Raw genomic sequence first — 110,525 nt, 5'->3', positions numbered from 1 at the left:
CCCAACAGATATCCATTGTTACCAAATATAAAGAGTATATTTAAGTTTTTTCTATAATTACAGGAATTATTTTCATTGAGTGGTATGAAAATAAATATTTCATGAGTAGCTGTAGCCATGAGTGAAATATGTTAATTTTTATACCATAAGATGAAAATAAATAGAGGATATTCAAGGTTTTTTCTATAAATACAGGATTTACTTTCATTGAGTGGTATGAAAATAAATATTTCATGAGTGGCTGTAGCCACGAGTGAAATATGATGACTTTTATACCACAAGCTGAAAATCAATCCTGTATTAATAGAAAAATTTTGAATTTTCTGTTTATAATATACTTTTTTTCTTTTTTTTTTTTTTTGACATTACAATTTAAAGACTCCCCCTTAAAATTTGTGTATTGGATGAATTTAAAAGAAAGTAGTCCGGCAAGACACCAGTGAAAATACGGAAAATATGTTTCATTGCAGTGAAAAATAAATTTTTAAAGTGAAAATACAGAAAATGAAAATACGCATTTTATTTCATCAATATTTCTCAATATTTCATTAATAAGTATAATAATAAATCCTGTATTTATAGAAAGAACTTAAATATTCTGTTTATTATATACTTTTTTCTTTGTTTTGACATTTCAATTTGAAAGATTTCCTCTTAATTTTGTGTATTGGATGAATTTAGAAGAAAGAAGTCTGGCAAGACACCAGTGAAAATACGGAAAATATGTTTCACTGCAGTGAAAAAAGTTTTTTCAGTGAAAATACGAATTTGTTCCACCAATATTTCTCAATATTTTATTTATAAGTATATAATAAAGAATAACATCATCTTGATTAATTTTCATTTTTTTCTTTTTATATACATGTGTTGGAAATGCCTTCTTATATTTATTGTCTGTGCTATATACATATAGTGTTTTCTATGATTCAGGTAATATTGTCATGTTCATATAAATATATTTTCATTATTTAATTTTTTGCGGGGTTTTATACCCACACGTTATAAAATGGTGCGGGTCCGTAGACTGACTGGGCATGGGGGCGTGTCTACGTTCTATGGACTCATTTCTATTTTTTTTTTAAACATTCAATTTCTTTCTTTTTCAGTGCAATGTTTAGAATTGTTGTAAATAGAGGATAATAATTTATGCATTAGTTTTGTAGTTTTTTGTAGTTTTCATTTTATATTTTAACTCTTTGTTATTTAAGTTAGAAATATGTTCATCTTTTATACCATAATTATGAATAAATCATACATATAACAGATTACAGTGTTGGTACATTGTTGTAGTTCCATACCCCAACACCCTCAAAACATTTTTTTCTTCTTTTTTTTTTTAGGGGGGGGGGGGAATTATACTAGCACAACAGCAAAGAAGTCATATGGCCATATATAATTTCTGTATATTGCATTATTTCAGGTTCAAATGGGCACATCTGTAGAGCCATTCATGCTCATTAATCTAGCTGAATAGCTTCCTCACATGTAAGAATCCAAAGTCTTTAGTGGGATTCGAACCCGCAGTGGTGAGGGGCAAATAGTTTGAAATCATTGACCTGAACCACTTGGCCACAGATGCGTCAAGAAAATAATTCAAAAGGTCAAACAATGAAATATGTGCTGATGACATGAACTATAAAGTCACAATCATAAAAGAAGTTATGTGAAAGATAAACACCTCTGCTGTGGTAAAAGGTCATGATAAATACCTCTTTTGTGATTAAAATGTCATGGTAAACACCTCTGTTGTGGTAAGATGTCATGATAAATACCTCCGTTGTGGTTAGATGTAATGGAGAGCACCTCCGCTGTGGTAAAAGGTCATGATAAATACCTCTAAGGTGATTAAAAGGTCATTGTAAACACTTCTGTTTATGGTTAGATGTCATGGTAAACACCTCTGTTTATGGTTAGATGTCATGGTAAACACCTCTGTTTATGGTTAGATGTCATGGTAAACACCTCCGTTGTGATTAAATGTCATGGTAAATACCTCTGTTGTGATTAAATGTCATGGTAAACACCTCCGTTGTGGTTTAATGTCATGGTAAACACATCCATTGTGGTTAAATGTCGTAAAAAAAATGTAGCTCTGTTGTGATTAAATGTCATGGTAAACACCTCCGTTGTGATTAAATGTCATGGTAAACACCTTCGTTGTGATTAAATGTCATGGTAAATACCTCTGTTGTGATTAAATGTCATGGTAAATACCTCTGTTGTGATTAAATGTCATGGTAAACACCTCCATTGTGGTTAAATATCATAATAAATACATGTAGCTCTGTTGTGATAAAATGTCATGGTAAACACCTCCGTTGTGGTTTAATGTCATGGTAAACACCTCGATTGTGGTTAAATGTCGTAATAAATACATGTAGCTCTGTTGTGATAAAATGTCCTGGTAAACACCTCCATTGTGGTTAAATGTCATGATAAATACCTCTGTTGTGATTTAATGTCATGATAGATACATCTATTATGATTGACTGTTGAGGTAAATAATCCCTCTATTGTGATAAATAATGATTCAAAATGACCTTAAGAGCAAAAAAACACTCTTTAGAGGGTGGAAATTTAAAAAGTACGATGGTGGCCCAAAAATGTTTTCATGATTCTCTTTAAACGTGCTTGCTTAAATTTTCTTCCTTTGCCTTTGTTAAAAAATTGCACTACTCCCAGAAATGTCTTTAAAATATTACATTACTAAACTGTTCAGTTTGATAAGAGCAGGAAGTGGGATGGATTAATTGCTATTATACCATCCTTTGGCAAATTTCTAATACAATCCCCCTACATATTAACAAGTTTTCAATCTGGACAAGTTCTCTTGTGAAATAGGTTAATAACAAACCATTAACAAACATAACTTACCTTTCCACTACAAACATGTATGTTCAGCAGGTAATAGACAGATTATTGCAGCATTTAGATTTACTACCACAAGCAGGATTAAAGTGACATTGTATAAAATGGTTGTAGTGGCCGAGTGGTTAACGCGTCGAACTAGGAATCTAAGGATTGCTGACCGCGCAGGTTCAAACCCTGTCAGGGACAAGCCGTTGTTTCCTTGAGCAAGAAACTTTACATTCATTGCTTAGTACTGGTTGGTTCCAGGAACGGATTCGAGAGTGTTTCAATTAGCTTATAGCTTCCAACACAATTGAACTAAAATAAATTTGTATAAACAAAGGGTATAAAGAGAGTGAATGGGTGAAAGTCAAAAATAAATTTGCATTTTTCCATAATTCCTTTCAATTTCATAATTTACTTTGCATGACAGATAAATAAATAAAGTGGTCCAAGGAAATTTCTATAAATTTCTGTTGGAATTTATCTTGGGAGTTCAATTTATAAAAACTCATTTTATCTCGTAGGAAGATTTATTTTTTATCCTTAACTTTCTCGGATATCAACTGCTTGTAAATTACCATTATAACAGTCAATCCTTTGTAAAAAAAAAAAAAAGTTCAACTTCACGATGAAAATAGGAGCACAAAGTCACTTTAAAGAATCTTTCCATCCAACTTCTGCACTCAATAGAATTGTCATCCAGAACTCTGCAAATGTTGATTTTCCCTGTGCAAACTTTTACCGTTAAGCTTCAGTCACACATTGCACTACCATTCACAATAGTGATCAACCTGTTGCACCTATTATCAATATATTAACCATGATGTAACTATAATTAAAAGGTTCTTGTACCTGGGATAAGACATGGTACACGAGTTGCTTGTTCAATTTCACATTGAAATATAAGAGCCGCGTCACGACAAAACCAACATAATGGGTTTGCGACCAGCATGGATCCAGACCAGCCTGCGCATCTGCGCAGTCTGATCAGGATCCATGCTGTTCACTATCAGTTTCTCTACTTGTTATAGACTTTTTAAGCGAACAGCATGGATCCTGATCAGACTGCGCGGATACACAGGCTGGTCTGGATCCATGCTGGTCGCAAACCCATTATGTTGGTTTTGTCGTGACGCGGCTCAATTATTAACAACCATCTATCATTCCTGTGCCAAGCAGTTAGACATAGTGCTAAAAGAAGTAGTCCCTAGTGTCTGATTTTAGCAACATGATCATTATGATTTTGCAGCAGCAACAATACCACACTAAACTGTAATCTTACAACAGACATGCTGCCATGTTGACCAATCAAGTCGCATACCATACATTGAGCGATCCAAAAAATACTCGGAAAGCTTGTGCTTCCACTTTTTTACAAAAGGTCTTTGGAATGATTCGAGACCAAAGAACTTGTATTATAAGGCAGACACTTCATTTTAGCTATTGTTATGGTTATAAGGCCTCTTCCCTTACCACTGCTCTCTATTGGGGTAATACGATGTATTCATATCTCTATTCGATGTTCTTTCAAAATCAACATAGAATTATATTTATGGGTGTAAACCTTTCGTGTAGATGCAAGTCTTTGGGTATTGATCTGAACCTTTGGGGTAGTTCTCTTTTATAAACAACAGGATCAAAGAAGAATACAAGTATAAAATGCCAAACAAAACTTTATTGAAGAAATTGGATACATAATCAAGTGTTGAAAAAATAGTGAAAATTCAATAAATAACCAACATGGTTCTGTGTTGCTCAATGGACATAACATGAGTTCTTATATTAATATATATATATTTTTTTCCCTCAAGCCCACAACCTTATAATTATTATGAACTTGTTCAAAGTTGAACAACCTTGATTTATTAACATTTTTTCTCTCAGAAAACATAAATCATAAATTGGAAACAACCTTTACATTCTACCCCATCAAAAAAATACTTCATTAATAAATATCCCATATTTATAAAAGAAAAAAAAATGAAAGAAAGAAACATTTTTAACCAGTAAAGTGTATGAACATGTAGATTTTAAGACACGCAAAAGCTGTAATTTCTTTGTGTCCTTGATACATGTATAATTTACAGCAATTGCCAATTAATTCTAGGTAAGTCTTTTTAGAGCTGTACACAATTACCGTACATCATCTAATAACGGAACACATCGTGAAAAAAGTTTTGACTTGTTTCTAGAATCAGAAAGACAATGCTGTAACCTTTAACTATTCTTATTTTACAACCTCACTATATTCCACCATCATGTTTTGTTCATTGAACACTACAAAATTTTTAATTCACCAGATAAGATCAGAGATTTAGAGTACATGTACCGTAAAAATATATTTAGAGTCAATACACAAGAAGACACACTTCATGGAAGGACCTCTCAAATATTGTTTGAACATATGTGAAGCTCTACCTTTAAAACAGTTCTTTAAAACAGATGTTGCCTACTAGGTGTTTTAACATCATATGTTAAGTTTGTCACATAAATCAATATTATTAAATTACTTTCTATTGATTGAAATATAAACAAAGACAGTTTGCTTCCTTTTTTTTCCTAATAATTCTCATTTTGTGTAAAACTATGTTTTAAAATCTGTCTTCTTAATGCCAATCAAGGGAAAAGGAATAGAAAAGTGACCCTGAAAGACTAAAAAAATCATTTCAATTCTGTACGACTTCCTTTCTCTTGATTTTTTTTTCTTCAGAATTACAAAATAAACTCAACTTTGAGATATCTGTTATAAAAAATTACTTTGAAATACAGAAACTAATAGGACAGAAAATGTATTTGACTCGTTTACTCTTATTATATATTAATCATGTTGAGAGTGTATTTTGGTTTATATAAAAGTAGAAACAAATAGTTTGAAAGAGCAAGGTAAAATTGTTGCTTAGTAACAATATATGTAGCATGGAAATATAAAAATTATGAGCTTTATAGAAGACTATTGCAGTCAGAAGGATAGTGCCACAAAACTCTTAGCTTGTAATTTTTCCAGTTTAAATTTCTTACGGAGATGAAAAAATTTTAATCATATCAAGAGATCATTTGAAGAGATCTGTTTTGCCCCAATATACCCAAGGGGTCACTTTAAAGCAAGTTTGCTGATAATTTGGGAAAAAACATATTCAAAGTTATATCTATATAATTATTACTATTTCTATGTTGGTATAGATTTGTTTTTCTTCAAAAGAACTGTTTCTTCTATTCATATAATGAAAATTCCTATCATTTCAACAAAATTCTATTTGTTGATAATTTTCATTTTTGTTTTAAGGCTATCCTCCTACCTGCTAAGAAAAACTATTGAAAAAGCTACCAGATTTTGAAGAGAGAAAAAAAAAGCACAGTGTAATAAAGATAATCAATACATCAATAGCTCCTGTAAACTGTAGCAACTCTTCTTAAACACCCTACAAACAGTAATGACCCAAACAAATATGGCCATCAAAAAATGGACTTTTCTTACATTATTCAACCCCTCTTGTTCCATCTCTAATAAGTCCCTTTCATTTCATATTATGTACATTCCTTCTCTCATTTCATATAAAATATTACATAGTCCCACTCATTTTATACCTTTAAACAGTCCCCTCTAATAACATGTGATACAGTCCCTCTTATTTCTTATCTTGTACAATCCCCTCTCATATAAGAATTTACACAGTCCCACTCATTTTATACCTTTAACAGTCCCCTCTCATAAAATCTTATGATTCCTCTCATTTTTTACCATATTCAATCCCTGTCTGTGACAAACCCTCTTCAATCTTAATTGTTATTATAAAATCCCTCTACTTTACAATCCTACACAATCCCTCTAACTTCATTACATTTTTCCCTATAATAAGGAAAATCTTTGCAAATTACCGTATTTACTCGCCTATTGGACTGACCACTTATAAGACGGGGGGTCAAAAATAAGAGGATGCTAACTTACAGGACCTATTCATGCATGGATTACTCTCAAGATAAAGAATCTCACAAAATATTCAATTCACAACACAATACTGACCACGTTTTTTATTTTTATATTAAAAAACATCAACACTGTACCAAAACGTTCTATAAAAATAATTATTTAAATAAAATGTTTTCTGTAGAAAAATATGAAAATATAAATCCCATCAATAAAGACACAAGTATCAAGGGAAGTCACGTTATTAATGTCGGAACAGGAAAATCAGGAATGTCTTAGGGCAAATACACACTAATTTGAAATATTTTCAAAAATCATAACTACAGTTTTTTTTTAAATATAAACAGCTGTGTGCACTCATTTTTTTTTTATACAGAATGGTACTTAGACTTCACAGTTTTGACAACATATTGCTGAAAGTATTACTATATCAAAATAACTGACACAGTTTCCATGAAGCCACATCATAAAAACAACAGTAAACCAATTCAATATTTCTTTATATCAGAAATTATACCAATAACATATGGAAAACAAAAAAAAAACTACCTTCTGTATAACAAATATTTCATTATTCAAAATATACATATTAATTGTTGCTTTCTCAAATTTTTTATCATATTTAATTAACAATCTATTCTCTGATTGGCAAACGTTCGGATTGGGATCAAGAAACAAACAGGGTGCAGTAATTAAATTTAAAAGATCTTATACAAAAAGTGTGAACAAAATAATTACGTCTCTTAACAATTTCTTTTTAAATATATATTTTTAACAAATACCCAAAATTGTTATCAAATATCTTCAGAGGTATGATTATTTGAGTTTTTTACTCTGCACTTGTAACAATCTACGGACCCTCCTTACTTGATAATAATAGTCATTCTACTTCATAACCAATTAAACCTTTTTTCTTTTTTTTAAAAAAGCTGGTTCTTTTTTCAAATAACAAGAAACACTTCTTTTAATATGTCTGTAATTTGTATAGCTTGTAATAGTAGTCAAACATCTGTTAAATTCAGCTTACATACAAAAAAAACCTGACTGCTAAACAGTGGATATTTAAAACTTACAATACTACTGTGCAGCATGCCTAAGCATCTTTTAATTAACAGATGGTATTTAGCCACACCTCATTTCCTGATTTGTCTCATTGTATTATACTCATCAATATTCATTAACAAGATGCTATAAATAGAATGATTACCATCATCTTTGAATTTAAAAAAATCAAAAAAAATCAGGCCTTTCTTAAATTGGAAAGTGTATACAAAATTTAAGAGTGCCAAACATTAGGCTAAAGGGTTTTTTTTATTCAAACGATGCAATATTAACAATGTTGTACTTGAGGTCACGTGTTGAAGACCAGTTAACTGTAATTATGCAATAAAACATTTGAGGTAGAAAATGTACCAAAAAATAGTGCATTATCAAAGCCAGAAACCAATCAGATTGTCTGTTACAAAATATACCCAAACTGTTTTCCAAATTGTTTATCATACACTGCTAGACTTCATCTGCTTTCGGTCACTATCAAGTTCAGAAATGTCTGTTCAAACCATGCCTGTCCAAAGCTTCAGCCAACCTTGTGTACAAGGTATCAAATCTATGATGAAATATATGATAACCTAGTGAAATGTAGTATAACTTTAGAAAAAACAAGAGCTATCGGTAGGACAGCAACGCTCAAATTTTTTTTAGTGCTTGATAATGTAAAAAAGTAAGAAAAGCCTTTATAATGTAAAATTGTCTAAGTAAACAAAAGGGCAAATTTTTTCATTAAATCCGTATTACAGTTCTAGGCCTTGGAGACAGTCATATTATACTATCAAAGAAGAGTATAAATTTCAACTTGTTTCACAGCCATATGTCAATGGACTTTGAAAATATTTGAACTATTACAAAAACTTTAACGTAAATTCTAAGTCGAAAAAGGGGCATAATTCTGTCAAAATGCTTGATACAGTTACCTCCTCTTGTCTACAGGTTGGGGTCATGATGGTGAACAAGTGTGCAAAGTTTTAAAGCCATATGTCAATGGACTTTGAAAATATTTGAACTATTACAAAAACTTTAACGAGAATTCTAAGTCGAAAAAGGGGCATAATTCTGTCAAAATGCTTGATAGAGTTACCTCCTCCTGTCTACAGGTTGGGGTCATGATGGTGAACAAGTGTGCAAAGTTTCAAAGCCATATGTCTATGGACTTTGAAAATATTTGAACTATTACAAAAACTTTAACATAAGTGGTTACGCCGACGCCGACGCTCGGGTGACTGCAATAGCTCTACTTATTCTTATCGAATAGTCGAGCTAAAAAGTACGATGGTGGCCCAAAAATGTTTTCATGATTCTCTTTAAACGTGCTTGCTTAAATTTTCCCAGAAACATCTTATTACATTACTAAACTGTTCACAGTTTGACAAGAGCAGGAAGTGGGATATGTTAATTGCTATGATACCATCCTTGGGCAAATTTCTAATACCATCCCAACATATTAACAAGTTTTCAATCTGCACAAGTTCTCTTGTGAAATAGGTTTGTTAATAACAAACCATTAACAAACATAACTTACTTTTCCACTACAAACATGTATGTTCAGCAGGTAATAGACAGATTATTGCAGCATTTAGATTTACTACCACAAGCAGGTTTAAAGTGACATTGTATAAAATGGTTGTAGTGGCCGAGTGGTTAACGCGTCGAACTAGGAATCTAAGGATTGCTGACCACGCAGGTTCAAACCCTGTCAGGGACAAGCCGTTGTTTCCTTGAGCAAGAAACTTTACATTCATTGCTTAGTACTGGTTGGTTCCAGGAACGGATTCGAGAGTGTTTCAATTAGCTTATAGCTTCCAACACAATTGAACTAAAATAAATTTGTATAAACAAAGGGTATAAAGAGAGTGAATGAGTGAAAGTCAAAAATAAATTTGCATTTTTCCATAATTCCTTTCAATTTCATAATTTACTTTGCATGACAGATAAATAAATAAAGTGGTCCAAGGAAATTTCTATAAATTTCTGTTGGAATATATCTTGGGAGTTCAATTTATAAAAACTCAATTTCACTCGTAGGAAGATTTATTTTTTATCCTTAACTTTCTCGGATATCAACTGCTTGTAAATTACCATTATAACAGTCAATCCTTTGTAAAAAAAAAAAAAAATCAGTTCAACTTCACGATGAAAATAGGAGCACAATGTCACTTTAAAGAATCTTTCCATCCAACTTCTGCACTTAATAGATGTCATCCAGAACTCTGCAAATGTTGATTTTTCCTGTGCAAACTTTTACCGTTAAGCTTCAGTCACACATTGCACTACCATTCACAATAGTGATCAACCTGTTGCACATATCAATATATTAACCATGATGTAACTATAATTAAAAGGTTCTTTGTACCCTGGGATAAGACATGGTGCACGAGTTGCTTGTTCAATTTCACATTAAAATATAAGATCCGCGTCACGACAAAACCAACATAATGGGTTTGCGACCAGCATGGATCCAGACCAGCCTGCGCATCTGCGCAGTCTGATCAGGATCCATGCTGTTCACTATCAGTTTCTCTACTTGTTATAGACTTTTTAAGCGAACAGCATGGATCCTGATCAGACTGCGCGGATGCACAGGCTGGTCTGGATCCATGCTGGTCGCAAACCCATTATGTTGGTTTTGTCGTGACGCGGCTCAATTATTAACAACCATCTATCATTCCTGTGCCAAGCAGTTAGACATAGTGCTAAAAGAAGTAGTCCCTAGTGTCTGATTTTAGCAACATGATCATTATGATTTTGCAGCAGCAACAATACCACACTAAACTTACAACAGACATGCTGCCATGTTGACCCATCAAGTTGCATTATACCATAAATTGAGCAATCCAAAACTTGTCTTAATACTTGGAGAACTTGTACTTTCACTTTTTACGAAAGGTCTTTGGAATGATTCGAGACCAAAGAACTTGTATTATAAGGCAGACACTCCATTTTAGCTATTGTTATGGTTATAAGGCCTCTTCCCTTACAACTGCTCTAGATTGGGGTAAAAAGATGTATTCATATCCCTATTCGATGTTCTTTCAAAATCAACACTGGGTGTCAACCTTTGGTGTAGATGCAAGTCTTTGGGTATTGATCTAAACCTTTGGTGTAGTTCTCTTTTATAAACAACAGGATCAAAGAAGAATACAAGTATAAAATGCCAAACAAAACTTTATTGAAGAAATTGGATACATAATCAAGTGTTGAAAAAATAGTGAAAATTCAATAAATAACCAACATGGTTCTGTGTTGCTCAATGGACATAACATGAGTTCTTATTTCAATATATATATATTTTCTACCCCTCAAGTCCACAACATTATAATTATTATGAACTTGTTCAAAGTTGAACAACCTTGATTTATTAACAGTATTTTTTCTCTCAGAAAACATAAATCGTACATTGGAAACAACCTTTACATTCTACCCCATCAAAAAAATACTTCATAAATAAATATCCCATATTTATAAAAAGAAAAAAAATGAAAGAAAGAAACATTTTTAACCAGTTAAGTGTATGAACATGTAGATTTTAAGACACACAAAAGTTGTAATTTCTTTTTGTCCTTATTTCTTGTATAATATACAGCAATTGCCAATTAATTCTAGGTAAGTCTTTTCAGAGCTGTACACAATTACCGTACATCATCTAATAACAGAACACATCGTGAAAAAAGTTTTGACTTGTTTCTAGAATCACAAAGACAATGCTGTAACCTTTAACTATTCTTATTTTACAACCTCACTATAATTCCACCATCATGTTTTGTTCATTGAACACTACAAAAATTTAAAATTTACCAGATAAGATCAGAGATTTAGAGTACATGTACCGTAAAAATATATTAAGAGTCAATACACAAGAAGACACACTTCAAGGAAAGACCTCTCAAATATTGTTTGAACATATGTGAAGCTCTACCTTTAAAACAGTTCTTTACAACAGATGTTACCTACTTGGTGTTTTAACATCATATGTTAAGTTTGTCACATAAATCAATATTATTAAATTACTTTCTATTGATTGAAATATAAACAAAGACAGTTTGCTTCCTTTTTTTTCCTAATAATTCTCATTTTGTGTAAAACTATGTTTTAAAATCTGTCTTCTTAATGCCAATCAAGGGAAAAGGAATAGAAAAGTGACCCTGAAAGACTAAAAAAATCATTTCAATTCTGTACGACTTCCTTTCTCTTGATTTTTTTTTCTTCAGAATTACAAAATAAACTAAACTTTGAGATATCTGTTATAAAAAATTACTTTGAAAAACAGAAACTAACAGGACAGAAAATGTATTTGACTTTACGTTTACTCTTATTATATATTAATCATGTTGAGAGTGTATTTTGGTTTATATAAAAGTAGAAACAAATAGTTTGAAAGAGCAAGGTAAAATTGTTGCTTAGTAACAATATAGCATGGAAATATAAAATATTATGAGCTTTATATTAGACTATTGCAGTCAGAAGGATAATGCCACAAAACTCTTAGCTTGTAATTTTTCCAGTTTAAATTTCTTACGGAGATGAAAAAAATTTAATCATATCAAGAGATCATTTAAAGAGATCTGTTTTGCCCCAATATACCTAAGGGGTCACTTAAAAGCAAGTTTGCTGATAATTTGGGAAAAAACATATTCAAAGTTATATCTATATAATTATTACTATTTCTATGTTGGTATAGATTTTTTTTTTCTTCAAAAGAACTGTTTCTTCTATTCATATAATGAAAATTCCTAACATTTCAACAAAATTCTATTTGTTGATAATTTTCATTTTTGTTTTAAGGCTATCCTCCTACCTGCTAAGAAAAACTATTGAAAAAGCTACCAGATTTTGAAGAGAGAAAAAAAAAAGTGTAATAAAGATAATCAAGACATCAATAGCTCCTGTAAACTGTAGCAACTCTTCTTAAACACCCTACAAACAGTAATGACCCAAACAAATATGGCCATCAAAAAATGGACTTCTCATTATTCAACCCCTCTTGTTCCATCTCTAATAAGTCCCTTTCATTTCATATTAATATTATGTACATTCCCACTCTCGTTTCATATAAAATATTACATAGTCCCACTCATTTTATACCTTTAACAGTCCCCTCTAATAACATGTGATACAGTCCCTCTTATTTCTTATCTTGTACAATCCCCTCTCATATAAGAATTTACAGTCCCATTCATTTTATAACTTTAACAGTCCCCTCTCATAAAATCTTATGATTCCTTTCATTTTTTACCACATTCAATCCCTTTCTGTGACAAACCCTCTTCAATCTTATTTGTTATTATTAAATCCCTCTTTTTTTTCCAATCCTACACAATCCCTCTAACTTTATTACATTTTTCCCTATAAGGAAAATCTTTGCAAATTACCGTATTTACTCGCCTATTAGACTGACCACCTATAAGACGGGGGGTCAAAAATAAGAGGATGCTAACTTACAGGACCTATTCATGCATGGATTACTCTCAAGATAAAGAATCTCACAAAATATTCAATTCACAACACAATACTGACCACGTTTTTTATTTTTATATTAAAAAACATCAACACTGTACCAAAACGTTCTATAAAAATAATTATTTAAATAAAATGTTTTCTGTAGAAAAATATGAAAATATAAATCCCATCAATAAAGACACAAGTATCAAGGGAAGTCACGTTATTAATGTCGGAACAGGAAAATCAGGAATGTCTTAGGGCAAATACACACTAATTTCAAATATTTTCAAAAATCGTAACTACAGTTTTTTTAATATAAACAGCTGTGTGCACTCATTTTAAAACTTCGAAAAAACCTTTTCAGAGCAAAGAAAAATGGACAAAATGCTTTTTAACACATTGAACATTTTCTTTAAGCTGGTCTGCAAAAAGGAATTGTATATAAAACTTTGATTTTTTTTTTTATACAGAATGGTACTTAGACGTCACAGTTTTGACAACATATTGCTGAAAATATTAATATATCAAAATAACTGACACAGTTTCCATGAAGCCACATCATAAAAACAACAGTAAACCAATTCAATATTTCTTTATATCAGAAATTATACCAATAACATATGGAAAACAAAAAAAACTACCTCCGGTATAACAAACATTTCATTATTCAAAATATACATATTCATTGTTGCTTTCTCGAATTTTTTATCATATTTAATTAACAATCTATTCTCTGATTGGCAAACGTTCGGATTGGGATCAAGAAACAAACAACGGGGTGCAGTAATTAAATTTAAAAGATCTTATACAAAAAGTGTGAACAAAATAATTACGTCTCTAACAATTTTTTTAAATATATATTTTTAACAAATACCCAAAATTGTTATCAAATATCTTCAGAGGTATGATTATTTGAGTTTTTTACTCTGCACTTGTAACAATCTAGGGACCCTCCTTACTTGATAATAATAGTCATTCTACTTCATAACCAATTAAACCTTTTTTTTCCAAAAGCTGTTTATTCATATAACCAGGAACACTTCTTTTAATATGTAGGTAATTTGTATAGTAGTTAAACATCTGTTAAATTCAGCTCACATACAAAAAACCTACCTGCTAAACAGTGGATATTTGAAACTTACAATACTACTGTGCAGCATGCCTAAGCATCTTTTAATTAACAGGTGGTATTTAGCCACATCTCATTTCCTGATTTGTCTCTACTTATTTGTATTCTACTGATCAATATAATAAGATGCTATAAATAGAATGATTACCATCATCTTTGAATTAAAAAAAATCAAAAAAAATCAGGCCTTTCTTAAATTGGAAAATGTATACAAAATTTAAGAGTGCCAAACATTAGGCTAAAGGTTTTTTTTTATTCAAACAATGCAATATTAACAATGTTGTACTTGAGGTTATGTGTTGAAGACCAGTTAACTGTAATTATGCAATAAAACATTTGAGGTAGAAAATGTACCAAAAAATAGTGCATTATCAAAGCCAGAAACCAATCAGATTGTCTGTTACAAAATATACCCAAACTGTTTTCCAAATTGTTTGTCATACACTGCTTGACTTAGTCTGCTTTCAGTCACTATCAAGTTCAGAAATGTCTGTTCAAACCATGCCTGTCCAAAGCCTCAGCCAACCTTGTGCACAAGGTATCAAAACAAAGTTTTATGATATACATTAGAACTACTTGAAATGAACCCTACTTTTTATTAAATATCTAATTCTAATTTTAACGAGAGCTTAGTTTGAATAAACACCTTTCCCCCCCTCCCCTGGAGACCTTGACCCTGGTGACCTTTGACCCCATGACCTCTGAGTAAGACTGGCCAGTAGAGCACAATTAAGGGGCATGCACTTGTGTGGAGGTTGGAGGTTGTAAGTTGAAGAACTTCAGTGTTGTGGTCAAGATTTAATTTTTGTTGACAAACTGACAGTCAAAAAACAATATACCCTCACAAACAATTGATATGGGAGCATAAAAACACTGTGCATCTACTTGCTTTTACCAAATAAAAATGTTCCTTTAATATTCCCAAAATATAAATTACAGTGCATTTTAGTTGTAGAAAAACTTTAAAACGTTTGTGGTGTATTTGTTTCCACTCATTAGAAAAGTGTATTCAGTACTCTGAATCAAGTGTATTTATATATAATACTTCACCATACAGACCACTATAAATACAAGAACGGTGCAAAGGAGGTTATAAACATTTCAATAAGAAAATGACAAGTCAAGATCTTATTGAAATACTGTTGTACCTCAATACACTCAAGACACAACAGTACTTAAATAAGCCCTCTATACGTGTAGACTGAACTCGGCAACAGTTAGTGCTTAAACAGGAGAACTGGTATAAACAATAGTGCAGATGTAACAGTGTTTTTTTAAAACATTTCTTTTCTTTTTTAGAATCAACAGAAATAATAATCAATATAAAAATTTGTTTACAACATGTGGACAACAATTACTGAACAAGTTACAACCCAGCTAAGGATAAAAATGCAAGTCACAACACTTATTGACTAGTTACGTAGTACCAAAAATAGCCTTGAAAAATACTAAAAACATTGAAATCTGTTACAAAAAGTGAGCTAGAAACTACTGACTTATTATCAAATTGTATACAAAAATGAACACTTTGTGTTAAAGCTTTTTCTTTTAAAAAAAACGTCTTCCTCTCACACTGTCAAACCTTGATAAAAAAATTCTCACATTCAAACTGCTTGTATATATGTTGTATCATAGGAAAAAGTACACCACAGAACATGGTCACATTTCATATAAAAAAGGTAAATGTTGATATTTATATGGATTACAGTGGATGAAGAACCAAAGATGAAATCTTTCTTTAACTGTACATGTACATATTTCTTGTAGCAACTTGAACAGTACAGTACAGTATGCATTGCTTTTATAAAGCAAGATCTATATTGATTTAACTAATGCTTGGTGAATTATCTTAATGTATGGAAGAACTGTTGCAAAACATTGATTACTTGCATAGGTTAACAATACTTCACGTGATATAGATCCAAAAGAAGATCTAAAAACTTAGCATACCAAAGAAGAAATTATTTCTAACATCCTGGTGTATGTAAAATAAAGAAAGGACATTGTAAATATATCAATATTCCACACATTTTAACCAATAGTAGTGCAAAAGAACAATCTTTTAGGACAATGTCAATCTCAGAACAGGAGATAGATAAGTGTCTAGGAAACTATCTGTTAATTAGTTTTCTCAAGTAAAACTGACACTTCACTCTAAGCCCCGAGGGTGACAACAGCTTCTACCTATGTGATCAGTGCAGACCAAAATCAGCCAGCACATCTGTACCATCAGATCATAGTCTGCAGTAGTCGCCATTCAGTCAGTATAATTATAATACAAAATTTTCCCTAAAAATAATGAAATGGTTTTGTCCACACTGAAAGATGGACTATTCCATTCATGATATTGACTGTGGTTAAAATTTAAGGTAACTTCTTGAAAAAAAAAATTTGCTTCAAAATCAAACTGTAAAATTAACACAATGCAAGTATTCATGTAAAGCCATAGATGGGGTGGGGGGTGCAAAAATTGAGTGAACAAAATGGGTTTTGGACATACAAAAATATTATTTTCTTGGAATGATATTTCTACTGTAATGAAAATGGGTTCCTTATAATATTTAACAAAAATATTATTTTTTTTATTTGCCTTATCATAAGAGGATATGTTGTGATGCAGGTTAACATGTAAAGAGCTTGGTCAGCATGGACTAAGATTGTAAAGTGTGAACCATTTCCTAGGAAACAATATTTTACTTCCACAATCCTATCCATCATGTTATTTAATTCTTGTGGGTTTTTTCTTTTTTGGTATTTTTTTCTTCAAAAACTGACTTTAAGGACAAGTGTGTTTCAGTTAAAATGTCACAAAGTTTGTCAACAGTTCTTCAGTCTTTCTCAAAGCAATACTGGACTAGAATTGAGCCTCGTCACGACAAAACCAACATAGTGCATTTGCGACCAGCATGGATCCAGACGCGCCTGCGCATCCATGCTGTTCCCCATCAGTTTCTCTACTTGTAATAGAGTTGGTAAGCGAACAGCATGGATCCCGATCAGACTGCGCGGATGCGCAGGCTGGTCTGGATCCATGCTGGTCGCAAACATACTATGTTGGTTTTGTCGTGACGCGGCTCATATGTATCAGAATATCAAAATGTAACTGTAGTGATTGATTTTTGCAGGTACAATAAAGACCAGACAACAAGGCAGAGTTTATAATATACTCAGTGACAGGGGAAATCTTTAATAGTCAGAGGTAGAACTCATTGTGATAAAAAATGGCTGTAAAAAGTAAAACTTCCATACAAAAAAAAAAAAAAATAAGTGTTACATGTTTATCTTTGTTTCCTGCCTGTTTTTCATATATTTTTTTTTCTTTTTTAATTAAAAAATTATGATGAATGCTGAGTCATGAAGGCAATTTTTACATAAAAAAATGATATCAGAATTATTCAAAAATAATAAAAAAATATGAAAAAAAACCCAACATTTCCATGATTATCTATCTACTCCTACTGCCAGTGGGGAAAACCGTCTGTCATCTAAAATAAACAGATTGTCCCAGACTGGAAACTAAGCCCTACATAATCAAAATAAAAATATGCAAAAAACAACAAAAAACATAATTAGCACCCCAAGAAAAAATAAAACACAAAATATAAATCCCTCATAAAAATGGCATCCTATTCTACAAAATAAAATGCTGAAGTTGTAAAAAAACAATGCGGGGAAAAAACATATGTATTTACATGGCATCCATCTTTTTTCCCCTTATAATGCAAAGGAGCTTAGACTTGGTGAAAACAAGAATTGCAAAATTCTGAAATCTAATAAAAGGATGCAAAGTGATGTTGCACATTAGAAAAAAAAACAACAACATGATTTTCCAACAATTATGCAATATGAGTATCCGGTTGTGAGATTAAAATCAAGACGTTTTACTTAAAAACAAAAAAACAAAAAATTCCACATAAACAAGGAACAAATCTTTCCAATTATTTGAATACTATAGATGTATCTAACAAAGAAAAGATTATCAAATTTTTCCTTCACAATCCCAGACAAGCATGACAGAAATCCAAATATAAATATATATATATGTATTATTTTAAATGGACTTTTAACCGAACTTGCAAGCTCTTGTGACAGTTCACTTTACATACTGTTACTGCTACAACCCTTAAACCTGCTAAATTTCATAAATGGACTTCTCCAGACTTCATTTTTGGACCTATCCATTATCATTTTTGGGGATATCTCGATGAAAATTTGAATCTGGTCAGCCAACAATATAAAGTCTTGTCAGACTGCACTGATGTGCATGCTGGCTTTGCTCTATACTGGTGACAAAAGGCTGTTCCATAAGGGTAAAAGATATGATAGACAATCAATGAATTCATTTGTTTCTTTTCAATAGGATTATTTCTTTCTATCAAATTCACAAAGCAATTTCAATTTTGTGTCCCAAACTTTTATAATCCACTATTATTATTAAGATGAAATGCCAAAGTTACATCCCTTTATTTAAACAACTGCAAACAAAAAGTAATCCCACTAAATTTCAACATATGTTAAAACCAGCAAGAAAACATGAAAATATTTCACACAAATGATGTTCACAATTTAATGTATCAGTAACTTGAAGAAACAGTATGTATTGTATTGTATATATTAAACTTTTCCTTTATGTGTAACCATGGAGTGGGTTCATCTTAATCTCTTATCCTTTACATATTGAAAAAGCTGATTTTGATTTTTTTTTATTAATGACTTATGAAATTAAGGTCATGTGTGGATGGGAGCAAACATTGTCTATGAAAAAAAAAAATGAAAAAAAAAAACACCACAACCATATTTCTGAGTCTACAAAAAACCTTGCTCCTACCATCACAAAATACAAAATTTTATGAAAATAGTATCTATGTCTTTTTTTCTTTTTTTGACAACATTGATTACATGACGATTTATTTATCCACTTAAGATTTGGCATTGACAATTATAATTCATAAAAAAAAAAACATGTATAAAACAAGCTTATAAATACACTTACAATATCTCATTTTTTTCTTCATAATATGATAAAATTCTTGAAAAAGGTACAACATGACAGGAAAAAAAAAAGAATAATGAACTAGAACCATGAACAGTATAACTTAATAAAGAAACAATGAAGTAGTTGTTTTTTAAAAGTAAAATCACCTGTGCAATAAATACAGTAACAAGACAAAAGTGTGAATAATATTAACAACAATTGAATAAATAGGTAACAACTAATTCTACTAAAAATATAACAAAATAATTCCACGAGGCATGTGTCTCTTTCACCGTACTCATTTAAACACATGCCCATATAGGCAAAAGCATATATTTCACTAACCCTGACAATAGAGGCTGCATTCGAGTGTTGGCACTCGCATGTTTTTTAAGTTTCAAATTTAACCAAAACCTTGAAACTGGCATATGAATCTTCAATTATACACATTCTATCCCCTAAATTGTTTTTAAATTAGGAAGTTACTTCACAGGCAACAAGTTAACTGTATTTTAAGATCAACATACAGCGTATAACTGCCAAACATGCGCCATAAAAATTCAGTTAACATAATCCCCGTAGACTTTGTGTTCAGTATTCCTCCCTTAAAACAAGCAATACATCTTGCCTGAATTTTCCTGCAACTCACATGGGATTTTAAATTTACAGTAACATCCCTGTGTGATAAATTCTTGAAATAAAATGACAGTAATTTTCTACAATTTAGCCAAAAACTAAAACAAGACACCACACTCTAATGCAGACTTTACTTAAATCCCTCACTTTAATGAATGCTTTCTTGTACTAACAGGGAAAAACTCTACAGACCAACTGTTTTGACTAGATTATCCTTACAAATATATATATAATATATATATATAGATATATACTTACATACAAATGAAACTCAAAATCTTGTAAATTTAAAATATTTGTAAATTGAAAACAATAAATACTAATATGATGTTAAAATAACTGACTTATAACATTATAAAGACTGATATTAACCTGACTAGCTAAAACTCGACTACCCTATTAAAATTACTACAGAGAAACGTATGGTATTTCTTTAAATGACATTTGTACACCAGATAATTTGAAGTTCGAATAACTTTTTAATACAAGTATCTATAGCAGATTAGTAAGAGAGAAAGACTACTTAAAAACGTTCAAAGGACTTGGACTAGAATTTATCAACATTTAAACAAATTTAAAAAAAAATGTTTTTAAGAATTATACACACAGACATACTAAAAAAAATGAATAAAAAAACAAAACAAATAAATACACTAAAAACTAGCCCCCATAAATACAAAATAAAAATCACAGTTTGTATTGTTTTATAGCTTTCTACAATTATAGTTGTTTTATCTTTACAAAAAAACAAGAGCCGTTAAACAGCGCACTCGACTATTCTCAGATAGAAAAGGGGCAGGGAACTTAGAGTTATGGTACCTGTGCACATGTTCGGTAACCATAGCAAAGAAATGCGAGAAGTCACAACGCATTTCTTTCAATAGTTTTTGGGATACCAACTTGCATGCAAAAACTTGAAATACCAACTGGCAAGCAAAAACTTGAGATACCAACTTGCACGCAAAAACATAGCCAAGTGTGACGCCAACACCGATGTGCTGATGTGAGTACAATGACTCTCCCTATTTTTCAAATAGTCAAGCTAAAAAACAAGATTACAAACTCACTTTGAGCAATATCTACGTCTATAAATACAAATCAGTACAAAAAATAAAATCTGTTTGCATCTGTTATTAATCAAATATAAATGAAGCTCTCAAATTAAAAAAAAAAAACGCTGCAATTTTTTTTTGTGAACAATCAATCCGTTTATAAAAAATGTGGAGATTTCTTGAGTACAAAGTCATTATTTACACATAAATAAATGTATGCTATCAAAAATCAACTTCTTTTTTTGTTTGTTTGTGACACTGCACACTTTTGCATACTTACACAGACATCAAATTAATTTAAGGAAGAAAAACATTTATACCTGGAAATGAATAAAAAAAAAGGAACTTCCTACCTAGAAAGGAGATTTTTCTTAATTGCAAACAAGATGCTTCTATTTTATGACTGACATTTATTTGCCAGAAACTTATTTGCTTTGTTTAAATGATCAGCCTGCCAAAACCATAATGCTAAGCATCCTGATGCGATCTCAAATATTTGAAATTCTCCGCAAGTCCACAGCAACATGACTGCTATCATTCTGGCATTATTCTGCTCAAGTATTTCAAAAACTGATTTCACCTTTTACAAGCTACAGATGATGAAAAAAGCATATGTTTTCAATGCTTTCCCGGGGATAAAATAATGTAATAAGCTTAACAAATCTGTATAAATAGCTAAAACAACCTTAATTTAAAGTGTAGCACAAGTAAAAAATTCACAGGGGGGAATAAAATAAAAGATTTAAAACAAATAATATATAAAAAAGTTTTAAAAAAACAAAACTCTAAAACAAAAGCCCAAAATTATAAATACATTCTTGACCACATATGCTGACTAGACATGACTCAAAAACCTTTCCTTTATATATATAAACATCCCCATATGAAATCTAGGGCAAACACTTTTCAAACCTTTCTTCCCGACTTTGGCTACCGTAACCTGACAGGAAAGTTTCTATTCCAAAACCTCCCCCAACACACCCCACCCTGCTCAAGAAATCCATGAAAAAAAAACACTTCCTTCACACCTCTCTATTAAATAACCAAATAACCAAAGCTGTGACTTCACAGGGCTTTTTTACCTTCAATAGCAGGGGCCGGTATAGGGCTGCTTCTCCAAAGAAAAATTCTGAAAAATCATGCAGTTTTCCCCAAAAATTGAATTTACATCAAATTTTTTCTTCCCCTTCTGCAAATATAGTGTAATTTTTCCCCAAAATTAAGGGCAGGGCTGCTTCCCCAACCTTTGAAAAAAAAAGCCCTGTCTCACTTATTTTTTTTTTAATCTACACTGGTAACAATTAAACCAATCACTGAGGACGGCAATGGATCTTATGGCATCAGTTCAGGTATTTTAGACTGAGCCCATCAAGATGCTGTATTATTTTCCCCAAGTATTACATCATTTTCTAATTATCATCTAGATGTGTATGCCTTCAACAGTATCTAATTACAATTCTCACACTAAAATGAAAATGCGCAAAAAAAGAACAATGTAACTTAACTTTTAAAGTATAGCTACATTAGTGTGTGTGGGGGGGAATAGAGTTTGCCGCTAGATTTACATAAGCCCATCAATATTCACAATATATATTTTACAAAACAATTCTTATTTATTTATCTATAATCTATATCTGTATTGAAACACAAGTATTGCATTCAGCCCTAAATAAGAAAACTCTGGGTAATAAAATGACTATAATACAAAAACAAAAATCACCTGTATTCACAACCAGTTCGTATGGTTTATAAATAATAATTTCTCTTCTTTTTCTTTTTTTACATATGTTACAAAACAAGAATATAATTCTTTTTTAATCATTTGTTAAACTGTTTACAATATTTGTAGTTTTGTAACACTGGAGCACATTTCAACCCAAAAACATAATGAAAAGTAGGTATAACTAACAAAAAATCTTAATATAGAAACTCTATTCACAGAGCCTATGAAAGTATAAATACAAGAATCTACATAAATATATAAATAATTTTTTAAAAAATGCATAAATAAAACAAAACGTAACAAAAAAGGGGGTAAAAAAATGGCAAGAAAACTATTAATAAGGATGAAGATAAAAACACAGTGTATGTAATCTCTGTTAAGCTTACAATATTCGTAAGTTATCCTATACTTTTTTTGTTTTGCGTAGACTAACTCAAACATTTCTCAATATATTCTAGGTGTATAGATGATAAAAGATATTGTCTTTATTTATTATAATTATGTCATATACAGAGCTCCAGATAATTTTTTTGGCCAAGGGGTTTTACCCCTCAAAATATGGTGTGAGGGGTAAATTGCAAATTCTAAAAATCTTAAGGGGGTAAAATCTGTCAAAAAAGCATTTTCTATTTTTTAGAAACAAATTAAACTGATGTTTTTTTTGTATGTTTGTTCATTTTCTTTTTTTTTAGAAAAAAAATTTACAAATAAATACTGATTCATTGTGGAACAATACAAAACATGCTCTGTAAAGTCAAACTTCTAGAGTATACTGGAACTCAAGTTTAGGATACACAGCAAAATTATCAGGGCTTCCATTTTCAAAATTTGGAAGTCAAAGACTTCAAAATCTCTGATATTGGAAGTCACATTATATAGGTAAAGAAGGAAAAGTATTGATTTTCAGAAGTCACAGGCCAAAATGAAGGAGTAAATGACTCCCAAACTTCCACTAGTGGAAGCCCTGAAATTATTTTATTTTCTAGGAGTCAATATTTTTCTTTCTTTATTTCTGTTGGCATGTTACTTTGTACCTTATAATGTACTCCAGTTTGAACAATTATAGTTGAAATTAGAATTAAAGAAACATAAACAAGATTTTTTTTATATCTTTCCTTAAAAAAAGTATTGGTCTGAGAGAAAATTGTCCGTAACTGTAGACTGGGTACGAAAATATTGAGTTCAAAACTGCAGGTGAAAAACATGTTATTTTGATCCAACAACAAAAGTAAAAGAAATTAAAATATATTTTTGTTTATATTGAAGCATAAGCCATGTCAATAGATGACTAAACAAACTTAATACTGTGTCAACTCCTACGATGATTATCTGGCACAAAGTTCATCAATAATTTCACAGGTTGATCTACGGGAGTTACCTCCCTTCTGTATTTCCTGCTACTTTCCTTTTTAACATGCGTTGTTGACAACAGAATTTTTAGTTTTCAATGCAATAAAATGGAAATATATTGTATTTTTATGCTCAAAACATTTTCTTTCTACATATCAAATGTTTACACTTCTATTCTTTCACGCATAAATTTTGACATACGAGCGTATTTTCATTTTGTTGTGCGTAACTGTGACGCACGAATTTTGAAAGTGATGCGTATTTTAGATTTTCTATGTGTATTTTACGCTTATACGCACACTATCTGGAGCTCTGCATATATGTTGCTTTTGGGCCTAGAGGCCATATCATGCAAATAGAAATTAAATGTATTGACCATGTACAGACAGATAATACATCTAATTGAAAATTTGCTGTCCCTTATGTACCAAAAAAAACCACCCACTTTTTACTGTTTATCTACATTTTTAGATGCTAAAATCATGTGAATTCATGCTAACCATCGCTTTTTCGTTTCCATATACTCAGTTTTTACATGTCTATTACTGGATCCATCAAAATGTTTCTTATTTTATATCCAGAGGGATGTATCCTCTCAGAAATTGAAGATGTTTATTCTACATCAGATATCAATTAAAATTCTCTTAAACAGCAATTAGTTCATCTCTCCTTAGCAATAATTAGACACATAGAACTGCAAATTGGAGAAAATGTCAAATTGCAGTTTCAAGGTGTGTCAAGAATTTGCACAAAATAGCCAGAATAAAGCATTATTCATGGGTTTTTTTGCTTTTTTTTCTAAAATAAAAACATTTAAAAACAAAAATCACATTTTTTTAAAATTTTGATAGTAAATATAAGTTTTAAAATCTTGCCAAGTCATCCAAAAACTTTAAATTATGGTAACACTAATTTTGCAAAAGGATTATTTCTCTTGATCTACGCAAATCATGTAGACATATAAATCTGCCTGTAAATATTTTTCAAAAATTGATTTTTGGTCAAAAAAAATGTGTCAAAATAGTTACATTAAAACAGTCCTACTTTCTTTCTCGCGATGAAACACATATGGAATGTACAGAGTGAAAAAATGGTTAAAAATAAAGTACTGAAATGTGTGTGTTTGTGTGCGTCTTTGAATGAAGGACAAATCCAAGTTACACTAAAACAATAAATAAGAGGCAACCTTAATACACGAGTCAATATGAAACCTTGACATACAAAAATAAACTATTTTTACACACACAAAAAATGAAAATTATATTACATTCTCAATTTGCAAAGCAAAATAAGAAATTACAACAGATCAAATTTTTTTTAACTATTTTTTTATATATTATTGCTCTTTCCTATACGAAAATATAAAAGTGAAAAACAATGATCACCACCGAAATATATAACAAAGCTTGATTAATTCGCTAGAAAAAAGGGATTTCATACATTTATCACTAACCATTATTTAATCGGCACCAAGTCGTGACAAGGTCAGTCCGAGTTCATAAATCAAAACTAGAATCAAAAATATCAAAATAAAAATACAAAAATATATTCAAACTTGCAATGTCTTTAAATAAAAAAATCCCACAAAAATAATACAAAAAAATTCTCATAACAAAACCCAACACCAATTTTTCCCTCCCTTTATCATCTGTGTGGCATAGCAGAAATGTTTCATTCTGGTACAGTCTATAATTTTCCCCTCGCCCACAACCTTTTAACACCAACGAAATGGAACAGCTCTTGGTCTATCCGCACCCTCTTTCACCAGGGGCTTGTGGAACTCGCGTCCTGGTCGGGAATGGATCTGAGCCCAGCAATGCTCGCAGTAGTACTGGAGGCAGGTTACGTTAGCACAGAAGAATGGAGCAAACTTGCCACCGCACCTTGCTCCCTGACACTCGTCACACATCTGGTCATCTAGCACATATGGTTTCACTTCAACCTAAATACAAAATGGTATTTAAAGCATGGCATTGAATTAAATTGTACAATAAATAAGACAAAACTCAAAATATCGCCTCTGCAATCATAGACTTTATTCATATGAAGCCTGAAAAAAAATGCCTAGACTAGACTCTGCTATCATAAACTAAATTCATATGAATCCTGAAAAACATTGCCTAGACTCTGATACAATAATCAGGGTTACTACTATCCAGTGTATGACTGAAAAAATAGAGCTAAAAATTAATACAAACACTACAAATCTTGTACTGCCAGAAAATATTCTTTCTCAGTTTCAAGATAAATGCCAAATACTTTTATAGACAGTCTCTGCAAATTTGCCAATAGTAGTATTAATTAACAAGACTTCTTTTTACGCAACATTTAAGTAAAACAACAAGAAAAGCATTGATGCAAAGCATCAAAGGGCGACGCCAAAAGAATTTGATCCAGGTTTGCACCTAAATACTTAACAAAAGATGTGTACTGTATAGCACTACCATTTCATGTGACCTGGAGGCTTGGCCCAGTTTATGTTGAAACTTAAACCAAAAAGAATAGACTCTGTCTTGCCAAGATGCAAAGACAATTTATAGTCAATAAACCAATCTTAAGATTTACTTTACCAGATACAAGGATACCTGAGTCATCATCATATAATGACAGGCACAAGTATCACACCTGGGAAGAAAAAATATGACCAGATTAATAAAAAATCTGTGTTCATCTTAAAAGTGTCAAAAACCAAAAAAAAATGTAAATAATGACCCCCTTTAAAAATATACTATTAACTTAAAGTATATTTTTAAAGGGGGTCATCATTTACATTTTTTTTGGTTTGTGACACTTTTAAAATGAACACAGGTTTTTTTATCAATCTGGTAATATTTTTTCTTCCCAGGTCTGATACTTGTGCCTGTGCATATAATAAAAGCTTATTGCTTAGGGTTGCAGACATGTCATACATAAAAGAGGACCTAAAATGAACATCAGGGGGACACCATAGGTATTCAGAGAGAAGGAGTACCAGCCACATTCACCAGCTGCTATCATAGATAAGACTTGAACCATGCAAGAATATCATTACATATGGCAGATGCTTGAAGAGATGAAGAAGAAGAAAAAAGAACTTCTTCATGTGCAGTTTAGTGTGATCAACTGTACCAAATGCTTTTTGTAGATTTAAAAGTATCAAGCAAAACTGCCTTTGTCCATTTCAAATTAAATGCAATCTATTAAATGAATCAAACATGTGTCAGTTGAAAAACCACTTCTAAACCCTGACTGAAACTGCCTGATCATGACTCGAACCCATGACTTTCAGAAGACCAACTGAGCTATCCGGCCGGCTACACATTTTCTCTTTAATAATGAAACAGTTCTAAACCTAAACCTTTTTCCCCACTATATTGATTCAAGTACTTGAATTTCTGATGTTTACAGAGCATACTCAATTAAACTCATGGTTATTTGCAGTAACAGGATGAGAAAAACTTTCAGCTTGACCAGAACTCAAACCTGTGACCCACAGAATAATGTACTGCGGCTGTAGCGATTGAGCTATCTGGTCGCTTACACATTTTCTCCCCTAAATAGTGAACAGTTCTAAACCGTGACAGATATTTAGATTTTTAAATTAACAGATAATTAATTCTTAATTAATAAATAAGAAAAAAAAAACCTTACATACTCATAGTCTTAATTAAAATAACAATTTATATAATTATTATTGTATAATTATTTTTACTAAAAAGGGCTAAGACAGTTATTGGTTGTGCCATTATTTATAACAGGTCAATTTGAAAGAGAATATAACTGTGCTAATACATGTACAATATCTATGATAAGAAATTTTATGAAGGCTGATTTGTATTTTACATCAAGGGCACCGGGCAAAAACATGAAAATGCAACAAACGAACCACTTTGTGGTAGATTGTATTTTCATGTTTTCATCTGGCGCCCGGTTACTTTTTGTACTTTGTTGGTTTTCATGTGGCACAAATCACCCACTATAAAATTTAGTGTACAAATTTATTCAAGGACAAGTATCAATCTACCCTATGAAAAGTCTGTTGTCGGGTTGACTCAGGAGACCTGGAGATTGAGACCGGTGTCCCTCCATTACAAATAGATAAGGCAGAAGCTGTCCTTTTCAAACTATGCACATGTTAGAAAAAAATTAGAATAACTATTCAGAACATGATTTTTTGAGGCTTTATCAATTATATTGCTTGATCCAAGTTTCAGGACATTTTCAATCAATACATGTATTATCATTTATAACTTTAAATGAAAGTCTTATCTCTTAAATAATAATGACATAACTGCAACTCTTTAAATTCAGAAATATTATAAGTCTCATCATACCAATATACTAAGATATAAATGTATGCACATAACATTAATAATTCCAAGTTTCTATTAAATAAATATGAAATATTGGGTATATAAAGCCAGTAAAAGTATATATATATCAATATTCACTCATCAGGGCCTCTATGCTTTTGATGACCTTACAACTGGTAAATTTTATAAAACAAAAATTGTAATCAATACCTAAATTAGACAGAAAAGAACAAATAATTTAGTAAACATGAGTTACTTCCCCTTGAAATAAAGAAAACATGAAACCCAAAAGAACACCCTAAACATCAAAATTTATAAATGTTGCAGGCTCATTTTAATTATGCCATGCAAATTAATGGTAAAGTATTCATAAAAAAGTAGATGGCCATGTGACAGCAGTAATTGCAGAAAATCGGATAGCTGTCAACATCCGGATACTGGTACACTTTGTAAAAACAACCATTCTGTTCAACAGATAAACGTAATATGGATAAAATCAATAGGATAATCGTTTACAACAGTCCATTACCTATCCTAATACTCATTTGCAGGTGAACTTTCTCCTTGTAGGAAAGTTTTGAAAATATATAAATGAATGAGCATCAATGTAGACCACAACGATATTCGAAATCCGGGTTTTAGTATTGTCAATAAAACAAAGGGACAAGCTGTTAATCTGAGCCTGCAATTTCGTGAAAATAATATCACAATGCACATGCTTTTTATATAAAGTTATTAAATACAAATATAACAACATATTTGTTTACTTGATTTTTACGAATCAAAATAAATATTATTAACACGACATGAAATTAACTGCTAATAATAACAGCTCCTTCCATAGGCCAAAATAAAAAGTATTCCATAAAAGACGACGCCGCTCACCGGCGTCGCCAATGATAACTGTCTTTTATCCTAGAAAAATCAGCATGGTGGGGAAAAAATGTAACCAGACACTCAAATTCCATTAGGCATAATGTAATATTGAAATGCAAACTATTTAGAAAAAAAACATTACATAAATGGGAGAAAATGTGTGTAATTGATGAAACCCATTCAGAATCTACAGCTCACAATTATATACTTTATATTCATTTTAACCCTAAAGTGAAGGTCACCCTGGTGAATTTAATTATCACACTGACAGTGTGAAGGTCATATAGAAGATTTAAATGTCACATAGTAATTGCCTACACATGTATTGTATTCATGAATCTATTCTCCAGCAAATTTAATGGATATCCAAATTAATATTGGAAGCTTGTCTGTAATAATGAATATTTTTATGTTTCATATTTAACAGCAGTATATGATTAAATACTAAATTATTGTTAGCTATTAAATTACAAAAATCAAAATATTTCAATACATAAATTGTTATAGCTGATGGCAGGTCAATTTTAAAATTCTGATAAAAAAAACTACTAAAAGCAGCTCGACTCCAGATTCATGATAATTTTCATTATAATTTTTAAAGAAATATTTAAAAGTAAAATATTCTATAGTGAACAAAAAAATAAAATAATTTTCACATTGCTAAACGGCAATTATAGCCCATTAAAATTGCCAAAAAGAGGTCAAAATAGGCAAAAATGGTCATTACTGCTTAGTCACGAAGTAGAAATACGGTGAAAAGTGAAAATACTGCAAAATCGATCATAAATCGCATATAACATGAAAATGATTACTTTAATCTTTTTCCTTTTCTTAAAGTCTCTATTTTTTTCTCAAGTTTGATATTCTTTAAATATTTTGGTTTATCTGAAACCATGCAGCTTTAAATTATCATTAGATATTTCTAAACTCAAAATTGCTTAGGTTAACATATAAGAATAACCATTAATATGTGACATGTTCATTATAACAATAATATTAACAAGCATTTGATAGTATTGCGAGCAATACAGTAGTCCCTCAAAAAGTTCTTTAATTGTCATACACTCCTGTGTATTGCCATTTATAATGAATTTGAGGATGAAGTCTGTATTTGAAAATATCGACCACAAAACATAATAAAACAAGCATTTGATAGTATTGCAGGCAATACAGTAGTCCCCTACCGGTCCCTCAAAAAGTTCTTTAATTGTCATACACTCCTGTGTATTGCCATTTATAATGAATTTGAGGATGAAGTCTGTATTTGAAAATATCGACCACAAAACATAATAAAATAAGTTTGTCTATATCACAGTAATGTGTTAAGTTTCCATGCTTAGTAAGGAAATTATGTTTATACAACATTGTCATATTATTACGATGTGGGATTTTAAAGTAAATCCTATAAGGAATGAAGAAGTTGGAGTGAAAATACCAGTTTCTCGAAAAAAATCTAAGTTCAAGGGGGACATAATTCTGGAAATAGTCTTGCTAGAGTATTTAACCTTCTCAAAAATGTCGAGTGATAATAAGAAATATATATATGAAGTTTGAAGTAGATACTTTAGGAAATAAAGAAGTTATTTAAAAAAGACAACATTTTTTCCCCTAAAAAATCTAAGTTCAAGGGAGGTAATACTGATATTTTTTGTGCTAGAGTTATAAACCTTGTCACATATGATGTGGTTGATGACCAGAAACTTATATTTAAAGTTTGAAGTAAACACCTTAAGAAATAAAGAACATATAGTGAAAAAGCTGAAAAATTTAAATCAGAAATCTTGAAATTCAGGCTATTTGTTGCCATAGCAACCAGAATTTTCAACATAAGAAGAAAAAAAAAAAGATGTGCATAATCTCCAGACTGCCATCTACCCATATTTCAAGTTTCATAAAAATATTTTCAGTACTTTTTGAGTTATCACTGGATCCAGTTTATGTGTTAAATTTGCCATATTTTCAGACTATTTGTTGCCATAGCAACCAGAATTTTCAACATGGGAAGAAAAAAAAAAGACGTGCATAATCTCCATACTGCCATCTATCCATATATCAATTTTCATAAAAATATTTTCAGTACTTTTTGCGTTATCGCGGGATCCAGTTTTGTGGACTGACGGACTGACAGACAGACGGACAGACAGACGGACGGAGGGTAAACCTAAAGTCCCCTCCGGTTAAACCGGTAGGGGACTAATAAAAATAAATCAAGAGAATAAACTCTTACCCGTTTATCTATATCACCGTGCTGTAACTGGACAAATCTAGCACTTATAGCTGCAATGTAACTCTGTTGGTTGGAGAAAGCCACTCTCCCCGCCCCCTTTGGATACTTGAGTTCTGGATCAGTATCAATACCAGCGTAACAAACTCCCCCATATAGCCGATCCATTATCATGGCAAGTTCAACTGAAAAAAAGAAAGAAAATAAAACATTAATTTTTCCCAATTTTTTTTTAATTTCTGAAGTCAAACAGTCCTTTAGACTAAACATATTGTCTAACCCCTTCAGGGCGACACCCTTTGGTACTTTGGGAGACAAATATTTTGGTTGTTGCCTATAGGTAACTTGTTCTACAGAGGTAGAATATGTCGGAAACCATTAACTTTGAGAAGATATTGCTGTATTGCTCCACAGAGAGTCGCTCTGTAGAAGCTATACTGTACTAAATTTATCAACAAATACCTTCCCATAGACTAAGGGACACATTTTTAACAAAGCAACTTAACAAATCTCACACAGATAGAAAGAAAACTGACATTCAAAAGGTAAAGGTCTAGTTTGTTATAGTGTCACCCCTACTGAGAGGACCAGCCATTTCTGACTTATCAGACACCTTTTGCTTGCATACCATGTACCTCCAAACTCATATGCCAGGCCGATAGAAATTCATTTTAACTACCTCACAGCTCATGTAGCGTCATTTCGGAACAAGGCCCACGAGAAACATTCAACCTTCAATTAACACTCCCAATGGGGCTCGAACTTTCGACCTCCTTATTCAAAGACGGACGCCTTAACCACTTGGCCAACAGTACCGGTATTATATTATGTCATACAATGTTTTATTTTGCATAGAAGAAAAAAAAAGGTAATTATATTTTCCACTGCAATGTCTACACGTGAGAGACTGTGAAAAACAGAGCGATTACAACTTCAATTCTTTACATCTATCCTGAAACATTCTGTAAGTTTTTATAATATTTCTATGATAAACTGAAATTAAATATAGTTGAATTTCAGATTTTTATTGGTTGATACTTATATGTTATTCTCTAATTATCACTCCTGAGTGCATTACATATCAATTTCTATTGTTATTTTTCTTCTTCCTTTTTTTTTAATTCAAACCTTTCGCGTGGGCTTCAAAAGCTGTACAAAAACAAATTAACAACTATTTCCATGTAATGAAATAAATGTCATAGAAAAATAATTGTTTGAATTTATCACTATAGTAACTAAACCGAAATTCATCACTATAGTAACAACACAAAAAGAAAATCTACATTACTGAAAGAAATCTAAACCTAATTACCCGATAGTACAAGAAATGAAAATTAAAATGGATTGATTTACTTCCAGAATCTATCTCATTTATTTCTTTTCTATCTAATAAACAAGGTTCAATAGTATTTAACATATTTTAAGCTACTTTGTATCCATAGACATGAATTACGAATTCTTCAGGCCATTTAAAACCCTTATTAACCTACTCAATTTCTTAAATGGACTTTGTCCAGCTTTCCTATTATGAACATTCCATCATAATTTTGGGGATGTCAAGATGAAAATTAAAACTTTGTCAGCCAACAGTATAGAGTCTGGTACTGCTGGAACAGGAAGTGATAAGTCCTTGCAACCAGTATAGAGCCAGGCTAGTCAGAATATCCATGTCTGACCAGGCCCTATACTGTTAACTTATCAACTTAAGAATTTTCATCTTGATATACCCAAATTTGATAATGGTCAGTTCCAAAAATTGAAGCTGACCAAGTCTTATTAATTAATTTGCCACGTTAAGAGTTAAGAAATAATCACATCTTTCATATTCCGAAAAAAAGCCACTGAGATATATAGCTTTCCAGATAAGGACAGTTAATCAATTGTGCCATTTGAGAATTCATGATCTTCCTATGAACTTTTACATTATTACAGAGTTATACAGAAACCTGAATTCATGTAAATTAGTGACCAAGAACTGCCCACTGGCCATATCTCAACATGTCCAAATCAATTCTTTTCTTTAGAGACAGCAAGCATTCCATTTGGCTTGATAAATGGTGTAGTTAATACTGAACTGACAATTGAATAGGGAGAAAGTAACTTTTTTATTCCATTGAATTTTGTTATTTCAGAAGTCTCCAGAATAAAATTTTTAGTTACTTAGACAGTAATTTTATCCCATGATGCCATGCCTTTCATCTTGAATAGGTTTTTTCTGTGAAATGCGAATGAAAAATTTTCCGTACCCCTCTGCTGTACTGTGATTAGAAGTTGCCTACAGTTTCTTGGAAATGAAAAATTATGTGTCTGAAAAACTACTTACACAAGTTAGCAAAAATGGCAGAGTATAACTCAAAACATAAATGAAAATGTACAGTAGATTTTGTCAGCGTCTGTTTTTCTATACTTCCTATATAATTATAGTCAGGGCCAAAACATCATTTTTAGGGAAGGGGCCTCAGCTTTTTCCTTGGGGAAAATATGTGTGATTTTGGCATACTTTTGGAAAAGGGATCTCAAATTTAACACAAACTTTTAACAAGTTCTTCAAAATAGAAAAGCAAAAAGCACTGGGCAATACTAATAAGGCAGTGAAAGAACTTAATTCAACACCATCATTTAATTTTGTTCTAAATTCTATGGGAAATTGCAGAAGACTGGGGAATTTGGAGGATGGGAAAAAAAGAGGCTACTTTTGGTTGGGGAAGCAGCCTATATTCGGCCTCTACAAAGAAGGGTTTGTTTGGCCCTGATAGTGTATAAATGAAAAATTTGGACCACTATGTATTTAAGGGCTTGTAGCCTTGCTTTTTTTACCAAAAGGTAAGCAGAGATAATCTAAAAGTATCAATGTGTCTTAGAAAGAGATTGAAGATAACTTGTCAGGCACTGTCAAAAAATAACATTCTTGCATTATTTAAAGTGAATTGAAAATAATGAAAGGTCTGTAATACCTGAAAGTATTTTGTATTAGACATAACAACCAACTGCAAAAGAATTATATTTGAAATATATTGGCAAGTGTGAGATACATGTTGGGATATTTGATATTTTTTATACAACAGATAATAAAATGATCTAGAACAAATATCATTATTCATCATAATTATATGACTTTAATCGGCATATTTTTTCACAAACATTTCATAAGAATATCCAAATAATACATTTCTATTGTTTTTATCAATATTTAGTTTAAACATATTTATTTCCCGAATATTTACATGATATACATAATACAATACAATCAGAATACAAATATATAATATATTCAAAGAAAAGGATGAGAACGAAAGACTAAGTCTTATAAAATTCTTCTCTTTTGAAAAAAATACTGAAATGTGCCCATTGGAGACCTATCCACTTTTTATCCATTGATCAGACTGATCTTAAATGAAGTTAAAATCTCAACAAAAATTATTGTTTTCGCAATAATAACATCATCCTTCTAGCTTAGTGATATCTGGTTATTTTCTTTTCAAATCTTCAATTAAAACTTCCAATTACACTTTTTTCTCCTTTTATTTTTAAGATTCTCTTAGATTTTGTTTTTCCTTTTAATTCTAAAATACAAATTCTAGTAATTTTTGCAGTGTATTTAATTTTGTTTCAAGAAAGAAGAGTTTCCCCAATTTAAAAAGTTGTTTTTGTCAACTTTGTAATCTTTAAACAAGAGTTTATATGTTGGTTAGAATAGAAAGAGGGTGGATAGAAAAAAATTTCAAGAGTGTAGGTAAAACTGTTGACATTAACAGAATCTTTTGTATTAAATTTCATACTAAAATTTGCATATTCAAGACATTCAAAACTGACATAAATCCAGCAATGAAACAAATATTGCTTATAAGATGGAAAATTGTATTTAATTACAGAAAATGAGTGTATTGATACACATCTTTTTGAACATGACCTCAAAATGTTATTTTGCTACCTTTTTTGTCAAGTGCTTTTATTCATTTAAGAAAGAAAAACCTAACTCTACTTTCTTAAAAAAGATGCTTTATTTGAAGAAACCATTCATGAACTGTCTGCTAAATAAATTTTATCAATATTTTCTTCAGCATGGTATTCTCATACCATGAAATGAATTACTTATTATTGTTTCTAATGACAGGAAATTTCACTATAAAGCTTAATTTGCATGCAAAGGGACACCAAGCAGGTTTCCCTTTTATAATAATTATAGTTTGATAGTCTTGACACTGTAATTAAGTACATGTCATGAAAGAACTTTTTTCTATAAGGCCATTATTTTTTGATATTTCGGTTTACTGACCCGCCGCGTCCATTTTTTGGGAAAATGAAAAAAAAAAAAAAAAAAATCTGCCCCGAAAAAAAAAGTACTCAAAATATGCGCTAATCAAATTTACATCTAAATGTTCTATTGGAGATTTATAGAAGTCCAACTTATTAGACTTGTCAAAGAAACGTCGAGATAATTTTTGACGGCGATGTATTTTGCATGAAGAAAAATGTCTGCAAAATGAGTTAAACCATTCTCGCCAAATTAATTAGGTTAATATCTATATATTTAAAATATAATTCATGTATGTATGTATAAAATCATATGTTTTGAAGGTCCAATTGTGTAGAAATGTCAAAGAAAACAACTACAAAAAAAAAAAAAAAAAAAAAAAAAAAAAAAATACGCAAGTTATCACTTTCATGGATACAGCGAGAGAAATCTTATTCAATGAGAATCAGATTAAATTAAATTTAAAAAGAAATATAGTGACAAGATCACTATTTACAGATTTAACAAAAACAATAGTCTTTAAAAGGAGATTAGATACGGGTTTCCTTTCAAACAAAATAAAAAAATGCACTTACTATTAATAATTTACATGTCAGTAATTGACCGCTAATTTTCCGATAGAAATATTTTTCAACTTGATTATGTCTATGTCTCTGACTTGGACAATAATTTAACATGTGTAATCTTTTCTTGACAGGTTTTTAAACTTCTGTTATATAAATAAATGAGTGCAAGTCAGTTGAGTTTCGGCACCTTTGATGATTCGGATTAAACAACTGGGACTACATGTGTGTGAACATCAAAGATTTACCGACTCTTTTGAAGGATCGGCGAGGTCATCTCGTTTGTATATTAAATAATAGCAACATGATATTTTATCAATTTGTGGATGCTATATTGTTGTTTTGTGTATTTATAAGCACTGTGGAATTTAGACAGTCGGTCATTTAAATTCTCTCGTAAGTACAACATACGCATCACATTTATCAGAATGGGAATGGACTAATCATAAGAGAAGGGTTACTTATAAAGTATCTCACCTTCCAGACGTGAAGATAATAATGAAAACTTTTTTCCTTTTTTTTTTTTTTTTTTTTTCCCTCCTCCGACCCTACCTTTTTTTGGAAAAAATCAGTAAACCAAAATATAAAAAAAAAATGGCCTAAGCTCTTCTATATGTATTCAGGTTGACAGGTTGTAGTTGAAGGGATCAGGAGAGTATAAAGAAGTAAGCTGTCACGTTTTACATGTGCATGTGATATCCATATAAAGCATATGATTGAGAAACTCAAATTTATAAATGGCAGTGGTTGTCAAATTTTAAATCTACCATACAATCTTTTACAGCCAGTTGTGTCAGCCTTCACTTTTATTTAATGCAATGTAATGAAGGTTCTTTTTGAAATGGTGTGAGAGAAGGAAATAACGGATGGAAGGAAGGACAATACGACAATTTTATGCTCCACCCTAAATGTTTTAACTGTACTCATTCATCTTTCAATCTGAACAAAACCATTCATCATATTCAAGGAAAAATTTAAAATAGAAACTAACTGCATAGAAACAGTGCAGATGATAATCAAACAGCAAGGTTAAGATGTGCCGGCTGATCTTGATCTGCACTGGTCGAATGGGTAGAATCAATCTGCAATTGCTGCCAGCAAGCTACTGCAATATTTGGGTTGCATGAAAACATTATGGAATAGAGGATATAACTGTGCAGATTTTCTCCTGATATAGCAGAACCATGAAAGGTTCTTTGATTGATATCCCACTCAAAATGTAGTATTTTGATCATTCCATATATAAAAGAAATTAAGAGGCTTGATTATGGTGATAAAATCAGTAATTAACAGGCAATTGTGGCCTTAATGGACATTAACTATTTGTTCTTAAATGTCAAATGTGACACGGCCAAGAGTCACACATAAACACTGATAAATCAATAACCGAGCTTCTACAAGGCTACCTCACGACCATGATTGTGTTGTCAGATATAGATATCATTTGACAAGATCAAAACAAGAGCTGTCTGCTAACAATAGGTTCTACTTTTGGAACATTTCTGCCCTAAAAGAGAACATGAGCTGAAATAAATGTATAAATGTATGGTTAGGTGAAACACAAACAAACTGCAATGAATTCATTTAGTCTAACCATTTTTCCTGTAGTAAAGATGGGGGTGGGGCCAATTTTGGGTGGGGAGTGGCTGAAAAGAGACATGTGTTGTTGTTGTTTTTTTTAATTTAATTGACATGGTAATTGTTTTTTTTTCTTCACATAATAATAAAGACATAATTTTATAGAAAGTATAATTTTATAGAAATTTCCTACAGGTCAATAGGTATTAACATTGCAACATGTTGGCCAGTTATTGGTTTTCTTTAATATGCCTGAATTAACAAACATCATCAAAATGTTTTATTTTTCTTTAATCATTTGAAAAAACGCTATAATAAGCAGAAACTTTTTCAAAATGCAGAATGGGAAACCGGACTTAATGTAAAAATTTGAGAAGAGCAAACAGAATTATACAGAGGGTTTCGTTTTTGCTACTTTAAGTGCAAATTCTTCAGCTTTCGTTTTGGTAACAGTTGTCTTTAATCATCTGTTTTCAGTTTTATTAGAAAATAATTAAAGCATCATCAACATTGGCATTATCAAGTACTGAAATTCCAGGCTATTAAATCAGTTTGGATGTAAACTTTCCCATTTTCTTCTCCCAGCTTCTCAACATAACTGAAATTTTACATGTTAATTACCTCAAAGGATTTTAGAAACCAGTTTTATGCATAAATCATTAACATTCTTTGGGTTCTTTTTTTTTTTTCAATGATCAAACATTTAACACCTAAGAAAAACCTGCACATTCCAAGAGCGAAAGAAAAAGCTACTACAAAATTTGCTGCTAGGGATATTACTTCCTGATATCTGCACTAGAAAATAAATCCTTTCTCTTAAATAAACCATTATTATTTAATGAAGTGAAAAACATTTTCACTCAAACCCAGAAATTTTGAGGATATTAATTTATACATAAAACCTGCAGGATTTGATTTTTTACTGCCTACAAAGACCTTTCAATTCCTTTTACAGTTACTGGATACAGGGCACACACTGGCTCAAATAAAATAATAGCCAATATTTTCAACTTAAAAAAATAATAGCCAAAAGTTCAGCGGACTTTTCACGAATTAGTGAAATAAGCATTTGATTAAATAAACATTACATTTATATACAACTTTCAGTTTTATAAGGATTCTCAAATAAACCGATACATTTGTGTATATTGATAACTACCTTTTTTAAATAGAACCACCGCTTTAATGGTTATTATAGAACAGAATAAAAACGTTATCATAAGTATAATTACTGTATAACAATAATGTTAAAGATTCATTATAACTTTACATAATGCTGTTATCAGACAACTTTTTTTTGTTTGTTCTTATCAAATTTTGTCAGCTATAACCACTGTCAATTTCCACATTTCACACAGAACTGGAGTAGATCTAGGTCATATAAGCCTATAGAAATAACACAAGTTTGCAAACTCATTAACAGAATGCAGCCTTTTTTCTGAATAATTTATTGAAAAATATCATCATCACCAATGTAATACAAATTTTCTGCCATAGTAGTAAAGATTTTTAAACAGAACATAGCTTATTTCACCTTTAAATAAATATCAAAATTATCGGTGTCGCGAAAATATGTGACAATCGGATTTTTCCTGTTTTCTGAAGAAATATTCACAATTTTGGTTGTTGTGCAAATAGTTGTTGGGAATTTAATACTTTTTTTTAAATATTTTACCATTGCTTTCCACTGGCGATTTAGTCAAGTAGCTTAAAACAAAACAAAAATCAAAATTTGCAATTACTGCAATTCACGGTAAATTTTGGGCAAGTCAATATCCAGTTTATCAATTTTAAAACGATTTTTGTGGCTAATTGACGGATATTTGATGGCTATTATAAATGCTGGACAATATCTTTAAAGTACTTATACAATTATACATCTCTCATGTATTTTATCACCTCGGGCAATATAGTTAGCAGCGCGTGACCGGTAAAAAGTTGGCACCCCGCTGGTGTTAATTGGGTCTACTGCATTCATTATCGAATTTTACACCTTATATAAACACTGTTGGAAGTAAAAAATAATCGCCAGATTTTGTAGCCAAAATGCTAAAATAATCGCCAATCTTATAAAATAATCGCAAATGGCGACAATGGCGACCGACAGCGTGAGCCCTGGGATACCTCACAGGAAAATTGTTCTCAACATTTTATGAGCAAGGGTTACTATAGTGAAAGAACATAAAATCCAATTTCCTACAGAGAAATAGAAGAAAATGTTCTGATAGAAGTCGATTTCTAACAAATCAATTTGTACTTAAAGTAATGATTTTTAAATGATCACTTAGTAAAGTAAGTATAACTCGTTAAAATCATAAAATTGCTCGGAGCACTTCAGACATCTCCAGCCAATTCAATTTATGAAATTTCAACATAAACTTTGAAGTCTGAATTTCTCCAATTTATTACCATCATAATCCTAGGGCAAAATACTAAGACAGAATATTTCAACATAAACACGAGCTGGAACTATAAATGTGCATATAAAGTTTCAAAGATTAAAGATTGTCATTCTTCTTAGATAACAAAATCTTCAAAATAATGTATACCATACAACATATACAGTGATCTTTTTAAAAGACTAGTTTGAAGTTAAAATTTGGCCCCATTTGCCCGTCTGAAAAGGTATATAATTTTCTTCAATTAAAGAACATTTTACATGCTCAATCTAAATATAGAAAATCATTAAACTATTTTGGAGTAATTTAAACTGAGCAAAGCAGTATTTCTTTTATTTCCGGTTTGGTTTGGTGTTGCACCAACACAGTAGAGGTCATATGGCAACTTTCCAGCTTTACTAGTGGAGGACACAACCTTAGGTGCCCCTTAATGCATCATTTCAACCACCAATGTTTCGTTAGCTAGCTGGAAAAGTTTGCTCCCATGGAAGAATAAAAAGTCTCTGGCAGGACTCAAACCCACAGCCTTGAGGGTAAAGTGGCTTAAAGTCAACAACCTTAACCAATCTGCAACAGACGCCCCTGAAAACCAGTATGGATATCTAAGTAGGGACACCTTGGTGTTCATTTTTTTTTAATTTAAATTTTTATTAATTATTGTTTTAAACCTTTCCAATTTGACTTTTTTCCCATATTGCTGATAACAGCACATTTTTTCCACACCACCTTTCCTTGGAATGTTAAAAATCATAAATATATCAACACCTATAAATGCCAGCTTTTTTTAAGGTAATTAAGTTTTTTTATCATAATCCCTTTGTGAAAGTGTTACTTTTCTGCTTTAATCAATACAGAATAAAATTTCATCAATAATCAATACTGGTGCCCAATGACAGAAGTTTAGTAAGTGCAGTTTTTCATGTAATATTACTCATCCCCCACTCCTTTTACAACCCCGAGTAAATCTATCACTATTTAAATATGAATGAGCACTGGAAGTTGATATCAATTAATTTCACCAATGAGCAAAGGATGATCTATAAAACAAACAAAAAACACCACCAATTAATTTCCTTGAAAAGATCAACAATTTTCATCAAGTTTATAGGAAATCAAAAAGCAGTTGAGAAGGAAATGAAATTGTCCGTCTTAAAAACCTCATTATATTTCAAGTGACCTTTTACCTTTAAAAATTAAGTATTATTTTATCAACAATCAAATTATTATATTTATTATATACCCTGAAGCTAATTAAAAATACTAATTAAACTTGTTGGACATAAAGGAAGGTCAACAACTTAACAATGGCCGGGCAATTTCAACCATTATTCACTATCTTTTTAAACCATTATTCACTATCTTTTTTAACCATTTTTGCCTTTATTCAAGATCAATCAAAAGTTTATAATCATAAAGAATTTATAATGGAAAACTCTTAAATGTGTCATTCATTAATAAGACATCCGTGAAAAAAATATGAGAACGTATTCCAAATAGAATTTTTTTCCGCGCCTATAAAAAATCAAACAATATACGTTTGCCAACATGGAATTCATTGAGGATTTACATAAACTACCTGGGCTTATCAGACAGTATCCTTACAAGACCTCTAAACAAATATTATGCTACAACTGATTAACATCATATGTGCATAACAACTATAACTCATTAGGTAAAGGAGTACTGCTGCAAGTGTTTTATTGAGAATAATTGGCACACGTTCTGTAAATAATAGTTGCCAGCTGTCTTTATTGCAGCAAAAAAAAAATCCCACTCTCGTAGATTCAGGAATTCGTGCAATGTTATTATGATAGTATGCATAAATTTAGAAAGCAGCCTCGTGTGGATCCTTCATTAAGCTAAATAATCATAAATGCTCCACGAAATCAGAATATCTGTTCATCAATTTGCCAAACCAGATCTCCCAATTTTGCAAAAAAAATGCATTTATCAGTTCAGTTCTTTTAAGATACAGTTTTCACTTAAAGATGTTTGGAAATCATTCTTGCACTTTTTTTCTCCTTTTTGCCCATTTCGTTTCCTTTACGAAGGGAAAAATTAAAATTATTCTCTTAGGTTAATAAGGTATATCATTTAATAGAGAAAAAAACTACTTAAAAAAAACACTTTAAAACACAAATAAATCTGTGAAACTAATTGTCCACTTTTTAGTGAAAAGATGCATTTCATTGAATAGCCAGCTGGTTAGCCTTTGAGGACAACTGGTTCAAAAAAGCATTTTAACAGGTTATTACGATATCATATAATTACGATATATTGGTGAACAATGTTCCTCACACAAGCTTACCTGCTCTAAGCGGTCTTGGTACCCCACCAACAAATATTGTCTTTCTTGGATCTAGAGGTTGGGAACCATCCATAACAAAGTCTGAATCACTGAGGTTCCATGGTCTAATCTGAACCTGAAATTTGACACAAATTTTGTCATTATTATAAGTAAATTTCAGTATATTTACCCATAACTTTTTTTAATGTGTGAAATTGATTTTCCTTGCTTTGAATTTGGAATTTTAAAATCAAAATACAAGAATTGAGCTACCAACAGTTTAGACCCTGCTCAGAAACACAGATGTGCAGTCTGGCCTGGCTCTATACTTCCGGCAAACTATAAGGCAGTCCTTACTGAAAAATTTGCTTGCAAGTTTGCCGTCAAAAATCTCGGAGAAAGTTGTTAATTAAGAAAGAACAAAAATACATTTTTCAAAATCTAGTTACATATATAGGGTACAGGAAAATATATACTATAGGGGAATATTCTAATGCACTTCACTATCTTAGCAATACAAACTCAGGGCTGGCCTGATTTTGACCTGTTTGTCCGATTTAATCAAAAGGATTTATTAACTTGTCCGTTGAATACTCTACAGTTAGTAGGTTACTCATTTTTATCTCTTTTTTTTTTTTTTGCAAAAAGATCCCAATGCCTCTAGTCCTGAATACATGTTATTTTAAAAACCATTTCTATCAATTACAGTAATGAAAAATAAAATGATGATTACTTTACATGTTTTCTCAAACTTATTTTACACGCTATGCTGTTCATGAATTTTTTAACATAAATTACATTGTTACATTACTCTAATAAAAGAGTCCATAGCTAGCAATAACATGGAAACAGATGTTAATGGCATCAAATAAAATATCAAATATTAATTTTTTTGTAACATTCATTACAATTTTATGTTAAAATCATACAATTTTATAATTTTCAGTTGAAAAAAAAAATATTTAAATGAAATAAAAACAGCTTTGCTGAAGAGAAAGGCATAATTCAGAAAAAGCATAGAAATTGTTTGTCTTTGTTTTATTTTTTGTGTCAAGTTCAACAGCTGTTAACAGAATTTCACTCCAGCACCTCTATATTATGTATTATTTATTAGCCAGCAACCTTCAATTTTCAACATATGTTTAACTCATATTCATCTTCTTTGAGTAAAAGGAGTTAAGGGGTGTCACACTCTTACGGCACGCTTTTAGCAAAAACCAGAGCAAAATTTTTAGGGAAGACCAGGATGGGTTGATTTGAATTTGACCCTACTGACAGCATCATACCATCAAAACAGATCTTTTATGCATCTCAGCAAATGTACAAGCATCAAATAGAATATGATTATGGTACCAAGTGTGTAAATTTCAGTTCTCTCATAATTCAAATGGAATGAAAAGTAACTTAAAGAATTTAACATATCACCTTAAAGAGTGCAGTAAGAAAGAATAAGAGTTAACTTGTCATAGCACATTAAAACAATATTACAAAGATATATTAATTGCTATAGATATTTTATACTTTTATTCAGTGCTGGACATCGATATTATTTTTTTTAAAAATCCATGTATTACTATTTTGGATTTTTCTTTTATTCTTTCTTAAAAATTCTTTTTCTTCCCCCTAGAAAACAAGGTCAATGCTCCAATTCCCCATACTCTTCAGTATGTGAGAAGGAATTGATCATTAATGTGTCAGGCCCAATAATGATGAAACAAATTTACTATAAAAGAATGATTATTGGGAGAATTCCATTGATTGCCCCTCCAAGTGACTCTACAATTTCTACCATAGTAAAAGTCCTCATCTAATCTGCTCAAAGGACTGGTATTGACTTCTAACATTTTACTACTGTTTGTCATGTGACCAAGATCTGTGATTCACTGATAACCTCACTGTTCATAATAGTCTATTATTACTTCTTTTTTTCTTCATTTTTTTTTTTCAAATTCAACACATGATCTTACATTCACTACTCCTTTTTTTCAAATTCATTTAATCACTGCCAAGGGTTGGAGTTAAGTTCCCAAAATCCTGAGAAAAAACCCTGTTATGGTGCAATGTTTTCAATCTTATATATGGGAATATATCATAAAAGGACAGTCCTACATGTATTTCAACTTAAATGAAAAATGTTTTACACTCTATCTAGAAAATTATACAGGAAAATTTTAGAATCCTTTTCAGAATTAACACCTTAAAATATTTCAATTTAAAAAATGTTGTTCACTCTATCAGGGAAATTATATAGCAAAATTTTTTGGAATCCTTTTCAAAATATAAACTCCTTAAAACTTAAATGAGCCGCGTCACGACAAAACCAACATAATGGGTTTGCGACCAGCATGGATCCAGACCAGCCTGCGCATCCGCACAGTCTGATCAGGATCCATGCTGTTCGCTTACAAACCCTATTACAAGTAGAGAAACTGATAGCGAACAGCATGGATCCTGATCAGACGATCCTGATCAGACTGCGCGGAAGCGCAGCCAGGCTGGTTTGGATCCATGCTGGTCGCAAACCCATTATGTTGGTTTTGTCATGACGCGGCTCAAATATAAACTATAATATATTAAACTTACAGGTTTATTTTTCATGGTTGGGCTGGAAACGCACCAGTAGAGTTTATCATCATCAACGATGCATTGTTCAATCAGGTTTTGGACAGACACCTCATCTTGGAACAGAAGGAATGAGTAACCTGTAAATAAAAAAAATAACAACAATCATGTACTGAAAATTTAAATGATGACACATAAGTTAATGCCATGTATAAATTCTTAAACAGATGTAAAAAAAAAAAGTCAATGTAATTTTAATTACCCTGTAGCTTGTTTAACTTTAAATAATTAAACAGTTAACATTAACGAAATTTTATTGTTCAATGTTAGGTGGGGTGTTTTTTTTTTTTCTTTCTTGTTCTTGTTGCTTTATTTTGGTGTGGGTTTTTTTTTGTTACAAAGACTTTCAAGCCAATGTTACAATTGTTGTAACTAAGCAAAAGTGACTGGAAAACAAAAGAATTCATATGATTTTTCTAAAACAGTATAATTATGTTTCAAACATGCAACTGATGCATTTATGCCTGCAATTAATTTCACATTTTCATTGTTTTAAACTGCAAAATAAAATACTAAAAATAGAATTCAAGTCAAAAAATCATTTAACATCCAAAAACTTCATTGTAATTATAAAATATAACTCCTATCTTACATACCCTATCCACTTCTTGCAAAAGCAATAAAGTGTTTCAGGTACAATCAAATTTCGCGCCATTTTTTCATAGAAAGGGGAAGGTGGCCTTTCATTTATATTTAGAAATAAAACAAGGTATTTTTTGCAAACTGGAAAAAAATAATACTGTTAATTGATTTTTTGGGGAAAAACTGTATGATTATAAGATTTTCTCGAGGGGAAGAAGCCCTTAAACGGTCCGGTCCGTGCTATAGACAGGAAAAAAACCTGCATCAATACTTGGTATATATATCAATTAACATCTCTGCCTGTTTTTTGATAATTAAAATTTGTAGCATTTGGCAAAAATTCATCATAAATTCATGAAGCAGAAAGCATATTTTGAACTATTATATTATATAAACAAATCATTGGCAGAACTTCTGATCTAGACAAGTATGCTGCAGTAATTAGAAACATCTCTGACACAATTCTTAAACACAAATATGCCTTAACCATAGACAGTGTATGTCTGCAGATACTTGTAACTGTTATAACATAAATATGCAATATAAATGACAATAATTAACACAATTATTATGACAAGATGCAATATTTATTGTATGAACTTGGCACCATTGAGTCCTAGAAATTATTTAGTAAGAACCTAATTAATTAGGTGGAGTGCAGATGGCAGAAAATCAATAATAACAAAGTCATCTATCATGCCATGCATGAATAATGACAGAGTGACAGTGAAATCTGCTCTACATTACATGAATAAAACAATGATGAAAACATAAATGGGCCTTAACTTAATTAACAAATTATCAAATTACTTCATTAAATGGTCATTGCTTTTCAACAGGTGTCTGTCTGGGCATGGCACATTTAATTGTCTCACTATTTACTTTTAATTGAGCTCCCTGATGGTTTAGATTTTTCTTTGGCCATTTGAAGTATGAATTTTTAAGAGTAAGTTTGAAAAGGTCAAACATTTTATTAAGAGCATAGTGCCTCCTGTATTACTGCAGGCAGAGCCAGTCTTTATCACAATGCCAATACTGAAAAGTGAATTCACAAATCTTATTGTACTCCCAACTTATGTGAAATTATGATGACCCTATAAAACAAATGGTAAAACCTTTCAAAATCATATAAATGAACAATTGCTTCAAATTCTTCAAGTCAAATAGACTTTTCCAACACAAACTTGTGATTTTTTAGCTGAGCAAATTGTTTCCTTGAAGTGCCTTTTTTTTTCAAAGTAAAAATGGTACACAGCTGTAATCTAGGCACTTTTGTGGATTTGTACCAGTGTCATCTTCATCTGTCAACTTCAGTAGAAAAGGATAAATGATCTTAACAACCTAATTATATATTAATTTTTGCAAGATATGGGCATTTTACAGTTGATCCAAATATTGATCCTGATCCTAAAATTGATCCTTATTTTGATCCAAATATTTTTGTATTTTTTTTTTGTTATTTGTTAATTTTATCCCAAAATAGTTTGGTTTCTTTGAAAATCAGCTTTTTTGAATATTTATCATTATATTCTAGCAAACACGATTAATTTTAGTAACATAAAACAATGAAAATAAAATCAGGATCACTTAATCCTGATCCTGATCTTTTCTTAGTGAACACGGGGCCAGGCCTGCTGAAAGCTAAGATCCATAAACCTAACATTGACCTTTCACATTTTAGCCATATACCTAACATTTCCCTATCATTTCTTAGCCATATACTTAACATTTCTCTATCATTTCTTAGCCATATACTTAACATTTCTCTGTCATTTCTTAGCCATATACTTAACATTTTCCAATCAATTCTTAGAAAGAAAGACGGACCAAACAGAAAGGGTGATACATTAAATTTCGTGATAAAACTTTAGCCAAGGGGGAAAACCAAAAATAACATCATAGACAAGAAAAAGTCTATATAATTCAACATCAAACACTTACACCAAACACAGATCCAATATCATCCACTAGTTTACCATGATGTATGATCTCAATTCAATTATACATTTGTAGAAACAAAACAGAAGCCCCCAACATTTCCCAATTTCATAATAATCAAGCAAATTTTCTGCAACAGGAAATCATCTACAGACATTAGATTGGGAGGAAAATGGCTTCGATCAATCAATAAGCCTTCCCAATAAAAAGAAGAAAGAAAATGAATTGAAGGACAAAGATATCACTTGGTTTTACATTTCCTACTATATGACAATGTCGGTCTGTGAAAGATTTACAGCAAAAAACCATTTCATCAATAATCGAGATCATAACAGTTGGGATTTAACGATGGTTTCTGGTCTAGGAAGAAATATTTTGTCTCCAAATATTATACGCTGACAATCTTTATCACTATGTTGGTATTTATTCAACTCAGAGAAAAAAATAAATAATTCAGCCTGTTGTTTTTCCCGAGAATTGAACATCATGAAGAAAAAAAAGATTTATAAAGGTTATAAAAAAAATGAACTCATTTTAAATTTTCTTATGTAAAACAAAATGTGTTACCAAGAAAATATTGCACCCTAGAAAAACATTGCACCCTTTCCATATCCATAAATCATTACAAAACTAAAACTATAGTGCAAATTTCACAAAGGTCAAGATTTATTTAGGTCATGGTTGTTCATAAATATGACAACACTACAGGTATCTTTTGTCAATATATGAAGGCTCTATCTAACATACAGAATAATAATGTTTAGGTTTTATGCTATAAGAGAAAGTACAAGCAGACAAAAAGACAGAACAAATCAACCTCCAAACAACCTCCACAATCTATAGAAAAAAAACTTGTGTGCATAGAGTCTAGTGTCTTAATTCTGTATTCAGCTCACACTTTTGTTGCTTTCAGTTGGTGTATCATTCTTAGTACATTTTCCCTTAGGTGTTGCATATATAATAGATTATATAAATATATATAATTCTCTAAGAAATTGTTGTGCTGCTTAGCAACTAATGAAAGTGATAGTCCATCTTATCTAGTCCCTTAAACATTTCTCCCTATCTGATATAGTGAAAATCAGGCTTATATTTTGACCATGTCACAAGCAACTTAAATTTTCTCAAAATGCTCTCTTGGATGAAAATGTACAAAGGTGGTAAATCAGACAATTCAGGACTAAAACTACTTTCACAGTTCATATTTAAATTAATCATGTTTAAAAGCTTGAATTGGCTGCTTTAAATCAATCACTTTTTCACTTCAACTTCTAAAATATGAATTTTTTTTATCTTAAACACTAAATCTTCACCCCCAATGGTCATTAGAACTTGGCACATCTTGTGGTCTAAATAACTAACTAATTTTCTCTTTGTCATTTCTATCATATTAAACATAATTGCCAAAAAGCTGAGCCAAGAGCAAAATTATCTTCTTTTTTTCCTACCTTACTTTACCCATTTTTTTTTCAGAATGGAAAATCATATAGATCTTTCTTCCTAAATATCCACAATATTTTTTTTTCAGTTAAAGTTAAACCCAATTCATGTACTAGCCAATATTTTTCTATACATAAAACATTAATATTAGAACATAAAGGGGAGCATTGGACATGTGATTAAGGTGTCTGCCTCTCAATTCAGGGAACATTAGTTCAAGCCCTAATGTGGCCACAATCATGTTTCTTTATATGACACCAGTACAAGCTCATTAGCTGGCTTAAGATTGGTTCAAATCATCAAACTTTCATCATAATCAAGCTAATATAAATATGTTTAACCTAACTAGATTTGAAACTTATTAAGATTTTTTCTCAATAAATGAAGAGAACAAAAACGCCTATATTGCTTGTAAAAGTGAATTAGAGTTATCAAAATTTTAAACACATTTGTATTTACTCAAAATAAATTTAGTGCCATATCAACAATGTTTGAAACAAAATAATCAGTATGACCCAAGAATTTTCTTCAGGTCAAACAATTTTAGAATAGGTTACAAGTAGGTTGAAATTAAAAAATTTCTATCCCCCTCCACCGCACTAAACTTACTTTTCCCAGGGGCCTAAAGGGGTTATTTTGAATATAATTATAACAGAAACTATAGTTCTGTTAATTATATTAATTGATATTATGTTCAAGCAGTTTTAAAAACTCGTTCTTAACTGGTATGAGTGATATCTCATATATTGCTCTTAAACTGTTATGAAAAAATTATACATATATGATAAAATAAACTTTAACTAATAAAAGCCTACTATTTTCTTTTTTTCCCCTCACATGTATAAAAGAATATAAAGTCCCTGGTGGGATTCAAACCCCCCAGTACTGTACAGTTATAAGTCCAAATTAAATAACTGGCAAATTTTATAACCTTTACCAATCAACAATTATCAATATTGAATGACAATATACCTTTTTTTCCTGATTTGATATCAGGATATAGAAATTGCGTTATCACTTAAATATTTGCATTTTCGCCCAATCCTCCTGAGAAATAGAATACTATTGATTTCTCTGAAACTATTCAGCTTGCCTAGCGACAGTGACTGTGAAAGATAAATCTTTTTTTTTTCTATCCTAACACTGGGATTACCACGAATCATGATCAGTTTCAATTAAATTTGTATCATATTGATGTTTACACAAACATTCTGTACAATAGAACTAACAGATTCAATCCTAAAAACTTAATTATCCGTACATTACTGTCATTAATATTCTTTTCAATCAGAGAACTTGCTTGTATCAAACCCAGACATTAATTTTTGCTTGTAAAGAGAAAATGATAAATGAGTTTACTACCCCAGTACCCACTGCACTTGTACATGGTAATTTTTGGTCTTTTTCTTAACCTTTAGTCTGTGGTCTACACCAGAATATATACCCATTGTCATCAGTGCAGACCAAGATCAACTGCCATCTGATCATGGTCTGCACTGTACAAAATTCAAAAGTCACTGTCAGTACATATTTCAAAATTTTCCCTAAAAAATAAATAATGGTTTTGTCCAGATTGAAAGTCAATTTAAGATATTTAGCATGGTATGGAGTTAAGATCAAAACTTTGCAGTGATTTTATCAAGAAAATCAGAGAGCATAATGACACCTATTCATTTTTTGTACCTGATTATATTCGTGAAAATGATACCATATTCGTGAAAATGATACCCATTTTAAGACCAGTAAATAATTTAATAAAGGCAAATGATATATTCAATCCATTTCCATGTATTTTACAAAATTGAAACTTTTAAAAAAAACACCCATTTCATTGTGAATTAATATAAAATTATTTTTTTTAGCTTGCTTCCATAAAAACTAAAGAAACCTCTCAATCAGTCAATGATTTCCCCTCAACTTGAAGACTGGATGCCTTTACTTTGATGAAATTGACTTGTCAGAATATTTTTTAATGTCTTCTCCATGTACAAAGAATATTTCATTGCAATATTTTTTTCATAAGCATGTTTTCTTTTTTTATTCTAGGATGAATTTTCAGAATTTTCCAATACACAAAATCTTGTTTCTAAAAAAAATATTATGTTTATTTCATTGCATTAAAATTTGATCAAATACATCACAGTGTCATAGTGTCAAAACAAAGCACTCCTGCCAACAATGGAAATGTCATCAACTACCAACAGGTGTTCAAACTCACATGTACCTAATGGCCTTAAAAATGTCATATATTTCCTAACAGCAGTGAGTGCATAGTAATTGATAGTACAGTATAGTAAAAAGACTTCATTATATATTTATGTCAATGGGGCTAGTCACCATAGACCAATCAGCAAAAACAAAAAAACAACAGAAAATCAAGATTAAAATACTAAGGTTACAATAATTTTGATTGGTAATTACATGTTACTTTAAATCACTTGCATCTCAAAGATTAAAGTTCAAATCGGCTACAGCCTAAAATAGTGACTGGAGGGGTCTTTCAAAATACAAAATTATATTACACCAGTTTATTGAAACCCAGCCTCCCAACTCTTTGTTGAACCTTTGATTTTCAAAACCCACTGCATTGCCCTGGCAATGGCAAAGGTTAAATATCTAGTAAGCTCATATTTAACTGGTCAGTCACAATGAAACAGTTACTTTGGCATCAGCGCTTCCATTAAGTTCTAATATTTTGAAGTCAGAGACTGACATTGGAAGTCTAATTATATAGGTAAACAAGAAAAGCATTATATTACGGAAATCACAAGCCAAAATCAGGAGTAAATGACTCTCAAACTTCCACTAATGAAGGCCCTGGGCATATTCTCAACAATTTGCCACCCCATCCCACCCCTTTCACCGCCCTCTCTCTTAATAGAATACAATCTCTTGTTTATGAGATATAAGACTTCAAATGTCAGGTGCTATGGTATTCCAGTCTATACCATTAACAACTTTTAACATTCAGAAATTACTTTTTGAATTCTAAAAAATTATATATTACATAAATAGTACCAACCCCTTACTTACAAACCAAATCCAATGTTCATCAAACTTATCTATCAGACAAAAAGCGGACATGAACGACTGACAGACAAATAAAGATCAGTTCTTACAGACATTTTGAGACCAACATTGGACTAATTACATTGTAAACTATGGCTTAATGTGGTCCTGACATCCGCAATGTCTAACGGGAATTGTTGCCATCACCATTATGTGATCAAGTTTTTCAATAATTGTCAGGGACATTACCTTTTGGAGGGAAGTAAGATTTACTCTCGGCTTTATGTGGCCAATCAACGACTACTGGACCAAACCTCCGGAATGCTATCGTAATCTCCTCTGAAAATAGAATCATAAACACAATTAATAAGTTATTCAATATCACTGTCTATTAAATTTCCATCCAAAATCCATTAACAATACACACATTGCTTCTTTATTTCTCTATAATAAATCTTTTTTTATTTTTTATCAAATAACTATTAAATGATATTAAAGATTTTTGGCATGCTGCAGAGTGTTAAATAAATCAAATATTTCCAAGCTTTTCCCCAGTCCTATGTTGTTCTTTCTGAAAAGACTTCTAAGAACTAACCTTGACATGATGGCATTAACTAATCATCACTATATTTATTTCCCATGCAAAGACCTGAATTGGTCATGTTACCTTTGGTTGGTAGGCTTGTTTATACCAGAAGTCTCTTAATTAATGGTTATTGACGAGGTGTATAGGTGTGATAGGACTCTGTAAACTTTACATAAATTATTTACCAAAAAACTTTGGCTTAACTCAAGTCATTTACATCAAATACAATTCATATTGGTGCTTGTAAAGTACAGTCCTGTAGTTAATAGTTCAAGAGTTAATATACACAATATCTTTAACTACATGTAAGGTCAGAAAGCAGACATAATGGTATTTGCATCATCACTGATCACATTAATTGATCCCTTACAATACATTTTATATAATAACCATGGTTTGATATAAGATGTCATTAAAACATCTCAACAAGTATGACAGAAATTAGTTAAATTTTGCCACATAATTAGTTTTGATTGAGACCTTTACCTGTAGCAAGGCAAGGAAAGTCTGTGGATTGATGATCAATAAATATTTCTTGGAAATTGTATATATAAAGACTAAACAGAACATAAAGCATGCAATAGACTTGAATTCTTTGCGTAATTTAGCTCTATGTCCTTGATACAGCAACATGCCTAACATTCCTGCTCATAAATGAAACTGGATTTTCATCTAAATATACATTTTGCCTGAAATTCCTTCAAAAAAGACATTTTTAACCTGCAAAAGTTTCCAATAGATTTATTTTGTTCAATATTCAATTGATTAAAATCATTTTTTTAGACATTCTTATTTCATATCCTATCTAATATAAGACTGACTTAAAACCTCATGAGAAAGGAGCAAGTGCATGTTCTACAGTACAGAGTCTGCAAGTTTGATCCTTAGTAAAAATAACATATCATGTGTAAAGCCAAGTCGGGCATATTCCTGGTGAAACCAAGTGTGATTAGTCTTTGCCATCAGTATATTGCCAAGCCAGCCTGCACAATTATGCAGTTTGACCAGGTTCTGTATTGCTGACTACCAAACTTTTAATTTTCATCTTGATAACTGCAAAATTGACAGTTCCAAAAACGAAAGCTTGAAAAGTTCATTTCACAAATTCAGGCCAAAATACGACATAATTTAAAAGTCTTTAAAGTCACTTTAATTTTGAACTAACAAAATTAATAATGTTAGAGAAAGAAATTTTACTTTAAAACATAAACCAATGAAAATACAGGTCAAGCAATAATATCTTACACTTCAAGAAAATAAACATTTCTAAAAATATTTTTTTTCTTGGAAAGCAAATACGTATTTCCAATAGAGTGCCAATAAGCACACTCCATTAGTGAAGCTCAAATCACTGTTGAAAAACTGTTCATACTTCAATAAACACTATTGCACCTTTTATATATACAATACCAAAGCTGGAAATTATGCTTACATTCCTAAAAGCTCAATTAATTTCCTTCTTATTAAGTTCATCAGAATATAATTTGTATCCTAATATGGTTAAAGTTTTAAACATGTAGTAGATTTTACCAAGTAAATTTCTGTTGCAATTACATGTACCTAAAACCTTAATTTCTGAACTGGTCACCTACTTGTTGTTTTAATCTTGGCTTTGCTCTATAGCTTTAAAGTATTTCACACATACACCTACTGGTGCTAACTTGTCAAAATGATGCACTGACAAATTCAGTCTTGACTTTGGTCAAGAAGGGAGATATTGCCCATTTATAAACAATGAAACACAATATCTTGACACTTGAAAGGACAAATAGTTGGAACAGCAGCTCACCTATCAGTGTTCCTAATTCTTTACCAGTACTGAACTAATTTTTCTTAAAGAAACTTCCAACCTCTAAAAAAAAAATTTTTAAACTGGTGGTAGATGAATGGCATTATACATCCCAATTATTTGATGATAAATATAATGTTCTTTTTCCTGGACACAAGATCCCCTAGACTAAAATGGTAGTTTATTTTCCATGCCTTTAAGAGATTTGTCAAAATACCCTAGACAGCAATTCATTTTTTTAATTTCACTGTTTCTTGATTTTAAAAGTACTATGTACTTGTATGTATAAAACCTTGACCATTATGGTTTAACATTAATATGTGTCTGATTATTTCCATTAGACAGCATTTCCATTAAAATGAGCTTGCTTAAATGTCAAAAGCAGAAATATCAATTTTCCAAAGCTAAGGAATTCAGACGTACAAAAAAACCCTGAAATGTTCCACTTCGTCTCCATTATAGTAGAGCAGACATAATATCGAGCCTTGTGCAAGGAACAAAAAAATATTAGCTTTCACAAGATGCCTTCCCAAGAGTGAATATTTTGAAATTTCTCCCACTTTTTCCTCGGAATGTGCAAGTTTTACAGTAGCCATAATGCAGTGAGAGAGCTAACAAACTCTTTTTACGTGTGATTATGGCATATCATGCCTGGTAATAAAAGAGAAGTCATTTAAGAATCATAGAAAAACCCTAATTTCATAGGAAAAACCTTAATTTCATTGAAATGTCAGGCAACCGTTGTTATGGAAAAAGCAAGCTAGTAATGATTAATGTTCCTCTAATGCCATTTGATAATTTCAGTGCACATGCTCTATAAATATGGGAAACTGTTATTTCCGCGATCTTTTGTATTTCCGCTTTTCAACAGTCATACAGTCAATAACATGTGGTGACATGAGAAAATGGGGAACCTTGGGTAGCATGTATAAAATTATGAAACTTATATATATAATCTATTATGTATAGAATTATGAAACAGCAAAGTGTGGTACCACTGATCTCCCAGCAAGTTTTTAGTGGTACTAAATAGAAACAGTCCTTTACAATTTTCGTAAGCAAAAGCTGCCGATCAAATCACTGACTACTGCAGAATGCAGACAGCTACTATTATCAAACCATAATAAATGCAACACTTCAAGATCAATTAGGAATGCTTTACCATTGTCTGCACACAAATTTTTTACTGGCTACTGTAAAACACTAGACTACACTACACTAGACTCTGATTGATTCAAGTAATAGACATTATAAATTTTTCAGAAAATAAGAATAAAATGAAAAAGGCGTACCTTCATCTATATCAGGGGGAAGTCCTCCCACAAAAACTTTTCTGGAGAATCTTTCTACTCGCTCCCCTATTGGAGATGTGTTCACTGGGGACCCTAGACTTGGAACTGTCTGGTCTAAGGAGGTGTCTTCCACTAATGCTCCATTGGGGTCATCATTAAACATGAACTGTGGGACCTTCCCTAAAATTTGAAAATGATAATTACTTTATTTTTTCACAGTTTAAAGGAGCCATACATAATAAAATTAATATTTTATTACTACAGTAACCATTTCATCTTGAATAATGAAGAGAAGCAAAAATAATGGCTTACAGTCAAGTTTTGTAACTTACCATGCATAAACAAATTCTTGTTGATTTAATATGCAATGTCTATATACAAGATTCAATTTTCGGTAGATCTCTTTATCAGTCTGCTATGATAAACAAATCAGAAATCTGTCATGTTAAAAGAGGACTCAAAATAAGTATTGGTTTTGCTGAAAAGTGATAAATTACATAGTTACTATTTGTTAAAAATTGAACAAATGCAGACAAGTGCATGCATTATCTGGATTGGTGATTATTAATTTTATTTGGCACCACAGGTAGAAAGGAGGGGACTTTACTAATTTGAGGGAAAATAACAAAAGAAAAAGAAAAAACTTAATGCAAATTTTAGGGTAAAATTACATGATTTTAATGATTTTTAGGGGGGACCTCCCTTAAACCTGTATAGAAGGATAAAAGCTCCAGGCATTTAATTATGTCATGTTGAACCTGTGGTATGTGCTTTTTGCATAACATACTTGGAACACTAATCTTAGAATATCTAAATACTCATTTCAGCTTAATTGCTTATGCTCAAAACTTTACAGGTATGCCACTAGGTGGTTATTGATTGGAAAAGAGAGAACATAATCAGCAAAAGAAAGGATGAGGAACAGAAACATTCAATGATCTTAAAAGTAAACTTAGCAAATTAACAACATCATTTAATATCTTCCGATATCTAATATCAGATCTATAACACCTTAACAAGTAAGGTATTCTAAAATGTCATTCTAAATTAATATACATATACAACTTATCACATAATTGTATATTTATGAAATCAGCAAAATTAACTATTAAACATAGGTAGGCATTTATAATAAGTTTTATTCATAACAAAATTATCAGACTCAATGAATTTAATTATTCTAACAACAGAAACAAAATTTAAACACAACTCGCAAAATATATGAACATATGAATTTAAACAAACTGACTAACATTTTAATAGTAATATAAACCATAACTAAAATCAATTATGGACTTAAACAGTATCATGTCAAGAAAGTGCATGTGTTTGGGATAAAGACAGAGAAAAGTCACAATTTATTGTCAAAGTGATCAGAAATTCTCCAAATAATATTCTTAGAAAAAAAATGTTACTGTAAAAAAGTGCAGCATCTTTTTTTTTCAGTAATAAGAATACAGATTTTTGTAGATTGTACTTAAATGGATTGGCAGATATTACTCTGAAATCCATATCAGAGCTTATTAAGTTTAGTACTGGCACTTAGAACCATTTAGACATATAATCCAACTAGAGGATGCTTTTGTAAAAAAGCGCATGTCTCCCCCACTGCTGAGAATAACTGTGAATGGAAACAGGAATGGAAATGGAGATAAGATAATGTAAATACCCGGTAGTCACTTCAATGAAGGCTGTCTATGGATGGTTTCTATTGTTAAGGTTAAGAACTCTAGTTATCATCCGGAAATGAGAAAATGACCAATGGTCACTGTGACCTTAACCTTTGACCTACTGACCCCATAAACAAGAGGGATAATCTGCTCAATAAGACCAATCATCCTATGAAGTTTGAGGGTTGTAGGTCTAAAGGAACTCTAGTTATCATCCGGAAAGGAGAAATTAACCAACGGTCGCTGTGACCTTGACCTTTGACCTACTGACCATTAAAACAATAGGGATCATTTGATTAATAAGACCAATCATCCTATGAAGTTTGAGGGTAGTAGGTCAAAAGGAACTCTAGTTATCATCCGGAAATGAGAAATTGACCAACGGTCACTGTGACCTTGACCTTTGACCTACTGACCCCAAAAACAATAGGGATCATCTGCTCTATAAGACCAACCATCCTATGAAGTTTGAGGGCTGTAGGTCAAAAGGAACTCTAGTTATCATCCGGAAACGAGAAATTGACCAACGGTCACTGTGACCTTGACCTTTGAACTACTGACCCCAAAAACAATAGGGATCATCTGCTCAATAAGACCAATCATCCTATGAAGTTTGAGGTCTGTAATTCTAAAGGAACTCTAGTTATCATCCGGAAACGAGAAATTGACCAACGGTCAGTGTGACCTTGACCTTTGACCTACTGACCCCAAAAACAATAGGGATCATCAGCTCTATAAGACCAATCATCCTATGAAGTTTGAGGGCTGTAGGTCAAAAGGAACTCTAGTTATCATCCGGAAACGAGAAATTGACCAACGGTCACTGTGACCTTGACCTTTGAACTACTGACCCCAAAAACAATAGGGATCATCTGCTCAATAAGACCATTCATCCTATGAAGTTTGAGAGCTGTAGGTCAAAAGGAACTCTAGTTATCGTCCGGAAACGAAGAATGGACGACGGACTGACGGACGGACAGGGCAAAAACAATATGTCTCCCCCCGAGGTGGGGGAGACATAATTACTAAACAGTTATGTTCTATGACATACATCCCTGTAAGAAGACCATAAAACAATTATCAAATATCTTTTTGTATTTGTTAATATCGAATATTGTTCAATTTCATAGAAACATTGTATGTCTGCAGTCAAATAAAAAAGTAACATGAATTTACCTAATTTCTGTTTGAAATTCAAGGCTGCAAAGAGAAACAAGGTGAGGATTTTTTTTCTAATTGAAAACTTGCATGTCAATGTATAATAACTTGAAAATATCAGACAAACAGATGACAACTTCAAACGTTTTAGGGAGAAAAAAATATTCTTTTCTTCAAAGTCTAATTTTCTGTTTCATATAAATTCTCTCATTTACATAGCATTTTACAAAATGACCAGATAGAATTCTAGTCGATGAAATAATAAAATTGATAGGACTGAAATTGCATCAATGTAAGACCAATGTTTTGTTTGGGCTCAATCTTAAGTATTAAAGTTATAATAGTAAGTGAAGGATGAAGCCTTCAGGTGTGCATTATGTCAGGCATAAACATTTTATGACAAATCTTCCATAAACTAGTTGGATACTTTTCATATTAATGATAAATTATTACATTATTTTCTGTAAATTACTATCAATATCAAATCTGACAGAATAAGGTGTCTAGTTGTTTCAAGATACTTAAATAACATGAACTTTGTTATTTGTATAAAGAATGCTAACAGGTTTTTACAATTATTTCAAGCTAATATTGTCTGAATTTCTACAAAAGAAATAAACTTGGTCTGGTTAAATTGGTAATATCATGACATCACGAGGAAAAAAACAAGATGGTACCGATTTTATTTTGTTCTTTAAAATATTTTTTTGACTATTAAAATGTAAGAAAGGAACGAATCACTGAGTCATTATAATTATGAAAATCAAAATTAGGTTTGTTTTTTTTTAAATGGATAAAATTTTTAGTTTTTATCTGAAACAAAATTTGCAGGATTTTGAAAAAAAAAATCAATTACAAGAGAAAATAGTTGAAATACAATTCAAATTTTAATGACTATAGTGAATCTTTGAAAGTTATTCAGGGAGATCATATCTAATGTATTCCCCAGGCAATTTTGTTGAATAATGAAAAACACTATCTAACATGCATGTTAACTGTTAAGTTTGCATGTACGAATACACATTTCACAAGGACATGTGTTAAGCCAGTTAGATGTATGAAATTAGGAGATAATAAACTTTATGTAGCATCTTTACTATCCCTCGTCCAGTTTAGCAGCATAAGTAAATAAATGCCAAAAAGGTGACAAGAAGTGTCAAATATAATGACAAGAAACACTTCTTGTTACCAAATTGATCCAGTATGACAATCATCTCATTCTTAAATAACCTTTTTTTAGCAAAGTCATCAGAAAGAAATATTTTGATCTTCTGAGATAGGGAAATCAAATGGGAAATTTAGGGGTTGAAGAAAAGAGAAAGAATTTTATGCCTTCATTATTTTTAAACATTACTTTAAAATTTTAGATTTAGATATTTGGTAAATTGCAATATTTATTATTAAACAAAAACATTTACACATGAAATATGAACAATGTCATGGTCTTTACTGGAGTCAATTTATAACTGTAAAAACAACTTCCGTTTTTAACTTAAGGTAGGGCTTAATAGCTGTAGCATTTTTTAATATTTTTTTTACAAAATTACAAATATAAATAAATTTATTAAAATACAAACAATGTATTGCATGAAAATACTTTATTATAACATACTTTATTTACATAATTATATAAACTATAAGCCTAGTCCAGCCTGACCTGGCCTATAAAAAGGAAAATTATCCAATACTGTATAATTCATTATTATTAATATATATCTGTACAGGTGATTTATCAAAACTGCTTATTTTTAATTTATATCCTAAACTGATCAGAAGACGAAATTAAATGCTGACCTGGCTTTGGAGAAAAAGATCTTCTCTATATACATATAAGTCTTTATTCCTGCAAGTTGGACTGGATCAGAAATAAAATCTGGGTAAGGCATCCTTTAGCCATAATGCAATGTCAATCATGTACCAGTCTACAATTAATTTTATTTACCTTTGATCTGGTTGGCCTGATCAGCCATGTTTGTTGTTCTCATTATGTCAAGGAGCTGGTTCTCAAAATTTGTGAACTTCATCGTGTCATTCGAGCTCCCTCTATCCTGAAATAATATGCAAGTTCGGAATGGAAATTTCATACAGTTTGTAAGGTTTTTCTAAAATAATTTTTTAGATGTAAAACATTGCTTGGCGCCAATGTATTTAATGTTACGCATAGAGCAAATTAGCCTGTCATTTCGGACACTAGTTGTTGATGTGGGCTATGCCACAGACCCACACCACTCAGCCACAAGATGATATACAATGACTGAAGCAAGTACATAAAATTATTGGCAGTAACTTTCATACTAATTTTTCCATCCATTTTTATAACTTTTGACAGTGAGAAAAGAAATTATACCAGTCGGAGTTAATGCATGTGACTGATGATTAAAATAATTACCCCTAACTCAGAATATTTGGGTCTACACTGGTGGCAAACAATTGTAATACAAAATTACAAAATTACCCAGAACCCCCCAAGGCTTATTGATATTTCACAAACAACAGATGGTAATCATCTAGAAAGTCTGGATCATGCACTTGCAATTTGGCACAATATTGGAATTCTCTTCATACCACAGATACTACAAGTTCATGCCCTTAATCTCAGAATGAAAACACTGAACATCACTTAAAGCTACTGTCAATGCTAACTGTTTGACTTTTTTTTGCTTTTAATTAAGCCAGAACAAAAATCTGAAACTTCACTCTGCCTTTTTTTTCTTTTTTTTTTAAACAACTTGTAAATAAAATCATGATAAAAGCACCTTTGTGGTTTGCAGTGCTTGCATCATTCCAGTGCAAAGAAATGTGTCTTATCTCCAGAATTCAATCTCAGATTATTTTCCATGAAATCTGAATCATGATTTTGAAGTACTTATACAAGTTTCTAAATTAATCTGAATTATTAAACACATATACTTTCATTTTGTGTTATGCTGCTACTACATAAAGTTAACATTTTTCTCAGAGTTACTCAGACTCTTGATTTGGAAGAGGCAAACTTACTGACTTGAGAAAGTAAAAGTTGACCAGTTTGGAATTGGATTTTTGGGAAAATACATGTTTTACAGAAAATTCTATTGAAAAGAAGCCTTTTGAAGACCTCTGTTATATAAGGTGAAAAAACCCTGGTATTATAATCCAAAAAAAATTAATGTAAAATTGCATAATCTGTATTTACATACATAATTAAAGTAGTGCAATACACATGCTACATCTATTACTGGACTTAGAGAGCATATGGTGAAAATTTCTTTCAGTAATAAAACTATGAATCCTTAATTAGAGGTTAACATATGCAGCTATTTCTTTGTGTACTTATAATACGTAATTAAGTCAGTACTTAGACTGCAATTTATAAAAGCTTAGAATGAATACCAAAGATGCAAAGATACAGTCATTTGAAAGTGAATGATCAATCATTTTTATACCTACAGGAATCTTCTCTCTTTTATTAACAAGCCAGTACACAAGATTTTTAAAGAACTGTTAAAACTTCAAAAAAATGCCTGAAAAACTATCTTTCATTCCATACTGTTTATTTCTACAAATAAAATGACAATTAATAATGCTTTGTGCTACAACATGGTGAAAAAAAAGAGAAGAAATAAGATTTATGAAAGTGTTAGCTACAACAGCTGCTGTGAGATCATTACATTATGCCTTAATTTCATTGATTTCCAATCCCTTTTCTCAAAGCATCAGGTGTTCAATAGGGAGTACAATTTCAAATCCTAATTTCCAAGAGAGATGTTAACAGCTTAAGCTTCTTTCACATTGTGTATGTAATATCTGAAAAAATCCCATTGTATTAAATACCAAAGGAGTTAATCAATAATAAAACAAACAAAACTTGTAAAAATATTCAAAATGTTACCTACAGGAACTCTGGGAGATGTTTTTGGACAACTATGTGAAAAAAGTTATAATAAAAAAATAAAGAAAAAGTATTAGCCTTAAAAGAAGAATTTCATTAGAAGTTTATATATATGCAATATTATTATAAAGTATCAGTATATTCTTTTTACATTCATGTTCAATTGTTGTTTGCTCTGTATATATAACATGTAAATTACTAACCTTAACTATTTGAAATAGATATGGAAAACAAATTTTCAGTAAGTCATGTAGTAGTCATCAAACTAATCATCCCCAAAAATATCGTAATTGAATGAATTGACTTATATTCAAACTTTTGAAGTACAAATACCTCCAATTTGGTGAGGTCTTAGGCCCTAGGTTCAAAACCAACAGCCAAGAGGGGAATCTATATTCTAAATAAATTTTTTAAGGAATGGGTAGAAAATAATATACTCTTAAATGAGAATACGGCCAAATTTTTCATCCTGAAAAAATCATCTATCTTAGGATTCGAAGTCATATCAATAAAAAAAAACATATTTTGATCACTTTGATCAGTCTTTTGCATAATACAGGGTTTTTTTTCACAGGTTGGGGAAGCAGCCTTGCCTTTACTTTTGGGGGAAAATTACATGGTATATTTGCAAAAGGGAAGGAAAAACTTGATGTAAATTCAATTTTTGGGGAAAATTGCATGATTTTTATGCATTGGCTAATTACTGGGGGTTTAGAAATCTAGATGGCAAATCCCCAGTATCCCCCCATTAATAAATGACTCATGTATAACCAGTCTCTAGTTTTTTGTTGTTTTTTTTTCAAAATAAGCCTTTTGTGTACCTAGAAATCAAAGAAAACTAACTCAGTAAATAATCAACAGTAATTTATAGAGTTGAACTCAAACAAACAAATCGGAACACATTTAGTTTAGCTGACCCCGGAAGATAAATAATAAAAGCAGTACACACTTGATTTTTGGAGGACTTTTGCCCCCACAGCCCCCAAATCTCCATTCTTTTACATGTTGATATGCAAAACTACAACAAAATTCAGAATAACACTTAGAAACAGAATAAAAAGCATAGTTACACTCATTTAGTTCTGGGGTCCGCTAAACCAGATTCTATCCGACAAATGGTTTAACCTAATTACTGCTCTTGGTCAGAGCATAAATATAACTTTATTAGCATTTATATACCTGATATGACATAAAATTTTCTCTCTGTACTTCATCAATTCCTACGTAATCAACATTTGGCTTGGCAAAGGTAGCTTGATGTATCTGGCTCGGGAAAGAGGTACTTCTGCGAAATTTGGACGGTGCAATGACTGAGAGTGTCTGCTGATTCTGTGGAAAACTTTTTATATTCTTCAATTGTGCAAATGCAGGAATGTTCATATTAGGTACAGATCTTCTTTGATGTTGATGATGCTGCTGCAACTGTGCTTGCGTCCAAGGAGACAATGTAGCGTGAGCTTGGCCATGGGCGTTACTCCACTGTGGATAATTTTTGGCATTATTTAAGATCATACCCTGCTGCATTGGCCTCTGTGGAAAGTTGTGCTGAGCCGTGATAGCTCTTCTCTGGCCCAAACTTTGAGATGAGATCTGAGCAGCTTGCATGATATTTCCAGCATTTACAAGAGCATTTGGTGGCAAGTGTGAAAAACTAACTGTCCCATTAATACTTTGAAATGCCCCCTGACTAAAGGTATCCTCTTGAGGGGGCGTCCAGAAGTTCTGGCTAACACTTGCCAAAGATGTGATCAACTGTGCATTTGCATCTATTGGCGATGAGGACGTATTTATAACATTTTCAACACTTTTGTCGTCGTTATTGTATATTGAGACATCTGACTGTCCATTTTTAACTACATTTTCTCCATTTTGATCCGAAATCTGGTTACATGAAGGTGAAAGTTGCTGCTGTTTAGCAGCCGACTTTTCCAACAGGATTTCATCTTGCATCGTACGAGGAGAATTTTCAGGTGAAAACAACGACTGATTATTTACAAACCGGTTAAAATCCACAGGTGAAAGTGACTGTAATCCTACACCGTATTCCCCCATTAGACAAAAAGTATTTAATAAAGCTGGGGGATAATATAAAAACACAGCTGTGTTGTTCTGCTTCGCCACGTCCTCCGCGCTGAACTGTGCTATCACTAAAAATAAGCTCTGAGCCAAAGTCGATGAAATTATATTTCTTAATTCTTTAAAAAATTATTGTCATCTCAAAATCATAAGGTGTAATAAATAAATGTTAATGTTTACTGATATTAAGATTCCACAAGTTTTACAAATGGTGAAAAATGATTATCTAATGACAGTAAATGTATAGCCTCTAAACTAATTTGCATAAATTATACCCCTACCAGGGCCTTTACGGCGAAGGGGGCGTGTTTGTTTATTTCAAACACGTGCTTTAATGCACATGGCGTATCGGATTGTGAAATAATGCGCGCACGACAATGATATTGTTTGATTTTATTAACCTGTCAATTCCATACTGATTATACGGTCAATACACAGAATATATTAATATTCGATAAATGATCGGTAAATTCCGTAAGATGTGCATGTAGTAAGATGTGATTAAATTCATCTTGTTATTTTGAATTAGTTACACTGACCGTTATAGTGCAATAGGGTAAACCACTGGTATATTTTATCTGAATGTTCAACGTGTTATAGGATCGAGACAGAGTATGGCCAGTATTTTTTATTCATAACTATTTTCAACATGTTTTTTAAGTTATGGTTGTTCCATTTTTAATTTGTTTTGCACCTTTTTGTAAATACTATACATTTGTATATAATAATGTTTAAGAATTAATACTGAAAATTCATTCCGATGAAAATCAATAAATGTAATTATACAATATGAAATGTGATCATTCAGTGTTTCTTAGTTGGTTCATATCCGTGTAGACAAATTGCAAGCGCTTGACCATTTTCATTAAAATATACTTAAAAATAAAGAAAGACTTAGTCTTAAAAGAATGTCAAAAAAGGGGATCGAACCTCGGACCCCTCATGCATTAGGTAATCACTTAACCGACTGTGCTATTGCGGATGTTACAAGAACCTAAATTAATCTAGTGAAAGTTTTCTAAACGTAAGTGATACACTCCATATTAATTCTCGTAAAATAAACGGAAAAAAACGAAGTGGGATCGAATGTGTAAATGAGTGCTATAATATATTCATAATTGACAGGTCAATAAAATCAGACTATAGCTCCTGGTTAATTAAAATTTAGCTCACCCATTTTTCAGTATATTTCCATTTGAAATAATTATTTAATAATGTCAACGTTTGGCGAACGTTTGGTATTCACACAATATCATATGTTAATATGTATATTAAACTTATAAGCCGTGATATTAATTTTAGCTGACTTTTAAGCATATCCTTCATACCAATATAATTTTGTTGATATTTATACATATTACAATAGTGGATTTTTTTAGTTGGACTATTTTCGAAATGTAAAAGGTCTACGGTAAAAGATATGGCAATGTAGCTATGGAAAAATGCTAATTAATGGTATGAGGAAAGAAAGAGTATTTATATGGTAGTCAGAGCTAGGAAACCTGTATTTGACTAAGGGTGCATATGTCTGGTTAACCTATGTGGGGCTTGGACATATGGCGGGAGATTATTATAACTGCAACTATATTATGGTATATCTTATAAAACACGATGAGTCGATCACCAGCCCAGTTCTTCCTGCATGACTGTGACACTGGAAAGAGGTACCAATCCTACACCGTTATTTACTGGGTTTACATTTTGGTCTTTCTTATAGACAGGGACAATGACGACATGCTTCCAATCATTGGGGGCGGGAGCATATTAAAGGGAGATTTGGAAGATGTGTATGAGATCAGGGGCTGTTTTAATGTGAAGTTCCTTTAGAAACTTCGAGGAGATTTGAACCTTTAAAGAGGTTCCTTACTCAATCCTCTGTTATGTTGACAATTAGCATTTTCCGATAGTTTTGTGGAGTAAGCAGTTGCTTGCATGACAGGGTAAGACAGAATCAAATTGTTTATTTGATATGTCTGCTTTGGTTTAAGGACCTATGAAAGTTTTACAACTATTTTTCATGCTCGGAAATGGAATCCCTGAAGTCAGGGACGAAAATATTACTGCATGTTTGTAATGGTAATCTTGTCGTCTATATAAACAATATACACGCCTGTTTTCAATTTATGAAGTACTTTACTTTTTTCTTTAAGAAGGGAATTTTGATATAACAAAGCCTTGTGGTCCGGGTTATATGTGCAAACAACCGTTTATTTAGGGCCATATACCCTGTCAATAATCATTATATATAAAATATATACTCTGCTGAAATCAGCTCGAATAATTAGCTGCGAACTTTTTTTAAAGAACAACCTTGGGCAAAGTTGAAAAGGATATTTTGTTTAAAAAAGGAACAATCGTCAATTTAGTTTAAACAATTAAGCACCACTACTGTTATGGATAAACTAGATATTGAAAGTATTCTTAATTTTTTTTTAAAATATGTGTTGAAATCACCTTTGACTTATCTGCCGTGCGAAATTTGTGCAAGACAAAATGAAAGTGGTAAGTTAATTTAATGTGAGTACATTGTACTACTGGTGTGAAAAGATAATGAAATGCTTGGAGGCTGGGAAAACATAAAAGTCTTTCCAGTTGGGAAATTGGGGGTATCAGTACGATCAATGTGCGTATAAGCATAAAACTGACATGTATAAGTTCTCTCAATATCTGAATTTCGAAAATGTAGAAAAACAAAATGTTGCGTTTGCTTTTATTATAATTTTAATATGTCTGAGTAATTAGCCAGTATGATTTATTTTGTGCCAATATCAGATTGATATCGGCGCATAACTGGAATAAAATGTAAAAAAAACCGGATACATTAAGAGTTAATTGGACTTAGAACAATGCTTCACATATACACTTTATAATTTTCAGAATGGTTCACTTTTATTATTATTATGACTTTTATTCAATATAAACGTATATGATAATGTGGTCAAAATAAGTGAAATACGTTCAATCAAACCGAGCCTGCAACATTTTCAATTTTGCCGTGTTGGGCTTTCTTTAGGGATTCTGTATTTATCTATTTTATCATAAGTAAAGTCTAGATATCAAATCTAAACAAATTGAGCTATAGTAATTGTATGACATATGTACACGAAACAGTACTTGAATATGTATGGTTATCTTGCATTACGTGTTCTCGATCATATTTTCTGAAGTTCAGTCAGTTTAAATCATATATTAGGTTTAACACCTCAGATACCCTTTTAAAATTACATTTTATTTAGTTCCGCCCATTATTTTCTCGTTTAGGGCACACGCATTCTTTTACTTGGGGATCATACGGCGCTTTTCATGGAATGACACTACTGTGTCACATTGAAGGTTCCATGATAACCGCCGTATGAACACATCTGCGGATGTTTCTAAATTCAAAATTTATCCATTTTAGTGTTTAAATGTTTAATTCTGCTTAAGCCGGTGCTAGCGTGGACGGTAACTTGCAATTTCCATTACCCTCCATGAACAGGCTGAATCAAACCGAGCCTGCAACATTTTACAATTTTGCCGTGTTGGGCTTTCTTTAGGGATTCTTTTTTTCACTATTTTAACATAATATTTTCGCGGTAGATATTTCTACCATATGTCTCTATATCTGTCACCATACAGAACAAAGTAATATTCATCTTCAATGTTCTTGCTGTTAAAAATTTTAACATTTTTTCAATATTCTTAATTTTATAAGCAGATATTGATATTACTTATTATTTGTCACGTAAGGAGCATATCCAAATCAGGATTAACATATTTGTATAATGTACACAATTAACATTTTTCAGTCATTCTTGTATCAAATTGTCAATAAAAGAGTACAATGTAGATGAATTGGGTTCTTTTATAAGAATTATCCTAGGCATATCCGAAGCCATATTTGTTTAAAAGCATTTTAAATGTAGACGACCGGCCAGTTTGATTTTTTTATTGTTACAATCTTGAAGACAATATAAATGCATATTTAATCAAAATGTGACACCTATCAGCATACGATATGTATTGTATTGTATATGTATTGTGTATTGTGTATTGTGTATCGTGTATTGTATTGTATTGTGGAGGTTATCTCCCAAGTTCACGACACACATCTGCATTATCATTACTCGTAGAGAGTTTAATTAGGAGATTTGAAAGCGTTATACAGTTTGTTTTACATAATATTAGGACTTTTGTCTATCTAAATCGCCGATAATATTTTACAAACGATGTTTTGGATTAGGCCAAAGAACGTTATTACTACATTCCATTAGCCATTCCATTAGCCATTGTAATAACAGAAAAGGGATTCTTAATGGGGGGAGGATAATGTCTTGTCAGCAAAACATTTAAACTTAAGCTGCTAAAATCGAATTGAACTGACTTTTTTCAAGCTTTATATATCCAGAACAGACTGTATACTGATGGTAGCTCAGTTTTTATGTTTGCTAATAAACTTCCTTAATTTTATAATAGACTGTTCCAAATTCAAGTCAGAACTAATTAAGTAAAAGTTCTAAAAGATTTAGTGTTGTTCAACTAAAGACGACAACGATTGAGAGTTCTCATTATTCGCTTGTGAATACACTGAACTTCCGTTACTTTGGGAAAACAGTAATTTACGAGAATTTGTTATTTATTTCTGTATTTTAAGAAATTGAGATACTTTATGAACGATAAGAATGCCCGTTTTTCTTTCCTCCATTGCATAGATTGTATATCAGGTAAAAAGAAACAAAAGTCGCCGTGTAAGTCGCACCCACCCATCCATAATTATATTTGACACTCGTGACCAGGCATATCAATGATAATTTTCGACTTGCCAAAGCTATATTCTGAGATATTTTTGATCAGAATCTCGCTTTTTGATGGGAGATATTGGCCTTAAACAAAATAACACTATATCATAACACTAATCGTAAGGAATTACAGTCAACCCGGCCCCAAGTTAACCCGGCCCCAAGTCAACCCGGCCTCAAAATTGGTCAACCCGGCCCCAAAATTAGTCAATCCGCCCCACAGTATTTTTATTTGGTCAATGCGGCCCCAAAATTGGTCAGTGCAGCCCCAAAATCGGTCATTCCGGCCCCAAAATATGTATTTTTCAAAGAAAACTATTCAGGTCATTTTGTTGTATGATGGAATAAAATTATTAATTGAATATTATTAACTATAGAACAATAGTAAAAAAAAAAACACGAACTGGCATAAAAGTGTCGGTAAATTTAATTGCGCCGATTAAGACTTTAATACGCAATAGTGATAATGAATAATTATATAACATCAACAATTATATGTAACTTAACATTATTTCAGATGTGATAATCAAACAGTTTAAAGTAATCAATTAAAAAAAAAGGTATAGCTGTGAAAACAAATCCTTTAAATTCGATGTAAATTAAAGATGGTTTCATAAGTGTTAATGCGATAATTAGGAAGAAATGCATAGAATTTCGAGTTAAAAGGTTTGTATAAATTAAGTTTACAACAATCTGTTTTTCAGTTCATTTGAATGTTTTTATTGGATATGTTCATCAGTATATTTAATATTTGTTTCGTATTTTATTAACTTATTTTCAAAGAATATTTACTGTGTAAAAAAGTTTTGGAATATTACTAAGTGTTTGACAAATTGATATTTTTTGTGTTTAATCATTTAATGTCATTATGACTGATAACTGTATTGATTGTGGATTTATTGTGCGTGACAGACAGGAGGCAGTGCTTGCGATACCTGTGGTAAAAACAGTAAACTATGCACGTGTTATATAAAATAAATATTAAAAGATATCCTCGTTAAACTTTTGTTGTTGTTTTGTTGTGAATTTTTATTTATTTCTTGATAAGTGTTTATATTTTAAAGCCAAAAAATAATAAAAAAGGGGCTGGGTTGACCAGAAATAACAATTGTTTGGGGCCGGGTTGACCAATTTGGGGGCGGGGCTGACTTGAGGCCGGGTTGACTTGTAACTATCGTAAGTTGTGATGCATACAGACTAGGCTTCCCCTCTATGTCTGGTGTCTTGTTGTCCACTGCGGTATTTCTCTATTTCAGTATATATCACCAAGTTTGAACCTTTTCCACTGCCGGTGTTTATCAAATTTTGATTTTTAACTCATTTCTTGGATAAAACTGCGATAGTTTACTAGGAAGTAGGTTCCATGATTTTACAACTTTATTTATTTAAGTGAAGGAATTTTGTCTAAAAAGTAATTTTTCTACTCTAATCGGTTCCCTCGAATTATGTCATACGAGGTATCGTGAAGCTCCTAAATGTGATGGTCGACTGCGTAATTGATGTTTCACAGTTAAAAAGGCAATTTTAATGACGTTATAACAATATTAAAATAATTGTTTTATTAAAAAGACACAATAATTAATTAAGACAAGGGTATTTGCAAATGCAAATAAGGTTAAATCAACATATGTTGTTCTGGTAAGGTTTCGTGACGGGTAGAATCCAAATCTTTAATGCTGCATCAGATGAAAAACAAAAATGTTAATAAGCAGCTTATAAAGTTTTGGAAACCAGAACTACCATTCGGCCACCCTTAAAAATAAATCTGTTTGCTATTGCCGACCCAGGGTCACAAGGAGTGGGTCAGTAGGTCGACTTTTAAAAACATATATAAATATATGATTTTCATGGAACATATTAAGGCTAAGTTGTAGCAGATTAATTGTGAAAATTTGGACATCATCATCAACAAAGACATATTCGCTAGTAATCATAACATGAAATAAAAAATAAAATGACTTTGTAGACATAAATTCAAGCAGTCAAATTACCAATGTTGTACAACTAATTCTGCGTAAGTATTCCTACCGATGTGCTACAACTAATTCTGCGTAAATATTCCTGAACAACCTGGAAAAAATATATTTAATTTTAGTACAACACGGCGGTATTTCAATGACAATTGTTGCGATATGATCTTGAAGATTGTGCAGCAATACTTGACACAAAGTCTGCTATCATATCAGTAATGCATTATGAATGGACCACACTTCCAAATATTTATTTGTCTGTCAATTTCATGGCAGACTCCCCGCTGCTACCAGAAATATTTAATTGGGGGGTGGGGGCCTAAGTAATTAATCTGTGTCGGCAGTCATAAACCAAAGCACATTAAAACTATCATGTGGTAAACTAATGACGATATAAAAGCTTTATAAATATTCATTAGTTGAACCCAATTTCCATGCCTCAATTTGATACGTTCTATATTCTATAATAAGTTAATTGACGCACCATGCAGTAACTGTGTGACGTAAGGAAAATCCCTACCCTTGTTGGTCGCTATTTATGTAAATACTTTAAATAGTAACATCCTAATTTTATTCACGGAATGCCTCATTAATGTTCAATCTTTACGATATTACACTTTACTTGCTAGTTTTCGTATTAAATGTGTGATTTTCCTTCCGATTTTATTTTTGTTTTCGAGTGCCCTGACTGATTTAGCGGAAATAAAAAAAAAACTTTTTTTTTTGAGTTAAAAATTTTTTTGAGTCTGGACATTTTTGGCTAGTCGGTCAGCAATAGCAAACAGATATATTTTTAAGAGTGGCCAATCTATATGAGTATTACTAATATGAGAATTTATGATGTAAGGAAGTAAACTTTTTACCTTAAACTATATAAAAATAGATCACTTCAGTAACTCTTTGAGTATTCTGTTTAAGAATTTGTGTAGACAAGTTAGTAATGAGTGTTATACTTTCGCTTTTGTTACGGTAAGCACTTACGGAAACATGTTTTTTTTCTTAAGTAGGTATTTTAAAAGCTTTGAGAGAGTGTCATGATTTGATCTATTTCATCATATATTAAACCTCACTCATTAAGCATCAATACTTATCTCAGGTAATGACAATGTGCCAGTCTTTACATCATTCAAAGTTGACCTTCTCAACAACAAAGTTATAGGTAATCTTTTTATCAGTGAACAAACTCATCAATGTGAAGTACTACTTATATTAAGGCGCGGTCACACAGACCTCCACGGGCGTATCGTGGCTGAATAACGGCCAAAAATTTCTGCCCGTGAAGCAGACGCTGTTGGGCGCTTTGAGGTCTCGATAAAGACACGATACAGCCGTACTTTAACTGTCGTTACACGCGGTAAGAAATTCTCACGCGGTTGGCCGCGCGAAAAAGTTTTGGGCTGCCCAAAAATTTAGACTGCGGGTAATCGCGGACGGTACACGTGCTAGGACGTGCTACGGCCGCGGTTAAGACGTGGTTACACACGGTAGGATGCGAAATTTTAGCGGGTAATAGCTGGTGGAGCACGGTCATAGCACGTTTGTTCCGCGTCTGTACCGCGTTGTTATCACATGCATTAGCGTGTGTACCGCAAGTAAGCACGGATAAACGCCTTTCTCCGCGTAAACAGCGTGCCCCAATACCGGCCTAATCACGTTCAAGCGCGATTTGCCGACCATCGTCTGTTGTGCGCCAGACATCAAGGGGTGAACATGGATCCCCGTCACCGTAATGACCTCGTCTTGCTGCAACTGCTGTCTTCGCCCTCGGCTTCTTGATCGCACACTGCTTCTTCTTCTTGGCCGGGGAACTCGATGTGGGCTTCTTCTTCGGTATCATAGCTTGATCTTCACGGGACTGTGTCTTGAGCGGTTATGATTTCTACAGCCCGGTTCGGCTGCTTTATTGTACCGCCGCGCTTCACCCACGATAAGGAAGACTGTTCCGCGTGCATACCACGGGTAAACTGCGGGTAAGCCAATTTTGCATATTTTCCACCACAGGCAACCGCGGGCAAAAAAAATCGTGAAATTTTACCCAAGATACAGACGCGAAAGGCTGTGTGACCTGGCCTTTACTTAGATTATAATGTACAATGTAATTAATCATTCCGAAGTGAGGGCAAGTCGTTATTAGGCGAAAACATTACCTTTTTGCCATACAGTTGAATTCGGTTGGTTTTGTTGAATCGAAGATACAATTAAAACATCCATTTTCCCTTGTGCAGATAGCTGATTTTATTAATGTTTTGTTACAAAAAATGGCATAGCATTATCAAAAAGCCTTGCAGAGTAAAAGAGTGTAGGCTTAAATGGTTAAGTTGTCTGCCTTTCAATCAAAGGATCCTGTGTTCAAAGCCCACTTGGTCGCAACAATGTTTCCTCATATGATGCAGTATTGGTTAGTTCAAGGAATTGGTGTAGAGAGGGCTTCAAATAAGCTATAAGCTTTCATCACAATTAAGCTAAAATAATGTGTTTTATAGTAAACTAATATGTTACGAATTGCTTTTCAGAAGGAAAATCCTCTTGTGGAAGTTACTGGAAAGGCCTTCGACTCCAATCATAAAAAGGAAATGGAAGTGCCATTACAGATTCATTGAAACTTAAGTTACAGTGAAACAAGTAAAATACAGTAAATCGGAAATATAAACTTTGTAACAAATCAATTCAACATGTCTCTAAGTAGGCACCAGGATGACCCAGATGATTCAAGGTAAGACGTCTTTTTTTGTATGTTTTGTTGAAGACTCCTTCTGCACTGCAATGTATTATCAAGAAGTTTTGCTTTTGGTCTTTTGTCCTCAGTGTTGTAGCCATTTGATCTCATCCTTGGCATATCTAAATGAGGGACACCGAGTTGCTCTGGATGGACTCTGTCGAGGCTCAGAGTCCAGCACTGAATTTCCCTGGAGGGATCCCAAAGATTCAACACCACATCGGGAAATACTGTTTGACCTATATGAATTCGATATTAAACATTGCCCTATTGTCCAAGACAACCAAAAGTTTTGTCAGAACACATGCACTTCCTTCCTTGTAAGACTAATCTAATTTCATCATAAGTTAATTTATTATATGGAAATAAATCTAGTTTTAGTGAATCAATTCTGTGATTCCAGAAAGTTTTGTCTAGACCTGAACTTGTTTGTACTGTGATGCAGTTGTAAAATGTTACCCTACACTGTCACTTCATCTTGCTTGTTTCTAGTCTTATTGTATTATCTTGATCCCTAGGGTAGTTCAGTCCAATATATTCACATTCACTACACCTGAAAATAAGTAAAATACTGATGTTTAACTTCCAGAAAATAAACAGAGCTTCTTCTTCTAAAGTACACTACGGCATATATGATTTGCACAAAGTACATGTATGATTGAGGGATAGACAATGTATTTATTTTAACAATTTATATATCGCCCCATTAAAGCAAAAAGGTACCAAGTGACATTTTCATGTTTTCGAGAAAATCGCGTTTAAAGATTTGAAGTTCCATATCAAATCAGGTTTTTACACCATGGCAAAGAAACTTCACATATATTTAGATAATATTTGAATGTACATGCTCAAAAAGTTGTAAAGCTTATATATTACTAATTAGTGATAATTAATCACTAAGGAAATTTACCCTCAGATGTACTGGTAACCAACCAACTTCCTCAAAATGAGCCCTCCCTATATGAGTACGGGGACTGAGATTAAGTATAAATCTCACCAACTTATTCTGTGTGGCCTGAAGTCTATTTTTTAGATTTTGACTCAACCCTAAATACCAGGAGGCACACGCATAATCAAAATGACATTGTACTAATGAAGAAACTAAAAGTTGTTTAGTATACCTATTTAAAAATGAACTTTTTCTATATAAAAACTTAAGTTTTGCATTGGCCTTCTTAATTACCTGGTTGGCTGTAGACTCACCAGATAGACATTGATCTAGGTCAGCACCTAAGTATTTAACAGATTTGGTGGATGTTATTGTAGTACCATTACATACAATATTTAGTTGATCACATGACCTAAGTCTTGGTTTAGACGCAAATAAAATAGACTCTGTCTTTCCAAGATGTAAGGAAAGTTTATTATCAGTGAGCCACTTACTCACACTGCTAAGATCATCAGTAAGCTGAGAGGTAATATACTGGATATCTTTACCTGATACTAAAATACCTGAGTCATCAGCATATAGAAGCAATTTATTACGAACCACAGCCTCCATATCATTAACATAAATCAAGAATAGGAGAGGGCCAAGGATCGAACCTTGGGGTACCCCACAAGTTACATTGGCGCTAGATGAAAGTACACCGGAGACATTGACCATTTGTGTACGGCTAGATAAGTAAGACCTAAACCAGTGAATAACATCACTAGAAAACCCCATAGCATCAAGTTTCATGAGTAAAATATCATGATCGACAGTGTCGAACGCTTTTTGTAAATCTAAAAGGACCATACCAACATAATTACCTTTATCCATTTCAAATTTAATGAAATCTGTAAGGTGTAAAAGGCAAGTGTCAGTAGAATATCTATGTCTAAAACCAGACTGATGGGTATAAAGTAGGTTTTTCTCTGATAAGTAACTCTCTACTTGGTCATAAATAATTCTCTCAAGGACCTTGGACACTACACTTAAAATAGACACTGGTCGATAATTACCAGGTTCAGTCTTATTATTTTTTTTATACAATGGAACAACACGGGCAGACTTGAGATCATCTGGAACAATACCAGTAATAATGGACAAATTAAGTATATGAGTAAGGGGTTCAGCAATGTTGTGAACACAATCCTTTATAAATCGCGCAGGTATACCATCCAAGCCTGTAGCTTTATTGGCCCCTAGTTTATTTAAGTACTTAATTACAGTTCTCTTAGTAACAACAGATAAAGAAAAACTGTTACGTACAACACCCTTTTTACTATAAAAATATAATATAAAGTTTCTTCCAAAATTATTCAAACTAGTAGGAAGTTTTTCAACTAGCATAACCCTTTTTTGTCCTGTTTGTTGGTTAAGTGGCATTATAATTATGGAACTCTTTTGGGATAATTTTCTTTGCACACAAAGAAACAAAGTCATTTTTCTTTTGAATAGAAACTGGCGGTTTGCTATCATAACTTCATGTCTTGTTCACCATTTGTCCAGTGATACTTTCTTTCTGTCTAGATTCTGTATTCTGAACTTCTATTTCCATAAAATCTTCAGCATTGAAGCTGTAATTTACAATTACTGACTTTGGGCTTTCCTTTGGTACCTGTATCTATTTCACCTGTAGCCAGTTTACTCTTTGTCGGTCTATGGATGTTTTGAGTCCCAGACAATGTTTCTTAATGAAGTATTTGAAATCAAAAACATGGTTATATTTCATTGGCACAGCAATGTATGGCTATGATTTTCTGGCCAGTGATATAAAAGAGAACACAACTGAATGATACATAATTATACAGGAATTATTTTCTTTGCCCCTTCAAGAGTCAAGTTGTCACTCCATCTGTGAGTGACCCGATACAATAAATTTGTGATGATCAATCTTAAACTTGGAACTTGTGTTAATATATAAGAAGAGACACAGCAAGGAATCAATTTCTGTTTTGGCCCCCGTATGAATCAGAAAAATAGATGACTTATTTGACATTGCCACTCTGGCAAGTAAAAAAGGGTTTTTTATTAAGCAGGAAGCTATTTCACATGCCTCTCTTTGCAGTTGGCTTTATCCCATACATGACATACAACATTTTTGTCTCATAAGGAATATACTGTCAAGTTGGGTAGCAACAGAGTTTTTCTTGAATAGTAAAGCTCACTCACCAATGAGCGAGGGGTTGTTTCAAAGTTTTGAGATCAAAACATGCAACATAAACATGCAACATAAAGCATGTGTCACCTTTTGCTCCAACTTTTTTTTTAACCTTTTCTTCTTGTGAATTTTCTTTTGTTTTGATGTTCAATATATTGTTCCTTGATGTGCCTACTGCCTTCCTGTATATATGTTGCTTTTATTTCTTTCATTTCACATTCAATAGATTACAGTGTCCACATCTTTTTAATGTTTAAGTCATAGTCATGAGATAGGTATTGTTTCTTTCAGTAATTTTTCTTGTATAATGATATTTTATTTTAGGAAATTACTCTTTATGCTGTTTCACCAATTTAACTGTATCATAATCTAGTTTATTTGCAGATGTACGCTTCCATGTCATGTTTCTCCTACCATATAACCCATGTATCTTGTTGGCAAGAGTATAGTCAATTACTTTTCTTTTTATGTCCACGTTTTTGTGAAGAAGTCATTTATACACTATCATTATCTTCACACTGTTATCATTCCTCAATTTAAAACAGAAACAATACTCTGGGATATATTGTTATATTTGATGTCCTTATCAACATCTAGATTGTGTATTCATTAAAAAGCTAAAAGGTACCAAGCAAACAATTTAATATATAAAATAATCTTAAGGGTCGTAAATTCTTTGTGTGCAGAAAGGGACCATGTGACACATGGTTCCTTTTTGCATTAAAATAAGTGCTCAAAACTTATATAGTCATTCAATGCAAAAAGGTACTATGTGACACTTGGTACCTTTTTGCTCAAACTGGTATACATATGGTACCTTTTTGCATTACTAAATGGGAAAATATTGACATTGTACCTTTTTACATAACCTTATATGTCTGTAAATAAACATGATACTACCTAGATATTTCTACAGATTAAAGATAACATTAAAACATAATGAAAAATGTTAAAAGGTCATTTTTGGCCAAAATGTCGCTTGGTACCTTTTTGCTTTAATGGGGCGAATTATATAAATAAATCACAATATATTAAACTATATTGTAAGATATATACATGTAGTTTTGAGGGGAAGGCTTCAAATGCTAAACTCTATGTGTGTTTATAGTGATGATGCCAGGCATATGCCTCCAGTAACTTAGAACTTAGTGGTCTTCAAGACCATGTAATTTGGCCTTCGTAGCTATGTAATTTAACTACGCCTTTAATACATACATTTAGGCTGCTTAATTATATATTTTGACATGAAGGGCCATATTAATAACATTAGATTCAGTTCATTTTAATGCAAATTCATTTTGAAAAGAGTTATTATTTAGAATAGTGATTTATAGTGCATATTAAATGTTACTTGACATTTCTAGATAACCCATTGCTAAATTGTTTTGCATTAAAGATCATGTTGGGTGTGTTTTGCCACGGATGAAGATGATCGCACTGCCATGTGGGTAAAACCCTGCCGGTGTCGTGGCACAACTATGTGGGTACATCAGAACTGTCTTCAGCGGTGGATCGATGAAAAACAGAAGGGAAATAGTAATGCCAAAGTGGCATGCCCCCAGTGCAATACTGAATATATCATCATATTTCCTAAATTAGGTATGTGCGATACTAAATTATCATCATGTTTCCTAAACTAGTTATGTACAATACTGAATATGCGGAATACATTTTTTGTATGTCATTGTATTTCCGGAACTAGTTATGTGCAATACATTTCCTTAAGTTGTTATGTGCAATACTGAATATATTTCCTAGCTTTGTTATGTGCAATACTGAATATATCATTGTATTTCCATAACTAGGTATGTGCAATACTAAATATATAACAAAGTATGTGTAATACTAAATTTATCATCATATTTCTTAATCTAGGTATGTGCAATACAAAATTTACCTTCATATTTCCTAAACTAGTTATGAGCAATACGGAATAAATAATGTAGTTCATAAACGTCATGGTACATGTATGTGCAATACTGAATATATCATCTTACATTTGTATTTCCTAAACAAAGTATGCGCAATATTATATGGAATATATAGTTTTTGAATTTTTCTGCATTGCATGGATTTAACCTTTGGGTTGGTTTTGGGGTATTTGGGGTCAAGGTCACTGAATATTAAAAGATTTTTTATATACTTCTCTTAATACAGCCTTAATTTTATAGACTGATATCCCAGATGTATTAAGTATTTAGTTACCTTGCATATACATCTATACTTTGGTGTGATTTTGAAGTTGATAGGGGTCATGGTCACTAGAGCAAAAAATTGAATCTTGCACATCTTCTACTTTGATGGGATTTGAAGTTGATAAGGGTCAAGGTCAAGGTCACTAGAGCAAAGAATAATGAATTTTGCGCATTGAGATATACTTCTGTATTTAGCTGTGTTATAATGGCATATGTGAACATCTGTAAGTGACATCAATATTCTTGTTATATCCTTAAATGGTTTTATGATACATGAAATCATGCAAGATTGTCATATCATTTAAATTGAGATGAAACCTTACAGAAACTATTTTGATTAATATATTTTACATATAATGTTACTGTAAACTACATGTTCTTGGTTATTGATTAAAAGACCCTTGTATTCACCAAAAGGTCATGTTTCTGTAAAATTAAAACTTTAAAGTGTAATACATGTAATAATTTATTGTGTTATATCCCTATCTTGTATATTTTATATGTTTTCCAGGTACTTTGATATCAATAATGGAGCCATTAGACCGATTGATCAACAAGACCTGTCCATTTGTAGCTGGTGGTATATTTATAGGTTCATTATACTGGACGATGGTCACTTATGGTGCTGTAACAGTCATGCAGGTAATTTTCCAGACCAGTATTTATTCTTGGTGTGTCTTTTCTTATGTGCCTAATTGCCATTTGGATACAAGAGTCTTCTTAAGATCCTTTTTTTAGCTCACCTGAGCACACAAAGTGTTCAAGGTGAGCTGTTGTGAACTTGTGATCACCCTGTTACAGACATTCATTTATAGAGCTACAAATTTTGCTCAAATGGTTCTGGTTTGCTGAAAAGATGCCCAAGTGAGCTAAAAATAGAAATAAGTTTTAAATGACACCTCCTCAGTCGGTAAGTAGATTTTGATGAAACTTTACAGAAATGATTCTAAAGGTGGTCTTTTACTAAAATTCTAAAATTGTTAATATTTGCTAAACAAAATAGCCTTCAGAGCTTAAAATAGAAATATCTTTATCTTAACCACTTGGCAGATTTTAATGAAACTGTACATCAGCAATCATCATTAGGTAGTTCTTAAAATCGTTTTGCTGAACAAGATGGCCGCCATATCGAAAAAATAAAAATCAAGTTGAGATTTTGTGATCATTGTGTCTGGAGTTTGTCCTTATACATGTATGTATTGAGAGCAACAACTTTGAAATTCAAACTAAAATAATATGAACAGTCACATTTTCAGACGCAGAATTTAATTTTGAAATCTTTTGAGCTAGATTTTGACATTCTGACCTACTTCCTTAGGTTTGGAGGTACTGCTTTGAAATTCGGACCTTTTAAACAATTTGACATGCAATTGTCTGCTATATATTAATTCATTGCATGTATTTCTCAGAAAAGTCTATACAATAAACTAGGGATGGCAACAAGTACTGATTTCAGTATATGAGTACTCGGTCATTCTTTTGATTGACCTCTTGGTTACTTGAAAGATTTGTCTTAGGACTTTGAAAATTTATAACCATTTTCCATCTACATATTTATGTCAAACCAGTCATGAGAATGGAGACAATTATTTATTTTCAAAAATAAAAAAAAATTGTTAATTTAAGTGTAATGAAGTGAATTATGGTTTCAAGTTTCCATAAGGCATGAAAACGAACATTTATGTATTATTTGTTAAATAATTATTTTTTTATTTATTTTTTTTTTCTGAATGTTTAATTTATTTCCATGGTTTCACACAAAGATACTCCACGGTCTCCTGTATCAGTCAACTTTATTTACTTACAGATTACATCTGCCTCAGCAATTCCTAGAGAATAACATGAACTTTTAATTGGTTAATTGCTGTTTGTTTTCACCTGGCAGGATTATATGCTTAAAAAGAATTTGTTTGAACTGTTATTGAATATGCTTGCTTTGGGTTATTGTCAAGAGCTCATTACACGCTGTATAAATGTTGATTGATTGAAAACAAAACAGAGTGATGACTGATTGATTGATAGAATCAATAATGAATTGATTAATGGAATGAATTGTTGGTTAAATAAATACCAATCAAGCAGGGATGTTATTGTAATTCTGTATAGTTTATATTGTTAATTTATTGACATTTTAATTCTCCTTGTGATGATACAATCAAGGTCACATGATTGACCTTTAACCCTGCTTAATTTGCATAATGGGCTTGTCTTACATTAAATAGTATAAAATTAAGGGATTTAGATACAATGCATAAAAGATATTGTTGGGTTTCCAAGATTTGCCCTGCCCTAGATTTTACACAATTTCTGTTTATGTCCAGTTGTCTTAAAACAGCTATTGTCAATATAATTGTTATTAAATGATAAAAGTTTTTGAATATTATTAAATGATAAAAAGTTTGTTAATATTGTTTCATTTAATGTTATATAAAACTCAAAGAGTGATATAAAGTCTTAAGATTTTTTTAATGAGACACATAATAAAGGAAAACAACTGGAATTTTTTTTTTAATCATCAAAGAACTTTTATGCACATGTATCTGCAAAATATAATTTTGAATTACTAGAAATACAGCTCATCAAATTTGCAATGTCAAAAATTTTTAGGGTAACAAATCATGGCCAACCGTGGATTATAAAGTTCATCAGCCACGTGCTACCAGGGTGCCAGGATGTGCAAGCTAGTCTTGACTTTATAATGTTGGCATAAGCAAAAAGTCAATGTTGCTGCCATTTGAAAGATTTCAGATTCAAAGTGTAGTACAAATTTAGTGGTGTACGGTTTAACAACAAAGTGAGTCAGTGCCAGATATAGTAAAAAAACATGGCTTAAAGTTTTCAGGAATTTTTTCTCAAGTTAAGGATTTTAATACTCCATAAAGCCCCCCCCCCCCTCCCCCTTTACCTTCCCCTGACCCGACTTTCTGTATAATACACAAGTCTGGGATCTAGGATGTGTATTCTGGTATGGATGAAAGTAGATGAAAAAAATGTTGTTGTTTTTTTACCTTTTGAGTTTCCAGGATTTTTTGCTTTTTTTAACTTCTTTCCATTAAACAAAAGTTTTGATTCATATGAAAGAAGGGATTTATAATAAGTAATAGTAATTACTACAAACTTTTACTGACAACCCAATAGCATAAAATTTGAAACAGGGCAATCAAGGTGTATTGATTTCTGACATAGAAAAGGTGTTAATACTTAATTATGCAGCACATAAGACATCTGTTACATGAAATCTGTTACACCTAGCACCTACTTTGTCAACAGGAGGCACTTTTACATGTTTTTCTTTGTTTTCCATACTAGTGAATGCTTTTTTGTTAACCAACTTTTGATGATTTTGCATAAATGTGTTATGAACTCATAATTTTTTTTATGGTATTTATATTAAAAGTCCAATTTATTTTAAAACTTGTTATATTTTCATTGTAAAAAATAATCAAAAAACATTTACTGATGGTTCAAGAACAAAAATTATTCAGAATGGACATTTGGTTTTGTCTCTTTTAAATGATTGACATGTCGCAGGGTGAGAAAGATGTGCAGCCTGACCAGGACCATGGCTTTACCACCTGAGCTATCTAGCCGCTTACACATCTTCTCCCCTAAAAAGTGAACAGTTCTGAACCTTGCGGACATAAGTCCATTTTAAATATTTAGCATGGCAAAGGATTAAATTAGATACAGTGTTAAAGACTAAGCCAAATTTAAGAAAAAAAGTCTCAAGAACCAAATTTAATTAAGGACCTTTTAAGATCAAACAGATAATACTCTGTGCTTGTAACAAAATATGTGCATGGATATACCCAAAAACATCAAGGAAAACACAGAAATTATTGAAGTTTTCATCTATCTATCTTTATGTAACTGTTATCGGCATCACAGAATATTTTATCAAATTGGTCGTAAAACTATATTATACTCATATCTGCCTGGTATAGTAAGTCATTAGTGTTATTTTATTACCCAAATATAGATTTCTGGGTGTAGCGGAATTGTGTTCTAGTCACCTAATGAGCCATTTATTCAGGATTGAGGGCAGTGTTCTAACTTTTAATCAATATATGAACCGCGTCATGACAAAACCAACATAATGGGTTTGCGACCAGCATGGATCCAGACAAGCCTGCGCATCCATGCAGTCTGATCAGGATCCATGCTGTTTGTTTACAAACTCTAGTAGAGAAACTGATAGCGAACAGCATGGATCCTGATCAGACTGTGTGGATGAGCAGGCTGGTCTGGATCCATGCTGGTTCGCAAGCGCATTATGTTGGTTTTGTCATGACGCGGCTCATTATATTATATTCTCAGATGGGTATCATAGGAATATTCCATCAAAACAAAAATCAATTTCTTATAATGATTTTTTTTTCATAATTTTATATGGCAATTCAAAGTTCTGAATGGATATTTACAATACATAATTATGCATAATATACATGTATATATTTATAGCTATTTTGAAAATGAAATTTTAGTTTCTTCTATGCATGTAAATATATTTATGGAATAAATAAAACAGTATCTTCCAGTTATGAATATTCATAGAATATTTATATAGAACGGATCAATATGCATGAGAATGCATAATGAAAACATCTGTTGCAGAATATTGATTAGGTGTGTTTCAGATATGCATTGCCAGGGCAGTATTGACATCTGTTATGAGAAGAATATAGACAGAGAACAATAATTAAAAGTGTCATGATTGAAGGGAAGATAATAACGCTTATTGATCAGTCGGGAAATATATAGCAAAATGGCATTTTATAGAGATGATTTATGGTCTCTTATTGGTGTAATCATTGATGGATTTAGTAAAAAAATGGAGGCCACTTTGCTATCAAAGAACTTCTCAGAAATTAGCTGTCATTAGCTTTTGATTAGAGCTTTCATTCAGTTGTCAGAAATTCATTAAAAAGTAGATTATAAGGAGGTTAGAATTTCAATAAGAATAAACAAAAAATAATGAAAATTTTAATAAAAATGGCTTCGTATTTCTAAAAAAGAACGAAAGATGATTTTTTTTTCTCCTTCCCTTCTTAAAAAACAATATATTAATTCAAGATGAAACAAGCATTTGATGTTATTATTACATTTCTTTTTCTCTCAGAATTCGACAAACTAAAAGTGCTCCCATCATCGGGTTTTCATATGTTGTTTTTTTTCCATCAAACTTGTAACTATTCTCCGTGTTCTTTACCCTGCCAACTACTACTGTAAAATAATAATCTAGTTTCCTTATTGTTTATTATATAAGGTAATGTGAGACCATAAAATTATGCATGTTCATGTACTTTATACATTAAATTTTTAATTGGAGAAAAAACAATGTTTTTTTTTTTTTTTGGTGTTGAAATTCTTTTTATAAACTCTTCGCATGACATCCACAAAGTATATTAATTTGCCCCTTTATTTAAGGAAAATAACAATTTGACTTTTGGGAGGGCAAGAAAAGCCAAATTATGCAGTTCCAGCTAATGCTGATGCTAATGCTACTGTAAAGCTAATAATGCTATTTAAAGAAAAGCTACATGTATATGATTTTTTTGAGATAAAACTGCATTTTAAGCAGTCAAAAAAAAGGGTGGAACCTGGTTGCATGGGTAGAGTCTGTTGCCACTTGTAGGCTTAAAGTTATATTATAAAGGTATGATAAAAAGAAGAAGAGGAAGGTTGTTAATTTATGCAGTTGCACAAACTGACAAAGCTATCCATGACTAGCTTTTGTTTATACATGTACCGCTAGTATAGTGTCAAACTATCTGGCACTAATAATGAAGTCTGACCACCCTTTGTATTGTAATCCCCTATAGTAGCAATGGACTGGCCCAAACAAAAAGCAAGGCAAGGCCATTATAGTTATTTAGCAAGGTAAGGTAGGTGCAAATCATGATAATGATAATTTGATTGGTCTTGTATGTCTATAGTTATTATCTGGTATGCCTGTACTCTATGGTATGTTGTTTATCCATGGCTGGATTCTACTTGTCTGAAAGCTGAAAGTTTTTGGCCTATGTTCATAATAATAAATGTCTAATCATAGTCTTACTCTATTAATGAATCACTTATTGTGTACTGGTGTAAACTGGTAGTTAAATTTCTACTGTGCAGTGGTTGGTGTATGGTTTTTAGCTAGCTCTATCTGCTATTGGTAATGTAGGGGAATATGTTTATTGTATTCTGGTGTCTTTATAAATATAAAGGCAAGTGTGCTATATATCCAGCTATCTTACGGAATGTCGTTGGTTCTACTTAGTTGCCCATTTGTGCGTAAAATAATGCATTGAAAGTCACCTGAGGTCTTCCTTCACCAGTAAAGCTGGAAAGTCACCATATGGCCTTTATTGTGTTAGTGTGACTTAAGGCTTAAAATTTAACGTAAAAACTGCCTTCATTTCATAAAATTTTGTAAAAAAGGTTGAAATCCCTTTCTTTTGAATCTGACATTATTTAGAATAAGATCTATTTCTCACATGATGTTTCATGTTTTCAGTCTGAAATAACTTTTCTGTGGTTTCTTTATATGAGCCGCGTCACGACAAAATAAGGTAATGCGTTTGCGACCAGCAAGGATCCAGACCAGCCTGCGCATACGTGCAGTCTGATCAGGATCCATGCTGTTCGCTTACAAACCCTATTACAAGTAGAGAAAGTGATTGCGAACAGCATAGATGCTGATCAGACTGCGGGGATGCGCAGGCTGGTCTGGATCCATGCTGGTTGCAAACCCATTATGTTGGTTTTGTCGTGACGTGGCTCATATAATTGTGAGATCAAATGGTGGTTGAAAACAGAGAATTGTTCACCTTTTCATAAAATCAAAAAACTTTGCCCATTTGTAGTTCAAAGTATTTAAAGTACTTAATATAGGCTATGGACCCTATTTGAAAAATTCAAAATGGCCACCATTTTTTAAGATGGCTGCCAACATGTCCTAAAATCAAGAAAATGTTCGGTTGTTGACTGTTTTTGGTGATACTTAATAATACAAATGGAATATTACAATATTCTATTAGCCATTGATTGGATATTGAAACCTAAATACATGAATAGGATAAATATGTTATTGAGATATTTTATTATGACACATGTTAAGCCCTTACCATACTAAATAATCTTCATGTAGACCTGTGTCCATTTGGACAAAACTTTTATGGAAAATATATAAATATCTACTAAATAATAATAGCATACAGCGCAGATCATGACCAGACGGCACATTAATGTCTATTGCCTAACATTAAACTTGTCTTTATAATTTTTTCCTAGGCTTTATTTAGTTTTAGTTTGAGTCTCTATGAAATAAAATCACAACTCTTTGATAATCTTGTATATGTGTAATCATTAGCAATATTTAGTTTACTAGGTGCATGAATCTTTGCAAGTAATAAATTGAATATGTCATCTTTCTTTAAAAAGTGCACTAATGTAAGTTCAATATTTTGTCGACAAAAAGTATTTCTGTGGCATTATATTGTCGTACAAAAGTTGAATAGGTGTCTCGGCAATCCTTTAAACATTTGCTGGAACGCTCCTAGTGATCATTTCTATTGTCAGTTGACAAACTTGCCATTATATGATACCTCACTGACATGCCCATATCAGACAATCCTGTGGTTATTTATAGAATCTACTGAAACTTTAAATCTGCGAGTGATTGCATCCGCATAAGAACTTAAAAAAAATTCTGAGTCTTCTGGAAAATTAATGGTTTTTGCCATTCATAGACATGAATTCTTTTTAGTCCAGTCATTCTAGCCCGAAAATGGCCAAAGGTAGAAAAAATTGCAAAAGAATTTATTTGCATGTTTTTAAGTATTTTTATATGTGTAGAATAACGTGATAAGGGTTTAAACTGTTTTGCTTTGGCGGAAAACACTCAAATATTTGAAATAAAACATGCCTTAAACTTTTGCTAGAATTAGACTGAATTGACAGAGCTGGTTTAATTTTTCTATGTTTTTCCGTTTAAATTGTTCGTTTCATTGTTTTTGAGCCATTAAAGACAAAACATGTTTGTAGAAACTTGTGGTTTCATAAACTTGGCCATTTTTTTTATATTTAGATCATATTTGTCATATGTCGGGGGTAAAATATTACCCCACCCACTTTTTCAGCAAAAGACAACACGTTCTCAAGTTTTTTACTTTTAAGATTTACTCATTGAAAACATATCATTCAGTTGATGTATCTAAGTGTTATTCTTGAAAGTAATAATAAACAATAAAGAAACTAACTTTCAACCATTTTACTTACATTCATGACAAAAGGGTAGATAATTTACTCCACCTATTTTCAAAAAGAAATATTACAATAATTAAAATTACAAAATGACATACATTATTCAAATCTCTATTGTACACAAAATATATATCTTTTAGACTTGTTCCCAATTGATTTCAAAGTTCAATTTATTTTTTAAAGCTTCCATTTTTGATTTTATATCAAATGAAATTCATATACATATATATCTGCAAATAACCGTCAATTATATAGATAATTTTGGTCGCTAAAATTAAAAGCTACAATTCAAATTAGTTACATTTTGTTTTGTCAAAAGGCTATTACACAATCAAGGTATATGGACTATAAATGAACGTGGTCAATACAGAAACTGTTATTTTTACAGAACCAGGATTTGGTAGGTATGTAACGAAATTGATTCGTTATGAAATACGATAGCATTATAACATACATATGAGTAGATTTATCATTATAAGTGAGACTTAAATATTTCAACAACAGCTACAAAATAAATATATTAAATAAGCACTTGTATGCTTATAAATTACTAGAATGCCATCAAGATTCCCAATAACAATATCAGAACCAAAGTGTTCTATAAGCTTATTTTTCATATGTTTTGCAGTATAAGACTTGTCACCACAAAGTTCGGTCATTTTTTTGACAAGATCACTCACTGAAATGACTTTACCTTCAGATGTTTCGACATAACGCACAAGTTCATCAAATGCCAATTGTTGATCTCTATTGATAGGTCTCCCCGGACTTTTTGCACTAAGTTTTGGGCGTTTACTTGTATTTGATTGGTATTTCATAGGTATGTCTTTTCCAGTCCTGAAGTTTGTATTGCATATTTGATGATAAACTGCATCAGCAGCAGGCAGATCAATAATGTGTTCTATTCGCCCAAGCACAGCAATACCCCACAAGTCATTTCTCTCTTTACATTTCCGAATAATTGTATCTTGAAAATCTAAAGTTTTAACATCCCACACATCACCACCCCTTTTCTTTTTGTTTGATTTAGCATAATTTGTGCAGAATAAGCAGTCAGATTTTATATTAAAGTTCTCTTCTGATCTCAAACGTCTGCTGTTCTCTTGGTCATCCATCATGTTGTGCCCTACAACATAAATTGAAATATTAAACCTATCTACATAAGAGTTGATTAAAGACCGAATTAATATAAAGTATTTGCTTGTGTGGCACCAGTAAAAAATCACCATCGGTTTTGAATCATTTTTGTTACATTTTTAGTTCTTTGTGATGAAATGTTTTTTATCATATTATTTAGCTATGTACTGTACATGCAAGATGGCGTGAATTGTGTTGATATTATATAACCAATCGTTCACAGTCCCAATCAAATGGGGTCTGTTATTGTTTTGCTTTTATAATGTCCTTAGAAGGCATATTTTTTCATATCATAATAGAATGTCTATTTGTTAGTAGTCATTGGTTTAAAATTATTTAATAACGTAAAATAATAGAGCATACCATGAACATGAATGTAGAAGGCAAACGCTTTTAGATCTGCTTGTCTTGCCAAAGATTTTACATGATTTTACACACTATGTCTGAAAAAACAAAACAAACAAAGCATATAGAACCCAGAATCTGGTTTTCTTTAAATAATAATAATAATAATAATAATAATAATAATAATAATAATAATAATTTTCTTTAATTGTATAAACATTAACCTTTATGATAGAGATAGATAAAGAGTTGCTAAAAGCTACACCTATAGCTTAAGTTTAATTGTTATATATATTCACCGACAATAAATGGATATTGACGGGAGCTGGCTGCCAAATTGGGGTTGCATTTTATGGGAACAACTCGTTAGCAGTCCCAATCAAAACAAATTTGCTATTCTTTTTTGCATGTTTTGCTTTGCTTACTTGTCATTTTCAATGTTTGTTTTATGATACAGAGCAATTATTTTATTCTGAAAACACATCACATACCTTTTATTCAATTGAAATATGATCTGACCTCAGATAATACTACACATGAATTGACTGCTTTATCAATACATTGTAACACCTCATTAGAACCAATCAGGTTGATATTTCTGCAAAATACAATAAATGGTATCAGGAGTAGTTAATTATAATTTTTTATTTAATTTCATAGACAATAGCACACGTTAAAAATCTAACCAAAACACACACTTACCACTGCTTTAAGTTCCTACAGTTCAGCCCACACCTTCATTTCTCAAATTCACATGTCTTTTACCTGAGAGAAAAAATACTTTTATTACTTTTATTTTTATACAGTGGCTTGGTATTATTTTTTACTTTTTTTCTTTTTATATTAAGCTTTCATATCCACGAAAATAGTTTACTACACATAAAAGTATATAAATAATTATAAAATGACAGCGAAAGCATGAGAATATAACTAACTGAATAGTATTATATAACTTAATATTGTACATTGGTAACATTATTAAAGTATCTATTTTACCTTTAAACGTTTACATGCACGTAACGAACCAGCTTCAAGTTAAATACTTCTCCTGCAAACTTATTTCACTGGTACAGTAAGGTCAATCTAAAATGAAACAAATAAAAAAGTACTTTAAACTTATTCATTTAACATGCATTATAGACTTATTTAGCCAAAGCTTTGTCATAAATCGCCCAAAAAAAAAATTTAAGATTTTTTTCTAAATTTCCGAATTTTGACCCAAACACGCTTCCGTAGTTTAATTTTTTGTGCAGACTTTTATTTACCGGTTATATAAAAAATGATTTTATACACAGGAATAACATATATTTTATATAAAATAATTGATCATCTGCTTTTAACAAATGTATAGGGCCAAAAAGAGATATTTAACCTTCATTTGATGCATAATTATCATGTATTGTTCATTTCTCTGCTGTAAACTCGATTTTGGCTTAAATATCAAAGGTTTTAAACATTGTTTAATGTTGAATTTCAAAATTTATAGGAATTATTACAAAAGATAACTTACTTTCTTTGATATTCCTAGTAAATGCTTAACATCACACCAATTGTTACTGAAAAAACACACCGGCCAGTCAACGCATCCGCCATTTTATATGATTTCACGTCACTTAATGACGTCATATACACAGAAAGCACCTGAATGGTGTACTATACAGGACATCTTCAAAATGTATTATTTTCGCCATTTTCATTGTTGGATTTTTACACTTTCCCCATTGAAATGAGGCTTAAAAATAACATTGTGTCTTAATTAGGCATTGCTACGTACGATGCACAAGGAATTAATTCTTTTGCAATTTTTTCTAGGTTATAAATAGAATGACTGGACTATTTGTATACATGTATTTTATGATTATGAAGTGCATTTATACTGAAAATTATCACTGGTTGAGGTAATATTTGATATTAATTATATGAGGCTATATTGTAACTATATTGTACAAAAAATAAAGCTAAATGTTTTATTAGATCATGCAAATATTTTTTTGTCTGTTTGTCCTTTCGTTACAACACTTTCAGTTCCTTATAGCAACTTCATTTACTGACTGATAATTTTTGTATGCTTGTATGGTATGCTTATAAGTCAATGGACTTATAAACTTGATTGACCTTCCATGGACTTATACCTTTAGATGACATTCCAAAGACTTCTACCCTCTGGTGACTGTTTATTGACCTCTAACCTTGGTTGACCTTCCATGGCCATCTAACCTTAATTGACTTTCCATGGACTTTTACCCTTGGTTGACCTTCAATGGACTTCAATCATTGTTTGACATTCCATGTACTCACTCCTTTGGTGTTGACCTTCCATGTACCTCTTCCTGTGGGTGACCTTCCATGGACTTGAACCTTCAGGTAGCTTCATTGAATAACTAACCTTAATTGACCTTCCATGGACTTTTACCCTTGGTTGACCATCCATTGACCTCTCTACCCTTGGTTAACCATCCTTGGATTTCTACCCTTTGTTGACCTTCCATAGACTTCTACCTTTGGTTGATCATTCATGGACCTGCTGTTGGTGTTGACCTTACATGGACCTCTTTCTTTGGGTGACCATCCATGGACTTTTACCTTCAGGTGACATTCCATGGACATCTAAGCTTGGTTAACCTTCCATGGACTTCTTACCTTGGATGGTCTCCCATGGATCTCCACTCTTTGGTGGCCTTCCATGGACCTGTAACCTTGGTTAACCTTCCCTGGACCTTTGCCTTTTGGTAACCTTTCATATACCTCCACCTTTTGGTGACCTTCCATAGACATTCGCTCTTGGGTTGTCTTCCATGGACCTCTACCCTTTGGCTGAGTTTCAGGTTGATCAGCTCAATGTCAAAGATAATTAGATTAACAATAGATTTTCTTACTTTTCTTATATCATGCTTTTTTTTAATTTTTCAAAGAAACATCAGGGAGTGCTACCAATGTTCCTGTCTGTATCTCAGAGCTGTCTACAAGTAACTTGAAACATTTTACAAATCTATTTTCATAAATCTGTCCGTTGTTTTTTTTTGTCTCGAAATAAAAGGTCCTGCTTTTTATTGACAAGACCTAGACTGTTTTGATCAGGTTCTGTGGTATTGCTTTTACTGGTCTTAGATATTGCTTTTATCAAACTTTAATATGGCTTTTATCAGTCATTGATATTTATCGCTTTAATGAGTTGATGAACTTGCTTTTATAGGTTTATTTGCTTTAATTGTTAATTAATATAACTATTAAAGTTGTACTGGTCTTTGATATATGGCTTTCATTGAACTTTTGATATTACTTTTGTATTGCTTTTAACATGTGATTAACATGTGATTAATATTGCTTTTCTGTATCTATGAAACTGCTATTATGGATATAATACTGATATAATGTAGGGTTGTTTGATATGTGTTTGTTATGTCCTTTATGGTATGAGATTTGTTATATTAGTAGTTGTATTTTCATATTGAAGCATGGAGTTTTATAAATGTGTCACTTCATAAAACAGTTAAATTCTTACGATTTTTTAAATTGTATGTTTCAGGTTCTAGGTCACAAAGAAGGGCTCAGTGTGATGGAGGGCTCCGACCCTCTCGTGTTGTTGATCGGCCTGCCACTCATACCATCTATGCTAATACTGGGTAAAATGATCCGATGGGAAGATTATGTTCTACGACTGTGGAGGAAACATTGCATGAAATCTCCCATCCTCAAATATTTATTTCCAACTGGTAATTACTTACGACATCTTTTATGTTACAGTGTTTCATAAATGACAAAATATTCAATTATCGTCACAAATTGCAGCAGACGCCTTGTCATTAGGGAATACTTATAACTACTTTATTGTCTGAAGTAAAGAACTACTTACTAAGCATTCAGTCAACAAGGTGTTTTGCTTTGTGAAATATGTGATGCAATGTTTTTATGTACTCATGCAATACTGCAAATTTTCATGGTAAGGGGTTTAACAATAGTAACTCAGGTAATTGGACTGGACAGTCTTCCAAGTATTGAGTATATATGTTGGAATACTTGTACAATTTGAGAATGGTGACCAGTCTTGTATCAGTCTTTTTTTGGGGGGTTAGAGCTTTGAACTTAATATTGCTGTAAAGAAGACCTTCCAAGTTCAATATAAGTTTGATAGACTGGTTTTAATTGAAGTAACTACCGGTAATTTTCCAGTCAGAGATTCCATTGCATAACATGGGATTTGGGGTCTTTTATTTACCAGTAAAAAGGCTGGAAATTTACCATAAGACTTTAAAGGAGCCCAATGAAGTTAAGAAGGTTAAAAACATAAAATTTCAGGAGCTTAAGACATTAAATTTTAATTACTTACAAAGATCAAATGACACACTAAATATAGTCAAATAATTATGCAATAAGGAATATCCTTAAAATTTAATTAATTAATCAATTAACATTTTTTTTTATGTTTTTTCCTTCTTTTCTTTGTAAAATTTAAATTAAAAACATTGCAAGGCTTTTTATTTTTGGGTCATTTTCACAATTTCAATGATTATTCTGGAAAGACAGATGGATGGACTGATCTGAAATTGCCCACCCAAGTTGTTAGTCTATGTGAGATGATAAACAATTTGTGTCAATTCTACTCGTGAAGACAACCAAACAAATGTAATTAGTCCCCTACCGGTTTACCGGAGGGGACTTTAGGTTTACCCTCCGTCCGTCCGTCCGTCTGTCTGTCCGTCAGTCAGTCCGTCCGTCCACAAAACTGGATCCCGCGATAACTTGAAAGTACTGAAAATATTTTTATGAAACTTGATATATGGATAGATGGCAGTATGGAGATTATGCACATCTTTTTCTTTTATTCCTATGTTAAAAATTCTGGTTGCTATGGCAACAAATAGGCTGAAAAAATGGTAGATTTTACACGTAAACTGGATCCAGTGATAACGCAAAAAGTACTTGAAATATTTTTATGAAACTTGAAATATGGGTAGATGGCAGTCTGGAGATTATGAACGTCTTTTTCTTTTCTTCCTATGTTGAAAATTTTTGGTTGCTATGGCAACAAATAGACTGAAAATATGGCAAATTTGACACATAAACTGGATCCAGTGTTAACGCAAAAAGTAATAGAAATATTTTTATGAAACTTGTAATATGGGTAGATGGCAGTCTGGAGATTATGCATGTCTGTCTCTTTCTTCCTATGTTGAAAATTTTGGTTGCTATGGCAACACATAGACTGAAAATATGGCAAATTTTACACATAAACTGAATCCAGTGATAACTCAAAAAGTACTGGAGATATTTTTATGAAACTTGACATATGGGTAGATGGCAGTCTTGAAATTATGCTTGTCTTATCTGTCCTTCCTATTTTAAAAAAAATTGGTTGCCTTGGCAACAAATAGGCTTAAAACATGGCAAATATAACAATATTTGTGATTAGTCAAAAAGAGCTGAAAATTTTTATGAAATTGCATCTTTAATTCAAGAATTATCTCCTTTTTAAGAATTTTGCTTTTAAAAATGTTATATTTTGGTAACAGGGATGTTTCAAATATTAACTTTAGAGTGTCCTTCAGTCCGTCTGTCTGTCTGTTCATAAAAACTGTTTCCTGTGATCACTTTTAAAGAACTTTTCCAACAAATTTACTTAAAGTAGAGAAAAATTGAAACATTAGTGAATGGCCAGTGGCCCTTCAGAACGTTGATGGGGTTCTAACCGGTAGGGGACTTATGGATTGCTTGCAATACTATGATAATTGCTTGTTTTTTTTAACTTGTACACCTATTTGTAGTTATTTTTTTTAAATTTGATAAAATATATCAGTGGTTAAAGGGACTCCACTGAGGTTTTTTGACATGAAGGGACCGAAAATATTTTTTTCAAGACTTTTGTGTAACTAGATGTATGTCTAGACAAATAACTCTTGTACAAATTTTCAGATCATTCGCTCACTACGTTTCCCTGAAATAATTAATTTTATTGTGCAAATTGGTCCAAAAAGTGAAAACCGTTGGCAACGCTTTTCACTCAAATCGGCCAAAAAAATTGCATAAAAATAAATTATCAATTTAATACTGTGTATATTTATATGTCACCTATTGCTTGGTTTCAAATTTAAGTATATTGCTGTTGATTTAAGAAAGAATTTTAAAATTTATTATTTTAGACTTTTGGATCACAGTGGAGTTCCTTTAAAGGAAAAAAATTATATTCAAGTTGAGAGCAAAAAGGTTTAAAAAAAAGCCAGAAGAATTCCAAAACTGTTTTAAAAGCCGATGAACAATTCTAGAACTTTGTTATTTGATCTGATAATTTTGTAAATGTGATATATGGGGCCTGGGATAGTCCTATCTCATAAAGTGATGTATTGTGGTATACCATTTCAATATATTTGTCAAAACACAGAGGCATGTTTCTGTAAATGAGCCTTTTATTGTGGTGTTCTATGACAAATCAATAATTTTCATGCACTTATATATTAATCAAAGTCAACAATGAAATATTATACCAAAAATATGTAGTTAAAATGGCTGAGTTCCATTCACTGGCTGCTCGGTGCTGCGCAGTCACACATCTCCAGGGATTTAAAATTTGTTCATGTGAAGAAGCTATCTAGCTAGCTTACAAAAGTTTGATGGTTCTACTCAGGTGACAGCTAACCTAACTGAAGAGGCAATACAATTTGTAAAAGAAATTGTGAAAAAATAATTATGAGTAACTTAGTCAGATGTGTTTGTTAATACAGGGAAGTCAAAGGCTTTGACTTTCCCGGCTATAGACTACATGTGTATACTTATATAATACATGTGTATATTTATTCATTAAAAGATATATAGATTTCTAAACCTTTATATATAACTAAATGATAACCAGCAGGGTATTCCAATAATAAAGCTATCGCAACTTTGTGGCTAAAGAATAATCGTCAATATGGCCCAATTGAAAATGGAAGCGGTACATGAAAACGAAAACATAAAAAGAACAATTTTTTTTATCTGACTTCCCCATTCATAGGCTTTGCCTACTTTCGTATCAATTTGTAAAAAAATTTAACAGGCGAGTTTTAACACTGCATGTGGTGCCCTTGTTTGTATTCTTGTATATTAACAACAGGATATTCCAAATTCAACTGAACATTTGAACCAATCTATTTTACGTCTTCAGCATTGTGAAGGGTGATTGAGTGGACAATTCACTAACTTAATTTTCAGTTTTTACTGTCTCTGGCTGGCACTATGACTGTTTCAGCTACTTATCCGAATATACACAGCTGTATTTATGATGGATGTATATCTGTTGAGTGTAATAATTCCTTTCACTGGCCAACTCAGTATATCTTCACTACTTCTGATTAAATAATGGGAAAGCAAACAAATAAGATATAGACAAAATTGGTTCTATAATCGAAATAGAGCACCATTGGGGAATAGACAAGCGCATTTTATTGTGCTCTGTAATGTCATTTCCTTATTGTTGTTTGATGTGGATAATTATAATAGAAAAGTAGGCAGTAAAACTTGGGATTGTTCTGTATAATTTGATAGTTAACAATTTTCATGCTTTAAAACAATTGAGGGGGACATAAATCTTGTGAAATTATATAGCACATTTATACCAATGTTGTAAATATTTGATATCCGTAATTTGCATTCAATATTAAGCTGGTGCTTACTTTTAACAGTATAGTGTGTCAGGCTAGCCTATACTTTTAACATAATAAAATAAGGCTAGCCTGTATTGTCAACATAACAAAGTCAGGCTGGTCTGTATTTTCAGCATTATAGAATCGGGTTAGCCTGTATGTTCAATATGGGGAAGTCTGACTAACCTGTACTGTCAACAAAATAAAATCAGGCTAGTCTGTACTTTCAGCATAACAGAATCAGGCTAGCCTGTACTTTCAACATAATAGAATTAGGCTAGCCTGTACTTTCAGCATAATAAAATCAGGCTAGCCTGTACTTTCAACATAATAGAATCAGGCTATCCTGTACTTTCAACATAATAAAATCAGGCTAGCCTGTTCTTTCAGCATAATAGAATCAGGAGAGCCTGTATGTTCAATATGGGGAAGTCCGACTAACCTGTACTGTCAACAAAATAAAATCAGGCTAGTATGTACTTTCAGCATAACAGAATCAGGCTAGCCTATACTTTCAACATAATAAAATCAGGCTAGCCTGTATTTTCAACAAAAATAGAATCAGGCTAGCCTGGACTTTCAGCATAATAGAATCAGGCTAGCCTGTACTTTCAGCATAACAAAATCAGGCTAGCCTGGACTTTCAGCATAATAGAATCAGGCTAGCCTGTATGTTCAATATAAAAGAATCAGGCTAACCTGTGCTTTCAACATGATAAAATCAGGCTAGCCTGTACTTTCAGCATAATAGAATCAGGATAGCCTGTATGTTCAATATGGGGAAGTTCGACTAATCTGTACTGTCAACAAAATAGAATCAGGCTAGCCTGGACTTTCAGCATATTATAATCAGGCTAGCCTGTACTTTAAGCATAATAAAATCAGGCTAGTCTGGAATTTCAGCACAATAGAATCAGGCTAGCCTGTATGTTCAATATAAAAATACAGGCTAGCCTGTATGTTCAATATAAAAGAATCAGGCTAGCCTGTGCTTTCAACATGATAAAATAAGGCTAGCCTGTACTTTCATCATAATAGAATCAGGATAGCCTGTATGTACAATATAATAGAATCAGGCTAGGCTGTACTTTCTTTAGTATAGAGTCAGGCTAGCATATAGTTTCAACAGTATAGAACCAGTCTAAACTGTACTTTCAACATAATAGATTCAGGATCAGGCTAGCCTGTACTTTTAGAATAATAAAATCACAAAATGTACTCTTAACAGCATAGATCCAGGCTAGCCTACTTTCAACAGCATAGATGCTGAACTATCTTGTGGAGAATAATTTATATGGTTACACCAGTATCCAAAGTCTACATTACCAAATGACCTAAGCTACCATGAAGTACAGAATTTTTTTCTCTTAAAAGTGTAACATCCTTCAAATTATAACATGCATGAAATTTGTTATTTGCATTATGACACATGTATTTAGAAAATGATTAGTGAGGTATCCAGTTGCTTATGATTGTACTGGCATTTTTTTGATCAGTGACAGTACCAGACATGAAACTTCAGGAAAATGCAAGTATCATGAGGTTTCCAAGAGTTTTTTGTTGGATTTTTACATTGATTTGCATAATAGCTGGTCAGATTTTTATACTCCATGTATATTCAGTGTGAGCAAAATCCTAACGATTTATTTATGTTTTCAGATTATGCAAATCTTGCCCGAACCCCAGCTGAGGCTGCCAACATCTCCGACCCTATCTCAATAACCCGAATGTTGTGTGGTGCGCTTATCCTTCCTACCATAGCAACTACAACAGGCAAAGTCTTGTTTGGAAACGTGACATCAAATTTTCAACGAACATTGCTAGTAAGCTCAGCTGTGATTAATTTCTGATAGTTTTTTTGTGATCTTGCACATGTATCTAATTTTGTGATACAGTCTATATAATTATACAGTATATAAAACTATTTATTTGCTGTGTGTGGATTGTAAAATTGTGTGATTAAAATGATTACAGATTATCTGAAAAAAAAAATCTGTATGTTTTAATAAAATTTAATGGGGCATGCATGAAATCAGAGTCACACCTACTACTAAAATAGGAGCAGAATATTTTGTTCCGGAACATTTCATTCTGTTTACATACAATATTCATGTATTTTGAATTACATAGACATTCTATGTTATAAATCTTTCAAGATACGCCCATAAAGTTATGAAAACAACATAACTGTACTGCTTTTAAAATTGTTATAAAATAGTATATCAGATATAGCTTTTAGCATAGAATATTGATTCAACATTTATTTGAAGAAAAATCACCCTGATCACTCTTTACAAGTGTATCAAAGAAAAAAGACTCAACTATGTTCAAAACCCTGAGATTTAAGTTCACCAGAGTATGGAGAAACTCATGGTATATTTAAGGGTTGATGGTGGATGTCTGCCTTTTTTGTCCACAATTATAACTGCAAAGGACATCTTCTGTAAAAATCAATTTTTTGATGAAATCTGGCTTGGGTGCATGGAGTTGTACTAGAGTTGTCCATATGGTTTTTACATACATTGGACATCTAGGTCACATTTGTTATTTATATATTAAAACGTTAATGTTGGAGGTTGATAAACTTTTTCAAATTCTCAAATGTGTGAATAAAGAAAAAAAAAAACACAATTTTTTTACAATGAAAATTAAAAGGATAGTATATTTCTATATGTATTTTTATCATTTTAACCTGGTAATTTACTATCTTTACAGGGAGGTGTGGCATTTGTTGCTATCAAAGGAGTGTTAAAAATATATTACAAACAACAACAGTATATTCGACAGGCCAATAGAGTTATACAAGACTTTGATCCATCTACGGCGGAAACGAGCGTGCAGTCAAGATCATGAAATAGTGTTGAATCGTGAATTCATTATAAAAACTAAGTACTAGGTTCAACGGAGTTGTGAAAGTCAACGTTTGGGTGATAATTACAGTTCTACATTCATGCCGTAATCTGATTGGATAATAAAGATGTCATTGGTGTACAATTGTCGAACCCACAACATACTAACAGTGCAATAACAGGTTAACTCCTATTAAATTAAGAAGGACTTTACCCGTTACTGCACTAAGGTAACTAGATGTTTTTTCTTAGTCAAAAATTAGAAACATGAGTCAATTAGATATTAACTTCTAAAATGCTGAAACTGAAACTACAAGGTCTTGTCCTATTTCACAGAGTCGGACAAGTTTATACATCTTTTTCAGACGATATATACTGTTGGCTAATAAATCTCTTAATTTTCATGTTAATATCCCTAAAATTGTTATTAAACTGTTCCAAAATGGAAGTTTGACAAGGGCATTCACTAGGTGAAGGGTTATAATATAGGCGTTTGCAGATTATCCAGAAGTAAGCTATAGTTATTGCCCAAAACAGGGCTTTTACATCATCAGTGGGTCTTTGCAATTAGGCAATGACCATCATCATGTGTTTGTGAAAAAAATCTAAGTCAGAACTATGTGTACAGAATACTTGAGGGTTTGTGTCTCTCAATAAATATTATTTTAAATGACAAGTGTTAGAAAAATATATTGTGATGCTGAGATAATGGAAAAAACTTCTGTTTTTCAGATTGTTTTTTTGTAGAACGTGATATGATTTCTAGAGAATGTGATACACCTATACATAAAGCTGCACCCCTGCAAATGAGCAAATTTTTTTTTAGAAAAATCGACCTTGAGAAAAATATACTAAGATTTTAAAACTAGTAAAAAATATTCACTGTTCAAGAAAAAATTTATATGTTATATGCATTAAATGACTGATTTTGCAATATTTATCTCCATATTTCTACTGCATGATTAACACAATAAGGACTATTTTCTTCATATTCTGAACTATTTTTGGTAAATTTTCGTAGATTTTAAGTTTCATTTGCAATGTGTAAATTACTTCCTTTGTTCACTTGACAATATGTTACTTTAAAAAAAAATTAAATTTGTTTGTTAATCTGGAGGCATGCTGCTTTAAAATGTTCAATTTTGTCAATACAATGTACATGTATATCACATAATCTACTGATTTACAAGCCTTTATCCAGGATGTGGGATGGGTTTTTTTCTAGTAGAAAATAAACAAGTTGACAAAACTTGTTGTTACTTATAAGATTTCAGGATATGAAATTTAGATTTTTTTTCAAATTTACTATCCCTGAAATGTAACTGACACTTTCAACTGAAAGTATTACATTTTTGGGGGTGTGGGGGGGGGATTATCAGAATTGGTAGAGAAAAGATGAAAATAATTGAATAATTGACATGCAAAATGTGGAACAAGGTGAAGAGTTTTAATTAGGTCTGCATTTACTCAAACATTGATATTCTGATGTTTTTTCGGGAGTGGGGGTTTATTTTAATGTATATTTTTGATATTTCAAGGTTTCCCAGCCACTGGGCTGACCATAGTATGTCTTTGTGTAAATTTTAATACATACATATTGCAGAGTCAGGGTAAAGTGATTTTAAGTCAAATTAAGGAGATGCAGAGAGAAATAACAGAGTTAATATACATTTAACTTAAATATTTTTTGGTAACATAAAAGGTACATACAGCTATTAATTTCTTACAACATTATTTTCTTGTCCAGTTTCAATACAGTAACTTGAATAAGGATGCTAATGAAAGAAAAACAGTTAGCTGAAATATAGACAAATTTTTAACCTAAATTTCTAAAAGTAAATGATTTCTAAGCAGTTGTAATTTTTTTGCAGTGCAACCATAATACATACATTTACAGCTCCAATCAACATTATAATAATATTAAGTCAGCATCATTTTAAGCACAACAATGAGTGTCCATTCTGTTATACATTTAAATTTATTGTAAGGGAAGTAACTCTTCCATGGTACTTCAATATTATCTTTTGATTAGCTCCCTTTACACTCATATAGTGTACTTATATGAAAATCTTTGATTATGTCCCTTTGATATAGTAAGGAACTTAAAAAGTGTTAATTTTACAATATATTTGTATAAATACTGATATTTAAATGGTTAACTTTTTTGAAGACTTTTTTTTTAAATTCTATTTTTTTTTTTCTTTATTGTTAAAAAAAAGAAATAGAATAAATTTAACATTAAGTTACTGCTAAATAAATTACCCATTGTTATCATCCATACATCACCTTGTAAATTAGACATTGCCTCCAGTGGTTTCATTAATTCTCTCAAAAACATGTGAGCAAGATGTTTATTTTTATCTCTTAAAATAGATAATGTTACATATGTTTATCTATTCAATGAATCGCTGTCATTTTCAATGTCCTGGAGTCATTTTATGTTGCTATTCAATTTTTTTTATTTTATGTTTCGGCCAAATGGGTTTTTTTCTTAAACAAAACTTTCAACTTTTAGTATGCGTTTGGGTGATGAAATGTATTTATCTTTTTTTTGGACGATTTAAAGGAAAGAAAAAAGTGAAATTTTATATATTTATTTTTACATTTTCTTTTAAATTTTGATGGAGGGAACACTGTGTTGAAAAAAAGTATTCTTCTTCTTTTTTCTTGTTTTTATAAATGGTGTTTTAGTGTGGTTTTGCTTTTGAACATCAAAGTTTTCTTGCTTGACTACCTCAGTAGGGAAATTGTATTAGTTCCACAGATATGAATGCATTGGTTTTGTGCTGTAGACAGAGTATGTCCAATCAAAAGATTGAAGTCTCTATGTTATACCACCATGTCAGGTTATGAAGAATATTGTTTTATTCATGCCTGTCTGTCTGTCTGTCTGTCTGTCTTACACTCTGCATCTACTTCAACCTTGCCCCATACCATCTTCAACCTTTTATTTCTTTAGGCTAGAAATTTGAGGATCATTATTTAAAAAATTTTTTTTCTTCAGATTTTTGTATTCTTATGAAAAGGCACCGGGCATTCTGTGTTTTGACAAAATGATGCCGTTTTCTTTTTTCTTCTTTTTTTTTCTTTTTCTTAGCATTTTATAATTTCAATAATAGTGTATGTACCATGTTGACATATTATGTATATAGAATATTGTAGTTTATGTCACCATCTGTTACAATTACAGATGATCATGTGTAAAACAATTAATATTTCATTGTATATGTGTTAATCTTGTTAGATATACAGTCAACTCCGTTTATAACGAACTCAATGGGACATTAAATATTGTTTGTTATATCCGAAGATCACTAAATGCAAAGTAGCAACAACTTTTGCTGATTTGTTTTGGTGGGACAATTTGCTGTGAAAAAGCCCGACCCGTCACCATTCAATAAGTGTAATAGGTATATCACGGCAGGGGTAATTTAATGCAGGCTTTTATTGAACAAAATATGAGCCGCGTCACGACAAAACCAACATAATGGGTTTGCAACCAGCATGGATCCAGACCAGCCTGCACATCCGCGCAGTCTGATCAGGATCCATGCTGTTCGCTATCAGTTTCTCTACTTGTAATAGGGTTGGTAAGCGAACAGCATGGATCCTGATCAGACTGCGCGGATGCGCAGGCTGGTCTGGATCCATGCTGGTGGTGCAAACCCATTATGTTGGTTTTGTCATGACACGGCTCATATTATATACATGTATTTGGATAATTATCAAATAGCGGTATATTTATACTGATCTTTAATCGAGCACATTCCGATATTATAATTATAACAGTTTGTTTTAACCGAGGAAATTTACGTGTTTTCCACCATATGGGACTAGAATAAATTGTTCGCTATAGCCGAAAATTCGTTTTAAGCGAGTATGTATAAAGCGATGTGATTTGATATAAAATAAAGAAGGAATCAGCTGGGGATTTCAAATTTAGTTCACTATAAATGATAATTCCTTATAAGCAAGTTCGTTTTAAGTGGAGTCGACTGTACATTAATACAGAATAATCATTTCATCATTGGAACTTTTTCATTCATTTATTCAAATTGTTAATTGATATACCGGTAATCCAGCATGTATCAAATGTTAGGTATTTTGTTTCTGAATATTAACTATAGGTATATTTTGAATTTTCTATGTTTTATTATGAAAAGTACTAAATGTATTCAAACATAAAATATCCTTTATTTTGGTAATTTCAAATACTGAAGACATACCGGTGTAATGAATGCCCTGTTCTTTAGTAATGTAAATACTTTTTATTGAATGCCCTGTGGTTTGGTTATGTATATTCCGGAGATATACCAGTTTGTTAACTGCCCTGTTCTTTTGTAATGAAAATACTGAAGACACACCAGTTTTATTGAATGCCCTGTTCTTTGGTTATGTAAATACTGAAGACATACCAGTTTTATTAAATGCCCTTTACTTTATTAATGCTACTTTATTAAAACCAAAGTCATATATTAAATGCCCTGTTCTTTGGTAATGTAAATACTAAAGATATACAACAACAATGAATACCATAATGTTTTATTTATGAAAAGTACAGGACACATTTCATTGAAAACCGGATGTTTTGTTTTTAAAAAAAAAAAATCTGATAATTCATTGAAACCTTTGACATTTTTATCAATAGATTAAGTTTTCAAATATTATCATCACATATTTATGGTGAAAGGTGTGAGGATTTATCTATATTATATCTTTATACTATACATTTATAAATATAGGAGTTATTTTTGATATGATGCATGCACCTTTGATCACTGATTGCAAAACTCCGAGGATAAGTAAAGAACACACATACACATGTGATCATGACGATAACTGTGTCAGTTTATACATTTTACTGGTTTTTGAACTTTTTCTTTCAACACAACATTAAAGGGACTCCACTGAGGTTTTTTACCATGATTGGACTGGAAATTATTTTTCTGAGATTTGAGTTCCATTTGATGTAGGTGTAGACCAGTAACTTGTGTGCAAAGTTTCAGATTATTATTCAATCATGCCAGTTTTCCAGAATTTGTGCAAAATTGACACTGAAAAACGTTTTAACGCTTTTACCTCAAATTGGGTGAACAGTCATACAAAAAACCATTTTCAATTTGATTTTGAGTGTACTTCTTCCTTATTTTTTGCACTTTTCGATTTAAGTACCGTAAGTTGTCTTTTTGCACACACACAAAAAAAAATCAAATTTTATGTTAATAGAACTTTGGACGTCAGTGTAGTAGTTTCATTAGTATTTTGCTACTATAAACCTTGTAACAAGTTATTTTATCAATTTATTTGAATGTACTGTTTTTGGTCTTCCTTTTTTTCTCACTACAAAATAATTTGTTATAAGTAATGGCTTCCTTAAGGAAATGACTGTTTCAGTTTATTTGTGTAGACTTGCTTTTATAGTTCATCAATAAAACAGAAACTTAAAGCTGTAATCAATTTGTCTTGTCAGACTGTTAGAAGCGTATTAATTTGTAACAATCTTCTCAAATGTCAGACTTGAGTAGGTTCTCTACAATATGTGATGTATTTATTAGTCTGCCCATAGAAATACTGTACGAATTTTCACAAAAATGTTCCGTCAGACTTAGATAGTAAATAGTTTTAAATTAATATATTAAAGAATATACTAGTACTACTGACTTCCATGCACATGCTCAGTCAAACCGAGCCTGCAAGATATTTGCTATGTTGGGTGACCTATAACCCTTAATCTGTTGGAAAACCAAAATTGAATAAGCCATAGCCAGGCCAGCCTGCACATCCGTTCAGTCTGACCAGATAACAATGTTGATTGACTAACTTCAAAGTTTTTCATCTTGATAACCCCAAGATTGAAATATGGACAGTTCCAGAAATGAATTCTGGGCAAGTCCATTAAAAATTCAGCTTGTAAGGGGTTAAAGTTTTTATTTTCTTTTATCTAAATTAAAGCATTGATTATTATAACATAGTGGGTAGCCTGACCTGACTCTGTACTATTGGCTGCTCAAATATTGCTTGATGATATTGAAATTCCCTCAAACTAATGAAATGGGCTGTTCCAAAGTAAAAACAGGACAAGTCTATTCTGTACAAGAGAGATATATTAGCAAGAGTATTAGTGAAAATATTTTTTGTTATCTCACTTCAGTAAGATATATTCTATATTCCTTCAGCAAGCATTTTCCTACTAGATATTATTATATGATGATATTTTTACTTTGTTATGTATGCATATGAATTTATGTCTTGAAAAAGTTATTGTAGATGAAGATAAGTGTGATGTAGCTAAAACTCCTAATTTATGTTATATAAGTTACAACTGTTTAGCAACAAACACTCAAATATTTCCCATTTTAATGATAGTAGAAAAATTGCACCAATGTAACCTTATGTTTTAAGTAATACGTCTTATAAGTCTTAAGTTGAAAGAGTGTTTTAATATGTAGAGAGTGGAAATGCTGATATTAAAGATTTATATAATTTCACTGCCAAAAGAATTAGGGTACCAATACCTATATGGGTGATTTTTTTCCTAATCATAATTATTTAGTACTGGTAATTGTTGAAAAATGATTTTGATATTATCAGGTATTGAAAATTGATTATAAATGGTAATAAATGAGAGAAAAAAATCCATCATTATTTGTAAATGATAATTATATTTTGATTTTGATTTTTAGAATATGAAACAAAACTTTAGCCAGTATGTTTTATGTTAAAAATATAAATCAAAATACATTGTTTTGTTAGGCATTTGTTTATTGGTTGATATTTGACTATGTTCATGTTTTATTCTAGTATAAAAAAACATGACATGTTTTTGTAAATAAGTAGATAGTAAAAAAAAATATTGCTTTAAGGGAAGTTAGGGTGCTAGGTGTTCAGGAAGAAGGGGAAGTAGATTATTTATTGGAAACAGTGTGAGACAGTTTCATTACAGGTGTTTACCCCTTTACCTGGTGAAACTTAAAGTGATTTACCTTTTTGTTATCAGTATAGAGCCAGGACAGACTGCACACCCTTGCAGTCTTACCAGGCTCTTTATGGGGCCATCCGTGGCCAAGTGGTTAAGGTTGTTTACTTCAAACCACTTGCCCCTCACTGCTGTTGGTTGAAGTCACGACAGGGACTTTGGATTTTATCATGTAGCTAGCTAGCTTGTGGAGCATTGGTGGTTCTACTCAGGTGCCAGTAGTGCCTGAAATAATGTACGGAAGGGCACCTGAGGTCTTCCTCCACAAGTAAATTTAATTTTATACATTGTATCCCCAAATATGAGAATGAACAATTCTTAAAATGGAATTTTGGTTGGTCTATTTAATAAAAATTCAGCAGGTTTAGGGGCTGTAGTTCTCCATCTGTCAACATCTTGTATGAATTTGGTAAATTTCATCAGCTTCTACATGTATATGAAATTATAAGGTAAAAGGTCAAGGTCACTATCAAAAAGGGAAGCATTGTGCTAATTTAAACAACAGGCTTGTTTAAATTTTGTTAGGCTTATATATATATTCGTAGAAAATGAGCAAGTTGACAGAATTTTATGTAATTTTGACAATCCTCTTATTAACAGAACTTACTTGATTTTATAATGCAACAGAAAGTGAGGAGGACATTTACCAAAGTTTGACAAGCCTAGGACAGATTTATTACTGGTATTATAAAATATATACTTTCCTTTATCATCATTTGTTATTTATTTGATATATATAAATTGTGATTGGTTTAGATAAATCAGACATGTTTATTAAAATAAATGCTTTGTAAAAAAAAAAACTGATGTATTTGTTATTTTTTTACCAAGTATGTTTTGACTACAGTCTACAATTATTATTATTATTATTATTATTACTTGTGATAAAACATTCTCTTTTTTAAAAAGCAGAATGCAGATTGTTACATGTTTAAAATATCTAAATGACCATCAACATATGATGAAAAGATTGTATAAATATTATTGTGCAAATTTTTCTTTTTGGTACTCTGCACTAAGGGTATGGTTCCTAGGAGTGGTCAGTTATGGTGTTACTATAATACCAGTCAATGTGTCCAAAAGTAAAAAATGTCATTTTAGTAAGTGAGCCTGGTTTTTTTTTGGCAGTGTACTCAATTACTGACACAATTTTTTGCTTACCTTGAAAAGACCTGATAAAAAAATGAAAAACCTCTCTTGAATTTATTTACCCGCATATCTTTCCCTACAGACAGATAGATATAATAAACATTGCTGTTTTCAAATCAGCAAATTTCATCAATGGGGTTGTTTGTTTGTTTTACTGTCATCGTTATCAGATTGGCACAAACTTTTTGATAAAAATAAAACAAACATGTATTTTTACAATGCAAACTTGCACTTATTTTGACAACCTTTGGGTTTCATTCAGTGCATATATTTAAAGAAGTCTATAATTGCATGTTTTAATAAGTCAAAGTAAGTTCACAGCCAAGTTTCTTTATTTAGCTTAAAGTTTAATATTCCTTACCATAGCCAAAAATTTGGATTAAAAAATGGCTTATGTTAGTTACTGTCATGTAGAAAAAATTAAAGTAAATATGTATGTAAATCGTTGGGTTAAAAGTACTGATACTTCCATCAAATAATGAGATAATCTTACAGTGTTTGATTGTGAATAAAAAAGATAGTAATGAGTTTCTATGAGTCTTTATCTCAAATACATGTAGCATGATAGTTAAGAGTTATTCTACGAGTCTTTATCTTGAATATTATGATAGTTTTGAGTTTCTTTGAGTTTTTATCTTAAATATAGAGATCGTTAAAAGTTTCTATGAGTTTTTATCTTGAAAATTGAGATCATTAAAAGTTTCTATGAGTCTTTATCTTGAATATCGTGATTGTTACCAGTTTCTATGAGTCTTTATGTTGAATATGAAGATAGCAGCCAATTAATTATGTCGTCTTCATCCATAAGTCGAGGAGTATATAATATGATTTAGAAAAGTTGGTATTTTGCCTTGACTATATTACCTTGATAAGTCGGGGTAATTTTTCTCCACATTTCCTTTAAAGTTTTTAGGCCTTTCTAGTTGATGTAAACAGCATTTTTATGCAGGAAAATTTATTGTTATGCAGGGCTGTATGAGTTTCTATGAGTCTGTCTTGAATATAATGATAGTTATATAAGTTTTATGAGTCTTTATCTTGAATATCATGATAGAAATGAGTTTCTAAGAGTCTATATTAAATATAATGATAGTTATAAGTTTTATGAGTCATTATCTTGAATATCACGATAGAAATGAGTTTCTAAGAGTCTTTATCTTTAATATCATGAAAGTTATCAATCTCCTACGCAGTGATCTCCCCTTATCAGTACATCACAAACATTTAAATATCAATATTTTGATATTTTATATTTTTTAGCTTTTTAATTTATTTTTCATTATTTTGTATACTTTTGATGATTTTTTGATAAAATATAACGGACGAAGGTACGAAAAGTTAAAAATAAAACAGAAAGAGAAAAATGACGTAAGATTTTCTATGTAACTGTCGATATTTACATTTGAATTTCGACGTTACGTCATGTGACTTTCATCATCTTGTGACGTCTGTGAAGGCAGTGATTACAATTCTGCCAAGGGAGGTAATCACTGTGAGGAGTTTGGAAAGTTATGAGTTTCTATGAGTCTATCTTGAATATCCTGATAGCTATTAATCTGTATCTGTAGTATGATACTTATTAGATTCTTTGAGTTTTTATCCTAAGGTATGAGTAAATATGAGTGTTTTATTCAAATATTGCGATACAAATGAGTATTTATGAGTCTTAAGACGTGTTAACACCGGCTCCCTATTTCAGTAGAATTTCTGGGTTTTAAGTGGCATCTGCCTTAAAATCACTACAATTCTCAAACACAGTATTTAATGCACTGGATGTTACTTTTATTTAACAAAAGAGCCAGATGTTTCACACTATGAACGATCATTTACCAGAAAATAAATAATATTTTTATGATATGTTTTCTGTATGATTTACTTATATTGCAAAGAAAATTAGCTTGAAGCAACATCTTGTGAAAGATTACTCATTCTTTTATACATACAATAAAATTGTTTTGATTTAGCTAGGTATAACATATGACTGTACATTTGCTGGAAACATTTGGTTTATATGTTAATGAAACATGTGAAATTTAACAAGGTCACTAGTTCGTCAGCTTTGCAACAGGTTTCATGTAGATATAACGTATCATGCATAAAGTCACTCTGCAAAATTTATATATTTTGCATTTACATCTGTACTGTACATCCTTATGACCTTAACCTTGCTGAATTTGTAAAATTGTCATCTGCTTCCAATTTTTTAGCTCTTACCCTATTGGAACGGGAAGTGATCAGCCTAATTAAGTTGTACATCCTTGCAGTCCAACCAGGCAATATACTGTTTGTACACTATTTGTACTGTTTGAATTAGCAATTGCAGAAGTATTTTTGATAGTAAATATTATTTAAGTGCATAAACTTATACATTTGTGTCTTCCTTATCTTACACGGGTTGAAATCTTCAAAAGGACATTGAATACTGTAACCCAATTTATATTCGCGAATACAAATTTTCGCGTTTTGCCGAGGTCGGACATATTCGCGAATATTAATTTCCGCGTTTTCTTGATTTCCGAAAAAAAAATTTGCGGATTGGAAAGTCCGATGGGGCCGTAAAATCCATAGTCGACTATTAATCTTTAATAATTGAGGTCATTATTGGTGTCTAAAATGGGATTAGCAATACGCTAGCCTTATATTGTATTGGTAAGTGAATTGAGATCACAATTCAGCAAAACATTTTCTCTATATATGTACATGTAAGCATCGTTCGTCTTCATTTCTAAACATGTCGTTAAAAGGATGGTTGATAAAAAAATAAACCCTCAGAATGCAGGGATGTTTCGGCATCGTTTTTGCCTGATCATGATCTTGAAAGC

The 110,525-nt window shown here is 31.7% G+C and overlaps 2 protein-coding genes and 1 long non-coding RNA gene across 5 annotated transcripts; 1 reads left to right on the top strand and 2 right to left on the bottom strand.

Annotated features, from left to right (window-relative positions):
• Nucleotides 1-24,456: 24,456 nt before the first annotated feature.
• Nucleotides 24,457-64,699, bottom strand: LOC132756240 (cytoplasmic polyadenylation element-binding protein 2-like). 2 transcript variants are annotated; one of them, XM_060747260.1, is made up of 9 exons: nucleotides 63,743-64,699; nucleotides 60,638-60,743; nucleotides 58,714-58,737; nucleotides 55,868-56,047; nucleotides 52,450-52,539; nucleotides 45,193-45,311; nucleotides 42,631-42,745; nucleotides 31,531-31,712; nucleotides 24,457-26,077 (listed from the first exon to the last, which is right to left on the bottom strand). In XM_060747260.1, the coding sequence occupies exons 1-9, from the start codon at nucleotides 64,613-64,615 to the stop codon at nucleotides 25,850-25,852; spliced, it is 1,917 nt and encodes a 638-aa protein (XP_060603243.1). In that variant the 5' UTR covers nucleotides 64,616-64,699; the 3' UTR covers nucleotides 24,457-25,849. The 2 variants fall into 2 exon arrangements, with proteins under 2 accessions (XP_060603243.1, XP_060603248.1); XM_060747265.1 differs by lacking the exon at nucleotides 58,714-58,737.
• Nucleotides 64,700-69,207: 4,508 nt separating this feature from the next.
• Nucleotides 69,208-101,547, top strand: LOC132756227 (E3 ubiquitin-protein ligase MARCHF5-like). 2 transcript variants are annotated; one of them, XM_060747238.1, is made up of 7 exons: nucleotides 69,208-69,342; nucleotides 73,901-74,100; nucleotides 78,586-78,788; nucleotides 79,896-80,026; nucleotides 92,643-92,829; nucleotides 98,389-98,552; nucleotides 99,445-101,547. In XM_060747238.1, the coding sequence occupies exons 2-7, from the start codon at nucleotides 74,060-74,062 to the stop codon at nucleotides 99,580-99,582; spliced, it is 864 nt and encodes a 287-aa protein (XP_060603221.1). In that variant the 5' UTR covers nucleotides 69,208-69,342; nucleotides 73,901-74,059; the 3' UTR covers nucleotides 99,583-101,547. The 2 variants fall into 2 exon arrangements, with proteins under 2 accessions (XP_060603221.1, XP_060603231.1); XM_060747248.1 differs by having other exon boundaries at nucleotides 69,218-69,232.
• On the bottom strand, nucleotides 88,199-90,962 carry LOC132756176 (uncharacterized). The gene is made up of 6 exons (XR_009629296.1): nucleotides 90,627-90,962; nucleotides 90,113-90,199; nucleotides 89,819-89,881; nucleotides 89,608-89,714; nucleotides 89,135-89,214; nucleotides 88,199-88,760 (listed from the first exon to the last, which is right to left on the bottom strand). It is a non-coding gene; the product is annotated as an uncharacterized LOC132756176 (long non-coding RNA).
• Nucleotides 101,548-110,525: the final 8,978 nt, after the last annotated feature.

The sequence above is a fragment of the Ruditapes philippinarum genome, unplaced genomic scaffold, assembly GCF_026571515.1.
Source record: "Ruditapes philippinarum isolate M1 unplaced genomic scaffold, ASM2657151v2 ctg151_1_1_1_1, whole genome shotgun sequence".
Taxonomy (NCBI): Eukaryota; Metazoa; Mollusca; class Bivalvia; order Venerida; family Veneridae; genus Ruditapes; species Ruditapes philippinarum.
This window is presented reverse-complemented; position numbering and strand designations above follow the sequence as displayed.

Bases quoted from the DNA above. Each gene is read 5' to 3' on its own strand.
- LOC132756240 (XM_060747260.1), bottom strand. From the start codon at position 64,615: ATGGGGGAATACGGTGTAGGATTACAGTCACTTTCACCTGTGGATTTT. The intron at 58,738-60,637 runs GTAAATAAAATT...TTCTCTTTGCAG, and splicing joins TCAGGCCAACCAGATCAAAG to CCTTGAATTTCAAACAGAAA. The intron at 45,312-52,449 runs GTAATGTCCCTG...TTTTATTTACAG, and splicing joins ATCTTACTTCCCTCCAAAAG to GTTACTCATTCCTTCTGTTC.
- LOC132756227 (XM_060747238.1), top strand. From the start codon at position 74,060: ATGTCTCTAAGTAGGCACCAGGATGACCCAGATGATTCAAG. The intron at 78,789-79,895 runs GTATGTGCGATA...TATGTTTTCCAG, and splicing joins CATCATATTTCCTAAATTAG to GTACTTTGATATCAATAATG. The intron at 80,027-92,642 runs GTAATTTTCCAG...TGTATGTTTCAG, and splicing joins GTGCTGTAACAGTCATGCAG to GTTCTAGGTCACAAAGAAGG.